Here is a 144,179-nt window from a genome sequence, read left to right as displayed (position 1 = left end):
AACCATAAAGATAGAACTTGGAAGTATTTTATTGTGACAAGTTTCAAGGAGCTAGCACAAACCGTGTTTGATTTAGAGTTCCAACTACAGGTATCCATATAGGAGAAAACAGAGTGAAACCTAAAAATTAAACTGTTACTTCCAACGAACGGTTTAACCTAGAAGAACAAAATTTGGTGAGAAAAGTGGGATTGGGGTACTGATCATTACCTGAAAGTGTCATCAAGATTGGGTGAAAAAATGTGTGCTCAGATTTCACGAAACTCGTAGTTTTTTGGAAGCTTGGCAACCCCTTTCCATGAAAGTGATTTGCGCCACTCTCTGCTTAGGGCTACATCAATAGGAAACAAACCATAGAGATGGAACTTGGAACAACTTGACTGTGTCAAGTATCAAAGAGCTAGCTCAAACCGTGTTTGATTTAGAGTTCCAACTACATGTATCCATATAGGAGAAAACAGAGTGAAACCTAAAAATTTAAACTGTTACTGCCAACGATCGGTTTAACATAGAAGAACAAAATTTGGTGAGCCAAGTGGGATTGGGGTACTGATCATTACCTGAAAGTGTCAGCAAGATTGGGTGAAAAAATGTGTGCTGAGATATCAGGAAACTCGTAGTTTTTTCGAAGCTTGGCAACCCCTTTCCATGAAAGTGATTTGCGCCAGTCTCTGCTTAGGGCTACATCAATAGGAAACAAACCATAGAGATAGAACTTGGAACTATTTTATTGTGTCAAGTTTCAAAGAGCTAGCACAATCCGTGTTTGATTTAGAGTTCCAACTACATGTATCCATATAGGAGAAAACAGAGTGAAACCTAAAAATTAAAACTGTTACTGCCAACGAACGGTTTAACCTAGAAGAACGAAATTTGGTGAGCCAAGTGGGATTGGGGAACTGATCATTACCTGAAAGTGTCATCAAGATTGGGTGAAATAATGTGTGCTGAGATTTCAGGAAACTCGTAGTTTTTTGGAAGCTTGGCAACCCCTTTCCATGAAAGTGATTTGCGCCAGTCTCTGCTTAGGGCTACATCAATAGGAAACAAACCATAGAGACAGAACTTGGAACTACTTGACTGTGTCAAGTTTCAAAGAGCTAGCACAAACCGTGTTTGATTTAGAGTTCCAACTACATGAATCCATAAAGGAGAAAACAGAGTGAAACCTAAAAATTAAAACTGTTACTGCCAATGAACGGTTTAACATAGAAGAATGAAATTTGGTGAGCCAAGTTGGATTGGGGTACTGATCATTACCTGAAAGTGTCATCAAGATTGGGTGAAAAAATGTGTGCTGAGATTTCACGAAACTCGTAGTTTTTTGGAAGCTTGGCAACCCCTTTCCATGAAAGTGATTTGCGACAGTCTCTGCTTAGGGATACATCAATAGGAAACAAACCATAAAGATAGAACTTGGAACTAATTTATTGTGACAAGTTTCAAGGAGCTTGCACAAACCGTGTTTGATTTAGAGTTCCAACTACATGTATCCATATAGGAAAAAACAGAGTGAAACCTAAAAATTAAAACTGTTACTTCCAACGAACGGTTTAACCTAGAAGAACGAAATTTGGTGAGAAAAGTGGGATTGGGGTACTGATCATTACCTGAAAGTGTCATCAAGATTGGGTGAAAAAATGTGTGCTCAGATTTCATGAAACTCGTAGTTTTTTGGAAGCTTGGCAACCACTTTCCATGAATGTGATTTGCGCCAGTCTCTGCTTAGGGCTACATCAATAGGAAAGAAACCATAGAGAAAGAACTTCGAACTACTTGACTGTGTCAAGTTTCAAAGAGCTAGCACAAACCGTGTTTGATTTAGAGTTCCAAATACATGCATCCATAAAGGAGAAAACAGAGTGAAACCTAAAAATTTAAACTGTTACTGCCAACGATCGGTTTAAGCTAGAAGAACGAAATTTGGTGAGCTAAGTGGGATTGGTGTACCGATCATTACCTGAAAGTGTCATCAAGATTGGGTGAAAAAATGTGTGCTGAGATTTCACGAAACTCGTAGTTTTTTTGGAAGCTTGGCAACCCCTTTCCATGAAAGTGATTTGAGCCAGTCTCTGCTTAGGGCTACATCAATAGGAAACAAACAATAGAAATAGAACTTGGAACTACTTTATTGTGTCAAGTTTCAAAGAGCTAGCACAATCCGTGTTTGATTTAGAGTTCCAAATACATGTATCCATATAGGAGAAAACAGACTGAAACCTAAAAATTAAAACTGTTACTGCCAAAGATCAGTTTAACCTAGAAGAACAAAATTTGGAGAGAAAAGTTGGATTGGTGTACTGATCATTACCTGAAAGTGTCATCAAGATTGGGTGAAAAAATGTGTGCTGAGATTTCACGAAACTCGTAGTTTTTTGGAAGCTTGGCAACCCCTTTCCAAGAAAGTGATTTGAGCCAGTCTCTGCTTAGGGCTACATCAATAGGAAACAAAGAATACAGATAGAACTTGGAACTACTTTATTGTGTCAAGTTTCAAAGTGCTAGCACAATCCGTGTTTGATTTAGAGTTCCAACTACATGTATCCATATAGGAGAAAACAGAGTGAAACCTAAAAATTAAAACTGTTACTGCCAAAGATCAGTTTAACCTAGAAAAACAAAATTTGGAGAGAAAAGTTGGATTGGGGTACTAATCATTACCTGAAAGTGTCATCAAAATTGGGTGAAAAAATGTGTGCTGAGATTTCAGAAAACTCGTAGTTTTTTGGAAGCTTGCAACCCCTTTCCATGAAAGTGATTTGCGCCAGTCTCTGCTTAGGGCTACATCAATAGGAAACAAACCATTGAGATAGAACTTGGAACTACTTGATTGTGTAAAGTTTCATAGTGCTAGCACAAACCGTTTTTGATTTAGAGTTCCAACTACATGTATCCATATAGGAGAAAACAGAGTGAAACCTAAAAATTTAAACTGTTACTGCCAACGATTGGTTTAACCTAGAAGAACGAAATTTGGTGAGCCAAGTGAAATTCGGGTACTGATCATTACCTGAAAGTGTCATCAAGATTGGGTGAAAAAATGTGTGCTGAGATTTCAGGAAACTCGTAGTTTTTTGGAAGCTTGGAAACCCCTTTCCATGAAAGTGATTTGCGCCAGTCTCTGCTTAGGGCTACATCAATAGGAAACAAAACATAGAGACAGAACTTGGAACTACTTGACTGTGTGAAGTTTCAAAGAGCTAGCACAAACCGTGTTTGATTTAGAGTTCCAACTACATGAATCCATAAAGGAGAAAACAGAGTGAAACCTAAAAATTTAAACTGCTACTGCCAACGATCGGTTTAACCTAGAAGAACGAAATTTGGTGAGCCAAGTGGGATTGGGGTACTGATCATTACCTGAAAGTGTCATCAAGATTGGGTGAAAAAATATGTGCTGAGATTTCACGAAACTCGTAGTTTTTTGGAAGCTTGGCAACCCCTTTACATGAAAGTGATTTGTGCCAGTCTCTGCTTAGGGCTACATATAGGAAACAAAGAATACAGATAGAACCTGGAACTACATTATTGTGTCAAGTTTCAAAGTGCTAGCACAATCCGTGTTTGATTTAGAGTTCCAACTACATGTATCCATATAGGAGAAAACAGAGTGAAACCTAAAAATTAAAACTGTTACTGCCAACGATCGGTTTAATCTAGAAGAACAAAATTTGGTGAGCCAAGTGGGATTGGGGTACTGATCATTACCTGAAAGTGTCATCAAGATTGGGTGAAAAAAATGTGTACTGATAATTCAGGAAACTCGTAGTTTTTTGGAAGCTTGGCAACCCCTTTCCATGAAAGTGATTTGCGCCAGTCTCTGCTTAGGGCTACGTCAATAGGAAACAAACCATAGAGATAGAACTTGGAACTACTTGATTGTGTCAAGTTTCAAAGAGCTAGCACAAACCGTGTTTGATTTAGAGTTCCAAATACATGTAACCATACAGGAGAAAACAGAGTGAAACCTAAAAATTAAAACTGTTACTGCCAAAATCGCTTTAAACTAGAAGAACGAAATTTGGTGTGATAAGTTGGATTGGGGTACTGATCATTACCTGAAAGTGTCATCAAGATTGGGTGAAAAAATGTGTGCTGAGATTTCAGGAAACTCGTAGTTTTTTGGAAGGTTGGCAACCCCTTTCCATGAAAGTGATTTGCGCCAGTCTCTGCTTAGGGCTACATCAATAGGAAACAAACCATAGAGATAGAACTTCGAACTACATTATTGTGTCAAGTTTCAAAGAGCTAGCACAATCCGTGTTTGATTTAGAGTTCCAACTACATGTATCCATATAGGACAAAACAGAGTGAAACCTAAAAATTAAAACTGTTACTGCCAATGAACGGTTTAACATAGAAGAATGAAATTTGGTGAGCCAAGTGGGATTGGGGTACTGATCATTACCTGAAAGTGTCATCAAGATTGGGTGAAAAAATGTGTGCTGAGATTTCACGAATCTCGTAGTTTTTTGGAAGCTTGGCAACCCCTTTCCATGAAAGTGATTTGCGACAGTCTCTGCTTAGGGATACATCAATAGGAAACAAACCATAAAGATAGAACTTGGAACTACTTTATTGTGACAAGTTTCAAGGAGCTAGCACAAACCGTGTTTGATTTAGAGTTCCAACTACATGTATCCATATAGGAAAAAACAGAGTGAAACCTAAAAATTAAAACTGTTACTTCCAACGAACGGTTTAACCTAGAAGAACGAAATTTGGTGAGAAAAGTGGGATTGGGGTACTGATCATTACCTGAAAGTGTCATCAAGATTGGGTGAAAAAATGTGTGCTGAGATTTCACGAATCTCGTAGTTTTTTGGAAGCTTGGCAACCCCTTTCCATGAAAGTGATTTGCGACAGTCTCTGCTTAGGGATACATCAATAGGAAACAAACCATAAAGATAGAACTTGGAACTACTTTATTGTGACAAGTTTCAAGGAGCTAGCACAAACCGTGTTTGATTTAGAGTTCCAACTACATGTATCCATATAGGAAAAAACAGAGTGAAACCTAAAAATTAAAACTGTTACTTCCAACGAACGGTTTAACCTAGAAGAACGAAATTTGGTGAGAAAAGTGGGATTGGGGTACTGATCATTACCTGAAAGTGTCATCAAGATTGGGTGAAAAAATGTGTGCTCAGATTTCACGAAACTCGTAGTTTTTTGGAAGCTTGGCAACCACTTTCCATGAAAGTGATTTTCGCCAGTCTCTGCTTAGGGCTACATCAATAGAAAACAAACCATAGAGAAAGAACTTCGAACTACTTGACTGTGTCAAGTTTCAAAGAGCTAGCACAAACCGTGTTTGATTTAGAGTTCCAAATACATGCATCCATAAAGGAGAAAACAGAGTGAAACCTAAAAATTTAAACTGTTACTGCCAACGATCGGTTTAAGCTAGAAGAACGAAATTTGGTGAGCTAAGTGGGATTGGTGTACCGATCATTACCTGAAAGTGTCATCAAGATTGGGTGAAAAAATGTGTGCTGAGATTTCACGAAACTCGTAGTTTTTTGGAAGCTTGGCAAACCCTTTCCATGAAAGTGATTTGCGCCAGTCTCTGCTTAGGACTACATCAATAAGAAACAAACCATAAAGATAGAACTTGGATGTATTTTATTGTGACAAGTTTCAAGGAGCTAGCACAAACCGTGTTTTATTTAGAGTTCCAACTACAGGTATCCATATAGGAGAAAACAGAGTGAAACCTAAAAATTAAACTGTTACTTCCAACGAACGGTTTAACCTAGAAGAACGAAATTTGGTGAGAAAAGTGAGATCGGGGTACTGATCATTACCTGAAAGTGTCATCAATATTGGGTGAAAAAATGTGTGCTCAGATTTCACGAAACTCATAGTTTTTTGGAAGATTGGCAACCCCTTTTCATGAAAGTGATTTGCGCCCGTCTCTGCTTAGGGCTACATCAATAGGAAACAAACCATAGAGATGGAACTTGGAACAACTTGACTGTGTCAAGTTTCAAAGAGCTAGCACAAACCGTGTTTGATTTAGAGTTCCAACTACATGAATCCATAAAGGAGAAAACAGAGTGAAACCTAAAAATTTAAACTGTTACTACCAAAGATCGGTTTCACCTAAAAGAACGAAATATGGTGAGCCAAGTGGGATTGGGGTACTGATCATTACCTGAAAGTGTCATCAAGATTGGGTGAAAAAATATGTGCTGAGATTTCACGAAACTCGTAGTTTTTTGGAAGGTTGGCAACCCCTTTCCATGAAAGTGATTTGCGCCAGTCTCTGCTTAGGGCTACATCAATAGGAAACAAACGATAGAGATAGAACTTGGAACTACTTTATTGTGTCAAGTTTCAAAGAGCTAGCACAATCCGTGTTTGATTTAGAGTTCCAACTATATGTATCCATATAGGAGAAAACAGAGTGAAACCTAAAAATTAAAACTGTTACTGCCAAAATCGGTTTAACCTAGAAGAACAAAATTAGGTGAAAAAAGTGGGATTGGTGTACTGATCATTACCTGAAAGTGTCATCAAGATTGGGTGAAAAAATGTGTGCTGAGATATCAGGAAACTCGTAGTTTTTTGGAAGCTTGGCAACCCCTTCCATGTAAGTGATTTGCGCCAGTCTCTGCTTAGGGCTACATCAATAGGAAACAAACCATAGAGATAGAACTTGGAACTACTTGATTGTGTCAAGTTTCAAAGAGCTAGCACAAACCGTGTTTGATTTAGAGTTCCAACTACATGTATCCATATAGGAGACAACAGAGTGAAATCTAAAAATTAAAACTGTTACTGCCAACGAACGGTTTAACCTAGAAGAACGAAATTTGGTGAGCCAAGTGAGATTAGGGTACTGATCATTACCTGAAAGTGTCATGAAGCTAGGTGAAAAAATGTGTGATGAGATTCAGGAAACTCGTAGTTTTTGGAAGCTTGGCAACCCCTTTCCATGAAAGTGATTTGCGCCAGTCTCTGCTTAGGGCTACATCAATAGAAAACAAACCATTGAGATAGAACTTGGAACTACTTGATTGTGTCAAGTTTCATAGTGCTAGCACAAACCGTGTTTGATTTAGAATTCCAACTACATGTATCCATATAGGAGAAAACAGAGTGAAACCTAAAAATTTAAACTGTTACTGCCAACGATCGGTTTAACCTAGAAGAACGAAATTTGGTGAGCCAAGTGGGATTGGGGTACTGATCATTACCTGAAAGTGTCAGCAAGATTGGGTGAAATAATGTGTGCTGAGATATCAGGAAACTCGTATTTTTTTCGAAGCTTGGCAACCCCTTTCCATGAAAATGATTTGCGCCAGTCTCTGCTTAGGGCTACATCAATAGGAAACAAATCATAGAGATAGAACTTGGAACTACTTTATTGTGTCAAGTTTCAAAGAGCTAGCACAAACCGTGTTTGATTTAGAGTTCCAACTACATGTATCCATATAGGAGAAAACAGAGTGAAACCTAAAAATTAAAACTGTTACTGCCAACGAACGGTTTAACCTAGAAGAACGAAATTTGGTGAGCCAAGTTGTATTGGGGTACTGATCATTACCTGAAAGTGTCATCAAGATTGGGTGAAAAAATGTGTGCTGAGATTTCAGGAAACTCGTAGTTTTTTGGAAGCTTGGCAACCCCTTTCCATGAAAGTGATTTGCGCCAGTCTCTGCTTAGGGCTACATCAATACGAAACAAAACATAGAGACAGAACTTGGAACTACTTGACTGTGTCAAGTTTCAAAGAGCTAGCACAAACCGTGTTTGATTTAGAGTTCCAACTACATGAATCCATAAAGGAGAAAACAGAGTGAAACCTAAAAATTTAAACTGCTACTGCCAACGATCGGTTTAACCTAGAAGAACGAAATTTGGTGAGCCAAGTGGGATTGGGGTACTGATCATTACCTGAAAGTGTCATCAAGATTGGGTGAAAAAATATGTGCTGAGATTTCACGAAACTCGTAGTTTTTTGGAAGCTTGGCAACCCCTTTACATGAAAGTGATTTGCGCCAGTCTCTGCTTAGGACTACATATAGGAAACAAAGAATATAGATAGAACTTGGAAGTACTTTATTGTGTCAAGTTTCAAAGTGCTAGCTCAATCCGTGTTTGATTTAGAGTTCCAACTACATGTATCCATATAGGAGAAAACAGAGTGAATCCTAAAAATTAAAACTGTTACTGCCAAAGATCAGTTTAACCTAGAAGAACGAAATTTGGTGAGAAAAGTTGGATTGGGGTACTGATCATTACCTGAAAGTGTCATCAATATTGGGTGAAAAAATGTGTGCTGAGATTTCAGGAAACTCGTAGTTTTTTGGAAGGTTGGCAAACCCTTTCCATGAAAGTGATTTGTGCCAGTCTCTGCTTAGGGCTACATCAATAGGAAACAAACCATAGAGATAGAACTTGGAACTACTTGACTGTGTCAAGTTTCAAAGAGCTAGCACAAACCGTGTTTGATTTAGAGTTCCAACCACATGAATCCATAAAGGAGAAAACAGAGTGAAACCTAAAAATTTAAACTGTTACTACCAACGATCGGTTTAACCTAGAAGAACGAAATTTGGTGAGCCAAGTGGGATTAGGGTACTGATCATTACCTGAAAGTGTCATGAAGCTGGGTGAAAAAATATGTGATGAGATTTCAGGAAACTCGTAGTTTTTGGAAGCTTAGCAACCCCTTTCCATGAAAGTGATTTGCGCCAGTCTCTCCTTAGGGCTACATCAATAGGATACAAACCATAGAGATAGAACTTGGAACTACTTGACTGTGTCAAGTTTCAAAGAGCTAGCACAAACCGTGTTTGATTTAGAGTTCCAACTACATGTATCCATAAAGGAGAAAACAGAGTGAAACCTAAAAATTTAAACTGTTACTGCCAACGATCGGTTTAGCTAGAAGAATGAAATTTGGTGAGCTAAGTGGGATTGGTGTACCGATCATTACCTGAAAGTGTCATCAATATTGGGTGAAAAAATGTGTGCTGAGATTTCAGGAAACTCATAGTTTTTTGGAAGGTTGGCAAACCCTTTCCATGAAAGTGATTTGCGCCAGTCTCTGCTTAGGGCTACATCAATAGGAAACAAACCATAGAGATAGAACTTGGAACTACTTGACTGTGTCAAGTTTCAAAGAGCTAGCACAAACCGTGTTTGATTTAGAGTTCCAACCACATGAATCCATAAAGGAGAAAACAGAGTGAAACCTAAAAATTTAAACTGTTACTACCAACGATCGGTTTAACCTAGAAGAACGAAATTTGGTGAGCCAAGTGGGATTGGGGTACTGATCATTACCTGAAAGTGTCATGAAGCTGGGTGAAAAAATATGTGATGAGATTTCAGGAAACTCGTAGTTTTTGGAAACTTAGCAACCCCTTTCCATGAAAGTGATTTGCGCCAGTCTCTCCTTAGGGCTACATCAATAGGATACAAACCATAGAGATAGAACTTGGAACTACTTGACTGTGTCAAGTTTCAAAGAGCTAGCACAAACCGTGTGTGATTTAGAGTTCCAACTACATGAATCCATAAAGGAGAAAACAGAGTGAAACCTAAAAATTTAAACTGTTACTGCCAACGATCGGTTTAACCTAGAAGAACGAAATTTGGTGAGCCAAGTGGGATTGGGGTACTGATCATTACCTGAAAGTGTCATCAAGTTTGGGTGAAAAAATGTGTGCTCAGATTTCACGAAACTCGTAGTTTTTTGGAAGCTTGGCAACCCCTTTCCATGAAAGTGATTTGCGCCAGTCTCTGCTTAGTGCTACATCAATAGGAAACAAAAAATAGAGATAGAACTTGGAACTACTTTATTGTGCCAAGTTTCAAAGAGCTAGCAAAATCCGTTTTTGATTTAGAGTTCCAACTACATGTATCCATATAGGAGAAAACAGAGTGAAACCTAAAACTTAAACTGTTACTGCCAAAGATCAGTTTAACCTAGAAGAACGAAATTTGGTGAGAAAATTTGGATTGGCGTACTGATCATTATCTGAAAGTGTCATCAAGATTGGGTGAAAAAATGTGTGCTGAGATTTCAGGAAACTCGTAGTTTTTTGGAAGGTTGGCAACCCCTTTCCATGAAAGTGATTTGCGCCAGTCTCTGCTTAGGGCTACATCAATAGGAAACAAACCATAGAGATAGAACTTCGAACTACATTATTGTGTCAAGTTTCAAAGAGCTAGCACAATCTGTGTTTGATTTAGAGTTCCAACTACATGTATCCATATAGGAGAAAACAGAGTGAAACCTAAAAATTAAAACTGTTACTGCCAATGAACGGTTTAACATAGAAGAATGAAATTTGGTGAGCCAAGTGGGATTGGAGTACTGATCATTACCTGAAAGTTTCATGAAGATTGGGTGAAAAAATGTGTGCTGAGATTTCAGGAAACTCGTAGTTTTTTGGAAGCTTGGCAACCCCTTTCCTTGAAAGTGATTTGCGTGAGTCTCTGCATAGGGCTACATCAATAGGAAACAAACCATAGAGATAGAACTTAGAACTACATGACTGTGTCAAGTTTCAAAGAGCTAGCACATACCGTGTTTGATTTAGAGTTCCAACTACATGTATCCATATAGGAAAAAACAGAGTGAAACCTAAAAATTAAAACTGTTACTTCCAACGAACGGTTTAACCTAGAAGAACGAAATTTGGTGAGAAAAGTGGGATTGGGGTACTGATCATTACCTGAAAGTGTCATCAAGATTGGGTGAAAAAATGTGTACTCAGATTTCACGAAACTCGTAGTTTTTTGGAAGCTTGGCAACCCCTTTCCATGAACGTGATTTGCGCCAGTCTCTGCTTAGGGCTACATCAATAGGAAACAAACCATAGAGATGGAACTTGGAACAACTTGACTGTGTCAAGTTTCAAAGAGCTAGCACAAACCGTGTTTGATTTAGAGTTCCAACTACATGTATCCATATAGGAGAAAACAGAGTGAAACCTAAAAATTAAAACTGTTACTGCCAACGAACGGTTTAACCTAGAAGAACGAAATTTGGTGAGCCAAGTGGGATTTGAGAACTGATCATTACCTGAAAGTGTCATCAAGATTGGGTGAAAAAATGTGTGCTGAGATTTCAGGAAACTCATAGTTTTTTGGAAGCTTGGCAACCCCTTTCCATGAAAGTGATTTGCGCCAGTCTCTGCTTAGGGCTACATCAATAGGAAACAAACCATAGAGATAGATCTTGGAACTACTTTATTGTGTCAAGTTACAAAGAGCTAGCACAAACCGTGTTTGATTTAGAGTTCCAACTACATATATCCATATAGGAGAAAACAGAGTGAAACCTAAAAATTTAAACTGTTATTGCCAACGATCGGTTTAACCTAGAAGAACGAAATTTGGTGAGCCAAGTGGGATTGGGGTACTGATCATTACCTGAAAGTGTCATCAGGATTCGGTGAAAAAATGTGTGCTGAGATTTCAGGAAACTCATAGTTTTTTGGAAGCTTGGCAACCCCTTTCCATGAAAGTGATTTGCGCCAGTCTCTGCTTAGGGCTACATCAATAGGAAACAAACCATAGAGATAGAACTTGGAACTACTTTATTGTGTCAAGTTTCAAAGAGCTAGCACAAACCGTGTTTGATTTAGAGTTCCAACTACATGTATCCATATAGGAGAAAACAGAGTGAAACCTAAAAATTAAAACTGTTACTGCCAAAGAACGGTTTAACATAGAAGAATGAAATTTGGTGAGCCAAGTGGGATTGGAGTACTGATCATTACCTGAAAGTTTCATGAAGATTGGGTGAAAAAATGTGTGCTGAGATTTCAGGAAACTCGTAGTTTTTTGGAAGCTTGGCAACCCCTTTCCTTGAAAGTGATTTGCGTGAGTCTCTGCATAGGGCTACATCAATAGGAAACAAACCATAGAGATAGAACTTAGAACTACATGACTGTGTCAAGTTTCAAAGAGCTAGCACGTACCGTGTTTGATTTAGAGTTCCAACTACATGTATCCATATAGGAAAAAACAGAGTGAAACCTAAAAATTAAAACTGTTACTTCCTACGAACGGTTTAAACTAGAAGAACGAAATTTGGTGAGAAAAGTGGGATTGGGGTACTGATCATTACCTGAAAGTGTCATCAAGATTGGGTGAAAAAATGTGTACTCAGATTTCACGAAACTCGTAGTTTTTTGGAAGCTTGGCAACCCCTTTCCATGAACGTGATTTGCGCCAGTCTCTGCTTAGGGCTACATCAATAGGAAACAAACCATAGAGATGGAACTTGGAACAACTTGACTGTGTCAAGTTTCAAAGAGCTAGCACAAACCGTGTTTGATTTAGAGTTCCAACTACATGTATCCATATAGGAGAAAACAGAGTGAAACCTAAAAATTAAAACTGTTACTGCCAACGAACGGTTTAACCTAGAAGAACGAAATTTGGTGAGCCAAGTGGGATTTGAGAACTGATCATTACCTGAAAGTGTCATCAAGATTGGGTGAAAAAATGTGTGCTGAGATTTCAGGAAACTCATAGTTTTTTGGAAGCTTGGCAACCCCTTTCCATGAAAGTGATTTGCGCCAGTCTCTGCTTAGGGCTACATCAATAGGAAACAAACCATAGAGATAGATCTTGGAACTACTTTATTGTGTCAATTTACAAAGAGCTAGCACAAACCGTGTTTGATTTAGAGTTCCAACTACATATATCCATATAGGAGAAAACAGAGTGAAACCTAAAAATTTAAACTGTTACTGCCAACGATCGGTTTAACCTAGAAGAACGAAATTTGGTGAGCCAAGTGGGATTGGGGTACTGATCATTACCTGAAAGTGTCATCAGGATTCGGTGAAAAAATGTGTGCTGAGATTTCAGGAAACTCATAGTTTTTTGGAAGCTTGGCAACCCCTTTCCATGAAAGTGATTTGCGCCAGTCTCTGCTTAGGGCTACATCAATAGGAAACAAACCATAGAGATAGAACTTGGAACTACTTTATTGTGTCAAGTTTCAAAGAGCTAGCACAAACCGTGTTTGATTTAGAGTTCCAACTACATATATCCATATAGGAGAAAACAGAATGAAACCTAAAAATTGAAACTGTTACTGCCAACGATCGGTTTAACCTAGAAGAACGAAATTTGGTGAGCCAAGTGGGATTGGGGTACTGATCATTACCTGAAAGTGTCATCAAGATTGGGTGAAAAAATGTGTGCTCAGATTTCACGAAACTCGTAGTTTTTTGGAAGCTTGGCAAACCCTTTCCATGAAAGTGATTTGCGCCAGTCTCTGCTTAGTGCTACATCAATAGGAAACAAAAAATAGAGATAGAACTTGGAACTACTTTATTGTGCCAAGTTTCAAAGAGCTAGCAAAATCCGTGTTTGATTTAGAGTTCCAACTACATGTATCCATATAGGAGAAAACAGAGTGAAACCTAAAAATTAAAACTGTTACTTCGAAAGATCACTTTAACCTAGAAGAAAAAAATTTTGATGAGAAAATTTGGATTGGGGTACTGATCATTACCTGAAAGTGTCATCAAGGTTGGGTGAAAATATATTTGCTGAGATTTCAGGAAACTCGTAGTTTTTTGGAAGCTTGGCAACCCCTTTCCATGAAAGTGATTTGCACCAGTCTCTGCTTAGGGCTACATCAATAGGAAACAAACCATAGAGATAGAACTTAGAACTACATGAATGTGTCAGGTTTCAAAGAGCTAGCACATACCGTGTTTGATTTAGAGTTCCAACTACATGTATCCATATAGGAAAAAAACAGAGTGAAACCTAAAAATTAAAACTGCTACTTCCAACGAACGGTTTAACCTAGAAGAACGAAATTTGGTGAGAAAAGTGGGATTGGGGTACTGATCATTACCTGAAAGTGTCATCAAGATTGGGTGAGAAAATGTGTGCTGAGATTTCAGGAAACTCGTAGTTTTTTGGAAGCTTGGCAACCCGTTTCCATGAACGTGATTTGCGCCAGTCTCTGCTTAGGGCTACATCAATAGGACACAAACCATAGAGATGGAACTTGGAACAACTTGACTGTGTCAAGTTTCAAAGAGCTAGCACAAATCGTGTTTGATTTAGAGTTCCAACTACATGTATCCATATAGGAGAAAACAGAGTGAAACCTAAAAATTAAAACTGTTACTGCCAACGAACAGTTTAATCTATAAGAACGAAATTTGGTGAGCCAAGTGGGATTAGGGTACTGATCATTACCAGAAAGTGTCATCAAGATTCGGTGAAAAAATGTGTGCTGAGATTTCAGGAAACTCATAGTTTTTTGGAAGCTTGGCAACCCCTTTCCATGAAAGTGATTTGCGCCAGTCTCTGCTTAGGGCTACATCAATAGGAAACAAACCATAGAGATAGAACTTGGAATTACTTTATTGTGTCAAGTTTCAAAGAGCTAGCACAAACCGTGTTTGATTTAGAGTTCCAACTACATATATCCATATAGGAGAAAATAGAGTGAAACCTAAAAATTGAAACTGTTACTGCCAACGATCGGTTTAACGTAGAAGAACAAAATTTGGTGAGCCAAGTGGGATTGGGGTACTGATCATTACCTGAAAGTGTCATCAAGATTGGGTGAAAAAATGTGTGCTGAGATTTCACGAAACTCTTAGTTTTTTGGAAGCTTGGCAACCCCTTTCCATGAAAGTGCTTTGCGCCAGTCTCTGCTTAGTGCTACATCAATAGGAAACAAAAAATAGAGATAGAACTTGGAACTACTTTATTGTGTCAAGTTTCAAAGAGCTAGCAAAATCCGTGTTTGATTTAGAGTTCCAACTACATGTATCCATATAGGAGAAAACAGAGTGAAACCTAAAAATTAAAACTGTTACTGCCAAAGATCACTTTAACCTAGAAGAAAAAAATTTTGATGAGAAAATTTGGATTGGGGTGCTGATCATTACCTGAAAGTGTCATCAAGATTGGGTGAAAAAATGTTTGCTGAGATTTCAGAAAACTCGTAGTTTTTTGGAAGCTTGGCAACCCCTTTCCATGAAAGGGATTTGCGCCTGTCTCTGCTTCGGGCTACATCAATAGGAAACAAACCATAGACATAGAACTTGGAACTACTTTATTGTGTCAAGTTCCAAAGAGCTAGCACAAACCATGTTTGATTTAGAGTTCCAACTACATGTATCCATATAGGAGAAAACAGAGTGAAACCTAAAAATTAAAACTGTTACTGCCAACGAACGGTTTAATCTAGAAGAACGAAATTTGGTGAGCCAAGTGGGATTGGGGTACTGATCATTACCTGAAAGTGTCATCAAGATTGGGTGAAGAAATGTGTGCTGAGATTTCAGGAAACTCGTAGTTTTTTGGAAGCATGGCAACCCCTTTCCATGAAAGTGATTTGCGCCAATCTCTGCTTAGGGCTACATCAATAGGAAACAAACCATAGAGATAGAACTTGGAACTACTTCGTTGTGTCATGTTTCAAAGACCTAGCACAAACCGTGTTTCATTTAGAGTTCCAACTGCATGTATCCATATAGGAGAAAACAGAGTGAAACCTAAAAATTAAAACTGTTACTGCCAACGAATGGTTTAATCTAGAAGAACGAAATTTGGTGAGCCAAGTGGGATTGGTTTACTGATCATTACCTGAAAGTGTCATCAAGATTGGTTGAAAAAATGTGTGCTGAGATTTCAGGAAACTCGTAGTTTTTTGGAAGCTTGGCAACCCCTTTCCTTGAAAGTGATTTGCGTGAGTCTCTGCATAGGGCTACATCAATAGGAAACAAACCATAGAGATAGAACTTAGAACTACATGACTGTGTCAAGTTTCAAAGAGCTAGCACATACCGTGTTTGATTTAGAGTTCCAACTACATGTATCCATATAGGAAAAAACAGAGTGAAACCTAAAAATTAAAACTGTTACTTCCAACGAACGGTTTAAACTAGAAGAACAAAATTTGGTGAGAAAAGTGGGATTGGGGTACTGATCATTACCTGAAAGTGTCATCAAGATTGGGTGAAAAAATGTGTGCTCAGATTTCACGAAACTCGTAGTTTTTTGGAAGCTTGGCAACCCCTTTCCATGAACGTGATTTGCGCCAGTCTCTGCTTAGGGCTACATCAATAGGAAACAAACCATAGAGATGGAACTTGGAACAACTTGACTGTGTCAAGTTTCAAAGAGCTAGCACAAACCGTGTTTGATTTAGAGTTCCAACTACATGTATCCATATAGGAGAAAACAGAGTGAAACCTAAAAATTAAAACTGTTACTGCCAACGAACGGTTTAACCTAGAAGAACGAAATTTGGTGAGCCAAATTATATTGGGGTACTGATCATTACCTGAAAGTGTCATCAAGATTGGGTGAAAAAATGTGTGCTGAGATTTCAGGAAACTCGTAGTTTTTTGGAAGCTTGGCAAACCCTTTCCATGAAAGTGATTTGCGCCAGTCTCTGCTTAGGGCTACATCAATAGGAAACAAAACATAGAGATAGAACTTGTAACTACTTGATTGTGTCAAGTTTCAAAGAGCTAGCACAAACTGTGTTTGATTAAGAGTTCCAACTACATGTATCCATATTAGAGAAAACAGAGTGAAACCTAAAAATTAAAACTGTTACTTCCAACGAACGGTTTAACCTAGAAGAACGAAATTTGGTGAGCCAAGTGGATTTGGGGTACTTATCATTACCTGAAAGTTTCATCAAGATTGGGTGAAAAAATGTGTGCTGAGATTTCAGGAAACTCGTAGTTTTTTGGAAGCTTGGCAACCCCTTTCCATGAAAGGGATTTGCGCCACTCTCTGCTTAGGGCTACATCAATAGGAAACAAACCATAGAGATAGAACTTGGAACTACTTGATTGTGTCAAGTTTCAAAGAGCTAGCACAAACCGTGTTTGATTTAGAGTTCCAACTACATGTATCCATATAGGAGAAAACAGAGTGAACCCTCAAAATTAAAACTGTTACTTCCAACGAACGGTTTAACCTAGAAGAACGAAATTTGGTGAGCCACGTGGGACTGGGGTACTGTTCATTACCTGAAAGTGTCATCAAGATTGGGTGAAAAAATGTGTGCTGAGATGTCAGGAAACTCGTAGTTTTTTGGAAGCTTTCAAACCCTTTCCATGAAAGTGATTTGCGCCAGTCTCTGCTTAGGGCTACATCAATAGGAAACAAGCCATAGAGATAGAACTTGGAACTACTTGATTGTGTCAAGTTTCAAAGAGCTAGCACAAACCGTGTTTGATTTAGAATTCCAACTACATGTATCAATATGGGAGAAAATAGAGTGAAACCTAAAAATTGAAACTGTTACTGCCAACGAACGGTTTAACCTAGAAGAATGAAATTTGGTGAGCCAAGTGGGATTGGGGTACTGATCATGACCTGATAGTGTCATCAAGATTGGGTGAAAAAATGTGTGCTGAGATTTCAGGAAACTCGTAGTTTTTTGGAAGCTTGGCAACCCCTTTCAATGAAAGTGATTTGCGCCAGTCTCTGCTTAGGGCTACATCAATAGGAAAAAAACCATAGAGATAGAACTTGGAACTACTTTATTGTGTCATGTTACAAAGAGCTAGCACAAACCGTGTTTGATTTAGAGTTCCAAATACATGTATCAATATAGGAGAAAACAGAGTGAAACCTAAAAATTAAAACTGTTACTGCCAACGAACTGTTTAACCTAGAAGAACGAAATTTGGTGAGCCAAGTTGTATTGGGGTACTGATCATTACCTGAAAGTGTCATCAAATTAGGTGAAAAAATGTGTGCTGAGATTTCAGGAAACTCGTAGTTTTTTGGAAGCTTGGCAAACCCTTTCCATGAAAGTTTTTTGCCCCAGTCTCTGCTTAGGGCTACATCAATAGGAAACAAACCATAGAGATAGAACTTGGAACTACTTGATTGTGTCAAGTTTCAAAGAGCTAAAACAAACCGTGTTTGATTTAGAGTTCCAACTACATGTATCCATATAGGAGAAAACAGAGTGAAACCTCAAAATTAAAACTGTTACTTCCAACGAACTGTTTAACCTAGAAGAACGAAATTTTGTGAGCCACGTGGGACTGGGGTACTGTTCATTACCTGAAAGTGTCATCAAATTGGGTGAAAAAATGTGTGCTGAGATTTCAGGAAACTCGTAGTTTTTTGGAAGCTTGGCAAACCCTTTCCATGAAAGTTTTTTGCCCCAGTCTCTGCTTAGGGCTACATCAATAGGAAACAAACCATAGAGATAGAACTTGGAACTACTTTATTGTGTCAAGATTCAAAGAGCTAGCACAAACCGTGTTTGATTTAGAGTTCCAACTACATGTATCCATATAGGAGAAAACAGAGTGAAACCTCAAAATTAAAACTGTTACTGCCAACGAACGGTTTAATCTAGAAGAACGAAATTTGGTGAGCCAAGTGGGATTGGGGTACTGATCATTACCTGAAAGTGTCATCAAGATTGGGTGAAGAAATGTGTGCTGAGATTTCAGGAAACTCGTAGTTTTTTGGAAGCATGGCAACCCCTTTCCATGAAAGTGATTTGCGCCAATCTCTGCTTAGGGCTACATCAATAGGAAACAAACCATAGAGATAGAACTTGGAACTACTTCGTTGTGTCATGTTTCAAAGACCTAGCACAAACCGTGTTTCATTTAGAGTTCCAACTGCATGTATCCATATAGGAGAAAACAGAGTGAAACCTAAAAATTAAAACTGTTACTGCCAACGAATGGTTTAATCTAGAAGAACGAAATTTGGTGAGCCAAGTGGGATTGGTTTACTGATCATTACCTGAAAGTGTCATCAAGATTGGTTGAAAAAATGTGTGCTGAGATTTCAGGAAACTCGTAGTTTTTTGGAAGCTTGGCAACCCCTTTCCTTGAAAGTGATTTGCGTGAGTCTCTGCATAGGGCTACATCAATAGGAAACAAACCATAGAGATAGAACTTAGAACTACATGACTGTGTCAAGTTTCAAAGAGCTAGCACATACCGTGTTTGATTTAGAGTTCCAACTACATGTATCCATATAGGAAAAAACAGAGTGAAACCTAAAAATTAAAACTGTTACTTCCAACGAACGGTTTAAACTAGAAGAACAAAATTTGGTGAGAAAAGTGGGATTGGGGTACTGATCATTACCTGAAAGTGTCATCAAGATTGGGTGAAAAAATGTGTGCTGAGATTTCAGGAAACTCGTAGTTTTTTGGAAGCTTGGCAAACCCTTTCCATGAAAGTGATTTGCGCCAGTCTCTGCTTAGGGCTACATCAATAGGAAACAAAACATAGAGATAGAACTTGTAACTACTTGATTGTGTCAAGTTTCAAAGAGCTAGCACAAACTGTGTTTGATTAAGAGTTCCAACTACATGTATCCATATTAGAGAAAACAGAGTGAAACCTAAAAATTAAAACTGTTACTTCCAACGAACGGTTTAACCTAGAAGAACGAAATTTGGTGAGCCAAGTGGATTTGGGGTACTTATCATTACCTGAAAGTTTCATCAAGATTGGGTGAAAAAATGTGTGCTGAGATTTCAGGAAACTCGTAGTTTTTTGGAAGCTTGGCAACCCCTTTCCATGAAAGGGATTTGCGCCACTCTCTGCTTAGGGCTACATCAATAGGAAACAAACCATAGAGATAGAACTTGGAACTACTTGATTGTGTCAAGTTTCAAAGAGCTAGCACAAACCGTGTTTGATTTAGAGTTCCAACTACATGTATCCATATAGGAGAAAACAGAGTGAAACCTCAAAATTAAAACTGTTACTTCCAACGAACGGTTTAACCTAGAAGAACGAAATTTGGTGAGCCACGTGGGACTGGGGTACTGTTCATTACCTGAAAGTGTCATCAAGATTGGGTGAAAAAATGTGTGCTGAGATGTCAGGAAACTCGTAGTTTTTTGGAAGCTTTCAAACCCTTTCCATGAAAGTGATTTGCGCCAGTCTCTGCTTAGGGCTACATCAATAGGAAACAAGCCATAGAGATAGAACTTGGAACTACTTGATTGTGTCAAGTTTCAAAGAGCTAGCACAAACCGTGTTTGATTTAGAATTCCAACTACATGTATCAATATGGGAGAAAATAGAGTGAAACCTAAAAATTGAAACTGTTACTGCCAACGAACGGTTTAACCTAGAAGAATGAAATTTGGTGAGCCAAGTGGGATTGGGGTACTGATCATGACCTGATAGTGTCATCAAGATTGGGTGAAAAAATGTGTGCTGAGATTTCAGGAAACTCGTAGTTTTTTGGAAGCTTGGCAACCCCTTTCAATGAAAGTGATTTGCGCCAGTCTCTGCTTAGGGCTACATCAATAGGAAAAAAACCATAGAGATAGAACTTGGAACTACTTTATTGTGTCATGTTACAAAGAGCTAGCACAAACCGTGTTTGATTTAGAGTTCCAAATACATGTATCAATATAGGAGAAAACAGAGTGAAACCTAAAAATTAAAACTGTTACTGCCAACGAACTGTTTAACCTAGAAGAACGAAATTTGGTGAGCCAAGTTGTATTGGGGTACTGATCATTACCTGAAAGTGTCATCAAATTAGGTGAAAAAATGTGTGCTGAGATTTCAGGAAACTCGTAGTTTTTTGGAAGCTTGGCAAACCCTTTCCATGAAAGTTTTTTGCCCCAGTCTCTGCTTAGGGCTACATCAATAGGAAACAAACCATAGAGATAGAACTTGGAACTACTTGATTGTGTCAAGTTTCAAAGAGCTAAAACAAACCGTGTTTGATTTAGAGTTCCAACTACATGTATCCATATAGGAGAAAACAGAGTGAAACCTCAAAATTAAAACTGTTACTTCCAACGAACTGTTTAACCTAGAAGAACGAAATTTTGTGAGCCACGTGGGACTGGGGTACTGTTCATTACCTGAAAGTGTCATCAAATTGGGTGAAAAAATGTGTGCTGAGATTTCAGGAAACTCGTAGTTTTTTGGAAGCTTGGCAAACCCTTTCCATGAAAGTTTTTTGCCCCAGTCTCTGCTTAGGGCTACATCAATAGGAAACAAACCATAGAGATAGAACTTGGAACTACTTTATTGTGTCAAGATTCAAAGAGCTAGCACAAACCGTGTTTGATTTAGAGTTCCAACTACATGTATCCATATAGGAGAAAACAGAGTGAAACCTCAAAATTAAAAGTGTTACTTCCAACGAACTGTTTAACCTAGAAGAACGAAATTTGGTGAGTCACGTGGGACTGGGGTACTGTTCATTACCTGAAAATATCATCAAGATTGGGTGAAAAAATGTGTGCTGAGATGTCAGGAAACACGTAGTTTTTTGGAAGCTTGGCAAACCCTTTCCATGAAAGTGATTTGCGCCAGTCTCTGCTTAGGGCTACATCAATAGGAAACAAGCCATAGAGATAGAACTTGGAACTACTAGATTGTGTCAAGTTTCAAAGAGCTAGCACAAACCGTGTTCGATTTAGAGTTCCAACTACATGTATCAATATATAGAAAATAGAGTGAAACCTAAAAATTGAAACTGTTACTGCCAACGAACGGTTTAACCTAGAAGAACGAAATTTGGTGAGCCAAGTGGGATTGGGGTACTGATCATGACCTGAAAGTGTCATCAAGATTGGGTGAAAAAATGTGTGCTGAGATTTCAGGAAACTCATCGTTTTTTGGAAGGTTGGCAACCCCTATCCATGAAAGTGATTTGCGCCAGTCTCTGCTTAGGGCTACATCAATAGGAATCAAACCATAGAGATAGAACTTGGATCTACTTTATTGTGTCATGTTACAAAGAGCTAGCACAAACCGTGTTTGATTTAGAGTTCCAAATACATGTATCAATATAGGAGAAAACAGAGTGAAACCTAAAAATTAAAACTGTTACTGCCAACGAACGGTTTAACCTAGAAGAACGAAATTTGGTGAGCCAAGTTGTATTGGGGTACTGATCATTACCTGAAAGTGTCATCAAGATTGGGTGAAAAAATGTGTGCTGAGATTTCAGGAAACTCATAGTTTTTTGGAAGCTTGTCAACCCCTTTTCATAAAAGTGATTTGCGCCAGTCTCTGCTTAGGGCTACATCAATAGGAAACAAACCATAGAGATAGAAATTTGAACTACTTGGCTGTGTCCAATTTCAAAGAGCTAGCACAAAATGTGCTTGATCTAAAGTTCCAACTACATGTATCCATATAGGAGAAAACAGAGTGAAAATTAAAAATTAAAACTGTTACTAACAACGAACGGTTTAACCTAGAAGAACGAAATTTGGTTAGCCAAGTTGTATTGGGGTACTGATCATGACGTGAAAGTGTCATCAAGAGTGGGTGAAAAAATGTGTGCTGAGATTTCAGGAAACTCGTAGTTTTTTGGAAGCTTGGCAAGCCATTTCCATGAAAGTTATTTGCGCCAGTCTCTGCTTAGGGCTACATCAATAGGAAACAAACCATAGAGATAGAACTTGGAACTACTTGGTTGTGTCAAGTTTCTAAGACTAGCACAAACCGTGTTTGATTTAGAGTTTTAACTACATGTATCCATAAAGGAGAAAACAGAGTGAAACCTAAAAATTAAAACTGTTACTGTCAACGAACGGTTTAACCTAGAAGAACGAAATTTGGTGAGCCAAATTATATTGGGGTACTGATCATTACCTGAAAGTGTCATCAAGATTGGGTGAAAAAATGTGTGCTGAGATTTCAGGAAACTCGTAGTTTTTTGGAAGCTTGGCAAACCCTTTCCATGAAAGTGATTTGCGCCAGTCTCTGCTTAGGGCTACATCAATAGGAAACAAAACATAGAGATAGAACTTGTAACTACTTGATTGTGTCAAGTTTCAAAGAGCTAGCACAAACTGTGTTTGATTAAGAGTTCCAACTACATGTATCCATATTAGAGAAAACAGAGTGAAACCTAAAAATTAAAACTGTTACTTCCAACGAACGGTTTAACCTAGAAGAACGAAATTTGTTGAACCAAGTGGATTTGGGGTACTTATCATTACCTGAAAGTTTCATCAAGATTGGGTGAAAAAATGTGTGCTGAGATTTCAGGAAACTCGTAGTTTTTTGGAAGCTTGGCAACCCCTTTCCATGAAAGGGATTTGCGCCACTCTCTGCTTAGGGCTACATCAATAGGAAACAAACCATAGAGATAGAACTTGGAACTACTTGATTGTGTCAAGTTTCAAAGAGCTAGCACAAACCGTGTTTGATTTAGAGTTCCAACTACATGTATCCTTATAGGAGAAAACAGAGTGAAACCTCAAAATTAAAACTGTTACTTCCAACGAACGGTTTAACCTAGAAGAACGAAATTTGGTGAGCCACGTGGGACTGGGGTACTGTTCATTACCTGAAAGTGTCATCAAGATTGGGTGAAAAAATGTGTGCTGAGATGTCAGGAAACTCGTAGTTTTTTGGAAGCTTTCAAACCCTTTCCATGAAAGTGATTTGCGCCAGTCTCTGCTTAGGGCTACATCAATAGGAAACAAGCCATAGAGATAGAACTTGGAACTACTTGATTGTGTCAAGTTTCAAAGAGCTAGCACAAACCGTGTTTGATTTAGAATTCCAACTACATGTATCAATATAGGAGAAAATAGAGTGAAACCTAAAAATTGAAACTGTTACTGCCAACGAACGGTTTAACCTAGAAGAACGAAATTTGGTGAGCCAAGTGGGATTGGGGTACTGATCATGACCTGAAAGATTCATCAAGATTGGGTGAAAAAATGTGTGCTGACATTTCAGAAACTCATAGTTTTTTGGAAGCTGGGCAAACCCTTTCCAAGAAAGTGATTTGCGCCAGTCTCTGATTAGGGCTACATCAATAGGAAACAAACCATAGAGATAGAACTTGGAACTACTTGGTTGTGTCAAGTTTCAAAGACTAGAACAAACCGTGTTTGATTTAGAGTTACAACTACATGTATCCATATAGGAGAAAACAGAGTGAAACCTAAAAATTTAAACTGTTACTGTCAACGAACGGTTTAACCTAGAAGAACAAAATTTGGTGAGCCAAGTGGGATTGGGGTACTGATCATGACCTGAAAGTGTCATCGTGATTGCGTGAAAAAATGTGTGCTGAGATTTCAGGAAACTCATAGTTTTTTGGAAGCTTGGCAACCCCTTTCCATGAAAGTGATTTGCGCCAGTCTCTGCTTAGGGCTACATCAATAGAAAACAAACCATAGAGATAGAACTTGGAACTACTTTATTGTGTCATGTTACAAAGAGCTAGCACAAACCGTGTTTGATTTAGAGTTCCAAATACATGTATCAATATAGGAGAAAACAGAGTGAAACCTAAAAATTAAAACTGTTACTGCCAACGAACGGTTTAACCTAGAAGAACAAAATTTGGTGAAACAAGTTGTATTGGGGTACTGATCATTACCTGAAAGTGTCATCAAATTTGGTGAAAAAATATGTGCTGAGATTTCAGGAAACTCGTAGTTTTTTGGAAGCTTGGCAAACATTTTCCATGAAAGTTTTTTGCCCCAGTCTCTGCTTACGGCTACATCAATAGGAAACAAACCATAGAGATAGAACTTGGAACTACTTGATTGTGTCAAGTTTCAAAGAGCTAGCACAAACCGTGTTTGATTTAGAGTTCCAACTACATGTATCCCTATAGGAGAAAACAGAGTGAAACCTCAAAATTAAAACTGTTACTTCCAACGAACGGTTTAACCTAGAAGAACGAAATTTGGTGAGGCACGTGGGACTGGGGTACTGTTCATTACCTGAAAGTGTCATCAAGATTGGGTGAAAAAATGTGTGCTGAGATTTCAGGAAACTCATAGTTTTTTGGAAGCTTGGCAACCCCTTTCCATGAAAGTGATTTGCGCCAGTCTCTGCTTAGGGCTACATCAATAGGAAACAAACCATAGAGATAGACCTTGGAACTACTTTATTGTGTCATGTTACAAAGAGCTAGCACAAACCGTGTTTGATTTAGAGTTCCAAATACATGTATCAATATAGGAGAAAACAGAGTGAAACCTAAAAATTAAAACTGTTACTGCCAACGAACGGTTTAACGTAGAAGAACGAAATTTGGTGAGCCAAGTTGTATTGGGGTACTGATCATGACGTGAAAGTGTCATCAAGAGTGGGTGAAAAAATGTGTGCTGAGATTTCAGGAAACTCGTAGTTTTTTGGAAGCTTGGCAAGCCATTTTTATGAAAGTGATTTGCGCCAGTCTCTGCTTAGGGCTACATCAATAGGAAACAAAACATAGAGATAGAACTTGTAACTACTTGATTATGTCAAGTTTCAAAGAGCTAGCACAAACCGTGTTTGATTTAGAGTTCCAACTACATGTATCCATATTAGAGAAAACAGAGTGAAACCTAAAAATTAAAACTGTTACTTCCAACGAACGGTTTAACCTAGAAGAACGAAATTTGTTGAACCAAGTGGATTTGGGGTACTTATCATTACCTGAAAGTGTCATCAAGATTGGGTGAAAAAATGTGTGCTGAGATTTCAGGAAACTCGTAGTTTTTTGGAAGCTTGGCAACCCCTTTCCATGAAAGGGATTTGCGCCACTCTCTGCTTAGGGCTACATCAATAGGAAACAAACCATAGAGATAGAACTTGTAACTACTTGATTGTGTCAAGTTTCAAAGAGCTAGCATAAACCGTCTTTGATTTAGAGTTCCAACTACATGTATCCATATAGGAGAATCAGAGTGAAAACTAAAAATTAAAACTGTTACTGCCAACGAACGTTTTAACCTAGAAGAACGATTTCGTGAGCCAAGTTGTATTGGGGTACTGATCATTACCTGAAAGTGTCATCAAGATTGGGTGAAAAAATGTGTGCTGAAATGTTAGGAAACTCGTAGTTTTTTGGAGCTTGGCAAACCGTTTCCATGAAAGTGATTTGCGCCAGTCTCTGCTTAGGGCTACATCAATAGGAAACAAACCATAGAGATAGAACTTGGAACTACTTTATTGTGTCAAGTTTCAAAGAGCTAGCAAAAACCGTGTTTGATTTAGAGTTTGAAATACATGTATCCATATAGGAGAAAAGAGAGAAAACCTAAAAATTAAAACTGTTACTTTCAACGAACGGTATAACCTAGAAGAACAAAATTTGGTGAGCCACGTGGGATTCGGGTACTGTTCATTACCTGAAAGTGTCATCATGATTGGGTGAAATATATGTGCTGAGATTTCACGATACTCGTAGTTTTTTGGAAGCTTGGCAACCCCTTTCCTTGAAAGTGATTTGTGCCAGTCTCTGCTTAGGGCTACATCAATATGAAACAAACCATAGAGATAGAACTTGGAACTACTTGGTTGTGTCAAGTTTCTAAGACTAGCACACACCGTGTTTGATTTAGAGTTCCAACTACATGTATCCATAAAGGAGAAAACAGAGGGAAACCTAAAAATTAAAACTGTTACTGTCAACGAACGGTTTAACTTAGAAGAACGAAATTTGGTGAGCCAAATTGTATTGGGGTACTGATCATTACCTGAAAGTGTAATCAAGATTGGGTGAAAAAATGTGTGCTGAGATTTCAGGAAACTCGTAGTTTTTTGGAAGCTTGGCAACCCCTTTCATTGAAAGTGATTTGCGCCACTCTCTGCTTAGGGCTACATCAATAGGAAACAATCCATAGTGATAGAACTTGGAACTACTTGGTTCAGGAAACTCGTAGTATTTTGGAAGCTGGGCAACCCCTCTCCATGAAAGTGATTTGCGCCAGTCTCTGCTTAGGGCTACATCAATAGGAAACAATCCATAGAGATAGAACTTGGAACTACTTTATATTGTCAAGTTTCAAAGAGCTAGCACAAACCGTGTTTGATTTACAGTTCCAACTACATGTATCCATATAGGAGAAAACAGATTGAAACGTAAAAATTAAAACTGTTACTTCCAACGAACGGTTTAACCTAGAAGAACGAAATTTGGTGAGCCAAGTGGGATTGCGGTACTGATCATTACCTGAAAGTGTCATCAAGATTGGGTGAAAAAATGTGTGCTGAGATTTCAGGAAAATGGTAGTTTTTTGGAAGCTGGGCAACCCCTTCCATGAAAGTGATTTTCGCCAGTCTCTGCTTAGGGCTACATCAATAGGAAACAATCCATAGAGATAGAACTTGGAACTACTTGGTTGTGTCAAGATTCAAAGACTAGCACAAACCGTGTTTGATTTAGAGTTCCAACTGCATGTATCCATATAGGGGAAAACAAAGTGAAATCTAAAAATTAAAACTGTTACTGTCAACGAACGGTTTAACCTAGAAGAACGAAATTTGGTGAGCCAATTGTATTGGGGTACTGATCATTACCTATAAGTCTCATCAAGATTAGGTGAAAAAATTGTGCTGAGATTTCACGAAACTCATAGTTTTATGGAAGCTTGGCAACCCCTTTCCATGAAAGTGATTTTCGCCAGTCTCTGCTTAGTGCTACATCAATAGGAAACAAACCATAGAGATAGAACTTGGAACTACTTGATAGTGTCAAGTTTCAAAGACTTAGCACAAACCGTGTTTGATTTAGAGTTCCAACTACATGTATCCATATAAGAAAACAGAGTGAAACCTAAAAATTAAAACTGTTACTGCCAACAAACGGTTTAACCTAGAAGAACGAAATTTGGTGAGCCAAGTGGGATTGGGGTACTGATCATTACCTGAAAGTGTCATCAAGATTGGGTGAAAAAATGAGTGCTGAGATTTCAGGAATCTCGTAGTTTTTTTTAAGCTTGTAAACCCCTTTCCATGAAAGTGATTTGCGCCAGTCTCTGCTTAGGGCTACATCAATAGGAAACAAACCATAGAGATAGAACTTGGAACTACTTGATTGTGTCAAGTTTCAAAGACTTAGCACAAACCGTGTTTGATTTAGAGTTCCAACTACATGTATCCATATAAGAAAACAGAGTGAAACCTAAAAATTTAAACTGTTACTGTCAACGAACGGTTTAACCTAGAAGAACGAATTTTGGTGAGCCAAGTGGGATTGGGGTAATGATCATGACATGAAAGTGTCATCAAGATTGGGTGAAAAAATGTGTGCTGAGATTTCAGGAAACTCATAGTTTTTTGGAAGCTTGGCAACCCCTTTCCATGAAAGGGATTTGCGCCAGTCTCTGCTTAGGGCTACATCAATAGGAAACAAACCATAGATAGAACTTGGAACTACTTGGTTGTGTCAAGTTTCAAAGAATAGCACAAACCGTGTTTGATTTAGAGTTCCAACTACATGTATCCATATAGGAGAAAACAGAGTGAAACCTAAAAATTAAAACTGTTACTGTCAACGAACACTTTAACCTAAAAGAACGAAATTTGGTGAGCCAAGTTGTATTGGGGTACTGATCATTACCTGAAAGTGTCATCAAGATTGGGTGAAAAAATGTGTGCTGAGATTTCATGAAACTTGTAGTTTTTTGGAAGCTTTGCAAACCTTTCCATGAAAGTGATTTGCGCCAGTCTCTGCTTAGGGCTACATCAATAGGAAACAAACCATAGAGATAGAAATTGGAACTACTTGATTGTGTCAAGTTTCAAAGAGCTAGCACAAACCGAGTTTGATTTAGAGTTCCAACTACATGTATCCATATAGGAGAAAACAGAGTGAAACCTCAAAATTAAAACTGTTACTTCCAACGAACGGTTTAACCTAGAAGAATGAAATTTGGTGAGCCACGTGGGACTGGGGTACTGTTCATTACCTGAAAGTGTCATCAAATTGGGTGAAAAAATGTGTGCTGAGATTTCAGGAATCTCGTAGTTTTTTGGAAGCTTGGCAAACCCTTTCCATGAAAGTTTTCTGCCCCAGTCTCTGCTTAGGGCTACATCAATAGGAAACAAACCATAGAGATAGAACTTGGAACTACTTGATTGTGTCAAGATTCAAAGACTAGCACAAACCGTGTTTGATTTAGAGTTCCAACTACATGTATCCATATAGGAGAAAACAGAGTGAAACCTCAAAATTAAAACTGTTACTTCCAACGAACGGTTTAACCTAGAAAAACGAAATTTGGTGAGCCACGTGGGAATGGGGTACTGTTCATTACCTGAAAGTGTCATCAAGATTGGGTGAAAAAATGTGTGCTGAGATGTCAGGAAACTCGTAGTTTTTTGGAAGATTGGCAAACCCTTTCCATGAAAGTGATTTGCGCCAGTCTCTGCTTAGGGCTACATCAATAGGAAACAAGCCATAGAGATAGAACTTGGAACTAATTGATTGTGTCAAGTTTCAAAGAGCTAGCACAAACCGTGTTTGATTTAGAGTTCCAACTACATGTATCAATATAGGAGAAAATAGAGTGAAACCTAAAAATTGAAACTGTTACTGCCAACGAACGGTTTAACCTAGAAGAACGAAATTTGGTGAGCCAATTGGGATTGGGGTACTGATCATGACCTGAAAGTGTCATCAAATTCGGTGAGAAAATGTGTGCTGAGATTTCAGGAAACTCGTAGTTTTTTGGAAGCTTGGCAAACATTTTCCATGAAAGTTTTTTTGCCCCAGTCTCTGCTTAGAGCTGCATCAATAGGAAACAAACCATAGAGATAGAACTTGGAACTACTGGATTGTGTCAAGTTTCAAAAAGCTAGCACAAACCGTGTTTGATTTAGAGTTCCAACTACAGGTATCCATATAGGAGAAAAGAGAGTGAAACCTCAAAATTAAAACTGTTACTTCCAACGAACGGTTTAACCTAGAAGAACGAAATTTGGTGAGCCACGTGGGACTGGGGTACTGTTCATTACCTGAAAGTGTCATCAAGATTGGGTGAAAAAATGTGTGCTGAGATGTCAGGAAACTCGTAGTTTTTTGGAAGATTGGCAAACCCTTTCCATGAAAGTGATTTGCGCCAGTCTCTCCTTAGGGCTACATCAATAGGAAACAAGCCATAGAGATAGAACTTGGAACTACTTGATTGTGTCAAGTTTCAAAGAGCTAGCACAAACCGTGTTTGATTTAGAGTTCCAACTACATGTATCAATATAGGAGAAAATAGAGTGAAACCTAAAAATTGAAACTGTTACTGCCAACGAACGGTTTAACCTAGAAGAACAAAATTTGGTGAGCCAAGTTGTATTGGGGTACTGATCATGACCTGAATGTGTCATCAAATTCGGTGAAAAAATGTGTGCTGAGATTTCAGGAAACTCGTAGTTTTTTGGAAGCTTGGCAAACATTTTCCATGAAAGTTTTTTGCCCCAGTCTCTGCTTAGGGCTACATCAATAGGAAACAAACCATAGAGATACAACTTGGAACTACTTTATTGTGTCATGTTACAAAGAGCTAGCACAAACCGTGTTTGATTTAGAGTTCCAAATACATGTATCAATATAGGAGAAAACAGAGTGAAACCTAAAAATTAAAACTGTTACTGCCAATGAACGGTTTAACCTAGAAGAACGAAATTTGGTGAGCCAAGTTGTATTGGGGTACTGATCATTACCTGCAAGTGTCATCAAGATTGGGTGAAAAAATGTGTGCTGAGATTTCAGGAAACTCATAGTTTTTTGGAAGCTTGTCAACCCCTTTTCATAAAAGTGATTTGTGCCAGTCTCTGCTTAGGGCTACATCAATAGGAAACAAACCATAGAGATAGAAATTTGAACTACTTGGCTGTGTCAAGTTTCAAAGAGCTAGCACAAACCGTGCTTGATCTAAAGTTCCAACTACATGTATCCATATAGGAGAAAACAGAGTGAAAAGTAAAAATTAAAACTGTTACTGACAACGAACGGTTTAACCTAGAAGAACGAATTTTGGTGAGCCAAGTGGGATTGGGGTAATGATCATGACATGAAAGTGTCATCAAGATTGGGTGAAAAAATGTGTGCTGAGATTTCAGGAAACTCATAGTTTTTTGGAAGCTTGTCAACCCCTTGCCATGAAAGTGATTTGCGCCAGTCTCTGCTTAGGGCTACATCAATAGGAAACAAACCATAGAGATAGAACCTGGAACTACTTGATTGTGTCAAGTTTCAAAGACTTAGCACAAACCGTGTTTGATTTAGAGTTCCAACTACATGTATCCATATAAGAAAACAGAGTGAAACCTAAAAATTTAAACTGTTACTGTCAACGAACGGTTTAACCTAGAAGAACGAAATTTGGTGAGCCAAATTGTATTGGGGTACTGATCATTACCTGAAAGTGTCATCAAGATTGGGTGCAAAAATGTGTGCTGAGATTTCAGGAAACTCGTAGTTTTTTGGAAGCTTGGCAAACCCTTTCCATGAAAGAGATTTGCGCCAGTCTCTGCTTAGGGCTACATCAATAGGAAACAAAACATAGAGATAGAACTTGTAACTACTTGATTGTGTCAAGTTTCAAAGAGCTAGCACAAACTGTGTTTGATTTAGAGTTCCAACTACATGTATCCATATTAGAGAAAACAGAGTGAAACCAAAAAATTAAAACTGTTACTTCCAACGAACGGTTTAACCTAGAAGAACGAAATTTGTTGAACCAAGTGGATTTGGGGTACTTATCATTACCTGAAAGTTTCATCAAGATTGGGTGAAAAAATGTGTGCTGAGATTTCAGGAAACTCGTAGTTTTTTGGAAGCTTGGCAACCCCTTTCCATGAAAGGGATTTGCACCACTCTCTGCTTAGGGCTACATCAATAGGAAACAAACCATAGAGATAGAACTTGGAACTACTTGATTGTGTCAAGTTTCAAAGAGCTAGCACAAACCGTGTTTGACTTAGAGTTCCAACTACATGTATCCATATAGGAGAAAACAGAGTGAAACCTCAAAATTAAAACTGTTACTTCCAACGAACGGTTTAACCTAGAAGAACGAAATTTGGTGAGCCACGTGGGACTGGGGTACTGTTCATTACCTGAAAGTGTCATCAAGATTGGGTGAAAAAATATGTGCTGAGATGTCAGGAAACTCGTAATTTTTTGGAAGCTTTCAAACCCTTTCCATGAAAGTGATTTCCGCCAGTCTCTGCTTAGGGCTACATCAATAGGAAACAAGCCATAGAGATAGAACTTGGAACTACTTGATTGTGTCAAGTTTCAAAGAGCTAGCACAAACCGTGTTTGATTTAGAGTTCCAACTACATGTATCAATATAGGAGAAAATAGAGTGAAACCTAAAAATTTAAACTGTTACTGCCAACGAACGGTTTAACCTAGAAGAACGAAATTTGGTGAGCCAAGTTGTATTGGGGTACTGATCATTACCTGAAAGTTTCATCAAGATTGGGTGAAAAAATGTGTGCTGAGATTTCAGGAAACTCGTAGTTTTTTGGAAGCTGGGCAAACCCTTTCCATGAAAGTGATTTGCGCCAGTCTCTGCTTAGGGCTACATCAATAGGAAACAAACCATAGAGATAGAACTTGGAACTACTTGGTTGTGTCAAGTTTCAAAGACTAGCACAAACCGTGTTTGATTTAGAGTTCCAACCGCATGTATCCATATAGGAGAAAACAGAGTGAAACCTAAAAATTTAAACTTTTACTGTCAACGAACGGTTTAACCTAGAAGAACGAAATTTGGTGAGCCAAGTGGGATTGGGGTACTGATCATGACCTGAAAGTGTCATCAAGATTGGGTGAAAAAGTGTGTGCTGAGATTTCAGGAAACTCATAGTTTTTTGGAAGCTTGGCAACCCCTTTCCATGAAAGTAATTTGCGCCAGTCTCTGCTTAGGGCTACATCAATAAGAAACAAACCATAGAGATACAACTTGGAACTACTTTATTGTGTCATGTTACAAAGAGCTAGCACAAACCGTGTTTGATTTAGAGTTCCAAATACATGTATCAATATAGGAGAAAACAGAGTGAAACCTAAAAATTAAAACTGTTACTGCCAACGAACGGTTTAACCTAGAAGAACGAAATTTGGTGAGCCAAGTTGTATTGGGGTACTGATCATTACCTGAAAGTGTCATCAAATTGGGTGAAAAAATGTGTGCTGAGATTTCAGGAAACTCGTAGTTTTTTGGAAGCTTGGCAAACATTTTCCATGAAAGTTTTTTGCCCCAGTCTCTGCTTAGGGCTACATCAATAGGAAACAAACCATAGAGAGAGAACTTGGAACTAATTGATTGTGTCAAGTTTCAAAGAGCTAGCACAAACCGTGTTTGATTTAGAGTTCCAACTACATGTATCCATATAGGAGAAAACAGAGTGAAACCTCAAAATTAAAACTGTTACTTCCAACGAAAGGTTTAACCTAGAAGAACGAAATTTGGTAAGCCACGTGGGACTGGGGTACTGTTCATTACCTGAGAGTGTCATCAAGATTGGGTGAAAAAATGTATTCTGAGATGTCAGGAAACTCGTAGTTTTTTGGAAGCTTGGCAAACCCTTTCCATGAAAGTGATTTGCGCCAGTCTCTGCTTAGGGCTACATCAATAGGAAACAAACCATAGAGATAGAACTTGGAACTTCTTTATTGTGTCATGTTACAAAGAGCTAGCACAAACCGTGTTTGATTTAGAGTTCCAAATACATGTATCAATATAGGAGAAAACAGAGTGAAACCTAAAAATTAAAACTGTTACTGCCAACGAACGGTTTAACCTAGAACGAAATTTGGTGAGCCAAGTTGTATTGGGGTACTGATCATTACCTGAAAGTGTCATCAAGATTGGGTGAAAATATGTGTGCTGAGATTTCAGGAAACTCATAGTTTTTTGGAAGCTTGTAAACCCCTTTTCATAAAAGTGATTTGCGCCAGTCTCTGCTTAGGGCTACATCAATAGGAAACAAACCATAGAGATAGAAATTTGAACTACTTGGCTGTGTCAAGTTTCAAAGAGCTAGCACAAACCGTGCTTGATCTAAAGTTCCAACTACATGTATCCATATAGGAGAAAACAGAGTGAAAAGTAAAAATTAAAACTGTTACTGACAACGAACGGTTTAACCTAGAAGAACGAAATTTGGTTAGCCAAGTTGTATTGGGGTACTGATCATGACGTGAAAGTGTCATCAAGAGTGGGTGAAAAAATGTGTGCTGAGATTTCAGGAAACTCGTAGTTTTTTGGAAGCTTGGCAAGCCATTTTTATGAAAGTTATTTGCGCCAGTCTCTGCTTAGGGCTACATCAATAGGAAAGAAACCATAGAGATAGAACTTGGATCTACTTGGTTGTGTCAAGTTTCTAAGACTAGCACAAACCGTGTTTGATTTAGAGTTCCAACTACATGTATCCATATAGGAGAAAACAGAGTGAAACCAAAAAATTAAAACTGTTACTGTCAACGAACGGTTTATCCTAGAAGAACAAAATTTGGTGAGCCAAATTGTTTTGGGGTACTGATCATTACCTGAAAGTGTCATCAAGATTGGGTGAAAAAATGTGTGCTGAGATTTCAGGAAACTCGTAGTTTTTTGGAAGCTTGGCAAACCCTTTCCATGAAAGTGATTTGCGCCAGTCTCTGCTTAGGGCTACATCAATAGGAAACAAAACATAGAGATAGAACTTGTAACTACTTGATTGTGTCAAGTTGAAAAGAGCTAGCACAAACTGTGTTTGATTTAGAGTTCCAACTATATGTATCCATATTAGAGAAAACAGAGTGAAACCTAAAAATTAAAACTGTTACTTCCAACGAACGGTTTAAACTAGAAGAACGAAATTTGTTGAACCAAGTGGATTTGGGGTACTTATCATTACCTGAAAGTGTCATCAAGATTGGGTGAAAAAATGTGTGCTGAGATTTCAGGAAACTCGTAGTTTTTTGGAAGCTTGGCAACCCCTTTCCATGAAAGGGATTTGTGCCACTCTCTGCTTAGGGCTACATCAATAGGAAACAAACCATAGAGATAGAACTTGGAACTACTTGATTGTGTCAAGTTTCAAAGAGCTAGCACAAACCGTCTTTGATTTAGAGTTCCAACTACATGTATCCATATAGGAGAATCAGAGTGAAAACTAAAAATTAAAACTGTTACTGCCAACGAACGTTTTAACCTAGAAGAACGATTTCGTGAGCCAAGCTGTATTGGGGTACTGATCATTACCTGAAAGTGTCATCAAGATTGGGTGAAAAATATGTGCTGAAATGTTAGGAAACTCATAGTTTTTTGGAGCTTGGCAAACCCTTTCCATGAAAGTGATTTGCGCCAGTCTCTGCTTAGGGCTACATCAATAGGAAACAAACCATAGAGATAGAACTTGGAACTACTTTATTGTGTCAAGTTTCAAAGAGCTAGCAAAAACCGTGTTTGATTTAGAGTTTGAAATACATGTATCCATATAGGAGAAAAGAGAGAAAACCTAAAAATTAAAACTCTAACTTTCAACGAACGGTTTAACCTAGAAGAACGAAATTTGGTGAGCCACGTGGGATTTTGGTACTGTTCATTACCTGAAAGTGTCATCAAGATTGGGTGAAAAAATATGTGCTGAGATTTCACGATACTCGTAGTTTATTGGAAGCTTGGCAACCCCTTTCCTTGAAAGTGATTTGCGCCAGTCTCTGCGTAGGGCTACATCAATATGAAACAAACCATAGAGATAGAACTTGGAACTACTTTATTGTGTCAAGTTACAAAGAGCTAGCACAGTCTTTGATTTAGAGTTCCAACTACATGTATCCATATAGGAGAAAACAGAGTGAAACCTAAAAATTAAAAGTGTTACTGCCAACGAACGGTTTAACCTAGAAAAATGAAATTTGGTGAGCCAAGTTGTATTTTGGTACTGATCATTACCTGAAAGTGTCATCAAATTGGGTGAAAAAATGTGTGCTGAGATTTCAGGAAACTCGTAGTTTTTTGGAAACTTGGCAAACCATTTCCATGAAAGTGATTTGCGCCAGTCTCTGCTTAGGGCTACATCAATAGGAAACAAACCATAGAGATAGAACTTGGAACTACTTGGTTGTCTCAAGTTTCTAAGACTAGCACAAACCGTGTTTGATTTAGAGTTCCAACTACATGTATCCATAAAGGAGAAAACAGAGTGAAACCTAAAAATTAAAACTGTTACTGTCAACGAACGGTTTAACCTAGAAGAACGAAATTTGGTGAGCCAAATTGTATTGGGGTACTGATCATTACCTGAAAGTGTAATCAAGATTGGGTGAAAAAATGTGTGCTGAGATTTCAGGAATTCGTAGTTTTTTGGAAGCTTGGCAACCCCTTTCCTTGAAAGTGATTTGCGCCAGTCTCTGCTTAGGGCTACATCAATAGGAAACAATCCATAGTGATAGAACTTGGAACTACTTGGTTCAGGAAACTCGTAGTTTATTGGAAGCTGGGCAACCCCTTTCCATGAAAGTGATTTGCGCCAGTCTCTGCTTAGGGCTACATCAATAGGAAACAATCCATAGAGATAGAACTTGGAACTACTTGGTTGTTTCAAGTTTCAAAGAGCTAGCACAAACCGTGTTTGATTTAGAGTTCCAACTACATGTATCCATATAGGAGAAAACAGAGTGAAACCTAAAAATTAAAACTGTTACTGTCAACGAACGGTTTAACCTAGAAGAACGAAATTTGGTGAGCCAAATTGTATTGGGGTACTGATCATTACCTGAAAGTCTCATCAAGATTAGGTGAAAAAATTGTGCTGAGATTTCACAAAACTCGTAGTTTTATGGAAGATTGGCAACCCCTTTCCATGAAAGTGATTTGTGCCAGTCTCTGCTTAGGGCTACATCAATAGGAAACAAACCATAGAGATAGAACTTGGAACTACTTTATATTGTCAAGTTTCAAAGAGCTAGCACAAACCGTGTTTGATTTACAGTTCCAACTACATGTATCCATATAGGAGAAAACAGAGTGAAACGTAAAAATTAAAACTGTTACTTCCAACGAACGGTTTAACCTAGAAGAATGAAATTTGGTGAGCCAAGTGGGATTGCGGTACTGATCATTACCTGAAAGTGTCATCAAGATTGGGTGAAAAAATGTGTGCTGAGATTTCAGGAAACTCGTAGTTTTTTGGAAGCTGGGCAACCCCTTCGATGAAAGTGATTTGCGCCAGTCTCTGCTTAGGGCTACATCAATAGGAAACAATCCATAGAGATAGAACTTGGAACTACTTGGTTGTGTCAAGATTCAAAGACTAGCACAAACCGTGTTTGATTTAGAGTTCCAACTACATGTATCCATATAGGGGAAAACAGAGAGAAACCTAAAAATTAAAACTGTTACTGTCATCGAACGGTTTAACCTAGAAGAACGAACTTTGGTGAGCCAAGTTGTATTGGGGTACTGATCATTACCTGAAAGTCTCATCAAGATTAGGTGAAAAAATTGTGCTGAGATTTCACGAAACTCGTAGTTTTATGGAAGCTTGGCAACCCCTTTCCATGAAAGTGATTTTCGCCAGTCTCTGCTTAGGGCTACATCAATAGGAAACAAACCATAGAGATAGAACTTGGAACTACTTGATTGTGTCAAGTTTCAAAGAGCTAGCACAAACCTTGTTTGATTTAGAGTTCCAACTACATGTATCCATATAGGAGAAAACAGAGTGAAACCTAAAAATTAAAACTGTTACTGTCAACGAACGGATTAACCTAGAAGAACTGAATTTGGTCAACCAAGTGGGATTGGGGTACTGATCATTACCTGAAAGTGTGATCAAGATTGGGTTAAAAAATGTGTGCTGAGATTTCAGGAAACTCGTAGTTTTTTGGATGCTTGGCAACCCCTTTCCATGAAAGTGATTTGCGCCAGTCTCTGCTTAGGGCTACATCAATAGAAAACAAAACATAGAGATAGAACTGGAACTACTTGCTTGTGTCTAGTTTGAAAGAGCTAGCACAAACCGTCTTTGATTTAGAGTTCCAACTACATGTATCCATATAGGAGAAAACAGACTGAAAACTAAAAATTAAAACTGTTACTGCCAATGAACGGTTTAACCTAGAAGAACGAAATTTGTTGAGCCAAGTTGTATTGGGGTACTGATCATTACCTGAAAGTGTCATCATGATTGGGTGAAAAAATGTGTGCTGAGATTTCAGGAAACTCGTAGTTTTTTGGAAGCTTGGCAACCCCTTTCCATGAAAGTGATTTGCGCCAGTCTCTACTTAGGGCTACATCAACAGGAAACAAGCCATAGAGATAGAACTTGGAACTACTTGATTGTGTCAAGTTTCAAAGACTTAGCACAAACCGTGTTTGATTTAGAGTTCCAACTACATGTATCAATATAGGAGAAAATAGAGTGAAACCTAAAAATTGAAACTGTTACTGCCAACGAATGGTTTAACCTAGAAGAACGAAATTTGGTGAGCCAAGTGGGATCGGGGTACTGATCATTACCTGAAAGTGTCATCAAGATTGGGTGAAAAAATGTGTGCTGAGATTTCACGAAACTCGTAGTTTTTTGGAAGCTTGGCAAACCCTTTCCATGAAAGTGATTTTCGCCAGTCTCTGCTTAGGGCTACATCAATAGGAAACAAACCATAGAGATAGAACTTGGTACTATTTGATTGTGTCAAGTTTCAAAGAGCTAGCACAAACCGTCTTTGATTTAGAGTTCCAACTACATGTATCCATATAGGAGAAAACAGAGTGAAACCTAAAAATTAAAACTGTTACTGCCAACGAACGGTTTAAACTAGAAAAACGAAATTTGGTGAGCCAAGTGGGATTGGGGTACTGATCATGACCTGAAAGTGTCATCAAGATTGGGTGAAAAAATGTGGGCTGAGATTTCAGGAAACTCGTAGTTTTTTGGAAGCTTGGTAAACCCTTTCCATGAAAGTGATTTGCGCCAGTCTCTGCTTAGGGCTACATCAATAGGAAACAAACCATAGAGATAGAACTTGGAACTGCTTGATTGTTTCAAGTTTCAAAGAGCTAGCAAAAACCGTGTTTGATTTAGAGTTCCAACTACATGTATCCATATAGAAGAAAACAGAGTGAAACCTAAAAATTTAAACTGTTACTGTCAACGAACGGTTTAACCTAGAAGAAAGAAATTTGGTGAGCCAAGTGGGATTGGGGTACTGATCATGACCTGAAAGTGTCATCAAGATTGGGTGAAAAAATGTGTGCTGAGATTTCAGGAAACTCATAGTTTTTTGGAAGCTTGGCAACCCCTTTCCATGAAAGTGATTTGCGCCAGGCTCTGCTTAGGGCTACATCAATAGGAAACAAACCATAGAAATAGAACTTGGAACTACTTGATTGTGTCAAGTTTCAAAGAGCTCGCATAAACCGTCTTTGATTTAGAGTTCCAACAACATGTATCCATATAGGAGAAAACAGAGTGAAACCTAAAAATTTAAACTGTTACTGCCAACGAACGGTTTAACCTAGAAGAACGAAATTTGTTGAGCCAAGTGGGATTGGGGGACTGATCATGACCTGAAAGTGTCATCAAGATTGGCTGATAAAACGTGTGGTGAGATTTCAGGAAACTCGAAGTTTTTTATAAGCTTTGCAAACCCTTTCCATGAAAGTGATTTGTGCCAGTCTCTGCTTAGGGCTACATCAATAGGAAACAAACCATAGAGATAGAACTTGGAACTACTTGATTGTTTCAAGTTTCAATGAGCTAGCACAAACCGTGTTTGATTTAGGGTTCCAACTACATGTATCCATATAGGAAAAACAGAGTGAAAACTAAAAATTAAGACTGTTACTGCCAACGAACGGTTTAACCTAGAAGAACGAAATTTGGTGAGCCAAGTGGGATTGGGGTACTGATCATTACCTGAAAGTGTCATCAAGATTGGGTGAAAAAATGTGTGCTGAGATTTCAGGAAACTCGTAGTTTTTTGTAAGCTGGCAACCCCTTTCCATAAAAGTGATTTGCGCCAGTCTCTGCTTAGGGCTACATGAATAGGAAACAAACCATAGAGATAGAACTTGGAACTACTTGGTTGTGTTAAGTTTCAAAGACTAGCACAAACCGTGTTTGATTTAGAGTTCCAACTACATGTATCCATATAGGAGAAAACAGAGTGAAACCTAAAAATTAATTCTGTTACTGCCAACGAACGGTTTAACCTAGAAGAATGAAATTTGGTTAGCCAAGTTGTATTGGGGTACTGATCATGACGTGAAAGTGTCATCAAGAGTGGGTGAAAAAATGTGTGCTGAGATTTCAGGAAACTCGTAGTTTTTTGGAAGCCTGGCAACCCATTTCCATGAAAGTGATTTGCGCCAGTCTCTGCTTAGGGCTACATCAATAGGAAACAAACCATAGAGAGAGAACTTGGAACTACTTGATTGTTTCAAGTTTCAAAGAGGTAGCACAAACCGTGTTTGATTTAGGGTTCCAATTACATGTATCCATATAGGAGAAACAGAGTGAAAACTAAAAATTAAGACTGTTACTGCCAACGAACGGTTTAACCTAGAAGAACGAAATTTGGTGAGCCAAGTGGGATTGGGGTACTGATCATGACCTGAAAGTGTCATCAAGATTGGGTGAAAAAATGTTTGCTGATATTTCAGGAAACTCGTAGTTTTTTGGAAGCTGGGCAACCCCTTTCCATGAAAGTGATTTGCGCCAGTCTCTGCTTAGGGCTATATCAATAGGAAACAAACCATAGAGATATTACTTGGAACTACTTTATTGTGTCAAGTTTCAAAGAGCTAGCACAAACCCTGTTTGATTTAGAGTTCCAACTACATGTATCCATATAGGAGAAAACGAAGTCAAACCTAAAAATTAAAACTATTACTTCCATCGAACGGTTTAACCTAGAAGAACGAAATTTGGTGAGCCACGTGGGATTGGGGTACTGTTCATTACCTGAAAGTGTCATCAAGATTGGGTGAAAAAATGTGTGCTGTGATTCCAGGAAACTCGTAGTTTTTTGGAAGCTTGGCAACCCCTTTCCATGAAAGGGATTTGAGCCAGTCTCTGCTTAGGGCTACATCAATAGGAAAAAAACCATAGAGATAGAACTTGTCACTACTTCATTGTGTCAAGTTTCAAAGAGCTTGCACAAACCGTGTTTGACTTAGAGTTCCAACTACATGTATCCATATAGGAGAAAACATAGTGAAACCTAAAAATTAAAACTGTTACTGCCAACAAACGGTTTAACCAAGAAGAAAGAAATTTGGTGAGCCAAGTGGGGTTGGGGTACTGATCATGACCTGAAAGTGTCATCAAGATTGGGTGAAAAAATGTGTGCTGAGATTTCAGGAAACTCGTAGTTTTATGGAAGATTGTCAACCCCTTTCCATGAAAGTGATTTGCGCCAGTCTCTGCTTAGGGCTACATCAATATGAAACAAACCATAGAGATAGAACTTGGAACTACTTTATTGTGTCAAGTTACATACGGCTAGCACAAACCGTGTTTGATTTAGAGTTCCAACTACATGTATCCATATAGGAGAAAACAGAGTGAAACCTAAAAATTACAACTGTTAATGCCAACGAACGGTTTAACCTAGAAGAATGAAATTTGGTGAGCCAAGTTGTATTGGGTTCCTGATCAGTACCTGAAAGTGTCATCAAGATTGGGTGAAAAAATGTGTGCTGAGATTTCAGGAAACACGTAGTTTTTTGGAAGCTGGGCAACCCCTTTCCATGAAAGTGATTTGCGCCAGTCTCTGCTTAGGGCTACATCAATAGGAAACAAACCACAGAGAGAGAACTTGGAACTACTTGATTGTCTCAAGTTTCAAAGAGCTAGCACAAACCGTGTTTGATTTAGAGTTCGAAATACATGTATCCATATAGGAGAAAACAGAGTGAAACCTAAAATTTAAAACTGTTACTTCCAACAAACGGTTTAACCCAGAAGAACGAAATTGGTGAGCCACGTGGGATTTGGGTACTGTTCATTACCTGAAAGTGTCATCAAGATTGGGTGAAAAAATGTGTGCTGAGATATCAGGAAACTCGTAGTTTTTTGGAAGCTTGGCAACCCCTTTCCATGAAAGTGATTTGCGCCAGTCTCTGCTTAGGGCTACATCAATAGGAAACAAACCATAGAGATAGAACTTGGAACTACTTGATTGTGTCAAGTTTCAAAGAGCTAGCACAAACCGTGTTTGATTTACAGTTCCAACTACCTGTATCCGTATAGGAGAAAACAGAGTGAAACCTAAAAATTAAAACTGTTACTGTCAACGAACGGTTTAACCTAGAAGAACGAAATTTGGTGAGCAAAGTGGGATTGGCGTACTGATCATTACCTGAAAGTGTCATCAAGATTGGGTGAAAAAATGTGGGCTGAGATTTCAGGAAACTCGTAGTTTTTTGGAAGCTTGGCAAACCCTTTCCATGAAAGTGATTTGCGCCAGTCTCTGCTTAGGGCTACATCAATAGGAAAGAAACCATAGAGATAGAACTTGGAACTACTTGATTGTTTCAAGTTTCAAAGAGCTAGCACAAACCGTGTTTGATTTAGAGTTCCAACTACATGTATCCATATAGGAGAAAACAGAATGAAACCTAAAAATTTAAACTGTTACTGTCAACGAACGGTTTAAGATAGAATAACGAAATTTGGTGAGCCAAGTGGGATTGGGGTACTGATCATTACCTGAAAGTGTCATCAAGACTGGGTGAAAAAATGTGTGCTGAGATTTCAGGAAACTCGTAGTTTTTTGGAAGCTTGGCAACCCCTTTCCATGAAAGTGATTTGCGCCAGTCTCTGCTTAGGTCTACATCAATAGGAAACAAACCATAGAGATAGAACTTGGAACTACTTTATTGTTTCAAGTTTCAAAGAGCTAGCACAAACCGTGTTTGATTTAGAGTTCCAACTACATGTATCCATATAGGAGAAAACAGAGTGAAACCTAAAAAATTAAACTGTTACTTCCAACGAAAGTTTTAACCTAGAAGAACGAAATTTGGTGAGCCACGTGGGATTGGGGTACTGTTCAACCTGAAAGGCTCATCAAGATTGGGTGAAAAAATGTGTGCTGAGATTTCAGGAAACTCGTAGTTTTTTGGAAGCTTGGCAACCCCTTTCCATGATAGTGATTTGTGCCAGTCTCTGCTTAGAGCTACATCAATAGGAAACAAACCATAGAGATAGAACTTGGAACTACTTGATTGTGTCAAGCTTCAAAGAGCTAGCACAAACCGTGTTTGACTTACAGTTCCAACTACATGTATCCATATAGGAGAAAACAGAGTGAAACCTAAAAATTAAAACTGTTACTGCCAACGAACGGTTTAACCTAGAAGAACGAAATTTGGTGAGCCAAGTTGTATTGGGGTACTGATCATTACCTGAAAGTGTCATCAAATTGGGAGAAAAAATGTGTGCTGAGATTTCAGGAAACTCGTAGTTTTTTGGAAGCTTGGCAACCCCTTTCCATGAAAGTGATTTGCGCCAGTCTCTGCTTAGGGCTACATCAATAGGAAACAAACCATAGAGATAGAACTTGGAACTACTTGATTGTGTCAAGTTTCAAAGAGCTAGCACAAACCATGTTTGATTTACAGTTCCAACTACATGTATTCATATAGGAGAAAACAGAGTGAAACCTAAAAATTAAAACTGTTACTGCCAACGAACGGTTTAACCTAGAAAATGAAATTTGGTGAGCCACGTGGGATTGGGGTACTGTTCATTACCTGAAAGTGTCATCAAGATTGTGTGAAAAAACGTGTGCTGAGATTTCAGGAAACTCGTAGTTTTTTGGAAGCTTGGCAACCCCTTTCCATGAAAGTGATTTGCGCCAGTCTTTGCTTAGGGCTACATCTATAGGAAACAAACCATAGAGATAGAACTTGGAACTACTTTATTGTGTCAAGTTACAAAGAGCTACCACAAACCGTGTTTGATTTAGAGTTCCAACTACATGTATCCATATAGGAGAAAACAGAGTGAAACCTAAAAATTAAAACTGTTACTGCCAACGAACGGTTTAACATAGAAGAACGAAATTTGGTGAGCCAAGTTGTATTGGGGTACTGATCAGTACCTGAAAGTGTCATCAAGATTGGGTGAAAAAATGTGTGCTGAGATTTCAGGAAACTCGTAGTTTTTTGGAAGCTTGGCAACCCCTTTCCATGAAAGTGATTTGCGCCAGTCTCTGCTTAGGGCTACATCAATAGGAAACAAACCATAGAGACAGAACTTGGAACTACTTGATTGTGTCAAGTTTCAAAGAGCTAGCACAAACCGTGTTTGATTTAGAGTTCGAAATACATGTATCCATATAGGAGAAAACAGAGTGAAACCTAAAATTTAAAACTGTTACTGTCAACGAACGGTTTAACCTAGAAGAACGAAATTTGGTGAGCCAAGTGGGATTGGGGTACTGATCATTACCTGAAAGTGTCATCAAGATTGGGTGAAAAAATGTGTGCTGAGATTTCAGGAAACTCATAGTTTTTTGGAAGCTTGTGAACCGCTTTCCATGAAAGTGATTTGCGCCAGTCTCTGCTTAGGGCTACATCAATAGGAAACAAACCATAGAGATAGAACTTGGAACTACTTGATTGTGTCAAGTTTCAAAGAGCTAGCACAAACAGTGTTTGATTTAGAGTTACACATACATGTATCCATATAGGAGAAACAGAGTGAAACCAAAAAATTAAAAATGTTACTGCCAACCTACGGTTTAACCTAGAACAACGAAATTTGGTGAGCCAAGTGGGATTGGCTTAGTGATCATTACCTGAAAGTGTCATCAAGATTGGGTGAAAAAATGTGTGCTGAGATTTCAGGAAACTCGTAGTTTTTTGGAAGCTTGGCAACCGCTTTCCATGAAAGTGATTTGAGCCAGTCTCTTCTTAGGGCTACATCAATAGGAAACAAACCATAGAGATAGAACTTAGAACTACTTGATTGTGTCAAGTTTCAAAGAGCTACCACAAACCGTGTTTGATTTAGAGTTGCAAATACATGTATCCATATAGGAGAAACAGAGTGAAATCTAAAAATTAAAACTGTTACTGCCAACCTATGGTTTAACCTAGAACAAAGAAATTTGGTGAGCCAAGTGGGATTGGGGTACTGATCATTACCTGAAAGTGTCATCAATATTGGGTGAAAAAATGTGTACTGAGATTTCAGGAAACTCGTAGATTTTTGGAACCTTGGCAAACCCTTTGCATGAAAGTGATTTGCGCCAGTCACTGCTTAGGGCTACATCAATAGGAAACAAACCATAGAGATAGAATTTGGAACTACTTTATTGTGTCAAGTTTCAAAGAGCTAGCACAAACCGTGATTGATTTAGAGTTCCAAATACATGTATCCATATAGGAGAAATCAGATTGAAACCTAAAAATTAAAACTTTTACTGCCAATGAACGGTTTAACCTAGAAGAACAACATTTGGTGAGCCAAGTGGGATTGGGGTACTGATCATTACCTGAAAGTGTCATCAAGATTGGGTGAAAAAATGTGTGCTGAGATTTCAGGAAACTCGTAGTTTTTTGGAATTTTGGCAACCCCTTTCCATGACAGTGATTTGCGCCAGTCTCTGCTTAGGGCTACATCAATAGGAAACAAACCATAGAGATAGAACTTGGAACTACTTTATTGTGTCAAGTTTAAAAGAGCTAGCACAAACCGTGTTTGATTTAGAGTTCCAACTACATGTATCCATATAGGAGAAAACAGAGTGAAACCTAAAAATTAAAACTGTTACTGCCAACGAACGGTTTAACTTAGAAGAACGAAATTTGGTGAGCCAAGTGAAATTGGGGTACTGATCATTACCTGAAAGTGTCATCAAGATTGGGTGAAAAAATGTGTGCTGAGATTTCAGGAAACTCGTAGTTTTTTGTAAGCTGGCAACCCCTTTCCATATAAGTGATTTGCGCCAGTCTCTGCTTAGGGCTACATCAATAGGAAACAAACCATAGAGATAGAACTTGGAACTACTTGGTTGTGTTAAGTTTCAAAGACTAGCACAAACCGTGTTTGATTTAGAGTTCCAACTACATGTATCCATATAGGAGAAAACAGAGTGAAACCTAAAAATTAATTCTGTTACTGCCAACGAACGGTTTAACCTAGAAGAATGAAATTTGGTTAGCCAAGTTGTATTGGGGTACTGATCATGACGTGAAAGTGTCATCAAGATTGGGTGAAAAAATGTGTGCTGAGATTTCAGGAAACTCGTAGTTTTTTGGAAGCCTGGCAACCCATTTCCATGAAAGTGATTTGCGCCAGTCTCTGCTTAGGGCTACATCAATAGGAAACAAACCATAGAGAGAGAACTTGGAACTACTTGATTGTTTCAAGTTTCAAAGAGGTAGCACAAACCGTGTTTGATTTAGGGTTCCAACTACATGTATCCATATAGGAGAAACAGAGTGAAAACTAAAAATTAAGACTGTTACTGCCAACGAACGGTTTAACCTAGAAGAACGAAATTTGGTGAGCCAAGTGGGATTGGGGTACTGATCATGACCTGAAAGTGTCATCAAGATTGGGTGAAAAAATGTTTGCTGATATTTCAGGAAACTTGTAGTTTTTTGGAAGCTGAGCAACCCCTTTCCATGAAAGTGATTTGCGCCAGTCTCTGCTTAGGGCTACATCAATAGGAAACAAACCATAGAGATATTACTTGGAACTACTTTATTGTGTCAAGTTTCAAAGAGCTAGCACAAACCCTGTTTGATTTAGAGTTCCAACTACATGTATCCATATAGGAGAAAACAGAGTCAAACCTAAAAATTAAAACTATTACTTCCATCGAACGGTTTAACCTAGAAGAATGAAATTTGGTGAGCCACATGGGATTGGGGTACTGTTCATTACCTGAAAGTGTCATCAAGATTGGGTGAAAAAATATGTGCTGAGATTTCAGGAAACTCGTAGTTTTTTGGAAGCTTGGCAAACCCTTTCCATGAAAGTTTTTTGCCCCAGTCTCTGCTTAGGGCTACATCAATAGGAAACAAACCATAGAGATAGAACTTGGAACTACTTTATTGTGTCAAGATTCAAAGAGCTAGCACAAACCGTGTTTGATTTAGAGTTCCAACTACATGTATCCATATAGGAGAAAACAGAGTGAAACCTCAAAATTAAAACTGTTACTTCCAACGAACGGTTTAACCTAGAAGAACGAAATTTGGTGAGCCACGTGGGACTGGGGTACTGTTCATTACCTGAAAATGTCATCAAGATTGGCTGAAAAAATGTGTGCTGAGATGTCAGGAAACACGTAGTTTTTTGGAAGCTTGGCAAACCCTTTCCATGAAAGTGATTTGCGCCAGTCTCTGCTTAGGGCTACATCAATAGGAAACAAGCCATAGAGATAGAACTTGGAACTACTAGATTGTGTCAAGTTTCAAAGAGCTAGCACAAACCGTGTTCGATTTAGAGTTCCAACTACATGTATCAATATATAGAAAATAGAGTGAAACCTAAAAATTGAAACTGTTACTGCCAACGAACGGTTTAACCTAGAAGAACGAAATTTGGTGAGCCAAGTGGGATTGGGGTACTGATCATGACCTGAAAGTGTCATCAAGATTGGGTGAAAAAATGTGTGCTGAGATTTCAGGAAACTCATCGTTTTTTGGAAGCTGGGCAAACCCTTTCCAAGAAAGTGATTTGCGCCAGTCTCTGATTAGGGCTACATCAATAGGAAACAAACCATAGAGATAGAACTTGGAACTACTTGGTTGTGTCAAGTTTCAAAGACTAGAACAAACCGTGTTTGATTTAGAGTTCCAAATACATGTATCAATATAGGAGAAAACAGAGTGAAACCTAAAAATTAAAACTGTTACTGCCAACGAACGGTTTAACCTAGAAGAACAAAATTTGGTGAAACAAGTTGTATTGGGGTACTGATCATTACCTGAAAGTGTCATCAAATTCGGTGAAAAAATATGTGCTGAGATTTCAGGAAACTCGTAGTTTTTTGGAAGCTTGGCAAACATTTTCCATGAAAGTTTTTTGCCCCAGTCTCTGCTTACGGCTACATCAATAGGAAACAAACCATAGAGATAGAACTTGGAACTACTTGATTGTGTCAAGTTTCAAAGAGCTAGCACAAACCGTGTTTGATTTAGAGTTCCAACTACATGTATCCCTATAGGAGAAAACAGAGTGAAACCTCAAAATTAAAACTGTTACTTCCAACGAACGGTTTAACCTAGAAGAACGAAATTTGGTGAGGCACGTGGGACTGGGGTACTGTTCATTACCTGAAAGTGTCATCAAGATTGGGTGAAAAAATGTGTGCTGAGATGTCAGGAAACTCATAGTTTTTTGGAAGCTTGGCAACCCCTTTCCATGAAAGTGATTTGCGCCAGTCTCTGCTTAGGGCTACATCAATAGGAAACAAACCATAGAGATAGACCTTGGAACTACTTTATTGTGTCATGTTACAAAGAGCTAGCACAAACCGTGTTTGATTTAGAGTTCCAAATACATGTATCAATATAGGAGAAAACAGAGTGAAACCTAAAAATTAAAACTGTTACTGCCAACGAACGGTTTAACCTAGAAGAACGAAATTTGGTGAGCCAAGTTGTATTGGGGTACTGATCATGACGTGAAAGTGTCATCAAGAGTGGGTGAAAAAATGTGTGCTGAGATTTCAGGAAACTCGTAGTTTTTTGGAAGCTTGGCAAGCCATTTTTATGAAAGTGATTTGCGCCAGTCTCTGCTTAGGGCTACATCAATAGGAAACAAAACATAGAGATAGAACTTGTAACTACTTGATTATGTCAAGTTTCAAAGAGCTAGCACAAACCGTGTTTGATTTAGAGTTCCAACTACATGTATCCATATTAGAGAAAACAGAGTGAAACCTAAAAATTAAAACTGTTACTTCCAACGAACGGTTTAACCTAGAAGAACGAAATTTGTTGAACCAAGTGGATTTGGGGTACTTATCATTACCTGAAAGTGTCATCAAGATTGGGTGAAAAAATGTGTGCTGAGATTTCAGGAAACTCGTAGTTTTTTGGAAGCTTGGCAACCCCTTTCCATGAAAGGGATTTGCGCCACTCTCTGCTTAGGGCTACATCAATAGGAAACAAACCATAGAGATAGAACTTGTAACTACTTGATTGTGTCAAGTTTCAAAGAGCTAGCACAAACCGTCTTTGATTTAGAGTTCCAACTACATGTATCCATATAGGAGAATCAGAGTGAAAACTAAAAATTAAAACTGTTACTGCCAACGAACGTTTTAACCTAGAAGAACGATTTCGAGAGCCAAGTTGTATTGGGGTACTGATCATTACCTGAAAGTGTCATCAAGATTGGGTGAAAAAATGTGTGCTGAAATGTTAGGAAACTCGTAGTTTTTTGGAGCTTGGCAAACCCTTTCCATGAAAGTGATTTGCGCCAGTCTCTGCTTAGGGCTACATCAATAGGAAACAAACCATTGAGATAGAACTTGGAACTACTTTATTGTGTCAAGTTTCAAAGAGCTAGCAAAAACCGTGTTTGATTTAGAGTTTGAAATACATGTATCCATATAGGAGAAAAGAGAGAAAACCTAAAAATTAAAACTGTTACTTTCAACGAACGGTATAACCTAGAAGAACAAAATTTGGTGAGCCACGTGGGATTCGGGTACTGTTCATTACCTGAAAGTGTCATCAAGATTGGGTGAAATATATGTGCTGAGATTTCACGATACTCGTAGTTTTTTGGAAGCTTGGCAACCCCTTTCCTTGAAAGTGATTTGTGCCAGTCTCTGCTTAGGGCTACATCAATATGAAACAAACCATAGAGATAGAACTTGGAACTACTTGGTTGTGTCAAGTTTCTAAGACTAGCACACACCGTGTTTGATTTAGAGTTCCAACTACATGTATCCATAAAGGAGAAAACAGAGGGAAACCTAAAAATTAAAACTGTTACTGTCAACGAACGGTTTAACTTAGAAGAACGAAATTTGGTGAGCCAAATTGTATTGGGGTACTGATCATTACCTGAAAGTGTAATCAAGATTGGGTGAAAAAATGTGTGCTGAGATTTCAGGAAACTCGTAGTTTTTTGGAAGCTTGGCAACCCCTTTCCTTGAAAGTGATTTGCGCCACTCTCTGCTTAGGGCTACATCAATAGGAAACAATCCATACTGATAGAACTTGGAACTACTTGGTTCAGGAAACTCGTAGTATTTTGGAAGCTGGGCAACCCCTCTCCATGAAAGTGATTTGCGCCAGTCTCTGCTTAGGGCTACATCAATAGGAAACAATCCATAGAGATAGAACTTGAAACTACTTGGTTGTGTCAAGATTCAAAGACTAGCACAAACCGTGTTTGATTTAGAGTTCCAACTACATGTATCCATATAGGGGAAAACAGAGTGATACCTAAAAATTAAAACTGTTACTGCCAACGAACGGTTTAACCTAGAAGAACGAAATTTGGTGAGCCAAGTTGTATTGGGGTACTGATCATTACCTGAAAGTCTCATCAAGATTAGGTGAAAAAATTGTGCTGAGATTTCACGAAACTCGTAGTTTTATGGAAGATTGGCAACCCCTTTCCATGAAAGTGATTTGTGCCAGTCTCTGCTTAGGGCTACATCAATAGGAAACAAACCATAGAGATAGAACTTGGAACTACTTGGTTCAGGAAACTCGTAGTATTTTGGAAGCTGGGCAACCCCTCTCCATGAAAGTGATTTGCGCCAGTCTCTGCTTAGGGCTACATCAATAGGAAACAATCCATAGAGATAGAACTTGGAACTACTTTATATTGTCAAGTTTCAAAGAGCTAGCACAAACCGTGTTTGATTTACAGTTCCAACTACATGTATCCATATAGGAGAAAACAGATTGAAACGTAAAAATTAAAACTGTTACTTCCAACGAACGGTTTAACCTAGAAGAACGAAATTTGGTGAGCCAAGTGGGATTGCGGTACTGATCATTACCTGAAAGTGTCATCAAGATTGGGTGAAAAAATGTGTGCTGAGATTTCAGGAAAATGGTAGTTTTTTGGAAGCTGGGCAACCCCTTCCATGAAAGTGATTTTCGCCAGTCTCTGCTTAGGGCTACATCAATAGGAAACAATCCATAGAGATAGAACTTGGAACTACTTGGTTGTGTCAAGATTCAAAGACTAGCACAAACCGTGTTTGATTTAGAGTTCCAACTGCATGTATCCATATAGGGGAAAACAAAGTGAAATCTAAAAATTAAAACTGTTACTGTCAACGAACGGTTTAACCTAGAAGAACGAAATTTGGTGAGCCAATTGTATTGGGGTACTGATCATTACCTATAAGTCTCATCAAGATTAGGTGAAAAAATTGTGCTGAGATTTCACGAAACTCATAGTTTTATGGAAGCTTGGCAACCCCTTTCCATGAAAGTGATTTTCGCCAGTCTCTGCTTAGTGCTACATCAATAGGAAACAAACCATAGAGATAGAACTTGGAACTACTTGATAGTGTCAAGTTTCAAAGACTTAGCACAAACCGTGTTTGATTTAGAGTTCCAACTACATGTATCCATATAAGAAAACAGAGTGAAACCTAAAAATTAAAACTGTTACTGCCAACAAACGGTTTAACCTAGAAGAACGAAATTTGGTGAGCCAAGTGGGATTGGGGTACTGATCATTACCTGAAAGTGTCATCAAGATTGGGTGAAAAAATGAGTGCTGAGATTTCAGGAATCTCGTAGTTTTTTTTAAGCTTGTAAACCCCTTTCCATGAAAGTGATTTGCGCCAGTCTCTGCTTAGGGCTACATCAATAGGAAACAAACCATAGAGATAGAACTTGGAACTACTTGATTGTGTCAAGTTTCAAAGACTTAGCACAAACCGTGTTTGATTTAGAGTTCCAACTACATGTATCCATATAAGAAAACAGAGTGAAACCTAAAAATTTAAACTGTTACTGTCAACGAACGGTTTAACCTAGAAGAACGAATTTTGGTGAGCCACGTGGGATTCGGGTACTGTTCATTACCTGAAAGTGTCATCAAGATTGGGTGAAATATATGTGCTGAGATTTCACGATACTCGTAGTTTTTTGGAAGCTTGGCAACCCCTTTCCTTGAAAGTGATTTGTGCCAGTCTCTGCTTAGGGCTACATCAATATGAAACAAACCATAGAGATAGAACTTGGAACTACTTGGTTGTGTCAAGTTTCTAAGACTAGCACACACCGTGTTTGATTTAGAGTTCCAACTACATGTATCCATAAAGGAGAAAACAGAGGGAAACCTAAAAATTAAAACTGTTACTGTCAACGAACGGTTTAACTTAGAAGAACGAAATTTGGTGAGCCAAATTGTATTGGGGTACTGATCATTACCTGAAAGTGTAATCAAGATTGGGTGAAAAAATGTGTGCTGAGATTTCAGGAAACTCGTAGTTTTTTGGAAGCTTGGCAACCCCTTTCCTTGAAAGTGATTTGCGCCACTCTCTGCTTAGGGCTACATCAATAGGAAACAATCCATACTGATAGAACTTGGAACTACTTGGTTCAGGAAACTCGTAGTATTTTGGAAGCTGGGCAACCCCTCTCCATGAAAGTGATTTGCGCCAGTCTCTGCTTAGGGCTACATCAATAGGAAACAATCCATAGAGATAGAACTTGAAACTACTTGGTTGTGTCAAGATTCAAAGACTAGCACAAACCGTGTTTGATTTAGAGTTCCAACTACATGTATCCATATAGGGGAAAACAGAGTGATACCTAAAAATTAAAACTGTTACTGCCAACGAACGGTTTAACCTAGAAGAACGAAATTTGGTGAGCCAAGTTGTATTGGGGTACTGATCATTACCTGAAAGTCTCATCAAGATTAGGTGAAAAAATTGTGCTGAGATTTCACGAAACTCGTAGTTTTATGGAAGATTGGCAACCCCTTTCCATGAAAGTGATTTGTGCCAGTCTCTGCTTAGGGCTACATCAATAGGAAACAAACCATAGAGATAGAACTTGGAACTACTTGGTTCAGGAAACTCGTAGTATTTTGGAAGCTGGGCAACCCCTCTCCATGAAAGTGATTTGCGCCAGTCTCTGCTTAGGGCTACATCAATAGGAAACAATCCATAGAGATAGAACTTGGAACTACTTTATATTGTCAAGTTTCAAAGAGCTAGCACAAACCGTGTTTGATTTACAGTTCCAACTACATGTATCCATATAGGAGAAAACAGATTGAAACGTAAAAATTAAAACTGTTACTTCCAACGAACGGTTTAACCTAGAAGAACGAAATTTGGTGAGCCAAGTGGGATTGCGGTACTGATCATTACCTGAAAGTGTCATCAAGATTGGGTGAAAAAATGTGTGCTGAGATTTCAGGAAAATGGTAGTTTTTTGGAAGCTGGGCAACCCCTTCCATGAAAGTGATTTTCGCCAGTCTCTGCTTAGGGCTACATCAATAGGAAACAATCCATAGAGATAGAACTTGGAACTACTTGGTTGTGTCAAGATTCAAAGACTAGCACAAACCGTGTTTGATTTAGAGTTCCAACTGCATGTATCCATATAGGGGAAAACAAAGTGAAATCTAAAAATTAAAACTGTTACTGTCAACGAACGGTTTAACCTAGAAGAACGAAATTTGGTGAGCCAATTGTATTGGGGTACTGATCATTACCTATAAGTCTCATCAAGATTAGGTGAAAAAATTGTGCTGAGATTTCACGAAACTCATAGTTTTATGGAAGCTTGGCAACCCCTTTCCATGAAAGTGATTTTCGCCAGTCTCTGCTTAGTGCTACATCAATAGGAAACAAACCATAGAGATAGAACTTGGAACTACTTGATAGTGTCAAGTTTCAAAGACTTAGCACAAACCGTGTTTGATTTAGAGTTCCAACTACATGTATCCATATAAGAAAACAGAGTGAAACCTAAAAATTAAAACTGTTACTGCCAACAAACGGTTTAACCTAGAAGAACGAAATTTGGTGAGCCAAGTGGGATTGGGGTACTGATCATTACCTGAAAGTGTCATCAAGATTGGGTGAAAAAATGAGTGCTGAGATTTCAGGAATCTCGTAGTTTTTTTTAAGCTTGTAAACCCCTTTCCATGAAAGTGATTTGCGCCAGTCTCTGCTTAGGGCTACATCAATAGGAAACAAACCATAGAGATAGAACTTGGAACTACTTGATTGTGTCAAGTTTCAAAGACTTAGCACAAACCGTGTTTGATTTAGAGTTCCAACTACATGTATCCATATAAGAAAACAGAGTGAAACCTAAAAATTTAAACTGTTACTGTCAACGAACGGTTTAACCTAGAAGAACGAATTTTGGTGAGCCAAGTGGGATTGGGGTAATGATCATGACATGAAAGTGTCATCAAGATTGGGTGAAAAAATGTGTGCTGAGATTTCAGGAAACTCATAGTTTTTTGGAAGCTTGGCAACCCCTTTCCATGAAAGGGATTTGCGCCAGTCTCTGCTTAGGGCTACATCAATAGGAAACAAACCATAGATAGAACTTGGAACTACTTGGTTGTGTCAAGTTTCAAAGAATAGCACAAACCGTGTTTGATTTAGAGTTCCAACTACATGTATCCATATAGGAGAAAACAGAGTGAAACCTAAAAATTAAAACTGTTACTGTCAACGAACACTTTAACCTAAAAGAACGAAATTTGGTGAGCCAAGTTGTATTGGGGTACTGATCATTACCTGAAAGTGTCATCAAGATTGGGTGAAAAAATGTGTGCTGAGATTTCATGAAACTCGTAGTTTTTTGGAAGCTTTGCAAACCTTTCCATGAAAGTGATTTGCGCCAGTCTCTGCTTAGGGCTACATCAATAGGAAACAAACCATAGAGATAGAAATTGGAACTACTTGATTGTGTCAAGTTTCAAAGAGCTAGCACAAACCGAGTTTGATTTAGAGTTCCAACTACATGTATCCATATAGGAGAAAACAGAGTGAAACCTCAAAATTAAAACTGTTACTTCCAACGAACGGTTTAACCTAGAAGAATGAAATTTGGTGAGCCACGTGGGACTGGGGTACTGTTCATTACCTGAAAGTGTCATCAAATTGGGTGAAAAAATGTGTGCTGAGATTTCAGGAATCTCGTAGTTTTTTGGAAGCTTGGCAAACCCTTTCCATGAAAGTTTTCTGCCCCAGTCTCTGCTTAGGGCTACATCAATAGGAAACAAACCATAGAGATAGAACTTGGAACTACTTGATTGTGTCAAGATTCAAAGACTAGCACAAACCGTGTTTGATTTAGAGTTCCAACTACATGTATCCATATAGGAGAAAACAGAGTGAAACCTCAAAATTAAAACTGTTACTTCCAACGAACGGTTTAACCTAGAAAAACGAAATTTGGTGAGCCACGTGGGACTGGGGTACTGTTCATTACCTGAAAGTGTCATCAAGATTGGGTGAAAAAATGTGTGCTGAGATGTCAGGAAACTCGTAGTTTTTTGGAAGATTGGCAAACCCTTTCCATGAAAGTGATTTGCGCCAGTCTCTGCTTAGGGCTACATCAATAGGAAACAAGCCATAGAGATAGAACTTGGAACTAATTGATTGTGTCAAGTTTCAAAGAGCTAGCACAAACCGTGTTTGATTTAGAGTTCCAACTACATGTATCAATATAGGAGAAAATAGAGTGAAACCTAAAAATTGAAACTGTTACTGCCAACGAACGGTTTAACCTAGAAGAACGAAATTTGGTGAGCCAATTGGGATTGGGGTACTGATCATGACCTGAAAGTGTCATCAAATTCGGTGAGAAAATGTGTGCTGAGATTTCAGGAAACTCGTAGTTTTTTGGAAGCTTGGCAAACATTTTCCATGAAAGTTTTTTTGCCCCAGTCTCTGCTTAGAGCTGCATCAATAGGAAACAAACCATAGAGATAGAACTTGGAACTACTGGATTGTGTCAAGTTTCAAAAAGCTAGCACAAACCGTGTTTGATTTAGAGTTCCAACTACAGGTATCCATATAGGAGAAAAGAGAGTGAAACCTCAAAATTAAAACTGTTACTTCCAACGAACGGTTTAACCTAGAAGAACGAAATTTGGTGAGCCACGTGGGACTGGGGTACTGTTCATTACCTGAAAGTGTCATCAAGATTGGGTGAAAAAATGTGTGCTGAGATGTCAGGAAACTCGTAGTTTTTTGGAAGATTGGCAAACCCTTTCCATGAAAGTGATTTGCGCCAGTCTCTCCTTAGGGCTACATCAATAGGAAACAAGCCATAGAGATAGAACTTGGAACTACTTGATTGTGTCAAGTTTCAAAGAGCTAGCACAAACCGTGTTTGATTTAGAGTTCCAACTACATGTATCAATATAGGAGAAAATAGAGTGAAACCTAAAAATTGAAACTGTTACTGCCAACGAACGGTTTAACCTAGAAGAACAAAATTTGGTGAGCCAAGTTGTATTGGGGTACTGATCATGACCTGAATGTGTCATCAAATTCGGTGAAAAAATGTGTGCTGAGATTTCAGGAAACTCGTAGTTTTTTGGAAGCTTGGCAAACATTTTCCATGAAAGTTTTTTGCCCCAGTCTCTGCTTAGGGCTACATCAATAGGAAACAAACCATAGAGATACAACTTGGAACTACTTTATTGTGTCATGTTACAAAGAGCTAGCACAAACCGTGTTTGATTTAGAGTTCCAAATACATGTATCAATATAGGAGAAAACAGAGTGAAACCTAAAAATTAAAACTGTTACTGCCAATGAACGGTTTAACCTAGAAGAACGAAATTTGGTGAGCCAAGTTGTATTGGGGTACTGATCATTACCTGCAAGTGTCATCAAGATTGGGTGAAAAAATGTGTGCTGAGATTTCAGGAAACTCATAGTTTTTTGGAAGCTTGTCAACCCCTTTTCATAAAAGTGATTTGTGCCAGTCTCTGCTTAGGGCTACATCAATAGGAAACAAACCATAGAGATAGAAATTTGAACTACTTGGCTGTGTCAAGTTTCAAAGAGCTAGCACAAACCGTGCTTGATCTAAAGTTCCAACTACATGTATCCATATAGGAGAAAACAGAGTGAAAAGTAAAAATTAAAACTGTTACTGACAACGAACGGTTTAACCTAGAAGAACGAATTTTGGTGAGCCAAGTGGGATTGGGGTAATGATCATGACATGAAAGTGTCATCAAGATTGGGTGAAAAAATGTGTGCTGAGATTTCAGGAAACTCATAGTTTTTTGGAAGCTTGTCAACCCCTTGCCATGAAAGTGATTTGCGCCAGTCTCTGCTTAGGGCTACATCAATAGGAAACAAACCATAGAGATAGAACCTGGAACTACTTGATTGTGTCAAGTTTCAAAGACTTAGCACAAACCGTGTTTGATTTAGAGTTCCAACTACATGTATCCATATAAGAAAACAGAGTGAAACCTAAAAATTTAAACTGTTACTGTCAACGAACGGTTTAACCTAGAAGAACGAAATTTGGTGAGCCAAATTGTATTGGGGTACTGATCATTACCTGAAAGTGTCATCAAGATTGGGTGCAAAAATGTGTGCTGAGATTTCAGGAAACTCGTAGTTTTTTGGAAGCTTGGCAAACCCTTTCCATGAAAGAGATTTGCGCCAGTCTCTGCTTAGGGCTACATCAATAGGAAACAAAACATAGAGATAGAACTTGTAACTACTTGATTGTGTCAAGTTTCAAAGAGCTAGCACAAACTGTGTTTGATTTAGAGTTCCAACTACATGTATCCATATTAGAGAAAACAGAGTGAAACCAAAAAATTAAAACTGTTACTTCCAACGAACGGTTTAACCTAGAAGAACGAAATTTGTTGAACCAAGTGGATTTGGGGTACTTATCATTACCTGAAAGTTTCATCAAGATTGGGTGAAAAAATGTGTGCTGAGATTTCAGGAAACTCGTAGTTTTTTGGAAGCTTGGCAACCCCTTTCCATGAAAGGGATTTGCACCACTCTCTGCTTAGGGCTACATCAATAGGAAACAAACCATAGAGATAGAACTTGGAACTACTTGATTGTGTCAAGTTTCAAAGAGCTAGCACAAACCGTGTTTGACTTAGAGTTCCAACTACATGTATCCATATAGGAGAAAACAGAGTGAAACCTCAAAATTAAAACTGTTACTTCCAACGAACGGTTTAACCTAGAAGAACGAAATTTGGTGAGCCACGTGGGACTGGGGTACTGTTCATTACCTGAAAGTGTCATCAAGATTGGGTGAAAAAATATGTGCTGAGATGTCAGGAAACTCGTAATTTTTTGGAAGCTTTCAAACCCTTTCCATGAAAGTGATTTCCGCCAGTCTCTGCTTAGGGCTACATCAATAGGAAACAAGCCATAGAGATAGAACTTGGAACTACTTGATTGTGTCAAGTTTCAAAGAGCTAGCACAAACCGTGTTTGATTTAGAGTTCCAACTACATGTATCAATATAGGAGAAAATAGAGTGAAACCTAAAAATTTAAACTGTTACTGCCAACGAACGGTTTAACCTAGAAGAACGAAATTTGGTGAGCCAAGTTGTATTGGGGTACTGATCATTACCTGAAAGTTTCATCAAGATTGGGTGAAAAAATGTGTGCTGAGATTTCAGGAAACTCGTAGTTTTTTGGAAGCTGGGCAAACCCTTTCCATGAAAGTGATTTGCGCCAGTCTCTGCTTAGGGCTACATCAATAGGAAACAAACCATAGAGATAGAACTTGGAACTACTTGGTTGTGTCAAGTTTCAAAGACTAGCACAAACCGTGTTTGATTTAGAGTTCCAACCGCATGTATCCATATAGGAGAAAACAGAGTGAAACCTAAAAATTTAAACTTTTACTGTCAACGAACGGTTTAACCTAGAAGAACGAAATTTGGTGAGCCAAGTGGGATTGGGGTACTGATCATGACCTGAAAGTGTCATCAAGATTGGGTGAAAAAGTGTGTGCTGAGATTTCAGGAAACTCATAGTTTTTTGGAAGCTTGGCAACCCCTTTCCATGAAAGTAATTTGCGCCAGTCTCTGCTTAGGGCTACATCAATAGGAAACAAACCATAGAGATAGAACTTGGAACTACTTTATTGTGTCATGTTACAAAGAGCTAGCACAAACCGTGTTTGATTTAGAGTTCCAAATACATGTATCAATATAGGAGAAAACAGAGTGAAACCTAAAAATTAAAACTGTTACTGCCAACGAACGGTTTAACCTAGAAGAACGAAATTTGGTGAGCCAAGTTGTATTGGGGTACTGATCATTACCTGAAAGTGTCATCAAATTGGGTGAAAAAATGTGTGCTGAGATTTCAGGAAACTCGTAGTTTTTTGGAAGCTTGGCAAACATTTTCCATGAAAGTTTTTTGCCCCAGTCTCTGCTTAGGGCTACATCAATAGGAAACAAACCATAGAGAGAGAACTTGGAACTAATTGATTGTGTCAAGTTTCAAAGAGCTAGCACAAACCGTGTTTGATTTAGAGTTCCAACTACATGTATCCATATAGGAGAAAACAGAGTGAAACCTCAAAATTAAAACTGTAACTTCCAACGAAAGGTTTAACCTAGAAGAACGAAATTTGGTAAGCCACGTGGGACTGGGGTACTGTTCATTACCTGAGAGTGTCATCAAGATTGGGTGAAAAAATGTATTCTGAGATGTCAGGAAACTCGTAGTTTTTTGGAAGCTTGGCAAACCCTTTCCATGAAAGTGATTTGCGCCAGTCTCTGCTTAGGGCTACATCAATAGGAAACAAACCATAGAGATAGAACTTGGAACTTCTTTATTGTGTCATGTTACAAAGAGCTAGCACAAACCGTGTTTGATTTAGAGTTCCAAATACATGTATCAATATAGGAGAAAACAGAGTGAAACCTAAAAATTAAAACTGTTACTGCCAACGAACGGTTTAACCTAGAACGAAATTTGGTGAGCCAAGTTGTATTGGGGTACTGATCATTACCTGAAAGTGTCATCAAGATTGGGTGAAAATATGTGTGCTGAGATTTCAGGAAACTCATAGTTTTTTGGAAGCTTGTAAACCCCTTTTCATAAAAGTGATTTGCGCCAGTCTCTGCTTAGGGCTACATCAATAGGAAACAAACCATAGAGATAGAAATTTGAACTACTTGGCTGTGTCAAGTTTCAAAGAGCTAGCACAAACCGTGCTTGATCTAAAGTTCCAACTACATGTATCCATATAGGAGAAAACAGAGTGAAAAGTAAAAATTAAAACTGTTACTGACAACGAACGGTTTAACCTAGAAGAACGAAATTTGGTTAGCCAAGTTGTATTGGGGTACTGATCATGACGTGAAAGTGTCATCAAGAGTGGGTGAAAAAATGTGTGCTGAGATTTCAGGAAACTCGTAGTTTTTTGGAAGCTTGGCAAGCCATTTTTATGAAAGTTATTTGCGCCAGTCTCTGCTTAGGGCTACATCAATAGGAAACAAAACATAGAGATAGAACTTGTAACTACTTGATTGTGTCAAGTTGAAAAGAGCTAGCACAAACTGTGTTTGATTTAGAGTTCCAACTATATGTATCCATATTAGAGAAAACAGAGTGAAACCTAAAAATTAAAACTGTTACTTCCAACGAACGGTTTAAACTAGAAGAACGAAATTTGTTGAACCAAGTGGATTTGGGGTACTTATCATTACCTGAAAGTGTCATCAAGATTGGGTGAAAAAATGTGTGCTGAGATTTCAGGAAACTCGTAGTTTTTTGGAAGCTTGGCAACCCCTTTCCATGAAAGGGATTTGTGCCACTCTCTGCTTAGGGCTACATCAATAGGAAACAAACCATAGAGATAGAACTTGGAACTACTTGATTGTGTCAAGTTTCAAAGAGCTAGCACAAACCGTCTTTGATTTAGAGTTCCAACTACATGTATCCATATAGGAGAATCAGAGTGAAAACTAAAAATTAAAACTGTTACTGCCAACGAACGTTTTAACCTAGAAGAACGATTTCGTGAGCCAAGCTGTATTGGGGTACTGATCATTACCTGAAAGTGTCATCAAGATTGGGTGAAAAATATGTGCTGAAATGTTAGGAAACTCATAGTTTTTTGGAGCTTGGCAAACCCTTTCCATGAAAGTGATTTGCGCCAGTCTCTGCTTAGGGCTACATCAATAGGAAACAAACCATAGAGATAGAACTTGGAACTACTTTATTGTGTCAAGTTTCAAAGAGCTAGCAAAAACCGTGTTTGATTTAGAGTTTGAAATACATGTATCCATATAGGAGAAAAGAGAGAAAACCTAAAAATTAAAACTCTAACTTTCAACGAACGGTTTAACCTAGAAGAACGAAATTTGGTGAGCCACGTGGGATTTTGGTACTGTTCATTACCTGAAAGTGTCATCAAGATTGGGTGAAAAAATATGTGCTGAGATTTCACGATACTCGTAGTTTATTGGAAGCTTGGCAACCCCTTTCCTTGAAAGTGATTTGCGCCAGTCTCTGCGTAGGGCTACATCAATATGAAACAAACCATAGAGATAGAACTTGGAACTACTTTATTGTGTCAAGTTACAAAGAGCTAGCACAGTCTTTGATTTAGAGTTCCAACTACATGTATCCATATAGGAGAAAACAGAGTGAAACCTAAAAATTAAAAGTGTTACTGCCAACGAACGGTTTAACCTAGAAAAATGAAATTTGGTGAGCCAAGTTGTATTTTGGTACTGATCATTACCTGAAAGTGTCATCAAATTGGGTGAAAAAATGTGTGCTGAGATTTCAGGAAACTCGTAGTTTTTTGGAAACTTGGCAAACCATTTCCATGAAAGTGATTTGCGCCAGTCTCTGCTTAGGGCTACATCAATAGGAAACAAACCATAGAGATAGAACTTGGAACTACTTGGTTGTCTCAAGTTTCTAAGACTAGCACAAACCGTGTTTGATTTAGAGTTCCAACTACATGTATCCATAAAGGAGAAAACAGAGTGAAACCTAAAAATTAAAACTGTTACTGTCAACGAACGGTTTAACCTAGAAGAACGAAATTTGGTGAGCCAAATTGTATTGGGGTACTGATCATTACCTGAAAGTGTAATCAAGATTGGGTGAAAAAATGTGTGCTGAGATTTCAGGAATTCGTAGTTTTTTGGAAGCTTGGCAACCCCTTTCCTTGAAAGTGATTTGCGCCAGTCTCTGCTTAGGGCTACATCAATAGGAAACAATCCATAGTGATAGAACTTGGAACTACTTGGTTCAGGAAACTCGTAGTTTATTGGAAGCTGGGCAACCCCTTTCCATGAAAGTGATTTGCGCCAGTCTCTGCTTAGGGCTACATCAATAGGAAACAATCCATAGAGATAGAACTTGGAACTACTTGGTTGTTTCAAGTTTCAAAGAGCTAGCACAAACCGTGTTTGATTTAGAGTTCCAACTACATGTATCCATATAGGAGAAAACAGAGTGAAACCTAAAAATTAAAACTGTTACTGTCAACGAACGGTTTAACCTAGAAGAACGAAATTTGGTGAGCCAAATTGTATTGGGGTACTGATCATTACCTGAAAGTCTCATCAAGATTAGGTGAAAAAATTGTGCTGAGATTTCACAAAACTCGTAGTTTTATGGAAGATTGGCAACCCCTTTCCATGAAAGTGATTTGTGCCAGTCTCTGCTTAGGGCTACATCAATAGGAAACAAACCATAGAGATAGAACTTGGAACTACTTTATATTGTCAAGTTTCAAAGAGCTAGCACAAACCGTGTTTGATTTACAGTTCCAACTACATGTATCCATATAGGAGAAAACAGAGTGAAACGTAAAAATTAAAACTGTTACTTCCAACGAACGGTTTAACCTAGAAGAATGAAATTTGGTGAGCCAAGTGGGATTGCGGTACTGATCATTACCTGAAAGTGTCATCAAGATTGGGTGAAAAAATGTGTGCTGAGATTTCAGGAAACTCGTAGTTTTTTGGAAGCTGGGCAACCCCTTCGATGAAAGTGATTTGCGCCAGTCTCTGCTTAGGGCTACATCAATAGGAAACAATCCATAGAGATAGAACTTGGAACTACTTGGTTGTGTCAAGATTCAAAGACTAGCACAAACCGTGTTTGATTTAGAGTTCCAACTACATGTATCCATATAGGAGAAAACAGAGAGAAACCTAAAAATTAAAACTGTTACTGTCATCGAACGGTTTAACCTAGAAGAACGAACTTTGGTGAGCCAAGTTGTATTGGGGTACTGATCATTACCTGAAAGTCTCATCAAGATTAGGTGAAAAAATTGTGCTGAGATTTCACGAAACTCGTAGTTTTATGGAAGCTTGGCAACCCCTTTCCATGAAAGTGATTTTCGCCAGTCTCTGCTTAGGGCTACATCAATAGGAAACAAACCATAGAGATAGAACTTGGAACTACTTGATTGTGTCAAGTTTCAAAGAGCTAGCACAAACCTTGTTTGATTTAGAGTTCCAACTACATGTATCCATATAGGAGAAAACAGAGTGAAACCTAAAAATTAAAACTGTTACTGTCAACGAACGGATTAACCTAGAAGAACTGAATTTGGTCAACCAAGTGGGATTGGGGTACTGATCATTACCTGAAAGTGTGATCAAGATTGGGTTAAAAAATGTGTGCTGAGATTTCAGGAAACTCGTAGTTTTTTGGATGCTTGGCAACCCCTTTCCATGAAAGTGATTTGCGCCAGTCTCTGCTTAGGGCTACATCAATAGAAAACAAAACATAGAGATAGAACTGGAACTACTTGCTTGTGTCTAGTTTGAAAGAGCTAGCACAAACCGTCTTTGATTTAGAGTTCCAACTACATGTATCCATATAGGAGAAAACAGACTGAAAACTAAAAATTAAAACTGTTACTGCCAATGAACGGTTTAACCTAGAAGAACGAAATTTGTTGAGCCAAGTTGTATTGGGGTACTGATCATTACCTGAAAGTGTCATCATGATTGGGTGAAAAAATGTGTGCTGAGATTTCAGGAAACTCGTAGTTTTTTGGAAGCTTGGCAACCCCTTTCCATGAAAGTGATTTGCGCCAGTCTCTACTTAGGGCTACATCAACAGGAAACAAGCCATAGAGATAGAACTTGGAACTACTTGATTGTGTCAAGTTTCAAAGACTTAGCACAAACCGTGTTTGATTTAGAGTTCCAACTACATGTATCAATATAGGAGAAAATAGAGTGAAACCTAAAAATTGAAACTGTTACTGCCAACGAATGGTTTAACCTAGAAGAACGAAATTTGGTGAGCCAAGTGGGATCGGGGTACTGATCATTACCTGAAAGTGTCATCAAGATTGGGTGAAAAAATGTGTGCTGAGATTTCACGAAACTCGTAGTTTTTTGGAAGCTTGGCAAACCCTTTCCATGAAAGTGATTTTCGCCAGTCTCTGCTTAGGGCTACATCAATAGGAAACAAACCATAGAGATAGAACTTGGTACTATTTGATTGTGTCAAGTTTCAAAGAGCTAGCACAAACCGTCTTTGATTTAGAGTTCCAACTACATGTATCCATATAGGAGAAAACAGAGTGAAACCTAAAAATTAAAACTGTTACTGCCAACGAACGGTTTAAACTAGAAAAACGAAATTTGGTGAGCCAAGTGGGATTGGGGTACTGATCATGACCTGAAAGTGTCATCAAGATTGGGTGAAAAAATGTGGGCTGAGATTTCAGGAAACTCGTAGTTTTTTGGAAGCTTGGTAAACCCTTTCCATGAAAGTGATTTGCGCCAGTCTCTGCTTAGGGCTACATCAATAGGAAACAAACCATAGAGATAGAACTTGGAACTGCTTGATTGTTTCAAGTTTCAAAGAGCTAGCAAAAACCGTGTTTGATTTAGAGTTCCAACTACATGTATCCATATAGAAGAAAACAGAGTGAAACCTAAAAATTTAAACTGTTACTGTCAACGAACGGTTTAACCTAGAAGAAAGAAATTTGGTGAGCCAAGTGGGATTGGGGTACTGATCATGACCTGAAAGTGTCATCAAGATTGGGTGAAAAAATGTGTGCTGAGATTTCAGGAAACTCATAGTTTTTTGGAAGCTTGGCAACCCCTTTCCATGAAAGTGATTTGCGCCAGGCTCTGCTTAGGGCTACATCAATAGGAAACAAACCATAGAAATAGAACTTGGAACTCCTTGATTGTGTCAAGTTTCAAAGAGCTCGCATAAACCGTCTTTGATTTAGAGTTCCAACAACATGTATCCATATAGGAGAAAACAGAGTGAAACCTAAAAATTTAAACTGTTACTGCCAACGAACGGTTTAACCTAGAAGAACGAAATTTGTTGAGCCAAGTGGGATTGGGGGACTGATCATGACCTGAAAGTGTCATCAAGATTGGCTGATAAAACGTGTGGTGAGATTTCAGGAAACTCGAAGTTTTTTATAAGCTTTGCAAACCCTTTCCATGAAAGTGATTTGTGCCAGTCTCTGCTTAGGGCTACATCAATAGGAAACAAACCATAGAGATAGAACTTGGAACTACTTGATTGTTTCAAGTTTCAATGAGCTAGCACAAACCGTGTTTGATTTAGGGTTCCAACTACATGTATCCATATAGGAAAAACAGAGTGAAAACTAAAAATTAAGACTGTTACTGCCAACGAACGGTTTAACCTAGAAGAACGAAATTTGGTGAGCCAAGTGGGATTGGGGTACTGATCATTACCTGAAAGTGTCATCAAGATTGGGTGAAAAAATGTGTGCTGAGATTTCAGGAAACTCGTAGTTTTTTGTAAGCTGGCAACCCCTTTCCATAAAAGTGATTTGCGCCAGTCTCTGCTTAGGGCTACATGAATAGGAAACAAACCATAGAGATAGAACTTGGAACTACTTGGTTGTGTTAAGTTTCAAAGACTAGCACAAACCGTGTTTGATTTAGAGTTCCAACTACATGTATCCATATAGGAGAAAACAGAGTGAAACCTAAAAATTAATTCTGTTACTGCCAACGAACGGTTTAACCTAGAAGAATGAAATTTGGTTAGCCAAGTTGTATTGGGGTACTGATCATGACGTGAAAGTGTCATCAAGAGTGGGTGAAAAAATGTGTGCTGAGATTTCAGGAAACTCGTAGTTTTTTGGAAGCCTGGCAACCCATTTCCATGAAAGTGATTTGCGCCAGTCTCTGCTTAGGGCTACATCAATAGGAAACAAACCATAGAGAGAGAACTTGGAACTACTTGATTGTTTCAAGTTTCAAAGAGGTAGCACAAACCGTGTTTGATTTAGGGTTCCAATTACATGTATCCATATAGGAGAAACAGAGTGAAAACTAAAAATTAAGACTGTTACTGCCAACGAACGGTTTAACCTAGAAGAACGAAATTTGGTGAGCCAAGTGGGATTGGGGTACTGATCATGACCTGAAAGTGTCATCAAGATTGGGTGAAAAAATGTTTGCTGATATTTCAGGAAACTCGTAGTTTTTTGGAAGCTGGGCAACCCCTTTCCATGAAAGTGATTTGCGCCAGTCTCTGCTTAGGGCTATATCAATAGGAAACAAACCATAGAGATATTACTTGGAACTACTTTATTGTGTCAAGTTTCAAAGAGCTAGCACAAACCCTGTTTGATTTAGAGTTCCAACTACATGTATCCATATAGGAGAAAACGAAGTCAAACCTAAAAATTAAAACTATTACTTCCATCGAACGGTTTAACCTAGAAGAACGAAATTTGGTGAGCCACGTGGGATTGGGGTACTGTTCATTACCTGAAAGTGTCATCAAGATTGGGTGAAAAAATGTGTGCTGTGATTCCAGGAAACTCGTAGTTTTTTGGAAGCTTGGCAACCCCTTTCCATGAAAGGGATTTGAGCCAGTCTCTGCTTAGGGCTACATCAATAGGAAAAAAACCATAGAGATAGAACTTGTCACTACTTCATTGTGTCAAGTTTCAAAGAGCTTGCACAAACCGTGTTTGACTTAGAGTTCCAACTACATGTATCCATATAAGAGAAAACATAGTGAAACCTAAAAATTAAAACTGTTACTGCCAACAAACGGTTTAACCAAGAAGAAAGAAATTTGGTGAGCCAAGTGGGGTTGGGGTACTGATCATGACCTGAAAGTGTCATCAAGATTGGGTGAAAAAATGTGTGCTGAGATTTCAGGAAACTCGTAGTTTTATGGAAGATTGTCAACCCCTTTCCATGAAAGTGATTTGCGCCAGTCTCTGCTTAGGGCTACATCAATATGAAACAAACCATAGAGATAGAACTTGGAACTACTTTATTGTGTCAAGTTACATACGGCTAGCACAAACCGTGTTTGATTTAGAGTTCCAACTACATGTATCCATATAGGAGAAAACAGAGTGAAACCTAAAAATTACAACTGTTAATGCCAACGAACGGTTTAACCTAGAAGAATGAAATTTGGTGAGCCAAGTTGTATTGGGTTCCTGATCAGTACCTGAAAGTGTCATCAAGATTGGGTGAAAAAATGTGTGCTGAGATTTCAGGAAACACGTAGTTTTTTGGAAGCTGGGCAACCCCTTTCCATGAAAGTGATTTGCGCCAGTCTCTGCTTAGGGCTACATCAATAGGAAACAAACCACAGAGAGAGAACTTGGAACTACTTGATTGTCTCAAGTTTCAAAGAGCTAGCACAAACCGTGTTTGATTTAGAGTTCGAAATACATGTATCCATATAGGAGAAAACAGAGTGAAACCTAAAATTTAAAACTGTTACTTCCAACAAACGGTTTAACCCAGAAGAACGAAATTGGTGAGCCACGTGGGATTTGGGTACTGTTCATTACCTGAAAGTGTCATCAAGATTGGGTGAAAAAATGTGTGCTGAGATATCAGGAAACTCGTAGTTTTTTGGAAGCTTGGCAACCCCTTTCCATGAAAGTGATTTGCGCCAGTCTCTGCTTAGGGCTACATCAATAGGAAACAAACCATAGAGATAGAACTTGGAACTACTTGATTGTGTCAAGTTTCAAAGAGCTAGCACAAACCGTGTTTGATTTACAGTTCCAACTACCTGTATCCGTATAGGAGAAAACAGAGTGAAACCTAAAAATTAAAACTGTTACTGTCAACGAACGGTTTAACCTAGAAGAACGAAATTTGGTGAGCAAAGTGGGATTGGCGTACTGATCATTACCTGAAAGTGTCATCAAGATTGGGTGAAAAAATGTGGGCTGAGATTTCAGGAAACTCGTAGTTTTTTGGAAGCTTGGCAAACCCTTTCCATGAAAGTGATTTGCGCCAGTCTCTGCTTAGGGCTACATCAATAGGAAAGAAACCATAGAGATAGAACTTGGAACTACTTGATTGTTTCAAGTTTCAAAGAGCTAGCACAAACCGTGTTTGATTTAGAGTTCCAACTACATGTATCCATATAGGAGAAAACAGAATGAAACCTAAAAATTTAAACTGTTACTGTCAACGAACGGTTTAAGATAGAATAACGAAATTTGGTGAGCCAAGTGGGATTGGGGTACTGATCATTACCTGAAAGTGTCATCAAGACTGGGTGAAAAAATGTGTGCTGAGATTTCAGGAAACTCGTAGTTTTTTGGAAGCTTGGCAACCCCTTTCCATGAAAGTGATTTGCGCCAGTCTCTGCTTAGGTCTACATCAATAGGAAACAAACCATAGAGATAGAACTTGGAACTACTTTATTGTTTCAAGTTTCAAAGAGCTAGCACAAACCGTGTTTGATTTAGAGTTCCAACTACATGTATCCATATAGGAGAAAACAGAGTGAAACCTAAAAAATTAAACTGTTACTTCCAACGAAAGTTTTAACCTAGAAGAACGAAATTTGGTGAGCCACGTGGGATTGGGGTACTGTTCAACCTGAAAGGCTCATCAAGATTGGGTGAAAAAATGTGTGCTGAGATTTCAGGAAACTCGTAGTTTTTTGGAAGCTTGGCAACCCCTTTCCATGATAGTGATTTGTGCCAGTCTCTGCTTAGAGCTACATCAATAGGAAACAAACCATAGAGATAGAACTTGGAACTACTTGATTGTGTCAAGCTTCAAAGAGCTAGCACAAACCGTGTTTGACTTACAGTTCCAACTACATGTATCCATATAGGAGAAAACAGAGTGAAACCTAAAAATTAAAACTGTTACTGCCAACGAACGGTTTAACCTAGAAGAACGAAATTTGGTGAGCCAAGTTGTATTGGGGTACTGATCATTACCTGAAAGTGTCATCAAATTGGGAGAAAAAATGTGTGCTGAGATTTCAGGAAACTCGTAGTTTTTTGGAAGCTTGGCAACCCCTTTCCATGAAAGTGATTTGCGCCAGTCTCTGCTTAGGGCTACATCAATAGGAAACAAACCATAGAGATAGAACTTGGAACTACTTGATTGTGTCAAGTTTCAAAGAGCTAGCACAAACCATGTTTGATTTACAGTTCCAACTACATGTATTCATATAGGAGAAAACAGAGTGAAACCTAAAAATTAAAACTGTTACTGCCAACGAACGGTTTAACCTAGAAAATGAAATTTGGTGAGCCACGTGGGATTGGGGTACTGTTCATTACCTGAAAGTGTCATCAAGATTGTGTGAAAAAACGTGTGCTGAGATTTCAGGAAACTCGTAGTTTTTTGGAAGCTTGGCAACCCCTTTCCATGAAAGTGATTTGCGCCAGTCTTTGCTTAGGGCTACATCTATAGGAAACAAACCATAGAGATAGAACTTGGAACTACTTTATTGTGTCAAGTTACAAAGAGCTACCACAAACCGTGTTTGATTTAGAGTTCCAACTACATGTATCCATATAGGAGAAAACAGAGTGAAACCTAAAAATTAAAACTGTTACTGCCAACGAACGGTTTAACCTAGAAGAACGAAATTTGGTGAGCCAAGTTGTATTGGGGTACTGATCAGTACCTGAAAGTGTCATCAAGATTGGGTGAAAAAATGTGTGCTGAGATTTCAGGAAACTCGTAGTTTTTTGGAAGCTTGGCAACCCCTTTCCATGAAAGTGATTTGCGCCAGTCTCTGCTTAGGGCTACATCAATAGGAAACAAACCATAGAGACAGAACTTGGAACTACTTGATTGTGTCAAGTTTCAAAGAGCTAGCACAAACCGTGTTTGATTTAGAGTTCGAAATACATGTATCCATATAGGAGAAAATAGAGTGAAACCTAAAATTTAAAACTGTTACTGTCAATGAACGGTTTAACCTAGAAGAACGAAATTTGGTGAGCCAAGTGGGATTGGGGTACTGATCATTACCTGAAAGTGTCATCAAGATTGGGTGAAAAAATGTGTGCTGAGATTTCAGGAAACTCATAGTTTTTTGGAAGCTTGTGAACCGCTTTCCATGAAAGTGATTTGCGCCAGTCTCTGCTTAGGGCTACATCAATAGGAAACAAACCATAGAGATAGAACTTGGAACTACTTGATTGTGTCAAGTTTCAAAGAGCTAGCACAAACAGTGTTTGATTTAGAGTTACACATACATGTATCCATATAGGAGAAACAGAGTGAAACCAAAAAATTAAAAATGTTACTGCCAACCTACGGTTTAACCTAGAACAACGAAATTTGGTGAGCCAAGTGGGATTGGCTTAGTGATCATTACCTGAAAGTGTCATCAAGATTGGGTGAAAAAATGTGTGCTGAGATTTCAGGAAACTCGTAGTTTTTTGGAAGCTTGGCAACCCCTTTCCATGAAAGTGATTTGAGCCAGTCTCTTCTTAGGGCTACATCAATAGGAAACAAACCATAGAGATAGAACTTAGAACTACTTGATTGTGTCAAGTTTCAAAGAGCTACCACAAACCGTGTTTGATTTAGAGTTGCAAATACATGTATCCATATAGGAGAAACAGAGTGAAATCTAAAAATTAAAACTGTTACTGCCAACCTATGGTTTAACCTAGAACAAAGAAATTTGGTGAGCCAAGTGGGATTGGGGTACTGATCATTACCTGAAAGTGTCATCAATATTGGGTGAAAAAATGTGTACTGAGATTTCAGGAAACTCGTAGATTTTTGGAACCTTGGCAAACCCTTTGCATGAAAGTGATTTGCGCCAGTCACTGCTTAGGGCTACATCAATAGGAAACAAACCATAGAGATAGAATTTGGAACTACTTTATTGTGTCAAGTTTCAAAGAGCTAGCACAAACCGTGATTGATTTAGAGTTCCAAATACATGTATCCATATAGGAGAAATCAGATTGAAACCTAAAAATTAAAACTTTTACTGCCAATGAACGGTTTAACCTAGAAGAACAACATTTGGTGAGCCAAGTGGGATTGGGGTACTGATCATTACCTGAAAGTGTCATCAAGATTGGGTGAAAAAATGTGTGCTGAGATTTCAGGAAACTCGTAGTTTTTTGGAATTTTGGCAACCCCTTTCCATGACAGTGATTTGCGCCAGTCTCTGCTTAGGGCTACATCAATAGGAAACAAACCATAGAGATAGAACTTGGAACTACTTTATTGTGTCAAGTTTAAAAGAGCTAGCACAAACCGTGTTTGATTTAGAGTTCCAACTACATGTATCCATATAGGAGAAAACAGAGTGAAACCTAAAAATTAAAACTGTTACTGCCAACGAACGGTTTAACTTAGAAGAACGAAATTTGGTGAGCCAAGTGAAATTGGGGTACTGATCATTACCTGAAAGTGTCATCAAGATTGGGTGAAAAAATGTGTGCTGAGATTTCAGGAAACTCGTAGTTTTTTGTAAGCTGGCAACCCCTTTCCATATAAGTGATTTGCGCCAGTCTCTGCTTAGGGCTACATCAATAGGAAACAAACCATAGAGATAGAACTTGGAACTACTTGGTTGTGTTAAGTTTCAAAGACTAGCACAAACCGTGTTTGATTTAGAGTTCCAACTACATGTATCCATATAGGAGAAAACAGAGTGAAACCTAAAAATTAATTCTGTTACTGCCAACGAACGGTTTAACCTAGAAGAATGAAATTTGGTTAGCCAAGTTGTATTGGGGTACTGATCATGACGTGAAAGTGTCATCAAGATTGGGTGAAAAAATGTGTGCTGAGATTTCAGGAAACTCGTAGTTTTTTGGAAGCCTGGCAACCCATTTCCATGAAAGTGATTTGCGCCAGTCTCTGCTTAGGGCTACATCAATAGGAAACAAACCATAGAGAGAGAACTTGGAACTACTTGATTGTTTCAAGTTTCAAAGAGGTAGCACAAACCGTGTTTGATTTAGGGTTCCAACTACATGTATCCATATAGGAGAAACAGAGTGAAAACTAAAAATTAAGACTGTTACTGCCAACGAACGGTTTAACCTAGAAGAACGAAATTTGGTGAGCCAAGTGGGATTGGGGTACTGATCATGACCTGAAAGTGTCATCAAGATTGGGTGAAAAAATGTTTGCTGATATTTCAGGAAACTTGTAGTTTTTTGGAAGCTGAGCAACCCCTTTCCATGAAAGTGATTTGCGCCAGTCTCTGCTTAGGGCTACATCAATAGGAAACAAACCATAGAGATATTACTTGGAACTACTTTATTGTGTCAAGTTTCAAAGAGCTAGCACAAACCCTGTTTGATTTAGAGTTCCAACTACATGTATCCATATAGGAGAAAACAGAGTCAAACCTAAAAATTAAAACTATTACTTCCATCGAACGGTTTAACCTAGAAGAACGAAATTTGGTGAGCCACATGGGATTGGGGTACTGTTCATTACCTGAAAGTGTCATCAAGATTGGGTGAAAAAATATGTGCTGAGATTTCAGGAAACTCGTAGTTTTTTGGAAGCTTGGCAAACCCTTTCCATGAAAGTTTTTTGCCCCAGTCTCTGCTTAGGGCTACATCAATAGGAAACAAACCATAGAGATAGAACTTGGAACTACTTTATTGTGTCAAGATTCAAAGAGCTAGCACAAACCGTGTTTGATTTAGAGTTCCAACTACATGTATCCATATAGGAGAAAACAGAGTGAAACCTCAAAATTAAAACTGTTACTTCCAACGAACGGTTTAACCTAGAAGAACGAAATTTGGTGAGCCACGTGGGACTGGGGTACTGTTCATTACCTGAAAATGTCATCAAGATTGGCTGAAAAAATGTGTGCTGAGATGTCAGGAAACACGTAGTTTTTTGGAAGCTTGGCAAACCCTTTCCATGAAAGTGATTTGCGCCAGTCTCTGCTTAGGGCTACATCAATAGGAAACAAGCCATAGAGATAGAACTTGGAACTACTAGATTGTGTCAAGTTTCAAAGAGCTAGCACAAACCGTGTTCGATTTAGAGTTCCAACTACATGTATCAATATATAGAAAATAGAGTGAAACCTAAAAATTGAAACTGTTACTGCCAACGAACGGTTTAACCTAGAAGAACGAAATTTGGTGAGCCAAGTGGGATTGGGGTACTGATCATGACCTGAAAGTGTCATCAAGATTGGGTGAAAAAATGTGTGCTGAGATTTCAGGAAACTCATCGTTTTTTGGAAGCTGGGCAAACCCTTTCCAAGAAAGTGATTTGCGCCAGTCTCTGATTAGGGCTACATCAATAGGAAACAAACCATAGAGATAGAACTTGGAACTACTTGGTTGTGTCAAGTTTCAAAGACTAGAACAAACCGTGTTTGATTTAGAGTTCCAAATACATGTATCAATATAGGAGAAAACAGAGTGAAACCTAAAAATTAAAACTGTTACTGCCAACGAACGGTTTAACCTAGAAGAACAAAATTTGGTGAAACAAGTTGTATTGGGGTACTGATCATTACCTGAAAGTGTCATCAAATTCGGTGAAAAAATATGTGCTGAGATTTCAGGAAACTCGTAGTTTTTTGGAAGCTTGGCAAACATTTTCCATGAAAGTTTTTTGCCCCAGTCTCTGCTTACGGCTACATCAATAGGAAACAAACCATAGAGATAGAACTTGGAACTACTTGATTGTGTCAAGTTTCAAAGAGCTAGCACAAACCGTGTTTGATTTAGAGTTCCAACTACATGTATCCCTATAGGAGAAAACAGAGTGAAACCTCAAAATTAAAACTGTTACTTCCAACGAACGGTTTAACCTAGAAGAACGAAATTTGGTGAGGCACGTGGGACTGGGGTACTGTTCATTACCTGAAAGTGTCATCAAGATTGGGTGAAAAAATGTGTGCTGAGATGTCAGGAAACTCATAGTTTTTTGGAAGCTTGGCAACCCCTTTCCATGAAAGTGATTTGCGCCAGTCTCTGCTTAGGGCTACATCAATAGGAAACAAACCATAGAGATAGACCTTGGAACTACTTTATTGTGTCATGTTACAAAGAGCTAGCACAAACCGTGTTTGATTTAGAGTTCCAAATACATGTATCAATATAGGAGAAAACAGAGTGAAACCTAAAAATTAAAACTGTTACTGCCAACGAACGGTTTAACCTAGAAGAACGAAATTTGGTGAGCCAAGTTGTATTGGGGTACTGATCATGACGTGAAAGTGTCATCAAGAGTGGGTGAAAAAATGTGTGCTGAGATTTCAGGAAACTCGTAGTTTTTTGGAAGCTTGGCAAGCCATTTTTATGAAAGTGATTTGCGCCAGTCTCTGCTTAGGGCTACATCAATAGGAAACAAAACATAGAGATAGAACTTGTAACTACTTGATTATGTCAAGTTTCAAAGAGCTAGCACAAACCGTGTTTGATTTAGAGTTCCAACTACATGTATCCATATTAGAGAAAACAGAGTGAAACCTAAAAATTAAAACTGTTACTTCCAACGAACGGTTTAACCTAGAAGAACGAAATTTGTTGAACCAAGTGGATTTGGGGTACTTATCATTACCTGAAAGTGTCATCAAGATTGGGTGAAAAAATGTGTGCTGAGATTTCAGGAAACTCGTAGTTTTTTGGAAGCTTGGCAACCCCTTTCCATGAAAGGGATTTGCGCCACTCTCTGCTTAGGGCTACATCAATAGGAAACAAACCATAGAGATAGAACTTGTAACTACTTGATTGTGTCAAGTTTCAAAGAGCTAGCACAAACCGTCTTTGATTTAGAGTTCCAACTACATGTATCCATATAGGAGAATCAGAGTGAAAACTAAAAATTAAAACTGTTACTGCCAACGAACGTTTTAACCTAGAAGAACGATTTCGAGAGCCAAGTTGTATTGGGGTACTGATCATTACCTGAAAGTGTCATCAAGATTGGGTGAAAAAATGTGTGCTGAAATGTTAGGAAACTCGTAGTTTTTTGGAGCTTGGCAAACCCTTTCCATGAAAGTGATTTGCGCCAGTCTCTGCTTAGGGCTACATCAATAGGAAACAAACCATTGAGATAGAACTTGGAACTACTTTATTGTGTCAAGTTTCAAAGAGCTAGCAAAAACCGTGTTTGATTTAGAGTTTGAAATACATGTATCCATATAGGAGAAAAGAGAGAAAACCTAAAAATTAAAACTGTTACTTTCAACGAACGGTATAACCTAGAAGAACAAAATTTGGTGAGCCACGTGGGATTCGGGTACTGTTCATTACCTGAAAGTGTCATCAAGATTGGGTGAAATATATGTGCTGAGATTTCACGATACTCGTAGTTTTTTGGAAGCTTGGCAACCCCTTTCCTTGAAAGTGATTTGTGCCAGTCTCTGCTTAGGGCTACATCAATATGAAACAAACCATAGAGATAGAACTTGGAACTACTTGGTTGTGTCAAGTTTCTAAGACTAGCACACACCGTGTTTGATTTAGAGTTCCAACTACATGTATCCATAAAGGAGAAAACAGAGGGAAACCTAAAAATTAAAACTGTTACTGTCAACGAACGGTTTAACTTAGAAGAACGAAATTTGGTGAGCCAAATTGTATTGGGGTACTGATCATTACCTGAAAGTGTAATCAAGATTGGGTGAAAAAATGTGTGCTGAGATTTCAGGAAACTCGTAGTTTTTTGGAAGCTTGGCAACCCCTTTCCTTGAAAGTGATTTGCGCCACTCTCTGCTTAGGGCTACATCAATAGGAAACAATCCATACTGATAGAACTTGGAACTACTTGGTTCAGGAAACTCGTAGTATTTTGGAAGCTGGGCAACCCCTCTCCATGAAAGTGATTTGCGCCAGTCTCTGCTTAGGGCTACATCAATAGGAAACAATCCATAGAGATAGAACTTGGAACTACTTTATATTGTCAAGTTTCAAAGAGCTAGCACAAACCGTGTTTGATTTACAGTTCCAACTACATGTATCCATATAGGAGAAAACAGATTGAAACGTAAAAATTAAAACTGTTACTTCCAACGAACGGTTTAACCTAGAAGAACGAAATTTGGTGAGCCAAGTGGGATTGCGGTACTGATCATTACCTGAAAGTGTCATCAAGATTGGGTGAAAAAATGTGTGCTGAGATTTCAGGAAACTCGTAGTTTTTTGGAAGCTGGGCAACCCCTTCCATGAAAGTGATTTTCGCCAGTCTCTGCTTAGGGCTACATCAATAGGAAACAATCCATAGAGATAGAACTTGGAACTACTTGGTTGTGTCAAGATTCAAAGACTAGTACAAACCGTGTTTGATTTAGAATTCCAACTGCATGTATCCATATAGGGGAAAACAAAGTGAAATCTAAAAATTAAAACTGTTACTGTCAACGAACGGTTTAACCTAGAAGAACGAAATTTAGTGAGCCAATTGTATTGGGGTACTGATCATTACCTATAAGTCTCATCAAGATTAGGTGAAAAAATTGTGCTGAGATTTCACGAAACTCATAGTTTTATGGAAGCTTGGCAACCCCTTTCCATGAAAGTGATTTTCGCCAGTCTCTGCTTAGTGCTACATCAATAGGAAACAAACCATAGAGATAGAACTTGGAACTACTTGATAGTGTCAAGTTTCAAAGACTTAGCACAAACCGTGTTTGATTTAGAGTTCCAACTACATGTATCCATATAAGAAAACAGAGTGAAACCTAAAAATTAAAACTGTTACTGCCAACAAACGGTTTAACCTAGAAGAACGAAATTTGGTGAGCCAAGTGGGATTGGGGTACTGATCATTACCTGAAAGTGTCATCAAGATTGGGTGAAAAAATGAGTGCTGAGATTTCAGGAATCTCGTAGTTTTTTGGAAGCTTGTAAACCCCTTTCCATGAAAGTGATTTGCGTCAGTCTCTGCCTAGGGCTACATCAATAGGAAACAAACCATAGAGATAGAACTTGGAACTACTTGATTGTGTCAAGTTTCAAAGACTTAGCACAAACCGTGTTTGATTTAGAGTTCCAACTACATGTATCCATATAAGAAAACAGAGTGAAACCTAAAAATTTAAACTGTTACTGTCAACGAACGGTTTAACCTAGAAGAACGAATTTTGGTGAGCCAAGTGGGATTGGGGTAATGATCATGACATGAAAGTGTCATCAAGATTGGGTGAAAAAATGTGTGCTGAGATTTCAGGAAACTCATAGTTTTTTGGAAGCTTGGCAACCCCTTTCCATGAAAGGGATTTGCGCCAGTCTCTGCTTAGGGCTACATCAATAGGAAACAAACCATAGATAGAACTTGGAACTACTTGGTTGTGTCAAGTTTCAAACAATAGCACAAACCGTGTTTGATTTAGAGTTCCAACTACATGTATCCATATAGGAGAAAACAGAGTGAAACCTAAAAATTAAAACTGTTACTGTCAACGAACACTTTAACCTAAAAGAACGAAATTTGGTGAGCCAAGTTGTATTGGGGTACTGATCATTACCTGAAAGTGTCATCAAGATTGGGTGAAAAAATGTGTGCTGAGATTTCATGAAACTCGTAGTTTTTTGGAAGCTTGGCAAACCCTTTCCATGAAAGTGATTTGCGCCAGTCTCTGCTTAGGGCTACATCAATAGGAAACAAACCATAGAGATAGAAATTGGAACTACTTGATTGTGTCAAGTTTCAAAGAGCTAGCACAAACCAAGTTTGATTTAGAGTTCCAACTACATGTATCCATATAGGAGAAAACAGAGTGAAACCTCAAAATTAAAACTGTTACTTCCAACGAACGGTTTAACCTAGAAGAATGAAATTTGGTGAGCCACGTGGGACTGGGGTACCGTTCATTACCTGAAAGTGTCATCAAATTGGGTGAAAAAATGTGTGCTGAGATTTCAGGAAACTCGTAGTTTTTTGGAAGCTTGGCAAACCCTTTCCATGAAAGTTTTCTGCCCCAGTCTCTGCTTAGGGCTACATCAATAGGAAACAAACCATAGAGATAGAACTTGGAACTACTTGATTGTGTCAAGATTCAAAGACTAGCACAAACCGTGTTTGATTTAGAGTTCCAACTACATGTATCCATATAGGAGAAAACAGAGTGAAACCTCAAAATTAAAACTGTTACTTCCAACGAACGGTTTAACCTAGAAAAACGAAATTTGGTGAGCCACGTGGGACTGGGGTACTGTTCATTACCTGAAAGTGTCATCAAGATTGGGTGAAAAAATGTGTGCTGAGATGTCAGGAAACTCGTAGTTTTTTGGAAGCTTGGCAAACCCTTTCCATGAAAGTGATTTGCGCCAGTCTCTGCTTAGGGCTACATCAATAGGAAACAAGCCATAGAGATAGAACTTGGAACTACTTGATTGTGTCAAGTTTCAAAGAGCTAGCACAAACCGTGTTTGATTTAGAGTTCCAACTACATGTATCAATATAGGAGAAAATAGAGTGAAACCTAAAAATTGAAACTGTTACTGCCAACGAACGGTTTAACCTAGAAGAACGAAATTTGGTGAGCCAATTGGGATTGGGGTACTGATCATGACCTGAAAGTGTCATCAAATTCGGTGAAAAAATGTGTGCTGAGATTTCAGGAAACTCGTAGTTTTTTGGAAGCTTGGCAAACATTTTCCATGAAAGTTTTTTGCCCCAGTCTCTGCTTAGAGCTACATCAATAGGAAACAAACCATAGAGATAGAACTTGGAACTACTGGATTGTGTCAAGTTTCAAAAAGCTAGCACAAACCGTGTTTGATTTAGAGTTCCAACTACATGTATCCAAATAGGAGAAAAGAGAGTGAAACCTCAAAATTAAAACTGTTACTTCCAACGAACGGTTTAACCTAGAAGAACGAAATTTGGTGAGCCACGTGGGACTGGGGTACTGTTCATTACCTGAAAGTGTCATCAAGATTGGGTGAAAAAATGTGTGCTGAGATGTCAGGAAACTCGTAGTTTTTTGGAAGCTTGGCAACCCCTTTCCATGAAAGGGATTTGCGCCACTCTCTGCTTAGGGCTACATCAATAGGAAACAAACCATAGAGATAGAACTTGGAACTACTTGATTGTGTCAAGTTTCAAAGAGCTAGCACAAACCGTGTTTGATTTAGAGTTCCAACTACATGTATCCATATAGGAGAATCAGAGTGAAAACTAAAAATTAAAACTGTTACTGCCAACGAACGTTTTAACCTAGAAGAACGATTTCGTGAGCCAAGCTGTATTGGGGTACTGATCATTACCTGAAAGTGTCATCAAGATTGGGTGAAAAATATGTGCTGAAATGTTAGGAAACTCGTAGTTTTTTGGAGCTTGTCAAACCCTTTCCATGAAAGTGATTTGCGCCAGTCTCTGCTTAGGGCTACATCAATAGGAAACAAACCATAGAGATAGAACTTGGAACTACTTTATTGTGTCAAGTTTCAAAGAGCTAGCAAAAACCGTGTTTGATTTAGAGTTTGAAATACATGTATCCATATAGGAGAAAAGAGAGAAAACCTAAAAATTAAAACTCTAACTTTCAACGAACGGTTTAACCTAGAAGAACGAAATTTGGTGACCCACGTGGGATTGGGGTACTGTTCATTACCTGAAAGTGTCATCAAGATTGGGTGAAAAAATATGTGCTGAGATTTCACGATACTCGTAGTTTATTGGAAGCTTGGCAACCCCTTTCCTTGAAAGTGATTTGCGCCAGTCTCTGCTTAGGGCTACATCAATATGAAACAAACCATAGAGATAGAACTTGGAACTACTTTATTGTGTCAAGTTACAAAGAGCTAGCACAGTCTTTGATTTAGAGTTCCAACTACATGTATCCATATAGGAGAAAACAGAGTGAAACCTAAAAATTAAAATTGTTACTGCCAACGAACGGTTTAACCTAGAAAAATGAAATTTGGTGAGCCAAGTTGTATTTTGGTACTGATCATTACCTGAAAGTGTCATCAAATTGGGTGAAAAAATGTGTGCTGAGATTTCAGGAAACTCGTAGTTTTTTGGAAACTTGGCAAACCATTTCCATGAAAGTGATTTGCGCCAGTCTCTGCTTAGGGCTACATCAATAGGAAACAAACCATAGAGATAGAACTTGGAACTACTTGGTTGTCTCAAGTTTCTAAGACTAGCACAAACTGTTTTTGATTTAGAGTTCCAACTACATGTATCCATAAAGGAGAAAACAGAGTGAAACCTAAAAATTAAAACTGTTACTGTCAACGAACGGTTTAACCTAGAAGAACGAAATTTGGTGAGCCAAATTGTATTGGGGTACTGATCATTACCTGAAAGTGTAATCAAGATTGGGTGAAAAAATGTGTGCTGAGATTTCAGGAATTCGTAGTTTTTTGGAAGCTTGGCAACCCCTTTCCTTGAAAGTGATTTGCGCCAGTCTCTGCTTAGGGCTACATCAATAGGAAACAATCCATAGTGATAGAACTTGGAACTACTTGGTTCAGGAAACTCGTAGTTTTTTGGAAGCTGGGCAACCCCTTTCCATGAAAGTGATTTGCGCCAGTCTCTGCTTAGGGCTACATCAATAGGAAACAATCCATAGAGATAGAACTTGGAACAACTTGGTTGTTTCAAGTTTCAAAGAGCTAGCACAAACCGTGTTTGATTTAGAGTTCCAACTACATGTATCCATATAGGAGAAAACAGAGTGAAACCTAAAAATTAAAACTGTTACTGTCAACGAACGGTTTAACCTAGAAGAACGAAATTTGGTGAGCCAAATTGTATTGGGGTACTGATCATTACCTGAAAGTCTCATCAAGATTAGGTGAAAAAATTGTGCTGAGATTTCACAAAACTCGTAGTTTTATGGAAGATTGGCAACCCCTTTCCATGAAAGTGATTTGTGCCAGTCTCTGCTTAGGGCTACATCAATAGGAAACAAACCATAGAGATAGAACTTGGAACTACTTTATATTGTCAAGTTTCAAAGAGCTAGCACAAACCGTGTTTGATTTACAGTTCCAACTACATGTATCCATATAGGAGAAAACAGAGTGAAACGTAAAAATTAAAACTGTTACTTCCAACGAACGGTTTAACCTAGAAGAATGAAATTTGGTGAGCCAAGTGGGATTGCGGTACTGATCATTACCTGAAAGTGTCATCAAGATTGGGTGAAAAAATGTGTGCTGAGATTTCACGAAACTCGTAGTTTTTTGGATGCTTGGCAACCCCTTTCCATGAAAGTGATTTGCGCCAGTCTCTGCTTAGGGCTACATCAACAGAAAACAAAACATAGAGATAGAACTGGAACTACTTGGTTGTGTCTAGTTTGAAAGAGCTAGCACAAACCGTCTTTGATTTAGAGTTCCAACTACATGTATCCATATAGGAGAAAACAGACTGAAAACTAAAAATTAAAACTGTTACTGCCAATGAACGGTTTAACCTAGAAGAACGAAATTTGTTGAGCCAAGTTGTATTGGGGTACTGATCATTACCTGAAAGTGTCATCATGATTGGGTGAAAAAATGTGTGCTGAGATTTCAGGAAACTCGTAGTTTTTTGGAAGCTTGGCAACCCCTTTCCATGAAAGTGATTTGCGCCAGTCTCTACTTAGGGCTACATCAACAGGAAACAAGCCATAGAGATAGAACTTGGAACTACTTGATTGTGTCAAGTTTCAAAGACTTAGCACAAACCGTGTTTGATTTAGAGTTCCAAATACATGTATCAATATAGGAGAAAATAGAGTGAAACCTAAAAATTGAAACTGTTACTGCCAACGAATGGTTTAACCTAGAAGAACGAAATTTGGTGAGCCAAGTGGGATTGGGGTACTGATCATGACCTGAAAGTGTCATCAAGATTGGGTGAAAAAATGTGGGCTGAGATTTCAGGAAACTCGTAGTTTTTTGGAAGCTTGGTAAACCCTTTCCATGAAAGTGATTTGCGCCAGTCTCTGCTTAGGGCTACATCAATAGGAAACAAACCATAGAGATAGAACTTGGAACTGCTTGATTGTTTCAAGTTTCAAAGAGCTAGCAAAAACCGCGTTTGATTTAGAGTTCCAACTACATGTATCCATATAGAAGAAAACAGAGTGAAACCTAAAAATTTAAACTGTTACTGTCAACGAACGGTTTAACCTAGAAGAAAGAAATTTGGTGAGCCAAGTGGGATTGGGGTACTGATCATGACCTGAAAGTGTCATCAAGATTGGGTGAAAAAATGTGTGCTGAGATTTCAGGAAACTCATAGTTTTTTGGAAGCTTGGCAACCCCTTTCCATGAAAGTGATTTGCGCCAGGCTCTGCTTAGGGCTACATCAATAGGAAACAAACCATAGAAATAGAACTTGGAACTACTTGATTGTGTCAAGTTTCAAAGAGCTCGCATAAACCGTCTTTGATTTAGAGTTCCAACAACATGTATCCATATAGGAGAAAACAGAGTGAAACCTAAAAATTTAAACTGTTACTGCCAACGAACGGTTTAACCTAGAAGAACGAAATTTGTTGAGCCAAGTGGGATTGGGGGACTGATCATGACCTGAAAGTGTCATCAAGATTGGCTGATAAAACGTGTGGTGAGATTTCAGGAAACTCGAAGTTTTTTATAAGCTTTGCAAACCCTTTCCATGAAAGTGATTTGTGCCAGTCTCTGCTTAGGGCTACATCAATAGGAAACAAACCATAGAGATAGAACTTGGAACTACTTCATTGTTTCAAGTTTCAAAGAGCTACCACAAACCGTGTTTGATTTAGGGTTCCAACTACATGTATCCATATAGGAGAAACAGAGTGAAAACTAAAAATTAAGACTGTTACTGCCAACGAACGGTTTAACCTAGAAGAACGAAATTTGGTGAGCAAAGTGGGATTGGGGTACTGATCATTACCTGAAAGTGTCATCAAGATTGGGTGAAAAAATGTGTGCTGAGATTTCAGGAAACTCGTAGTTTTTTGTAAGCTGGCAACCCCTTTCCATAAAAGTGATTTGCGCCAGTCTCTGCTTAGGGCTACATCAATAGGAAACAAACCATAGAGATAGAACTTGGAACTACTTGGTTGTGTTAAGTTTCAAAGACTAGCACAAACCGTGTTTGATTTAGAGTTCCAACTACATGTATCCATATAGGAGAAAACAGAGTGAAACCTAAAAATTAATTCTGTTACTGCCAACGAACGGTTTAACCTAGAAGAATGAAATTTGGTTAGCCAAGTTGTATTGGGGTACTGATCATGACGTGAAAGTGTCATCAAGAGTGGGTGAAAAAATGTGTGCTGAGATTTCAGGAAACTCGTAGTTTTTTGGAAGCCTGGCAACCCATTTCCATGAAAGTGATTTGCGCCAGTCTCTGCTTAGGGCTACATCAATAGGAAACAAACCATAGAGAGAGAACTTGGAACTACTTGATTGTTTCAAGTTTCAAAGAGGTAGCACAAACCGTGTTTGATTTAGGGTTCCAACTACATGTATCCATATAGGAGAAACAGAGTGAAAACTAAAAATTAAGACTGTTACTGCCAATGAACCGTTTAACCTAGAAGAACGAAATTTGGTGAGCCAAGTGGGATTGGGGTACTGATCATGACCTGAAAGTGTCATCAAGATTGGGTGAAAAAATGTTTGCTGATATTTCAGGAAACTCGTAGTTTTTTGGAAGCTGGGCAACCCCTTTCCATGAAAGTGATTTGCGCCAGTCTCTGCTTAGGGCTACATCAATAGGAAACAAACCATAGAGATATTACTTGGAACTACTTTATTGTGTCAAGTTTCAAAGAGCTAGCACAAACCCTGTTTGATTTAGAGTTCCAACTACATGTATCCATATAGGAGAAAACGAAGTCAAACCTAAAAATTAAAACTATTACTTCCATCGAACGGTTTAACCTAGAAGAACGAAATTTGGTGAGCCACGTGGGATTGGGGTACTGTTCATTACCTGAAAGTGTCATCAAGATTGGGTGAAAAAATGTGTGCTGTGATTCCAGGAAACTCGTAGTTTTTTGGAAGCTTGGCAACCCCTTTCCATGAAAGGGATTTGAGCCAGTCTCTGCTTAGGGCTACATCAATAGGAAAAAAACCATAGAGATAGAACTTGGAACTACTTCATTGTGTCAAGTTTCAAAGAGCTTGCACAAACCGTGTTTGACTTAGAGTTCCAACTACATGTATCCATATAGGAGAAAACAGAGTGAAACCTAAAAATTAAAACTGTTACTGCCAACAAACGGTTTAACCAAGAAGAAAGAAATTTGGTGAGCCAAGTGGGGTTGGGGTACTGATCATGACCTGAAAGTGTCATCAAGATTGGGTGAAAAAATGTGTGCTGAGATTTCAGGAAACTCGTAGTTTTATGGAAGAATGTCAACCCCTTTCCATGAAAGTGACTTGCGCCAGTCTCTGCTTAGGGCTACATCAATATGAAACAAACCATAGAGATAGAACTTGGAACTACTTTATTGTGTCAAGTTACATACGGCTAGCACAAACCGTGTTTGATTTAGAGTTCCAACTACATGTATCCATATAGGAGAAAACAGAGTGAAACCTAAAAATTACAACTGTTAATGCCAACGAACGGTTTAACCTAGAAGAATGAAATTTGGTGAGCCAAGTTGTATTGGGTTCCTGATCAGTACCTGAAAGTGTCATCAAGATTGGGTGAAAAAATGTGTGCTGAGATTTCAGGAAACACGTAGTTTTTTGGAAGCTGGGCAACCCCTTTCCATGAAAGTGATTTGCGCCAGTCTCTGCTTAGGGCTACATCAATAGGAAACAAACCACAGAGACAGAACTTGGAACTACTTGATTGTGTCAAGTTTCAAAGAGCTAGCACAAACCGTGTTTGATTTAGAGTTCGAAATACATGTATCCATATAGGAGAAAACAGAGTGAAACCTAAAATTTAAAACTGTTACTTCCAACAAACGGTTTAACCCAGAAGAACGAAATTGGTGAGCCACGTGGGATTTGGGTACTGTTCATTACCTGAAAGTGTCATCAAGATTGGCTGAAAAAATGTGTGCTGAGATTTCAGGAAACTCGTAGTTTTTTGGAAGCTTGGCAACCCCTTTCCATGAAAGTGATTTGCGCCAGTCTCTGCTTAGGGCTACATCAATAGGAAAAAAACCATAGAGATAGAACTTGGAACTACTTGATTGTGTCAAGTTTCAAAGAGCTAGCACAAACCGTGTTTGATTTACAATTCCAACTACATGTATCCGTATAGGAGAAAACAGAGTGAAACCTAAAAATTAAAACTGTTACTGTCAACGAACGGTTTAACCTAGAAGAACGAAATTTGGTGAGCCACGTGGGATTGGGGTACTGTTCAACCTGAAAGTCTCATCAAGATTGGGTGAAAAAATGTGTGCTGAGATTTCAGGAAACTCGTAGTTTTTTGGAAGCTTGGCAACCCCTTTCCATGAAAGGGATTTGCGCCACTCTCTGCTTAGGGCTACATCAATAGGAAACAAACCATAGAGATAGAACTTGGAACTACTTGATTGTGTCAAGTTTCAAAGAGCTAGCACAAACCGTCTTTGATTTAGAGTTCCAACTACATGTATCCATATAGGAGAATCAGAGTGAAAACTAAAAATTAAAACTGTTACTGCCAACGAACGTTTTAACCTAGAAGAACGATTTCGTGAGCCAAGCTGTATTGGGGTACTGATCATTACCTGAAAGTGTCATCAAGATTGGGTGAAAAATATGTGCTGAAATGTTAGGAAACTCGTAGTTTTTTGGAGCTTGTCAAACCCTTTCCATGAAAGTGATTTGCGCCAGTCTCTGCTTAGGGCTACATCAATAGGAAACAAACCATAGAGATAGAACTTGGAACTACTTTATTGTGTCAAGTTTCAAAGAGCTAGCAAAAACCGTGTTTGATTTAGAGTTTGAAATACATGTATCCATATAGGAGAAAAGAGAGAAAACCTAAAAATTAAAACTCTAACTTTCAACGAACGGTTTAACCTAGAAGAACGAAATTTGGTGACCCACGTGGGATTGGGGTACTGTTCATTACCTGAAAGTGTCATCAAGATTGGGTGAAAAAATATGTGCTGAGATTTCACGATACTCGTAGTTTATTGGAAGCTTGGCAACCCCTTTCCTTGAAAGTGATTTGCGCCAGTCTCTGCTTAGGGCTACATCAATATGAAACAAACCATAGAGATAGAACTTGGAACTACTTTATTGTGTCAAGTTACAAAGAGCTAGCACAGTCTTTGATTTAGAGTTCCAACTACATGTATCCATATAGGAGAAAACAGAGTGAAACCTAAAAATTAAAATTGTTACTGCCAACGAACGGTTTAACCTAGAAAAATGAAATTTGGTGAGCCAAGTTGTATTTTGGTACTGATCATTACCTGAAAGTGTCATCAAATTGGGTGAAAAAATGTGTGCTGAGATTTCAGGAAACTCGTAGTTTTTTGGAAACTTGGCAAACCATTTCCATGAAAGTGATTTGCGCCAGTCTCTGCTTAGGGCTACATCAATAGGAAACAAACCATAGAGATAGAACTTGGAACTACTTGGTTGTCTCAAGTTTCTAAGACTAGCACAAACTGTTTTTGATTTAGAGTTCCAACTACATGTATCCATAAAGGAGAAAACAGAGTGAAACCTAAAAATTAAAACTGTTACTGTCAACGAACGGTTTAACCTAGAAGAACGAAATTTGGTGAGCCAAATTGTATTGGGGTACTGATCATTACCTGAAAGTGTAATCAAGATTGGGTGAAAAAATGTGTGCTGAGATTTCAGGAATTCGTAGTTTTTTGGAAGCTTGGCAACCCCTTTCCTTGAAAGTGATTTGCGCCAGTCTCTGCTTAGGGCTACATCAATAGGAAACAATCCATAGTGATAGAACTTGGAACTACTTGGTTCAGGAAACTCGTAGTTTTTTGGAAGCTGGGCAACCCCTTTCCATGAAAGTGATTTGCGCCAGTCTCTGCTTAGGGCTACATCAATAGGAAACAATCCATAGAGATAGAACTTGGAACAACTTGGTTGTTTCAAGTTTCAAAGAGCTAGCACAAACCGTGTTTGATTTAGAGTTCCAACTACATGTATCCATATAGGAGAAAACAGAGTGAAACCTAAAAATTAAAACTGTTACTGTCAACGAACGGTTTAACCTAGAAGAACGAAATTTGGTGAGCCAAATTGTATTGGGGTACTGATCATTACCTGAAAGTCTCATCAAGATTAGGTGAAAAAATTGTGCTGAGATTTCACAAAACTCGTAGTTTTATGGAAGATTGGCAACCCCTTTCCATGAAAGTGATTTGTGCCAGTCTCTGCTTAGGGCTACATCAATAGGAAACAAACCATAGAGATAGAACTTGGAACTACTTTATATTGTCAAGTTTCAAAGAGCTAGCACAAACCGTGTTTGATTTACAGTTCCAACTACATGTATCCATATAGGAGAAAACAGAGTGAAACGTAAAAATTAAAACTGTTACTTCCAACGAACGGTTTAACCTAGAAGAATGAAATTTGGTGAGCCAAGTGGGATTGCGGTACTGATCATTACCTGAAAGTGTCATCAAGATTGGGTGAAAAAATGTGTGCTGAGATTTCACGAAACTCGTAGTTTTTTGGATGCTTGGCAACCCCTTTCCATGAAAGTGATTTGCGCCAGTCTCTGCTTAGGGCTACATCAACAGAAAACAAAACATAGAGATAGAACTGGAACTACTTGGTTGTGTCTAGTTTGAAAGAGCTAGCACAAACCGTCTTTGATTTAGAGTTCCAACTACATGTATCCATATAGGAGAAAACAGACTGAAAACTAAAAATTAAAACTGTTACTGCCAATGAACGGTTTAACCTAGAAGAACGAAATTTGTTGAGCCAAGTTGTATTGGGGTACTGATCATTACCTGAAAGTGTCATCATGATTGGGTGAAAAAATGTGTGCTGAGATTTCAGGAAACTCGTAGTTTTTTGGAAGCTTGGCAACCCCTTTCCATGAAAGTGATTTGCGCCAGTCTCTACTTAGGGCTACATCAACAGGAAACAAGCCATAGAGATAGAACTTGGAACTACTTGATTGTGTCAAGTTTCAAAGACTTAGCACAAACCGTGTTTGATTTAGAGTTCCAAATACATGTATCAATATAGGAGAAAATAGAGTGAAACCTAAAAATTGAAACTGTTACTGCCAACGAATGGTTTAACCTAGAAGAACGAAATTTGGTGAGCCAAGTGGGATTGGGGTACTGATCATGACCTGAAAGTGTCATCAAGATTGGGTGAAAAAATGTGGGCTGAGATTTCAGGAAACTCGTAGTTTTTTGGAAGCTTGGTAAACCCTTTCCATGAAAGTGATTTGCGCCAGTCTCTGCTTAGGGCTACATCAATAGGAAACAAACCATAGAGATAGAACTTGGAACTACTTCATTGTTTCAAGTTTCAAAGAGCTACCACAAACCGTGTTTGATTTAGGGTTCCAACTACATGTATCCATATAGGAGAAACAGAGTGAAAACTAAAAATTAAGACTGTTACTGCCAACGAACGGTTTAACCTAGAAGAACGAAATTTGGTGAGCAAAGTGGGATTGGGGTACTGATCATTACCTGAAAGTGTCATCAAGATTGGGTGAAAAAATGTTTGCTGATATTTCAGGAAACTCGTAGTTTTTTGGAAGCTGGGCAACCCCTTTCCATGAAAGTGATTTGCGCCAGTCTCTGCTTAGGGCTACATCAATAGGAAACAAACCATAGAGATATTACTTGGAACTACATTATTGTGTCAAGTTTCAAAGAGCTAGCACAAACCCTGTTTGATTTAGAGTTCCAACTACATGTATCCATATAGGAGAAAACGAAGTCAAACCTAAAAATTAAAACTATTACTTCCATCGAACGGTTTAACCTAGAAGAACGAAATTTGGTGAGCCACGTGGGATTGGGGTACTGTTCATTACCTGAAAGTGTCATCAAGATTGGGTGAAAAAATGTGTGCTGTGATTCCAGGAAACTCGTAGTTTTTTGGAAGCTTGGCAACCCCTTTCCATGAAAGGGATTTGAGCCAGTCTCTGCTTAGGGCTACATCAATAGGAAAAAAACCATAGAGATAGAACTTGGAACTACTTCATTGTGTCAAGTTTCAAAGAGCTTGCACAAACCGTGTTTGACTTAGAGTTCCAACTACATGTATCCATATAGGAGAAAACAGAGTGAAACCTAAAAATTAAAACTGTTACTGCCAACAAACGGTTTAACCAAGAAGAAAGAAATTTGGTGAGCCAAGTGGGGTTGGGGTACTGATCATGACCTGAAAGTGTCATCAAGATTGGGTGAAAAAATGTGTGCTGAGATTTCAGGAAACTCGTAGTTTTATGGAAGAATGTCAACCCCTTTCCATGAAAGTGACTTGCGCCAGTCTCTGCTTAGGGCTACATCAATATGAAACAAACCATAGAGATAGAACTTGGAACTACTTTATTGTGTCAAGTTACATACGGCTAGCACAAACCGTGTTTGATTTAGAGTTCCAACTACATGTATCCATATAGGAGAAAACAGAGTGAAACCTAAAAATTACAACTGTTAATGCCAACGAACGGTTTAACCTAGAAGAATGAAATTTGGTGAGCCAAGTTGTATTGGGTTCCTGATCAGTACCTGAAAGTGTCATCAAGATTGGGTGAAAAAATGTGTGCTGAGATTTCAGGAAACACGTAGTTTTTTGGAAGCTGGGCAACCCCTTTCCATGAAAGTGATTTGCGCCAGTCTCTGCTTAGGGCTACATCAATAGGAAACAAACCACAGAGACAGAACTTGGAACTACTTGATTGTGTCAAGTTTCAAAGAGCTAGCACAAACCGTGTTTGATTTAGAGTTCGAAATACATGTATCCATATAGGAGAAAACAGAGTGAAACCTAAAATTTAAAACTGTTACTTCCAACAAACGGTTTAACCCAGAAGAACGAAATTGGTGAGCCACGTGGGATTTGGGTACTGTTCATTACCTGAAAGTGTCATCAAGATTGGCTGAAAAAATGTGTGCTGAGATTTCAGGAAACTCGTAGTTTTTTGGAAGCTTGGCAACCCCTTTCCATGAAAGTGATTTGCGCCAGTCTCTGCTTAGGGCTACATCAATAGGAAAAAAACCATAGAGATAGAACTTGGAACTACTTGATTGTGTCAAGTTTCAAAGAGCTAGCACAAACCGTGTTTGATTTACAATTCCAACTACATGTATCCGTATAGGAGAAAACAGAGTGAAACCTAAAAATTAAAACTGTTACTGTCAACGAACGGTTTAACCTAGAAGAACGAAATTTGGTGAGCCACGTGGGATTGGGGTACTGTTCAACCTGAAAGTCTCATCAAGATTGGGTGAAAAAATGTGTGCTGAGATTTCAGGAAACTCGTAGTTTTTTGGAAGCTTGGCAACCCCTTTCCATGATAGTGATTTGTGCCAGTCTCTGCTTAGAGCTACATCAATAGGAAACAAACCATAGAGATAGAACTTGGAACTACTTGATTGTGTCAAGCTTCAAAGAGCTAGCACAAACCGTGTTTGACTTACAGTTCCAACTACATGTATCCATATAGGAGAAAACAGAGTGAAACCTAAAAATTAAAACTGTTACTGCCAACGAACGGTTTAACCTAGAAGAACGAAATTTGGTGAGCCAAGTTGTATTGGGGTACTGATCATTACCTGAAAGTGTCATCAAATTGGGAGAAAAAATGTGTGCTGAGATTTCAGGAAACTCGTAGTTTTTTGGAAGCTTGGCAACCCCTTTCCATGAAAGTGATTTGCGCCAGTCTTTGCTTAGGGCTACATCTATAGGAAACAAACCATAGAGATAGAACTTGGAACTACTTTATTGTGTCAAGTTACAAAGAGCTACCACAAACCGTGTTTGATTTAGAGTTCCAACTACATGTATCCATATAGGAGAAAACAGAGTGAAACCTAAAAATTAAAACTGTTACTGCCAACGAACGGTTTAACCTAGAAGAACGAAATTTGGTGAGCCAAGTTGTATTGGGGTACTGATCAGTACCTGAAAGTGTCATCAAGATTGGGTGAAAAAATGTGTGCTGAGATTTCAGGAAACTCGTAGTTTTTTGGAAGCTTGGCAACCCCTTTCCATGAAAGTGATTTGCGCCAGTCTCTGCTTAGGGCTACATCAATAGGAAACAAACCATAGAGACAGAACATGGAACTACTTGATTGTGTCAAGTTTCAAAGAGCTAGCACAAACCGTGTTTGATTTAGAGTTCGAAATACATGTATCCATATAGGAGAAAACAGAGTGAAACCTAAAATTTAAAACTGTTACTGTCAACGAACGGTTTAACCTAGAAGAACGAAATTTGGTGAGCCAAGTGGGATTGGGGTACTGATCATTACCTGAAAGTGTCATCAAGATTGGGTGAAAAAATGTGTGCTGAGATTTCAGGAAACTCATAGTTTTTTGGAAGCTTGTGAACCGCTTTCCATGAAAGTGATTTGCGCCAGTCTCTGCTTAGGGCTACATCAATAGGAAACAAACCATAGAGATAGAACTTGGAACTACTTGATTGTGTCAAGTTTCAAAGAGCTAGCACAAACAGTGTTTGATTTAGAGTTACACATACATGTATCCATATAGGAGAAACAGAGTGAAACCAAAAAATTAAAAATGTTACTGCCAACCTACGGTTTAACCTAGAACAACGAAATTTGGTGAGCCAAGTGGGATTGGCTTAGTGATCATTACCTGAAAGTGTCATCAAGATTGGGTGAAAAAATGTGTGCTGAGATTTCAGGAAACTCGTAGTTTTTTGGAAGCTTGGCAACCCCTTTCCATGAAAGTGATTTGAGCCAGTCTCTTCTTAGGGCTACATCAATAGGAAACAAACCATAGAGATAGAACTTAGAACTACTTGATTGTGTCAAGTTTCAAAGAGCTACCACAAACCGTGTTTGATTTAGAGTTGCAAATACATGTATCCATATAGGAGAAACAGAGTGAAATCTAAAAATTAAAACTGTTACTGCCAACCTATGGTTTAACCTAGAACAAAGAAATTTGGTGAGCCAAGTGGGATTGGGGTACTGATCATTACCTGAAAGTGTCATCAATATTGGGTGAAAAAATGTGTACTGAGATTTCAGGAAACTCGTAGATTTTTGGAACCTTGGCAAACCCTTTGCATGAAAGTGATTTGCGCCAGTCACTGCTTAGGGCTACATCAATAGGAAACAAACCATAGAGATAGAATTTGGAACTACTTTATTGTGTCAAGTTTCAAAGAGCTAGCACAAACCGTGATTGATTTAGAGTTCCAAATACATGTATCCATATAGGAGAAATCAGATTGAAACCTAAAAATTAAAACTGTTACTGCCAATGAACGGTTTAACCTAGAAGAACAACATTTGGTGAGCCAAGTGGGATTGGGGTACTGATCATTACCTGAAAGTGTCATCAAGATTGGGTGAAAAAATGTGTGCTGAGATTTCAGGAAACTCGTAGTTTTTTGGAATTTTGGCAACCCCTTTCCATGACAGTGATTTGCGCCAGTCTCTGCTTAGGGCTACATCAATAGGAAACAAACCATAGAGATAGAACTTGGAACTACTTTATTGTGTCAAGTTTAAAAGAGCTAGCACAAACCGTGTTTGATTTAGAGTTCCAACTACATGTATCCATATAGGAGAAAACAGAGTGAAACCTAAAAATTAAAACTGTTACTGCCAACGAACGGTTTAACTTAGAAGAACGAAATTTGGTGAGCCAAGTGAAATTGAGGTACTGATCATTACCTGAAAGTGTCATCAAGATTGGGTGAAAAAATGTGTGCTGAGATTTCAGGAAACTCGTAGTTTTTTGTAAGCTGGCAACCCCTTTCCATAAAAGTGATTTGCGCCAGTCTCTGCTTAGGGCTACATCAATAGGAAACAAACCATAGAGATAGAACTTGGAACTACTTGGTTGTGTTAAGTTTCAAAGACTAGCACAAACCGTGTTTGATTTAGAGTTCCAACTACATGTATCCATATAGGAGAAAACAGAGTGAAACCTAAAAATTAATTCTGTTACTGCCAACGAACGGTTTAACCTAGAAGAATGAAATTTGGTTAGCCAAGTTGTATTGGGGTACTGATCATGACGTGAAAGTGTCATCAAGAGTGGGTGAAAAAATGTGTGCTGAGATTTCAGGAAACTCGTAGTTTTTTGGAAGCCTGGCAACCCATTTCCATGAAAGTGATTTGCGCCAGTCTCTGCTTAGGGCTACATCAATAGGAAACAAACCATAGAGAGAGAACTTGGAACTACTTGATTGTTTCAAGTTTCAAAGAGGTAGCACAAACCGTGTTTGATTTAGGGTTCCAACTACATGTATCCATATAGGAGAAACAGAGTGAAAACTAAAAATTAAGACTGTTACTGCCAACGAACGGTTTAACCTAGAAGAACGAAATTTGGTGAGCCAAGTGGGATTGGGGTACTGATCATGACCTGAAAGTGTCATCAAGATTGGGTAAAAAAATGTTTGCTGATATTTCAGGAAACTTGTAGTTTTTTGGAAGCTGGGCAACCCCTTTCCATGAAAGTGATTTGCGCCAGTCTCTGCTTAGGGCTACATCAATAGGAAACAAACCATAGAGATATTACTTGGAACTACTTTATTGTGTCAAGTTTCAAAGAGCTAGCACAAACCCTGTTTGATTTAGAGTTCCAACTACATGTATCCATATAGGAGAAAACAGAGTCAAACCTAAAAATTAAAACTATTACTTCCATCGAACGGTTTAACCTAGAAGAACGAAATTTGGTGAGCCACGTGGGATTGGGGTACTGTTCATTACCTGAAAGTGTCATCAAGATTGGGTGAAAAAATGTGTGCTGTGATTCCAGGAAACTCGTAGTTTTTTGGAAGCTTGGCAACCCCTTTCCATGAAAGGGATTTGAGCCAGTCTCTGCTTAGGGCTACATCAATAGGAAACAAACCATAGAGATAGAACTTGGAACTACTTCATTGTGTCAAGTTTCAAAGAGCTTGCACAAACCGTGTTTGACTTAGAGTTCCAACTACATGTATCCATATAGGAGAAAACAGAGTGAAACCTAAAAATTAAAACTGTTACTGCCAACAAACGGTTTAACCAAGAAGAAAGAAATTTGGTGAGGGAAGTGGGGTTGGGGTACTGATCATGACCTGAAAGTGTCATCAAGATTGGGTGAAAAAATGTGTGCTGAGATTTCAGGAAACTCGTAGTTTTATGGAAGATCGTCAACCCCTTTCCATGAAAGTGATTTGCGCCAGTCTCTGCTTAGGGCTACATCAATATGAAACAAACCATAGAGATAGAACTTGGAACTACTTTATTGTGTCAAGTTACATACGGCTAGCACAAACCGTGTTTGATTTAGAGTTCCAACTACATGTATCCATATAGGAGAAAACAGAGTGAAACCTAAAAATTACAACTGTTAATGCCAACGAACGGTTTAACCTAGAAGAACGAAATTTGGTGAGCCAAGTTGTATTGGGTTCCTGATCAGTACCTGAAAGTGTCATCAAGATTGGTTGAAAAAATGTGTGCTGAGATTTCAGGAAACACGTAGTTTTTTGGAAGCTGGGCAACCCCTTTCCATGAAAGTGATTTGCGCCAGTCTCTGCTTAGGGCTACATCAATAGGAAACAAACCACAGAGACAGAACTTGGAACTACTTGATTGTGTCAAGTTTCAAAGAGCTAGCACAAACCGTGTTTGATTTAGAGTTCGAAATACATGTATCCATATAGGAGAAAACAGAGTGAAACCTAAAATTTAAAACTGTTACTTCCAACGAACGGTTTAACCTAGAAGAACGAAATTGGTGAGCCACGTGGGATTGGGGTACTGTTCATTACCTGAAAGTGTCATCAAGATTGGGTGAAAAAATGTGTGCTGAGATATAAGGAAACTCGTAGTTTTTTGGAAGCTTGGCAACCCCTTTCCATGAAAGTGATTTGCGCCAGTCTCTGCTTAGGGCTACATCAATAGGAAACAAACCATAGAGATAGAACTTGGAACTACTTTATTGTGCCAAGTTTCAAAGAGCTAGCACAAACCGTGTTTGATTTAGAGTTCCAACTACATGTATCCATATAGGAGAAAACAGAGTGAAACCTAAAAATTTAAACTGTTACTTCCAACGAAAGTTTTAACCTAGAAGAACGAAATTTGGTGAGCCACGTGGGATTGGGGTACTGTTCAACCTGAAAGTCTCATCAAGATTGGGTGAAAAAATGTGTGCTGAGATTTCAGGAAACTCGTAGTTTTTTGGAAGCTTGGCAAACCCTTTCCATGATAGTGATTTGTGCCAGTCTCTGCTTAGAGCTACATCAATAGGAAACAAACCATAGAGATAGAACTTGGAACTACTTGATTGTGTCAAGCTTCAAAGAGCTAGCACAAACCGTGTTTGACTTACAGTTCCAACTACATGTATCCATATAGGAGAAAACAGAGTGAAACCTAAAAATTAAAACTGTTACTGCCAACGAACGGTTTAACCTAGAAGAACGAAATTTGGTGAGCCAAGTTGTATTGGGGTACTGATCATTACCTGAAAGTGTCATCAAATTGGGAGAAAAAATGTGTGCTGAGATTTCAGGAAACTTGTAGTTTTTTGGAAGCTTGGCAACCCCTTACCATGAAAGTGATTTGCGCCAGTCTCTGCTTAGGGCTACATCAATAGGAAACAAACCATAGAGATAGAACTTGGAACTACTTGATTGTGTCAAGTTTCAAAGAGCTAGCACAAACCGTGTTTGATTTACAGTTCCAACTACATGTATCCATATAGGAGAAAACAGAGTGAAACCTAAAAATTAAAACTGTTACTGCCAACGAACGGTTTAACCTAGAAAATGAAATTTGGTGAGCCACGTGGGATTGGGGTACTGTTCATTACCTGAAAGTGTCATCAAGATTGTGTGAAAAAATGTGTGCTGAGATTTCAGGAAACTCGTAGTTTTTTGGAAGCTTGGCAACCCCTTTCCATGAAAGTGATTTGCGCCAGTCTTTGCTTAGGGCTACATCTATAGGAAACAAACCATAGAGATAGAACTTGGAACTACTTTATTGTGTCAAGTTACAAAGAGCTACCACAAACCGTGTTTGATTTAGAGTTCCAACTACATGTATCCATATAGGAGAAAACAGAGTGAAACCTAAAAATTAAAACTGTTACTGCCAACGAACTGTTTAACCTAGAAGAACGAAATTTGGTGAGCCAAGTTGTATTGGGGTACTGATCAGTACCTGAAAGTGTCATCAAGATTGGGTGAAAAAATGTGTGCTGAGATTTCAGGAAACTCGTAGTTTTTTGGAAGCTTGGCAAACCCTTTCCATGAAAGTGATTTGCGCCAGTCTCTGCTTAGGGCTACATCAATAGGAAACAAACCATAGAGACAGAACTTGGAACTACTTGATTGTGTCAAGTTTCAAAGAGCTAGCACAAACCGTGTTTGATTTAGAGTTCGAAATACATGTATCCATATAGGAGAAAACAGAGTGAAACCTAAAATTTAAAACTGTTACTGTCAACGAACGGTTTAACCTAGAAGAACGAAATTTGGTGAGCCAAGTGGGATTGGGGTACTGATCATTACCTGAAAGTGTCATCAAGATTGGGTGAAAAAATGTGTGCTGAGATTTCAGGAAACTCATAGTTTTTTGGAAGCTTGTGAACCGCTTTCCATGAAAGTGATTTGCGCCAGTCTCTGCTTAGGGCTACATCAATAGGAAACAATCCATAGAGATAGAACTTGGAACTACTTGATTGTGTCAAGTTTCAAAGAGCTAGCACAAACAGTGTTTGATTTAGAGTTACACATACATGTATCCATATAGGAGAAACAGAGTGAAACCAAAAAATTAAAAATGTTACTGCCAACCTACGGTTTAATCTAGAACAACGAAATTTGGTGAGCCAAGTGGGATTGGCTTACTGATCATTACCTGAAAGTGTCATCAAGATTGGGTGAAAAAATGTGTGCTGAGATTTCAGGAAACTCGTAGTTTTTTGGAAGCTTGGCAACCCCTTTCCATGAAAGGGATTTGAGCCAGTCTCTGCTTAGGGCTACATCAATAGGAAACAAACCATAGAGATAGAACTTAGAACTACTTGATTGTGTCAAGTTTCAAAGAGCTACCACAAACCGTGTTTGATTTAGAGTTGCAAATACATGTATCCATATAGGAGAAACAGAGTGAAACCTAAAAATTAAAACTGTTACTGCCAACCTATGGTTTAACCTAGAACAAAGAAATTTGGTGAGCCAAGTGGAATTGGGGTACTGATCATTACCTGAAAGTGTCATCAATATTGGGTGAAAAAATGTGTACTGAGATTTCAGGAAACTCGTAGATTTTTGGAACCTTGGCAAACCCTTTGCATGAAAGTGATTTGCGCCAGTCACTGCTTAGGGCTACATCAATAGGAAACAAACCATAGAGATAGAATTTGGAACTACTTTATTGTGTCAAGTTTCAAAGAGCTAGCACAAACCGTGATTGATTTAGAGTTCCAAATACATGTATCCATATAGGAGAAATCAGATTGAAACCTAAAAATTAAAACTGTTACTGCCAACGAACGGTTTAACCTAGAAGAACAACATTTGGTGAGCCAAGTGGGATTGGGGTACTGATCATTACCTGAAAGTGTCATGAAGATTGGGTGAAAAAATGTGTGCTGAGATTTCAGGAAACTCGTAGTTTTTTTGGAATTTTGGCAACCCCTTTCCATGACAGTGATTTGCGCCAGTCTCTGCTTAGGGCTACATCAATAGGAAACAAACCATAGAGATAGAACTTGGAACTACTTTATTGTGTCAAGTTTAAAAGAGCTAGCACAAACCGTGTTTGATTTAGAGTTCCAACTACATTTATCCATATAGGAGAAAACAGAGTGAAACCTAAAAATTAAAACTGTTACTGCCAACGAACGGTTTAACTTAGAAGAACGAAATTTGGTGAGCCAAGTGAAATTGGGTACTGATCATTACCTGAAAGTGTCATCAAGATTGGGTGAAAAAATGTGTGCTGAGATTTCAGGAAACTCGTAGTATTTTGGAAGCTTGGCAACCCCTTTCCATGAAAGTGATTTGCGCCAGTCTCTGCTTAGGGCTACATCAATAGGAGACAAACCATAGAGATAGAACTTGGAACTACTTGATTGTGTCAAATTTCAAAGAGCTAGCACAAACCGTCTTTTTTTAGATTTCCAACTACATGTATTCCTATAGGAGAAAAAAGAGTGAAACCTAAAAATTAAAACTGTTACTGCCAACGAACGGTTTAACCTAGAAGAACGAAATTTGGTGAGCCAAGTGGGATTGGTGTACTGATCATTACCTGCAAGTGTCATCAAGATTGGGTGAAAAAATGTGTGCTGAGATTTCAGGAAACTCATAGTTTTTTGGAAGCTTGTCAACCCCTTTTCATAAAAGTGATTTGTGCCAGTCTCTGCTTAGGGCTACATCAATAGGAAACAAACCATAGAGATAGAACTTGGAACTACTTTATTGTGCCAAGTTTCAAAGAGCTAGCACAAACCGTGTTTGATTTAGAGTTCCAACTACATGTATCCATATAGGAGAAAACAGAGTGAAACCTAAAAATTTAAACTGTTACTTCCAACGAAAGTTTTAACCTAGAAGAACGAAATTTGGTGAGCCACGTGGGATTGGGGTACTGTTCAACCTGAAAGTCTCATCAAGATTGGGTGAAAAAATGTGTGCTGAGATTTCAGGAAACTCGTAGTTTTTTGGAAGCTTGGCAAACCCTTTCCATGATAGTGATTTGTGCCAGTCTCTGCTTAGAGCTACATCAATAGGAAACAAACCATAGAGATAGAACTTGGAACTACTTGATTGTGTCAAGCTTCAAAGAGCTAGCACAAACCGTGTTTGACTTACAGTTCCAACTACATGTATCCATATAGGAGAAAACAGAGTGAAACCTAAAAATTAAAACTGTTACTGCCAACGAACGGTTTAACCTAGAAGAACGAAATTTGGTGAGCCAAGTTGTATTGGGGTACTGATCATTACCTGAAAGTGTCATCAAATTGGGAGAAAAAATGTGTGCTGAGATTTCAGGAAACTCGTAGTTTTTTGGAAGCTTGGCAACCCCTTTCCATGAAAGTGATTTGCGCCAGTCTCTGCTTAGGGCTACATCAATAGGAAACAAACCATAGAGATAGAACTTGGAACTACTTGATTGTGTCAAGTTTCAAAGAGCTAGCACAAACCGTGTTTGATTTAGAGTTCCAACTACATGTATCCATATAGGAGAAAACAGAGTGAAACCTCAAAATTAAAACTGTTACTTCCAACGAACGGTTTAACCTAGAAGAACGAAATTTGGTGAGCCACGTGGGACTGGGGTACTGTTCATTACCTGAAAGTGTCATCAAGATTGGGTGAAAAAATGTGTGCTGAGATGTCAGGAAACTCGTAGTTTTTTGGAAGCTTTCAAACCCTTTCCATGAAAGTGATTTGCGCCAGTCTCTGCTTAGGGCTACATCAATAGGAAACAAGCCATAGAGATAGAACTTGGAACTACTTGATTGTGTCAAGTTTCAAAGAGCTAGCACAAACCGTGTTTGATTTAGAATTCCAACTACATGTATCAATATGGGAGAAAATAGAGTGAAACCTAAAAATTGAAACTGTTACTGCCAACGAACGGTTTAACCTAGAAGAATGAAATTTGGTGAGCCAAGTGGGATCGGGGTACTGATCATGACCTGATAGTGTCATCAAGATTGGGTGAAAAAATGTGTGCTGAGATTTCAGGAAACTCGTAGTTTTTTGGAAGCTTGGCAACCCCTTTCAATGAAAGTGATTTGCGCCAGTCTCTGCTTAGGGCTACATCAATAGGAAACAAACCATAGAGATAGAACTTGGAACTACTTTATTGTGTCATGTTACAAAGAGCTAGCACAAACCGTGTTTGATTTAGAGTTCCAAATACATGTATCAATATAGGAGAAAAGAGAGTGAAACCTAAAAATTAAAACTGTTACTGCCAACGAACTGTTTAACCTAGAAGAACGAAATTTGGTGAGCCAAGTTGTATTGGGGTACTGATCATTACCTGAAAGTGTCATCAAATTAGGTGAAAAAATGTGTGCTGAGATTTCAGGAAACTCGTAGTTTTTTGGAAGCTTGGCAAACCCTTTCCATGAAAGTTTTTTGCCCCAGTCTCTGCTTAGGGCTACATCAATAGGAAACAAACCATAGAGATAGAACTTGGAACTACTTGATTGTGTCAAGTTTCAAAGAGCTAAAACAAACCGTGTTTGATTTAGAGTTCCAACTACATGTATCCATATAGGAGAAAACAGAGTGAAACCTCAAAATTAAAACTGTTACTTCCAACGAACGGTTTAACCTAGAAGAACGAAATTTTGTGAGCCACGTGGGACTGGGGTACTGTTCATTACCTGAAAGTGTCATCAAATTGGGTGAAAAAATGTGTGCTGAGATTTCAGGAAACTCGTAGTTTTTTGGAAGCTTGGCAAACCCTTTCCATGAAAGTTTTTTGCCCCAGTCTCTGCTTAGGGCTACATCAATAGGAAACAAACCATAGAGATAGAACTTGGAACTACTTTATTGTGTCAAGATTCAAAGAGCTAGCACAAACCGTGTTTGATTTAGAGTTCCAACTACATGTATCCATATAGGAGAAAACAGAGTGAAACCTCAAAATTAAAACTGTTACTTCCAACGAACGGTTTAACCTAGAAGAACGAAATTTGGTGAGCCACGTGGGACTGGGGTACTGTTCATTACCTGAAAATGTCATCAAGATTGGGTGAAAAAATGTGTGCTGAGATGTCAGGAAACACGTAGTTTTTTGGAAGCTTGGCAAACCCTTTCCATGAAAGTGATTTGCGCCAGTCTCTGCTTAGGGCTACATCAATAGGAAACAAGCCATAGAGATAGAACTTGGAACTACTAGATTGTGTCAAGTTTCAAAGAGCTAGCACAAACCGTGTTCGATTTAGAGTTCCAACTACATGTATCAATATATAGAAAATAGAGTGAAACCTAAAAATTGAAACTGTTACTGCCAACGAACGGTTTAACCTAGAAGAACGAAATTTGGTGAGCCAAGTGGGATTGGGGTACTGATCATGACCTGAAAGTGTCATCAAGATTGGGTGAAAAAATGTGTGCTGAGATTTCAGGAAACTCATCGTTTTTTGGAAGCTTGGCAACCCCTATCCATGAAAGTGATTTGCGCCAGTCTCTGCTTAGGGCTACATCAATAGGAATCAAACCATAGAGATAGAACTTGGAACTACTTTATTGTGTCATGTTACAAAGAGCTAGCACAAACCGTGTTTGTTTTAGAGTTTTAACTACATGTATCCATAAAGGAGAAAACAGAGTGAAACCTAAAAATTAAAACTGTTACTGCCAACGAACGGTTTAACCTAGAAAATGAAATTTGGTGAGCCACGTGGGATTGGGGTACTGTTCATTACCTGAAAGTGTCATCAAGATTGTGTGAAAAAATGTGTGCTGAGATTTCAGGAAACTCGTAGTTTTTTGGAAGCTTGGCAACCCCTTTCCATGAAAGTGATTTGCGCCAGTCTTTGCTTAGGGCTACATCTATAGGAAACAAACCATAGAGATAGAACTTGGAACTACTTTATTGTGTCAAGTTACAAAGAGCTACCACAAACCGTGTTTGATTTAGAGTTCCAACTACATGTATCCATATAGGAGAAAACAGAGTGAAACCTAAAAATTAAAACTGTTACTGCCAACGAACGGTTTAAACTAGAAGAACGAAATTTGGTGAGCCAAGTTGTATTGGGGTACTGATCAGTACCTGAAAGTGTCATCAAGATTGGGTGAAAAAATGTGTGCTGAGATTTCAGGAAACTCGTAGTTTTTTGGAAGCTTGGCAAACCCTTTCCATGAAAGTGATTTGCGCCAGTCTCTGCTTAGGGCTACATCAATAGGAAACAAACCATAGAGACAGAACTTGGAACTACTTGATTGTGTCAAGTTTCAAAGAGCTAGCACAAACCGTGTTTGATTTAGAGTTCGAAATACATGTATCCATATAGGAGAAAACAGAGTGAAACCTAAAATTTAAAACTGTTACTGTCAACGAACGGTTTAACCTAGAAGAACGAAATTTGGTGAGCCAAGTGGGATTGGGGTACTGATCATTACCTGAAAGTGTCATCAAGATTGGGTGAAAAAATGTGTGCTGAGATTTCAGGAAACTCATAGTTTTTTGGAAGCTTGTGAACCGCTTTCCATGAAAGTGATTTGCGCCAGTCTCTGCTTAGGGCTACATCAATAGGAAACAAACCATAGAGATAGAACTTGGAACTACTTGATTGTGTCAAGTTTCAAAGAGCTAGCACAAACAGTGTTTGATTTAGAGTTACACATACATGTATCCATATAGGAGAAACAGAGTGAAACCAAAAAATTAAAAATGTTACTGCCAACCTACGGTTTAACCTAGAACAACGAAATTTGGTGAGCCAAGTGGGATTGGCTTAGTGATCATTACCTGAAAGTGTCATCAAGATTGGGTGAAAAAATGTGTGCTGAGATTTCAGGAAACTCGTAGTTTTTTGGAAGCTTGGCAACCGCTTTCCATGAAAGTGATTTGAGCCAGTCTCTTCTTAGGGCTACATCAATAGGAAACAAACCATAGAGATAGAACTTAGAACTACTTGATTGTGTCAAGTTTCAAAGAGCTACCACAAACCGTGTTTGATTTAGAGTTGCAAATACATGTATCCATATAGGAGAAACAGAGTGAAATCTAAAAATTAAAACTGTTACTGCCAACCTATGGTTTAACCTAGAACAAAGAAATTTGGTGAGCCAAGTGGGATTGGGGTACTGATCATTACCTGAAATTGTCATCAATATTGGGTGAAAAAATGTGTACTGAGATTTCAGGAAACTCGTAGATTTTTGGAACCTTGGCAAACCCTTTGCATGAAAGTGATTTGCACCAGTCACTGCTTAGGGCTACATCAATAGGAAACAAACCATAGAGATAGAATTTGGAACTACTTTATTGTGTCAAGTTTCAAAGAGCTAGCACAAACCGTGATTGATTTAGAGTTCCAAATACATGTATCCATATAGGAGAAATCAGATTGAAACCTAAAAATTAAAACTGTTACTGCCAATGAACGGTTTAACCTAGAAGAACAACATTTGGTGAGCCAAGTGGGATTGGGGTACTGATCATTACCTGAAAGTGTCATGAAGATTGGGTGAAAAAATGTGTGCTGAGATTTCAGGAAACTCGTAGTTTTTTTGGAATTTTGGCAACCCCTTTCCATGACAGTGATTTGCGCCAGTCTCTGCTTAGGGCTACATCAATAGGAAACAAACCATAGAGATAGAACTTGGAACTACTTTATTGTGTCAAGTTTAAAAGAGCTAGCACAAACCGTGTTTGATTTAGAGTTCCAACTACATTTATCCATATAGGAGAAAACAGAGTGAAACCTAAAAATTAAAACTGTTACTGCCAACGAACGGTTTAACTTAGAAGAACGAAATTTGGTGAGCCAAGTGAAATTGGGTACTGATCATTACCTGAAAGTGTCATCAAGATTGGGTGAAAAAATGTGTGCTGAGATTTCAGGAAACTCGTAGTATTTTGGAAGCTTGGCAACCCCTTTCCATGAAAGTGATTTGCGCCAGTCTCTGCTTAGGGCTACATCAATAGGAGACAAACCATAGAGATAGAACTTGGAACTACTTGATTGTGTCAAATTTCAAAGAGCTAGCACAAACCGTCTTTTTTTAGATTTCCAACTACATGTATTCCTATAGGAGAAAAAAGAGTGAAACCTAAAAATTAAAACTGTTACTGCCAACGAACGGTTTAACCTAGAAGAACGAAATTTGGTGAGCCAAGTGGGATTGGTGTACTGATCATTACCTGCAAGTGTCATCAAGATTGGGTGAAAAAATGTGTCCTGAGATTTCAGGAAACTCATAGTTTTTTGGAAGCCTGTCAACCCCTTTTCATAAAAGTGATTTGTGCCAGTCTCTGCTTAGGGCTACATCAATAGGAAACAAACCATAGAGATAGAACTTGGAACTACTTTATTGTGCCAAGTTTCAAAGAGCTAGCACAAACCGTGTTTGATTTAGAGTTCCAACTACATGTATCCATATAGGAGAAAACAGAGTGAAACCTAAAAATTTAAACTGTTACTTCCAACGAAAGTTTTAACCTAGAAGAACGAAATTTGGTGAGCCACGTGGGATTGGGGTACTGTTCAACCTGAAAGTCTCATCAAGATTGGGTGAAAAAATGTGTGCTGAGATTTCAGGAAACTCGTAGTTTTTTGGAAGCTTGGCAAACCCTTTCCATGATAGTGATTTGTGCCAGTCTCTGCTTAGAGCTACATCAATAGGAAACAAACCATAGAGATAGAACTTGGAACTACTTGATTGTGTCAAGCTTCAAAGAGCTAGCACAAACCGTGTTTGACTTACAGTTCCAACTACATGTATCCATATAGGAGAAAACAGAGTGAAACCTAAAAATTAAAACTGTTACTGCCAACGAACGGTTTAACCTAGAAGAACGAAATTTGGTGAGCCAAGTTGTATTGGGGTACTGATCATTACCTGAAAGTGTCATCAAATTGGGAGAAAAAATGTGTGCTGAGATTTCAGGAAACTCGTAGTTTTTTGGAAGCCTGGCAACCCATTTCCATGAAAGTGATTTGCGCCAGTCTCTGCTTAGGGCTACATCAATAGGAAACAAACCATAGAGAGAGAACTTGGAACTACTTGATTGTTTCAAGTTTCAAAGAGGTAGCACAAACCGTGTTTGATTTAGGGTTCCAACTACATGTATCCATATAGGAGAAACAGAGTGAAAACTAAAAATTAAGACTGTTACTGCCAACGAACGGTTTAACCTAGAAGAACGAAATTTGGTGAGCCAAGTGGGATTGGGGTACTGATCATGACCTGAAAGTGTCATCAAGATTGGGTGAAAAAATGTTTGCTGATATTTCAGGAAACTTGTAGTTTTTTGGAAGCTGGGCAACCCCTTTCCATGAAAGTGATTTGCGCCAGTCTCTGCTTAGGGCTACATCAATAGGAAACAAACCATAGAGATAGAACTTGGAACTACTTGATTGTGTCAAGTTTCAAAGAGCTAGCACAAACCCTGTTTGATTTAGAGTTCCAACTACATGTATCCATATAGGAGAAAACAGAGTCAAACCTAAAAATTAAAACTATTACTTCCATCGAACGGTTTAACCTAGAAGAACGAAATTTGGTGAGCCACGTGGGATTGGGGTACTGTTCATTACCTGAAAGTGTCATCAAGATTGGGTGAAAAAATGTGTGCTGTGATTCCAGGAAACTCGTAGTTTTTTGGAAGCTTGGCAACCCCTTTCCATGAAAGGGATTTGAGCCAGTCTCTGCTTAGGGCTACATCAATAGGAAACAAACCATAGAGATAGAACTTGGAACTACTTCATTGTGTCAAGTTTCAAAGAGCTTGCACAAACCGTGTTTGACTTAGAGTTCCAACTACATGTATCCATATAGGAGAAAACAGAGTGAAACCTAAAAATTAAAACTGTTACTGCCAACAAACGGTTTAACCAAGAAGAAAGAAATTTGGTGAGGGAAGTGGGGTTGGGGTACTGATCATGACCTGAAAGTGTCATCAAGATTGGGTGAAAAAATGTGTGCTGAGATTTCAGGAAACTCGTAGTTTTATGGAAGATCGTCAACCCCTTTCCATGAAAGTGATTTGCGCCAGTCTCTGCTTAGGGCTACATCAATATGAAACAAACCATAGAGATAGAACTTGGAACTACTTTATTGTGTCAAGTTACATACGGCTAGCACAAACCGTGTTTGATTTAGAGTTCCAACTACATGTATCCATATAGGAGAAAACAGAGTGAAACCTAAAAATTACAACTGTTAATGCCAACGAACGGTTTAACCTAGAAGAACGAAATTTGGTGAGCCAAGTTGTATTGGGTTCCTGATCAGTACCTGAAAGTGTCATCAAGATTGGTTGAAAAAATGTGTGCTGAGATTTCAGGAAACACGTAGTTTTTTGGAAGCTGGGCAACCCCTTTCCATGAAAGAGATTTGCGCCAGTCTCTGCTTAGGGCTACATCAATAGGAAACAAACCACAGAGACAGAACTTGGAACTACTTGATTGTGTCAAGTTTCAAAGAGCTAGCACAAACCGTGTTTGATTTAGAGTTCGAAATACATGTATCCATATAGGAGAAAACAGAGTGAAACCTAAAATTTAAAACTGTTACTTCCAACGAACGGTTTAACCTAGAAGAACGAAATTGGTGAGCCACGTGGGATTGGGGTACTGTTCATTACCTGAAAGTGTCATCAAGATTGGGTGAAAAAATGTGTGCTGAGATATAAGGAAACTCGTAGTTTTTTGGAAGCTTGGCAACCCCTTTCCATGAAAGTGATTTGCGCCAGTCTCTGCTTAGGGCTACATCAATAGGAAAAAAACCATAGAGATAGAACTTGGAACTACTTGATTGTGTCAAGTTTCAAAGAGCTAGCACAAACCGTGTTTGATTTACAGTTCCAACTACATGTATCCGTATAGGAGAAAACAGAGTGAAACCTAAAAATTAAAACTGTTACTGTCAACGAACGGTTTAACCTAGAAGAACGAAATTTGGTGAGCAAAGTGGGATTGGCGTACTGATCATTACCTGAAAGTGTCATCAAGATTGGGTGAAAAAATGTGGGCTGAGATTTCAGGAAACTCGTAGTTTTTTGGAAGCTTGGCAAACCCTTTCCATGAAAGTGATTTGCGCCAGTCTCTGCTTAGGGCTACATCAATAGGAAACAAACCATAGAGATAGAACTTGGAACTACTTGATTGTTTCAAGTTTCAAAGAGCTAGCACAAACCGTGTTTGATTTAGAGTTCCAACTACATGTATCCATATAGGAGAAAACAGAGTGAAACCTAAAAATTTAAACTGTTACTGTCAACGAACGGTTTAAGATAGAATAACGAAATTTGGTGAGCCAAGTGGGATTGGGGTACTGATCATTACCTGAAAGTGTCATCAAGACTGGGTGAAAAAATGTGTGCTGAGATTTCAGGAAACTCGTAGTTTTTTGGAAGCTTGGCAACCCCTTTTCATGAAAGTGATTTGCGCCAGTCTCTGCTTAGGTCTACATCAATAGGAAACAAACCATAGAGATAGAACTTGGAACTACTTTATTGTTTCAAGTTTTAAAGAGCTAGCACAAACCGTGTTTGATTTAGAGTTCCAACTACATGTATCCATATAGGAGAAAACAGAGTGAAACCTAAAAATTTAAACTGTTACTTCCAACGAAAGTTTTAACCTAGAAGAACGAAATTTGGTGAGCCACGTGGGATTGGGGTACTGTTCAACCTGAAAGTCTCATCAAGATTGGGTGAAAAAATGTGTGGTGAGATTTCAGGAAACTCGTAGTTTTTTGGAAGCTTTGCAAAACCTTTCCATGACAGTGATTTGTGCCAGTCTCTGCTTAGAGCTACATCAATAGGAAACAAACCATAGAGATAGAACTTGGAACTACTTGATTGTGTCAAGCTTCAAAGAGCTAGCACAAACCGTGTTTGACTTACAGTTCCAACTACATGTATCCATATAGGAGAAAACAGAGTGAAACCTAAAAATTAAAACTGTTACTGCCAATGAACGGTTTAACCTAGAAGAACGAAATTTGGTGAGCCAAGTTGTATTGGGGTTCTGATCATTACCTGAAAGTGTCATCAAATTGGGAGAAAAAATGTGTGCTGAGATTTCAGGAAACTCGTAGTTTTTTGGAAGCTTGGCAACCCCTTTCCATGAAAGTGATTTGCGCCAGTCTCTGCTTAGGGCTACATCAATAGGAAACAAACCGTAGAGATAGAACTTGGAACTACTTGATTGTGTCAAGTTTCAAAGAGCTAGCACAAACCGTGTTTGATTTACAGTTCCAACTACATGTATCCATATAAGAGAAAACAGAGTGAAACCTAAAAATTAAAACTGTTACTGCCAACGAACGGTTTAAACTAGAAAATGAAATTTGGTGAGCCACGTGGGATTGGGGTACTGTTCATTACCTGAAAGTGTCATCAGGATTGTGTGAAAAAATGTGTGCTGAGATTTCAGGAAACTCGTAGTTTTTTGGAAGCTTGGCAACCCCTTTCCATGAAAGTGATTTGCGCCAGTCTTTGCTTAGGGCTACATCTATAGGAAACAAACCATAGAGATAGAACTTGGAACTACTTTATTGTGTCAAGTTACAAAGAGCTACCACAAACCGTGTTTGATTTAGAGTTCCAACTACATGTATCCATATAGGAGAAAACAGAGTGAAACATAAAAATTAAAACTGTTACTGCCAACGAACTGTTTAACCTAGAAGAACGAAATTTGGTGAGCCAAGTTGTATTGGGGTACTGATCAGTACCTGAAAGTGTCATCAAGATTGGGTGAAAAAATGTGTGCTGAGATTTCAGGAAACTCGTAGTTTTTTGGAAGCTTGGCAAACCCTTTCCATGAAAGTGATTTGCGCCACTCTCTGCTTAGGGCTGCATTAATAGGAAACAAACCATAGAGACAGAACTTGGAACTACTTGATTGTGTCAAGTTTCAAAGAGCTAGCACAAACCGTGTTTGATTTAGAGTTCGAAATACATGTATCCATATAGGAGAAAACAGAGTGAAACCTAAAATTTAAAACTGTTACTGTCAACGAACGGTTTAACCTAGAATAACGAAATTTGGTGAGCCAAGTTGTATTGGGGTACTGATCATTACCTGAAAGTGTCATCAAGATTGGGAGAAAAAATGTGTGCTGAGATTTCAGGAAACTCATAGTTTTTTGGAAGCTTGTGATCCGCTTTCCATGAAAGTGATTTGCGCCAGTCTCTGCTTAGGGCTACATCAATAGGAAACAAACCATAGAGATAGAACTTGGAACTACTTGATTGTGTCAAGTTTCAAAGAGCTAGCACAAACAGTGTTTGATTTAGAGTTACACATACATGTATCCATATAGGAGAAACAGAGTGAAACCAAAAAATTAAAAATGTTACTGCCAACCTACGGTTTAACCTAGAACAACGAAATTTGGTGAGCCAAGTGGGATTGGCTTAGTGATCATTACCTGAAAGTGTCATCAAGATTGGGTGAAAAAATGTGTGCTGAGATTTCAGGAAACTCGTAGTTTTTTGGAAGCTTGGCAACCCCTTTCCATGAAAGTGATTTGAGCCAGTCTCTGCTTAGGGCTACATCAATAGGAAACAAACCATAGAGATAGAACTTAGAACTACTTGATTGTGTCAAGTTTCAAAGAGCTACCACAAACCGTGTTTGATTTAGAGTTGCAAATACATGTATCCATACAGGAGAAACAGAGTGAAACCTAAAAATTAAAACTGCTACTGCCAACCTATGGTTTAACCTAGAACAAAGAAATTTGGTGAGCCAAGTGGGATTGGGGTACTGATCATTACCTGAAAGTGTCATCAATATTGGGTGAAAAAATGTGTACTGAGATTTCAGGAAACTCGTAGATTTTTGGAACCTTGGCAAACCCTTTGCATGAAAGTGATTTGAGCCAGTCACTGCTTAGGGCTACATCAATAGGAAACAAACCATAGAGATAGAATTTGGAACTACTTTATTGTGTCAAGTTTCAAAGAGCTAGCACAAACCGTGATTGATTTAGAGTTCCAAATACATGTATCCATATAGGAGAAATCAGATTGAAACCTAAAAATTAAAACTGTTACTGCCAACGAACGGTTTAACCTAGAAGAACAACATTTGGTGAGCCAAGTGGGATTGGGGTACTGATCATTACCTGAAAGTGTCATCAAGATTGGGTGAAAAAATGTGTGCTGAGATTTCAGGAAACTCGTAGTTTTTTGGAATTTTGGCAACCCCTTTCCATGACAGTGATTTGCGCCAGTCTCTGCTTAGGGCTACATCAATAGGAAACAAACCATAGAGATAGAACTTGGAACTACTTGACTGTGTCAAGTGTCAAAGAGCTAGCACAAACCGTGTTTGATTTAGAGTTCAAACTACATGTATCCATATAGGAGAAAACAGAGTGAAACCTAAAAATTAAAACTGTTACTGCCAACGAACGGTTTAACTTAGAAGAACGAAATTTGGTGAGCCAAGTGGGATTGGGGTACTGATCATTACCTGAAAGTGTCATCAAGACTGGGTGAAAAAATGTGTGCTGAGATTTCAGGAAACTCGTAGTTTTTTGGAAGCTTGGCAACCCCTTTCCATGAAAGTGATTTGCGCCAGTCTCTGCTTAGGTCTAAATCAATAGGAAACAAACCATAGAGATAGAACTTGGAACTACTTTATTGTGCCAAGTTTCAAAGAGCTAGCACAAACCGTGTTTGATTTAGAGTTCCAACTACATGTATCCATATAGGAGAAAACAGAGTGAAACCTAAAAATTTAAACTGTTACTTCCAACGAAAGTTTTAACCTAGAATAACGAAATTTGGTGAGCCACGTGGGATTGGGATACTGTTCAACCTGAAAGTCTCATCAAGATTGGGTGAAAAAATGTGTGCTGAGATTTCAGGAAACTCGTAGTTTTTTGGAAGCTTGGCAAACCCTTTCCATGATAGTGATTTGTGCCAGTCTCTGCTTAGAGCTACATCAATAGGAAACAAACCATAGAGATAGAACTTGGAACTACTTGATTGTGTCAAGCTTCAAAGAGCTAGCACAAACCGTGTTTGACTTACAGTTCCAACTACATGTATCCATATAGGAGAAAACAGAGTGAATCCTAAAAATTAAAACTGTTACTGCCAACGAACGGTTTAACCTAGAAGAACGAAATTTGGTGAGCCAAGTTGTATTGGGGTACTGATCATTACCTGAAAGTGTCATCAAATTGGGAGAAAAAATGTGTGCTGAGATTTCAGGAAACTCGTAGTTTTTTGGAAGATTGGCAACCCCTTTCCATGAAAGTGATTTGCGCCAGTCTCTGCTTAGGGCTACATCAATAGGAAACAAACCATAGAGATAGAACTTGGAACTACTTGATTGTGTCAAGTTTCAAAGAGCTAGCACAAACCGTGTTTGATTTACAGTTCCAACTACATGTATCCATATAGGAGAAAACAGAGTGAAACCTAAAATTTAAAACTGTTACTGTCAACGAACGGTTTAAACTAGAAGAACGAAATTTGGTGAGCCAAGTGGGATTGGGGTACTGATCATTACCTGAAAGTGTCATCAAGATTGGGTGAAAAAATGTGTGCTGAGATTTCAGGAAACTCATAGTTTTTTGGAAGCTTGTGAACCGCTTTCCATGAAAGTGATTTGCGCCAGTCTCTGCTTAGGGCTACATCAATAGGAAACAATCCATAGAGATAGAACTTGGAACTACTTGATTGTGTCAAGTTTCAAAGAGCTAGCACAAACAGTGTTTGATTTAGAGTTACACATACATGTATCCATATAGGAGAAACAGAGTGAAACCAAAAAATTAAAAATGTTACTGCCAACCTACGGTTTAACCTAGAACAACGAAATTTGGTGAGCCAAGTGGGATTGGCTTACTGATCATTACCTGAAAGTGTCATCAAGATTGGGTGAAAAAATGTGTGCTGAGATTTCAGGAAACTCGTAGTTTTTTGGAAGCTTGGCAACCCCTTTCCCTGAAAGTGATTTGAGCCAGTCTCTGCTTAGGGCTACATCAATAGGAAACAAACCATAGAGATAGAACTTAGAACTACTTGATTGTGTCAAGTTTCAAAGAGCTACCACAAACCGTGTTTGATTTAGAGTTGCAAATACATGTATCCATGTAGGAGAAAGAGAGTGAAACCTAAAAATTAAAACTGTTACTGCCAACCTATGGTTTAACCTAGAACAAAGAAATTTGGTGAGCCAAGTGGGATTGGGGTACTGATCATTACCTGAAAGTGTCATCAATATTGGGTGAAAAAATGTGTACTGAGATTTCAGGAAACTCGTAGATTTTTGGAACCTTGGCAAACCCTTTGCATGAAAGTGATTTGCGCCAGTACTGCTTAGGGCTACATCAATAGGAAACAAACCATAGAGATAGAATTTGGAACTACTTTATAGTGTCAAGTTTCAAAGAGCTAGCACAAACCGTGATTGATTTAGAGTTCCAAATACATGTATCCATATAGGAGAAATCAGATTGAAACCTAAAAATTAAAACTGTTACTGCCAACGAACGGTTTAACCTAGAAGAACAACATTTGGTGAGCCAAGTGGGATTGGGGTACTGATCATTACCTGAAAGTGTCATCAAGATTGGGTGAAAAAATGTGTGCTGAGATTTCAGGAAACTCGTAGTTTCTTGGAATTTTGGCAACCCCTTTCCATGACAGTGATTTGCGCCAGTCTCTGCTTAGGGCTACATCAATAGGAAACAAACCATAGAGATAGAACTTGGAACTACTTTATTGTGTCAAGTTTAAAAGAGCTAGCACAAACCGTGTTTGATTTAGAGTTCCAACTACATGTATCCATATAGGAGAAAACAGAGTGAAACCTAAAAATTAAAACTGTTACTGCCAACGAACGGTTTAACTTAGAAGAACGAAATTTGGTGAGCCAAGTGAAATTGGGGTACTGATCATTACCTGAAAGTGTCATCAAGATTGGGTGAAAAAATGTGTGCTGAGATTTCAGGAAACTCGTAGTATTTTGGAAGCTTGGCAACCCCTTTCCATGAAAGTGATTTGCGCCAGTCTCTGCTTAGGGCTACATCAATAGGAAACAAACCATAGAGATAGAACTTGGAACTACTTGATTGTGTCAAATTTCAAAGAGCTAGCACAAACCGTCTTTTTTTAGATTTCCAACTACATGTATTCCTATAGGAGAAAAAAGAGTGAAACCTAAAAATTAAAACTGTTACTGCCAACGAACGGTTTAACCTAGAAGAACGAAATTTGGTGAGCCAAGTGGGATTGGTGTACTGATCATTACCTGAAAGTGTCATCAAGATTGGGTAAAAAAATGTGTGCTGAGATTTCAGAAAACTCGTAGTTTTTTAGAAGCTTGGCAACGGCTTTCCATGAAAGTGATTTGCGCCAGTCTCTGCTTAGGGCTTCATCAATAGGAAACAAACCATAGAGATTGTACTTGGATCTACTTTATTGTGTCAACTTTCATAGAGCTAGCACAAACCGTGTTTGATTTAGAGTTCCAAAATCATGTATCCATATAGGAGAAAACAGAGTGAAACCTAAAAATTAAAACTGTTACTGCCAACGAACGGTTTAACCTAGAAGAAATAATTTGGTGATACAAACGGATTGGGGTACTGATCATTACCTGAAAGTGTCATCAAGATTGGGTGAAAAAATGTGTGCTGAGATTTCACGAAACTCGTAGTTTTTTGGAAGCTTGGCAACCCCTTTCCATGAAAGTGATTTGCGCCAGTCTTTGCTTAGGGCTACATCAATAGGAAACAAACCATAGGGATAGAACTTGGAACTACTAGATTGTGTCAAGTTTAAAAGAGCTAGCACAAACCGTGTTTGACTTAGAGTTCCAACTACATCTATCCATATAGGAGACAACAGAGTGAAAACTAAAAATTAAAACTGTTACTGCCAACGAATGGTTTAACCTAGAAGAACGAAATTTGGTGAGCCAAGTGGGATTGGGGAACTGATCATTACCTGGAAGTGTCATCAAGATTGGGTGAATAAATGTGTGCTGAGATTTCAGGAAACTCGTAGTTTTTTGGAAGCTTTGCAACCCCTTTCGATGAAAGTGATTTGCGCCAGTCTCTGCTTAGGGCTACATCAATAGGAAACAAACCATAGAGATAGAACATGGAACTACTTGATTGTGTCAAGTTTCAAAGAGCTAGCACAAACCGTGTTTGATTTGGAGTTCCAACTCCATGTATCCATATAGGAGAAAACAGAGTGAAACCTAAAAATTAAAACTGTTACTGCCAACGAACGGTTTAACCTAGAAGAACGAAATTTGGTGAGCCAAGTGGGTTTGGAGTACTGATCATTACCTGAAAATGTCATCAAGATTGGGTGAAAAAATGTGTGCTGAGATGTCAGGAAACTCGTAGGTTTTTGGAAGCTTGGCAAACCCTTTCCATGAAAGTGATTTCCGCAAGTCTCTGCTTAGGGCTACATCAATAGGAAACAAACCATAGAGATAGAACTTGGAACTACTTTATTGTCTCAAGTTTCAAAGAGCTAGCACAAACTGTGTTTGATTTAGAGTTCTTAATACATGTATCCATATAGGAGAAAACAGAGTGAAACCTAAAATTTAAAACTGTTCCTGCCAACGAACGGTTTAACATACAACATCGAAATTTGGTGAGCAAAGTGGGATTGGCTTTCTGATCATTACCTGAATGTTCATCAAGATTGGGTGAAAAAATGTGTGCAGAGATTTCAAGAAACTCGTTGTTTTTTGGAAGCTTGGCAACCCCTTTCCATGAAAGTGATTTGCGCCAGTCTCTGCTTAGGGCTACATCAATAGAAAACAAACCATAGACATAGAACTTGGAACCACTTGATTGTCTCAAGTTTCAAAGAGCTACCACAAACCGTGTTTGATTTAGAATTCCAACTACAGGTATTCATATAGGAGAAAACAGAGTGAAACCTAAAAATTAAAACTATTACTGCCAACGATCGTTTGAATGTAGAAGAACGAAATTTGGTGAGCCAAGTGGGATTGGGGTACTGAAAATTACCTGAAAGTGTCATCAAGATTGGGAGAAAAAATGTGTGCTCAGATTTCAGGAAACTCGTAGTTTTTTGGAAGCTTGGCAACCCCTTTCCATGAAAGTGATTTGCGCCAGTCTCTGCTTAGGGCTACATCAATAGGAAACAAACCATAGGGATAGAACATGGAACCACTAGATTGTGTCAAGTTTAAAAGAGCTAGCACAAACCTTGTTTGACTTAGAGTTCCAACTACATCTATCCATATAGGAGACAACAGAGTGAAACCTAAAAATTAAAACTGTTACTGCCAACGAACGGTTTAACCTAGAAGAACAAAATTTGGTGAGCCAAGTGGGATTGGGGAACTGATCATTACCTGAAAGTGTCATCAAGATTGGGTGAAAAAATGTGTGCTGAGATTTCAGGAAACTCGTAGTTTTTTGGAAGCTTTGCAACCCCTTTCCATGAAAGTGATTTGCGCCAGTCTCTGCTTAGGGCTACATATAGGAAACAAACCATAGAGATAGAACTTGGAACTACTTGATTGTGTCAAGTTTCAAAGAAGTAGCACAAACCGTGTTTGATTTAGAGTTCCAACTCCATGTATCCATATAGGAGAAAACAGAGTGAAACCTAAAAATTAAACTGTTACTGCCAACGAACGGTTTAACCTAGAAGAACGAAATTTGGTGAGCCAAGTGGGATTGGGGTACTGATCATTACCTGAAAATCTCATCAAGATTGGGTGAAAAAATGTGTGCTGAGATGTCAGGAAACTCGTAGGTTTTTGGAAGCTTGGCAAACCCTTTCCATGAAAGTGATTTCCGCAAGTCTCTGCTTAGGGCTACATCAATAGGAAACAAACCATAGAGATAGAACTTGGAACTACTTTATTGTCTCAAGTTTCAAAGAGCTAGCACAAACTGTGTTTGATTTAGAGTTCCTAATACATGTATCCATATAGGAGAAAACAGAGTGAAACCTAAAATTTAAAACTGTTCCTGCCAACGAACGGTTTAACATAGAACAACGAAATTTGGTGAGCAAAGTTGGATTGGCTTACTGATCATTACCTGAATGTTCATCAAGATTGGGTGAAAAAATGTGTGCTGAGATTTCAAGAAACTCGTTGTTTTTTGGAAGCTTGGCAACCCCTTTCCATGAAAGTGATTTGCGCCAGTCTCTGCTTAGGGCTACATCAATAGAAAACAAACCATAGAGATAGAACTTGGAACCACTTGATTGTCTCAAGTTTCAAAGAGCTACCACAAACCATGTTTGATTTAGAATTCCAACTACAGGTATTCATATAGGAGAAAACAGAGTGATACCTAAAAATTTAAACTATTACTGCCAACGATCGTTTGAATGTAGAAGAACGAAATTTGGTGAGCCAAGTGGGATTGGGGAACTGATCATTACCTGAAAGAGTCATCAAGATTGGGTGAAAAAATGTGTGCTGAGATTTCAGGAAACTCGTAGATTTTGGAAGCTTGGCAACCCCTTTCCATGAAAGTGATTTGCGCCAGTCTCTGCTTAGGGCTACATCAATAGGAAACAAACCATAGAGATAGAACTTGGAACTACTTGATTGTGTCAAGTTTCAAAGAGCTAGCACAAACCGTGTTTGATTTAGAGTTCCAACTACAGGCATCCATATTGGAGAAACAGAGTGAAACCTAAAAATTAAAACTGTTACTGCCAACATATGGTTTAACCTAGAACAACGAAATTTGGTGAGCCAAGTGGGATTGGCTTACTGATCATTACCTGAAAGTGTCATCAAGATTGGGTGAAGGAATGTGTACTGAGATTTCAGGAAACTCGTAGATATTTGGAAGCTTGGCAAACCCTTTCCATGAAAGTGATTTGCGCCAGTCTCTGCTTAGGGCTACATCAATAGGAAACAAACCATAGAGATAGAATTTGGAACTACTTTATTGTGTCAAGTTTCAAAGAGCTAGCTCAAACCGTGTTTGATTTAGAGTTCCAAATACATGTATCCATATAGGAGAAAACAGAGTGAAACCTAAAAATTAAAACTGTTACTGCGAATGAACAGTTTAACCTAGAAGAACGAAATTTGGTGAGCCAAGTGGGATTTGGGTACTGATCATTACCTGAAAGTGTCATCAAGATTGGGTGAAAAAATGTGTGCTGAGATTTCAGGAAACTCATAGTTTTTTGGAAGCTTGGCAACCCCTTTCCATGAAAGTGATTTGCGCCAGTCTCTGCTTAGGGCTACATCAATAGGAAACAAACCATAGAGATAGAACGTGGAACTACTTGATTGTGTCAAGTTTCAAAGAGCTTGCACAAACCGTGTTTGATTTAGAGTTCCAAATACATGTATCCATATAGGAGAAACAGAGTAAAACCTAAAAATTAAAACTGTTACTGCCAACCTACGGTTTAACCTAGAACAATGAAATTTGGTGAGCCAAGTGGGATTATCTTACTCATCATTATCTGAAAGTGTCATCAAGATTGGGTGAAAAAATGTGTGCTGAGATTTCAGGAAACTCGTAGTTTTTTGGAAACTTGGCAACCCCTTTCCATGAAAGTGATTTGCGCCAGTCTCTGCTTAGGGCTACATCAATAGGAAACAAACCATAGGGATAGAACATGGAACTACTAGATTGTGTCAAGTTTAAAAGAGCTAGCACAAACCTTGTTTGACTTAGAGTTCCAACTACATCTATACATATAGGAGACAACAGAGTGAAACCTAAAAATTAAAACTGTTACTGCCAACGAACGGTTTAACCTAGAAGAACAAAATTTGGTGAGCCAAGTGGGATTGGGGAACTGATCATTACCTGAAAGTGTCATCAAGATTGGGTGAAAAAATGTGTGCTGAGATGTCAGGAAACTCGTAGGTTTTTGGAAGCTTGGCAAACCCTTTCCATGAAAGTGATTTCCGCAAGTCTCTGCTTAGGGCTACATCAATAGGAAACAAACCATAGAGATAGAACTTGGAACTACTTTATTGTCTCAAGTTTCAAAGAGCTAGCACAAACTGTGTTTGATTTAGAGTTCCTAATACATGTATCCATATAAGAGAAAACAGAGTGAAACCTAAAATTTAAAACTGTTCCTGCCAACGAACAGTTTAACGTAGAACAACGAAATTTGGTGAGCAAAGTGGGATTGGCTTACTGATCATTACCTGAATGTTCATCAAGATTGGGTGAAAAAATGTGTGCTGAGATTTCAAGAAACTCGTAGTTTTTTGGAAGCTTGGCAACCCCTTTCCATGAAAGTGATTTGCGCCAGTCTCTGCTTAGGGCTACATCAATAGAAAACAAACCATAGAGATAGAACTTGGAACCACTTGATTGTCTCAAGTTTCAAAGAGCTACCACAAACCATGTTTGATTTAGAATTCCAACTACAGGTATTCATATAGGAGAAAAGAGAGTGATACCTAAAAATTTAAACTATTACTGCCAACGATCGTTTGAATGTAGAAGAACGAAATGTGGTGAGCCAAGTGGGATTGGGGAACTGATCATTACCTGAAAGAGTCATCAAGATTGGGTGAAAAAATGTGTGCTGAGATTTCAGGAAACTCGTAGTTTTTTGGAAGCTTTGCAACCCCTTTCCATGAAAGTGATTTGCGCCAGTCTCTGCTTAGGGCTACATATAGGAAACAAACCATAGAGATAGAACTTGGAACTACTTGATTGTGTCAAGTTTCAAAGAAGTAGCACAAACCGTGTTTGATTTAGAGTTCCAACTCCATGTATCCATATAGGAGAAAACAGAGTGAAACCTAAAAATTAAACTGTTACTGCCAACGAACGGTTTAACCTAGAAGAACGAAATTTGGTGAGCCAAGTGGGATTGGGGTACTGATCATTACCTGAAAATCTCATCAAGATTGGGTGAAAAAATGTGTGCTGAGATGTCAGGAAACTCGTAGGTTTTTGGAAGCTTGGCAAACCCTTTCCATGAAAGTGATTTCCGCAAGTCTCTGCTTAGGGCTACATCAATAGGAAACAAACCATAGAGATAGAACTTGGAACTACTTTATTGTCTCAAGTTTCAAAGAGCTAGCACAAACTGTGTTTGATTTAGAGTTCCTAATACATGTATCCATATAGGAGAAAACAGAGTGAAACCTAAAATTTAAAACTGTTCCTGCCAACGAACGGTTTAACATAGAACAACGAAATTTGGTGAGCAAAGTTGGATTGGCTTACTGATCATTACCTGAATGTTCATCAAGATTGGGTGAAAAAATGTGTGCTGAGATTTCAAGAAACTCGTTGTTTTTTGGAAGCTTGGCAACCCCTTTCCATGAAAGTGATTTGCGCCAGTCTCTGCTTAGGGCTACATCAATAGAAAACAAACCATAGAGATAGAACTTGGAACCACTTGATTGTCTCAAGTTTCAAAGAGCTACCACAAACCATGTTTGATTTAGAATTCCAACTACAGGTATTCATATAGGAGAAAACAGAGTGATACCTAAAAATTTAAACTATTACTGCCAACGATCGTTTGAATGTAGAAGAACGAAATTTGGTGAGCCAAGTGGGATTGGGGAACTGATCATTACCTGAAAGAGTCATCAAGATTGGGTGAAAAAATGTGTGCTGAGATTTCAGGAAACTCGTAGATTTTGGAAGCTTGGCAACCCCTTTCCATGAAAGTGATTTGCGCCAGTCTCTGCTTAGGGCTACATCAATAGGAAACAAACCATAGAGATAGAACTTGGAACTACTTGATTGTGTCAAGTTTCAAAGAGCTAGCACAAACCGTGTTTGATTTAGAGTTCCAACTACAGGCATCCATATTGGAGAAACAGAGTGAAACCTAAAAATTAAAACTGTTACTGCCAACATATGGTTTAACCTAGAACAACGAAATTTGGTGAGCCAAGTGGGATTGGCTTACTGATCATTACCTGAAAGTGTCATCAAGATTGGGTGAAGGAATGTGTACTGAGATTTCAGGAAACTCGTAGATATTTGGAAGCTTGGCAAACCCTTTCCATGAAAGTGATTTGCGCCAGTCTCTGCTTAGGGCTACATCAATAGGAAACAAACCATAGAGATAGAATTTGGAACTACTTTATTGTGTCAAGTTTCAAAGAGCTAGCTCAAACCGTGTTTGATTTAGAGTTCCAAATACATGTATCCATATAGGAGAAAACAGAGTGAAACCTAAAAATTAAAACTGTTACTGCGAATGAACGGTTTAACCTAGAAGAACGAAATTTGGTGAGCCAAGTGGGATTTGGGTACTGATCATTACCTGAAAGTGTCATCAAGATTGGGTGAAAAAATGTGTGCTGAGATTTCAGGAAACTCATAGTTTTTTGGAAGCTTGGCAACCCCTTTCCATGAAAGTTATTTGCGCCAGTCTCTGCTTAGGGCTACATCAATAGGAAACAAACCATAGAGATAGAACGTGGAACTACTTGATTGTGTCAAGTTTCAAAGAGCTAGCACAAACCGTGTTTGATTTAGAGTTCCAACTACACGTATCCATATAGGAGAAACAGAGTGAAACCTAAAAATTAAAACTGTTACTGCCAACCTACGGTTTAACCTAGAACAATGAAATTTGGTGAGCCAAGTGGGATTGGCTTACTCATCATTACCTGAAAGTGTCATCAAGATTGGGTGAAAAAATGTGTACTGAGATTTCAGTAAACTCGTAGTTTTTTGGAAGCTTGGCAACCCCTTTCTATGAAAGGGATTGGCGCCAGTCTCTGCTTAGGGCTACATCAATAGGAAACAAACCATAGAGATAGAACTTGGAACTACTTGATTGTGTCAAGTTTCAAAGACCTAGCAGAAACCGTGTTTGATTTAGAGTTCCAACTCCATGTATCCATATAGGAGAAAACAGAGTGAAACCTAAAAATTAAAACTGTTACTGCCAACGAACGGTTTAACCTAGAAGAACGAAATTTGGTGAGCCAAGTGGGATTGGGGTACTGATCAGTACCTGAAAATGTCATCAAGATTGGGTGAAAAAATGTGTGCTGAGATGTCAGGAAACTCGTAGGTTTTTGGAAGCTTGGCAAACCCTTTCCATGAAAGTGATTTCCGCAAGTCTCTGCTTAGGGCTACATCAATAGGAAACAAACCATAGAGATAGAACTTGGAACTACTTTATTGTCTCAAGTTTCAAAGAGCTAGCACAAACTGTGTTTGATTTAGAGTTCCTAATACATGTATCCATATAGGAGAAAACAGAGTGAAACCTAAAATTTAAAACTGTTCCTGCCAACGAACGGTTTAACGTAGAACAACGAAATTTGTTGAGCAAAGTGGGATTGGCTTACTGATCATTACCTGAATGTTCATCAAGATTGGGTGAAAAAATATGTGCTGAGATTTCAAGAAACTCGTTGTTTTTTGGAAGCTTGGCAACCCCTTCCAATGAAAGTGATTTGCGCCAGTCTCTGCTTAGGGCTACATCAATAGAAAAAAACCATAGAGATAGAACTTGGAACCACTTGATTGTCTCAAGTTTCAAAGACCTACCACAAACCGTGTTTGATTTAGAATTCCAATTACAGGTATTCATATAGGAGAAAACAGAGTGAAACCTAAAAATTTAAACTATTACTGCCAACGATCGTTTCAATGTAGAAGAACAAAATTTGGTGAGCCAAGTGAGATTGGGGTACTGATCATTACTTGAAAGTGTCATCAAGATTGGGTGAAAAAATGTGTGCTGAGATTTGAGGAAACTCGTAGTTTTTTGGAAGCTTGGCAACCCCTTTCCATGAAAGTTATTTGCACCAGTCTCTGCTTAGGGCTGCATCAATAGGAAACAAACCCTAGAGATCAAACTTGGAACTACTTTATTGTGTCAAGTTGCAAAGAGCTAGCACAATCCGTGTTTGATTTAGAGTTCCAACTACACGTATCCATATAGGAGAAACAGAGTGAAACCTAAAAATTAAAACTGTTACTGCCAACCTACGGTTTAACCTAGAACAATGAAATTTGGTGAGCCAAGTGGGATTGGCTTACTCATCATTACCTGAAAGTGTCATCAAGATTGGGTGAAAAAATGTGTACTGAGATTTCAGTAAACTCGTAGTTTTTTGGAAGCTTGGCAACCCCTTTCTATGAAAGGGATTGGCGCCAGTCTCTGCTTAGGGCTACATCAATAGGAAACAAACCATAGAGATAGAACTTGGAACTACTTGATTGTGTCAAGTTTCAAAGACCTAGCAGAAACCGTGTTTGATTTAGAGTTCCAACTCCATGTATCCATATAGGAGAAAACAGAGTGAAACCTAAAAATTAAAACTGTTACTGCCAACGAACGGTTTAACCTAGAAGAACGAAATTTGGTGAGCCAAGTGGGATTGGGGTACTGATCAGTACCTGAAAATGTCATCAAGATTGGGTGAAAAAATGTGTGCTGAGATGTCAGGAAACTCGTAGGTTTTTGGAAGCTTGGCAAACCCTTTCCATGAAAGTGATTTCCGCAAGTCTCTGCTTAGGGCTACATCAATAGGAAACAAACCATAGAGATAGAACTTGGAACTACTTTATTGTCTCAAGTTTCAAAGAGCTAGCACAAACTGTGTTTGATTTAGAGTTCCTAATACATGTATCCATATAGGAGAAAACAGAGTGAAACCTAAAATTTAAAACTGTTCCTGCCAACGAACGGTTTAACGTAGAACAACGAAATTTGTTGAGCAAAGTGGGATTGGCTTACTGATCATTACCTGAATGTTCATCAAGATTGGGTGAAAAAATATGTGCTGAGATTTCAAGAAACTCGTTGTTTTTTGGAAGCTTGGCAACCCCTTCCAATGAAAGTGATTTGCGCCAGTCTCTGCTTAGGGCTACATCAATAGAAAAAAACCATAGAGATAGAACTTGGAACCACTTGATTGTCTCAAGTTTCAAAGACCTACCACAAACCGTGTTTGATTTAGAATTCCAATTACAGGTATTCATATAGGAGAAAACAGAGTGAAACCTAAAAATTTAAACTATTACTGCCAACGATCGTTTCAATGTAGAAGAACAAAATTTGGTGAGCCAAGTGAGATTGGGGTACTGATCATTACTTGAAAGTGTCATCAAGATTGGGTGAAAAAATGTGTGCTGAGATTTGAGGAAACTCGTAGTTTTTTGGAAGCTTGGCAACCCCTTTCCATGAAAGTTATTTGCACCAGTCTCTGCTTAGGGCTGCATCAATAGGAAACAAACCCTAGAGATCAAACTTGGAACTACTTTATTGTGTCAAGTTGCAAAGAGCTAGCACAATCCGTGTTTGATTTAGAGTTCCAACTACACGTATCCATATAGGAGAAACAGAGTGATACCTAAAAATTAAAACTGTTACTGCCAACCTACGGTTTAACCTAGAACAATGAAATTTGGTGAGCCAAGTGGGATTGGCTTACTCATCATTACCTGAAAGTGTCATCAAGATTGGGTGAAAAAATGTGTACTGAGATTTCAGTAAACTCGTAGTTTTTTGGAAGCTTGGCAACCCCTTTCTATGAAAGGGATTGGCGCCAGTCTCTGATTAGGGCTACATCAATAGGAAAGAAACCATAGAGATAGAACTTGGAACTACTTTATTGTGTCAAGTTTCAAAGATCTAGCTCAAACCGTGTTTGATTTAGAGTTCCAAATACATGTATCCATATAGGAGAAAACAGAGTGAAACCTAAAAATTAAAAGTGTTACTGCCAACGAACGGTTTAACCTAGAAGAACGAAATTTGGTGAGCCAAGTGGGATTGGTGTACCGATCATTACCTGAAAGTGTCATCAAGATTGGGTGAAAAAATGTGTGCTGAGATTTCAGGAAACTCGTAGTTTTTTGGAAGCTTGGCAACCGCTTTCCATGAAAGTGATTTGCGCCAGTCTCTGCTTAGGGCTACATCAATAGGAAACAAACCATCGAGATAGTACTTGGATCTAATTTATTCTGTCAAGTTTCATAGAGCTAGCACAAACCGTGTTTGATTTAGAGTTCCAACATCATGTATCCATATAGGAGAAAACAGAGTGAAACTTAAAAATTAAAACTGTTACTGCCAATGAACGGTTTAACCTAGAAGAAATAATTTGGTGATCCAAAGGGATTGGGGTACTGATCATTACCTGAAAGTGTCATCAAGATTGGGTGAAAAAATGTGTGCTGAGATTTCAGGAAACTCGTAGTTTTTTGGAAGCCTGTCAACCCCTTTCCATGAAAGAGATTTGCACCAGTCTCTGCTTAGGGCTACATCAATAGGAAACAAACCATAAAGACAGAACGTGGAACTACTTGATTGTGTCAAGTTTCAAAGAGCTAACACAAACAGTGTTTGATTTAGAGTTGCAAATACATGTATCCATATAGGAGAAACAGAGTGAAACCTAAAAATTAAAACTGTTTTTGCCAACCTATGGTTTAACCTAGAACAACGAAATTTGGTGAGCCAAGTGGGATTGGCTTACTGATCATTACCTGAAAGTGTCATCAAGATTGGGTGAAAAAATGTGTACTGAGATTTCAGGAAACTCGTAGATTTTTGGAAGCTTGGCAAACCCTTTCCATGAAAGTGATTTGTTCCAGTCTCTGCTTAGGGCTACATCAATAGGAAACAAACCATAGATATAGAATTTGGAACTACATTATTGTGTCAAGTTTCAAAGAGCTAGCTCAAACCGTGTTTGATTTAGAGTTCCAAATACATGTATCCATATAGGAGTAATCAGATTGAAACCTAAAAATTAAAACTGTTACTGCCAACGAACGGTTTAACCTAGAAGAACGAAATTTGGTGAGCCAAGTGGGATTGGGGTACTGATCATTACCTGAAAGAGTCATCAAGATTGGGTGAAAAAATGTGTGCTGAGATTTCAGGAAACTCGTAGTTTTTTGGAAGCTTGGCAACCCCTTTCCATGAAAGTGATTTGCGCCAGTCTCTGCTTAGGGCTACATAAATAGGAAACAAACCATAGAGATAGAACGTGGAACTACTTGATTGTGTCAAGTTTCAAAGAGCTAGCACAAACCGTGTATGATTTAGAGTTCCAACTACATGTATCCATATAGGAGAAACAGAGTGAATCCTAAAAATTAAAACTGTTACTGCCAACCTACGGTTTAACCAAGAACAATGAAATTTGGTGAGCCAAGTGGGATTGGCTTACTCATCATTACCTGAAATTGTCATCAAGATTGGGTGAAAAAATGTGTACTGAGATTTCAGTAAACTCGTAGTTTTTTGGAAGCTTGGCAACCCCTTTCCATGAAAGGGATTGGCGCCAGTCTCTGCTTAGGGCTACATCAATAGGAAACAAACCATAGAGATAGAACTTGGAACTACTTTATTGTGTCAAGTTTCAAAGAGCTAGCTCAAACCGTGTTTGATTTAGAGTTCCAAATACATGTATCCATATAGGAGAAAACAGAGTGAAACCTAAAAATTAAAACTGTTACTGCCAACGAACGGTTTAACCTAGAAGAACGAAATTTGGTGAGCCAAGTGGGATTGGTGTACTGATCATTACCTGAAAGTGTCATCAATATTGGGTGAAAAAATGTGTGCTGAGATTTCAGGAAACTCGTAGTTTTTTGGAAGCTTGGCAACCCCTTTCCATGAAAGTGATTTGCGCCAGTCTCTGCTTAGGGCTACATCAATAGGAAACACACCATAGAGATAGAACTTGGAACTACTAGATTGTGTCAAGTTTCAAAGAGCTAGCACAAACCGTGTTTGACTTAGAGTTCCAACTACATCTATCCATATAGGAGACAAGAGTGAAAACTAAAAATTAAATCTGTTACTGCCAACGAACGGTTTAACCTAGAAGAACGAAATTCGGTGAGCCAATTGGGATTGGGGAACTGATCATTACCTAAAAGTGTCATCAAGATTGGGTGAAAAAATGTGTGCTGAGATTTCAGGAAACTCGTAGTTTTTTGGAAGCTTGGCAACCCCTTTCGATGAAAGTGATTTGCGCCAGTCTCTGCTTAGGGCTACAATATTAGGAAACAAACCATAGAGATAGAACTTGGAACTACTTGATTGTGTCAAGTTTCAAAGAGCTAGCACAAACCGTGTTTGATTTAGAGTTCCAACTACATGTATCCATATAGGAGAAAACAGAGTGAAACCTAAAAATTAAAACTGTTACTGCCAACGAACGGTTTAACCTAGAAGAACGAAATTTTGTGAGCCAAGTGGGATTGGATTACTGATCATTACCTGAAAATGTCATCAAGATTGGGTGAAAAAAAGTGGGCTGAGATGTCAGGAAACTCGTAGGTTTTTGGAAGCTTGGCAAACCCTTTCCATGAAAGTGATTTCCGCAAGTCTCTGCTTAGGGCTACATCAATAGGAAACAAACCATAGAGATAGAACATGGATCTACTTTATTGTCTCAAGTTTCAAAGAGCTAGCACAAACTGTGTTTGATTTAGAGTTCCTAATACATGTACCCATATAGGAGAAAACAGAGTGAAACCTAAAATTTAAAACTGTTCCTGCCAAGGATGGGTTTAACCTAGAAGAACGAAATTTGGTGAGCCACGTGTGACTGCGGTCCTGATCATTACCTGAAAGTGTCATCAAGATTGGGTGAAAAAACGTGTGCTGAAATTTCAGGAAATTCGTAGTTTTTTGGAAGCTTGGCAACCCCTTTCCATGAAAGTGATTTGCGCCAGTCTCCTCTTAGTGCTACATCAATAGGAAACAAACCATAGAGATAGAACTTGGAACTACTTTATTGTGTCAAGTTTCAAAGAGCTAGCACAAACTGTGTTTGATTTAGAGTTCCAACTACATGTATCCATATAGGAGAAAACAGAGTGAAACCTAAAAATTAAAACTGTTACTGCCAACGAACGGTTTAACCTAGAAGAAGAAAATTTGGTTAGCCAAGTTGGTTTGGGGTACTGATCATTACCTGAAAGTGTCATGAAGTTTGGGTGAAATAATGTGTTCTCAGATTTCACGAAACTCGTAGTTTTTTGGAAGCTTGGCAACCCCTTTCCATGAAAGTGATTTGTGCCAGTCTCTGCTTAGGGCTACATCAATAGGAAACAAACCATAAAGATAGAACTTGGAACTACTTTATTGTGCCAAGTTTCAAAGAGCTAGCACAAACCGTGTTTGATTTAGAGTTCCAACTCCATGTATCCATATAGGAGAAAACAGAGTGAAACCTAAAAATTAAAACTGTTACTGCCAACGAACGGTTTAACCTAGAAGAACGAAATTTGGTGAGCCAAGTGGGATTGGGGTACTGATCATTACCTGAAAGTGTCATCAAAATTGGGTGAAAAAATGTGTGCTGAAATTTCAGGAAACTAGTAGTTTTAGGAAGCTTGGCAACCCCTTTCCATGAAAGTGATTTGCCCCAGTCTCTGCTTAGGGCTACATCTATAGGAAACAAACCATAGAGATACAACTTGGAACTACTTGATTGTGTCAAGTTTCAAAGAGCAAGCACAAACCGTGATTGTTTTAGAGTTCCAACTACATGTATCCATATAGGAAAAAACAGAGTGAAACCTAAAAGTTAAAACTGTTACTGCCAACGAACGGTTTAACGTAGAAGAACGAAATATCGTTAGCCAAGTGGGTTTGGGGTACTGATCATTACCTGAAAGTGTCATGAAGATTGGGTGAAAAAATATGTGCTCAGATTTCACGAAATTCGTAGTTTTTTGGAAGCTTGGCAACCCCTTTTCATTGAAGTGATTTGCGCCAGTCTTTGCTTAGGGCTACATCAATAGGAAACAAACCATAGAGATATAACTAGGAACTACTTTATTGTGCCATGTTTCAAAGAGCTAGCACAAACCGTGTTTGATTTAGAGTTCCAACTCCATGTATCCTTATAGGAGAAAACAGAGTGAAACATAAAAATTAAAACTGTTACTGCCAACGAACGGTTTATCCTAGAAGAACGAAATTTGGTGAGCCAAGTGGGATTGGGGTACTGATTGTTACCTGAAAGTGTCATCAAGATTGGGTGAAAAAATGTGTGCTAAAATTTCAGGAAACTCGTAGTTTTTTGGAGGCTTGGCAACCTTTTTCCATGAAAGTGATTTGCGCCAGTCTCTGCTTAGAGCTACATCAATAGGAAACAAACCATAGAGATAGAACTTGGAACTGCTTTATTGTGCCAAGTTTTAAAGAGCTAGCACAAACCGTTTTTGATTTAGAGTTCCAAATCCATGTATCCATATAGGAGAAAACACAGTGAAACCTAAAAATTACAATTGTTACTGCCAACGAACGGTTTAACCTAGAAGAACGAAATTGGTGAGCCAAGTGGGATTGGGGTACTGATCATTACCTGAAAGTGTCATCAAGATTGGGTGAAAAAATGTGTGCTGAAATTTCAGGAAACTCGTAGTTTTTTGGAAGCTTGGCAACCCGTTTCCATGAAAGTGATTTGCACCAGTCTCTGCTTAGGGCTACATCAATAGGAAACAAACCGTATAGATAGAACTTGGAACTACTTTATTGTGCCAAGTTTTAAAGACCTAGCACAAACCGTGTTTAATTTAGAGTACCAACTCCATGTATCCATATATATGAAAACAGAGTGAAACCTAAAAATTACAACTGATACTGCCAACGAACGGTTTAACCCAGAAGAACGAAATTTGGTGAGCCAAGAAGGATTGGGGTACTGATCATTACCTGAAAGTGTCATGAAGTTTCGGTGAAAAAATGTGTGCTCAGATTTCACGAAACTCGTAGTTTTTTGGAAGTTTGGCAACCCCTTTCCATGAAAGTGATTTGCGCCAGTCTCTGCTTAGGGCTACATCAATAGGAAACAAACCATAGAGATAGAACTTGGAACTACTTTATTGTGCCAAGTTTCAAAGAGCTAGCACAAACAGTGTTTGATTTAGAGTTCCAAATACATGTATCCATATAGGAGAAAACAGAGTGAAACCTAAAAGTTAAAACTGTTACTGCCAACGAACGGTTTAACCTAGAAGAACGAAATTTGGTTAGCCAAGTGGGTTTTGGGTACTGATCATTACCTGAAATTGTCATGAAGATTGTGTGAAATAATGTGTTCTCAGATTTCAAGAAACTCGTAGTTTTTTGAAACTTGGCAACCCCTTTCCATGAAAGTGATTTGTGCCAGTCTCTGCTTAGGGCTACATCAATAGGAAACAAACCATAAAGATAGAACTTGGAACTACTTTATTGTGCCAAGTTTCAAAGAGCTAGCACAAACCGTGTTTGATTTAGAGTTCCAACTCCATGTATCCATATAGGAGAAAACAGAGTGAAACCTAAAAATTAAAACTGTTAATTCCAACGAACGGTTTACCTAGAAAAACGAAATTTGGTGAGCCAAGTGGGATTGGGGTACTGATCATTACCTGAATGTGTCATCAAGATTGGGTGAAAAAAATGTGTGCTGCAATTTCAGGAAACTCATAGTTTTTTGGAAGCTTGGCAACCCCTTTCCATGAAAGTGATTTGCGCCAGTCTCTGCTTAGGGCTACATCAATAGGAAACAAACCATATAGATAGAACATGGAACTACTTCATTGTGCCAAGTTTTAAAGAGCTAGCACAAACCGTGTTTGATTTAGAGTTCCAACTCCATGTATCCATATAGGAGAAAACAGAGTGAAACCTAAAAATTAAAACTGTTACTGCCAAAGAACGGTTTAACCAAGAAGAACGAAATTTGGTGAGCCAAGTGGGACTGGTGTACTGATCCTTACCTGAAAGTGTCATTAAGATTGGGTGAAAAAATGTGTGTTCAGATTTGACGAAACTCGTAGTTTTTTGGAAGCATGGCAACCCCTTTCCATGAAAGTGATTTGCGCCACTCTCTGCTTAGGGCTACATCAATAGGAAACAAACAATAGAGATAGAACTTGGAACTACTTGATTGTGTCAGTTTCAAAGAGCTAGCACAAACCGTGTTTGATTTAGAGTTCCAACTACATGTATCCATATAGGAGAAAACAGAGTGAAACCTAAAAATTACAACCGTTACTGCCAACGAACGGTTTAACCTAGAAGAACGAAATTTGGTGAGCCAAGTGGGATTGGGGTACTGATCATTACCTGAAAGTGTCATCAAGATTGGGTGAAAAAATGTGTGCTGAGATTTCAGGAAACTAGTAGTTTTAGGAAGCTTGGCAACCCCTTTCCATTTAAGTGATTTGCGCCAGTCTTTGCTTAGGGCTACATCAATAGGAAACAAACCATAGAGATATAACTAGGAACTACTTTATTGTGTCAAGTTTCAATGAGCTAGCAAAAACCGTGATTGATTTAGAGTTCCAACTACATGTATCCATATAGGAGAAAACAGAGTGAAACCTGAAAATTAAAACTGTTACTGCCAATGAACGGTTTAAACTAGAAGAACGAAATTGGTGAGCCAAGTGGGATTGGGGTACTGATCATTACCTGAAAGTGTCATCAAGATTGGGTGAAAAAATTTGTGCTGAAATTTCAGGAAACTCGTAGTTTTTTGGAAGCTTGGCAACCCCTTTCCATGAAAGTGATTTGCACCAGTCTCTGCTTAGGGCTACGTCAATAGGAAACAAACCGTATAGATAGAACTTGGAACTACTTTATTGTGCCAAGTTTTAAAGAGCTAGCACAAACCGTGTTTAATTTAGAGTACCAACTCCATGTATCCATATATATGAAAACAGAGTGAAACCTAAAAATTACAACTGATACTGCCAACGAACGGTTTAACCCAGAAGAAGGAAATTTGGTGAGACAAGAAGGATTGGGGTACTGATCATTACTTGAAATTGTCATCAAGTTTCGGTGAAAAAATGTGTGCTCAGATTTCACGAAACTCGTAGTTTTTTGGAATCTTGGCAACCCCTTTCCATGAAAGTGATTTGTGCCAGTCTCTCCTTAGGGCTACATCAATAGGAAACAAACCACAGAGGTAGAACTTGGAACTATTTTATTGTATCAAGTTTCCAAGAGCTAGCACAAACCTTGTTTGATGTAGAGTTCCAACTATATGTATCCATATAGGAGAAAACAGAGTGAAAACTAAAAATTAAAACTGTTACTGCCAACGAACGGTTTAACCTAGAAGAACGAAATTTGGTGAGCCAAGTGGGATTGGGGTACTGATCCTTCCCTGAAAGTGTCATCAAGTTTGGGTGAAAAAATGTGTGCTGAAATTTCAGGAAACTCGTAGTTTTTTGGAAGTTTGGCAACCCCTTTCCATGAAAGTGATTTGCGCCAGTCTCTGCTTAGGGCTACATCAATAGGAAACAAACCATAGAGATAGAACTTGGAACTACTTTATTGTGCCAAGTTTCAAAGAGCTAGCACAAACAGTGTTTGATTTACAGTTCCAAATACATGTATCCATATAGGAGAAAACAGAGTGAAACCTAAAAGTTAAAACTGTTACTGCCAACGAACGGTTTAACCTAGAAGAACGAAATTTGGTTAGCCAAGTGGGTTTTGGGTACTGATCATTACCTGAAATTGTCATGAAGATTGTGTGAAATAATGTGTTCTCAGATTTCACGAAACTCGTAGTTTTTTGAAGCTTGGCAACCCCTTTCCATGAAAGTGATTTGTGCCAGTCTCTGCTTAGGGCTACATCAATAGTAAACAAACCATAAAGATAGAACTTGGAACTACTTTATTGTGCCAAGTTTCAAAGAGCTAGCACAAACCGTGTTTGATTTAGAGTTCCAACTCCATGTATCCATATAGGAGAAAACAGAGTGAAACCTAAAAATTAAAACTGTTAATTCCAACGAACGGTTTACCTAGAAAAACGAAATTTGGTGAGCAAAGTGGGATTGGGGTACTGATCATTACCTGGAAGTGTCATCAAGATTGGGTGAAAAAATGTGTGCTGTTATTTCACGAAACTCATAGTTTTGTGGAATCTTGGCAACCCCTTTCCATGAAAGTGATTTGCGCCAGTCTCTGCTTAGGGCTACATCAATAGGAAACAAACCATAGAGATAGAACTTGGAACTACTTTATTGTGCCAAGTTTTAAAGAGCTAGCATAAACCGTGTTTCATTTAGAGTTCCAACTCCATGTATCCATATATGTGAAAACAGAGTGAAACCTAAAAATTACAACTGATACTGCCAACGAACAGTTTAACCTAGAAGAACGAAATTTGGTGAGCCAAGTGGGATTGGGGTACTGATCATTACCTGAATGTGTCATCAAGATTGGGTGAAAAAAATGTGTGCTGAAATTTCAGGAAACTCGTAGTTTTTTGGAAGCTTGGCAACCCCTTTCCATGAAAGTGATTTGCGCCAGTCTCTGCTTAGGGCTACATCAATAGGAAACAAACCATATAGATAGAACATGGAACTACTTTATTGTGCCAAGTTTTAAAGAGCTAGCACAAACCGTGTTTGATTTAGAGTTCCAAATCCATGTATCCATATAGGAGAAAACAGAGTGAAACCTAAAAATTAAAACTGTTACTGCCAACGAACGGTTTAACCTAGAAAATGAAATTTGGTGAGCCACGTGGGATTGGGGTACTGTTCATTACCTGAAAGTGTCATCAAGATTGTGTGAAAAAATTTGTGCTGAGATTTCAGGAAACTCGTAGTTTTTTGGAAGCCTGGCAACCCCTTTCCATGAAAGTGATTTGCGCCAATGTCTCCTTTGGGCTACATCAATAGGAAACAAACCATAGAGATAGAACTTGGAACTACTTTATTGTGTCAAGTTACAAAGAGCTACCACAAACCGTGTTTGATTTAGAGTTCCAACTACATGTATCCATATAGGAGAAAACAGTGAAACCTAAAAATTAAAACTGTTACTGCCAACGAACGGTTTAACCTAGAAGAACGAAATTTGGTGAGCCAAGTTGTATTGGGGTACTGATCAGTACCTGAAAGTGTCATCAAGATTGGGTGAAAAAATGTGTGCTGAGATTTCAGGAAACTCGTAGTTTTTTGGAAGCTTGGCAACCCCTTTCCATGAAAGTGATTTGCGCCAGTCTCTGCTTAGGGCTACATCAATAGGAAACAAACCATAGAGACAGAACTTGGAACTACTTGATTGTGTCAAGTTTCAAAGAGCTAGCACAAACCGTGTTTGATTTAGAGTTCGAAATATATGTATCCATATAGGAGAAAACAGAGTGAAACCTAAAATTTAAAACTGTTACTGTCAACGAACGGTTTAACCTAGAAGAACGAAATTTGGTGAGCCAAGTGGGATTGGGGTACTGATCATTACCTGAAAGTGTCATCAAGATTGGGTGAAAAAATGTGTGCTGAGATTTCAGGAAACTCATAGTTTTTTGGAAGCTTGTGAACCGCTTTCCATGAAAGTGATTTGCGTCAGTCTCTGCTTAGGGCTACATCAATAGGAAACAAACCATAGAGATAGAACTTGGAACTACTTGATTGTGTCAAGTTTCAAAGAGCTAGCACAAACAGTGTTTGATTTAGAGTTACACATACATGTATCCATATAGGAGAAACAGAGTGAAACCAAAAAATTAAAAATGTTACTGCCAACATACGGTTTAACCTAGAACAACGAAATTTGGTGAGCCAAGTGGGATTGGCTTAGTGATCATTACCTGAAAGTGTCATCAAGATTGGGTGAAAAAATGTGTGCTGAGATTTCAGGAAACTCGTAGTTTTTTGCAAGCTTGGCAACCCCTTTGCATGAAAGTGATTTGCGCCAGTCACTGCTTAGGGCTACATCAATAGGAAACAAACCATAGAGATAGAATTTGGAACTACTTTATATTGTCAAGTTTCAAAGAGCTAGCACAAACCGTGATTGATTTAGAGTTCCAAATACATGTATCCATATAGGAGAAATCAGATTGAAACCTAAAAATTAAAACTGTTACTGCCAATGAACGGTTTAACCTAGAAGAACAACATTTGGTGAGCCAAGTGGGATTGGGGTACTGATCATTACCTGAAAGTGTCATCAAGATTGGGTGAAAAAATGTGTGCTGAGATTTCAGGAAACTCGTAGTTTTTTGGAATTTTGGCAACCCCTTTCCATGACAGTGATTTGCGCCAGTCTCTGCTTAGGGCTACATCAATAGGAAACAAACCATAGAGATAGAACTTGGAACTACTTTATTGTGTCAAGTTTAAAAGAGCTACCACAAACCGTGTTTGATTTAGAGTTCCAACTACATGTATCCATATAGGAGAAAACAGAGTGAAACCTAAAAATTAAAACTGTTACTGCCAAAGAACGGTTTAACTTAGAAGAACGAAATTTGGTGAGCCAAGTGAAATTGGGGTACTGATCATTACCTGAAAGTGTCATCAAGATTGGGTGAAAAAATGTGTGCTGAGATTTCAGGAAACTCGTAGTTTTTTGTAAGCTGGCAACCCCTTTCCATAAAAGTGATTTGCGCCAGTCTCTGCTTAGGGCTACGTCAATAGGAAACAAACCATAGAGATAGAACTTGGAACTACTTGGTTGTGTTAAGTTTCAAAGACTAGCACAAACCGTGTTTGATTTAGAGTTCCAACTACATGTATCCATATAGGAGAAAACAGAGTGAAACCTAAAAATTAATTCTGTTACTGCCAACGAACGGTTTAACCTAGAAGAATGAAATTTGGTTAGCCAAGTTGTATTGGGGTACTGATCATGACGTGAAAGTGTCATCAAGAGTGGGTGAAAAAATGTGTGCTGAGATTTCAGGAAACTCGTAGTTTTTTGGAAGCCTGGCAACCCATTTCCATGAAAGTGATTTGCGCCAGTCTCTGCTTAGGGCTACATCAATAGGAAACAAACCATAGAGAGAGAACTTGGAACTACTTGATTGTTTCAAGTTTCAAAGAGGTAGCACAAACCGTGTTTGATTTAGGGTTCCAACTACATGTATCCATATAGGAGAAACAGAGTGAAAACTAAAAATTAAGACTGTTACTGCCAACGAACGGTTTAACCTAGAAGAACGAAATTTGGTGAGCCAAGTGGGATTGGGGTACTGATCATGACCTGAAAGTGTCATCAAGATTGGGTGAAAAAATGTTTGCTGATATTTCAGGAAACTTGTAGTTTTTTGGAAGCTGGGCAACCCCTTTCCATGAAAGTGATTTGCGCCAGTCTCTGCTTAGGGCTACATCAATAGGAAACAAACCATAGAGATATTACTTGGAACTACTTTATTGTGTCAAGTTTCAAAGAGCTAGCACAAACCCTGTTTGATTTAGAGTTCCAACTACATGTATCCATATAGGAGAAAACAGAGTCAAACCTAAAAATTAAAACTATTACTTCCATCGAACGGTTTAACCTAGAAGAACGAAATTTGGTGAGCCACGTGGGATTGGGGTACTGTTCATTACCTGAAAGTGTCATCAAGATTGGGTGAAAAAATGTGTGCTGTGATTCCAGGAAACTCGTAGTTTTTTGGAAGCTTGGCAACCCCTTTCCATGAAAGGGATTTGAGCCAGTCTCTGCTTAGGGCTACATCAATAGGAAACAAACCATAGAGATAGAACTTGGAACTACTTCATTGTGTCAAGTTTCAAAGAGCTTGCACAAACCGTGTTTGACTTAGAGTTCCAACTACATGTATCCATATAGGAGAAAACAGAGTGAAACCTAAAAATTAAAACTGTTACTGCCAACAAACGGTTTAACCAAGAAGAAAGAAATTTGGTGAGGGAAGTGGGGTTGGGGTACTGATCATGACCTGAAAGTGTCATCAAGATTGGGTGAAAAAATGTGTGCTGAGATTTCAGGAAACTCGTAGTTTTATGGAAGATCGTCAACCCCTTTCCATGAAAGTGATTTGCGCCAGTCTCTGCTTAGGGCTACATCAATATGAAACAAACCATAGAGATAGAACTTGGAACTACTTTATTGTGTCAAGTTACATACGGCTAGCACAAACCGTGTTTGATTTAGAGTTCCAACTACATGTATCCATATAGGAGAAAACAGAGTGAAACCTAAAAATTACAACTGTTAATGCCAACGAACGGTTTAACCTAGAAGAACGAAATTTGGTGAGCCAAGTTGTATTGGGTTCCTGATCAGTACCTGAAAGTGTCATCAAGATTGGTTGAAAAAATGTGTGCTGAGATTTCAGGAAACACGTAGTTTTTTGGAAGCTGGGCAACCCCTTTCCATGAAAGTGATTTGCGCCAGTCTCTGCTTAGGGCTACATCAATAGGAAACAAACCACAGAGACAGAACTTGGAACTACTTGATTGTGTCAAGTTTCAAAGAGCTAGCACAAACCGTGTTTGATTTAGAGTTCGAAATACATGTATCCATATAGGAGAAAACAGAGTGAAACCTAAAATTTAAAACTGTTACTTCCAACGAACGGTTTAACCTAGAAGAACGAAATTGGTGAGCCACGTGGGATTGGGGTACTGTTCATTACCTGAAAGTGTCATCAAGATTGGGTGAAAAAATGTGTGCTGAGATATAAGGAAACTCGTAGTTTTTTGGAAGCTTGGCAACCCCTTTCCATGAAAGTGATTTGCGCCAGTCTCTGCTTAGGGCTACATCAATAGGAAAAAAACCATAGAGATAGAACTTGGAACTACTTGATTGTGTCAAGTTTCAAAGAGCTAGCACAAACCGTGTTTGATTTACAGTTCCAACTACATGTATCCGTATAGGAGAAAACAGAGTGAAACCTAAAAATTAAAACTGTTACTGTCAACGAACGGTTTAACCTAGAAGAACGAAATTTGGTGAGCAAAGTGGGATTGGCGTACTGATCATTACCTGAAAGTGTCATCAAGATTGGGTGAAAAAATGTGGGCTGAGATTTCAGGAAACTCGTAGTTTTTTGGAAGCTTGGCAAACCCTTTCCATGAAAGTGATTTGCGCCAGTCTCTGCTTAGGGCTACATCAATAGGAAACAAACCATAGAGATAGAACTTGGAACTACTTGATTGTTTCAAGTTTCAAAGAGTTAGCACAAACCGTGTTTGATTTAGAGTTCCAACTACATGTATCCATATAGGAGAAAACAGAGTGAAACCTAAAAATTTAAACTGTTACTGTCAACGAACGGTTTAAGATAGAATAACGAAATTTGGTGAGCCAAGTGGGATTGGGGTACTGATCATTACCTGAAAGTGTCATCAAGACTGGGTGAAAAAATGTGTGCTGAGATTTCAGGAAACTCGTAGTTTTTTGGAAGCTTGGCAACCCCTTTCCATGAAAGTGATTTGCGCCAGTCTCTGCTTAGGTCTACATCAATAGGAAACAAACCATAGAGATAGAACTTGGAACTACTTTATTGTTTCAAGTTTTAAAGAGCTAGCACAAACCGTGTTTGATTTAGAGTTCCAACTACATGTATCCATATAGGAGAAAACAGAGTGAAACCTAAAAATTTAAACTGTTACTTCCAACGAAAGTTTTAACCTAAAAGAACGAAATTTGGTGAGCCACGTGGGATTGGGGTACTGTTCAACCTGAAAGTCTCATCAAGATTGGGTGAAAAAATGTGTGCTGAGATTTCAGGAAACTCGTAGTTTTTTGGAAGCTTGGCAAAACCTTTCCATGATAGTGATTTGTGCCAGTCTCTGCTTAGAGCTACATCAATAGGAAACAAACCATAGAGATAGAACTTGGAACTACTTGATTGTGTCAAGCTTCAAAGAGCTAGCACAAACCGTGTTTGACTTACAGTTCCAACTACATGTATCCATATAGGAGAAAACAGAGTGAAACCTAAAAATTAAAACTGTTACTGCCAACGAACGGTTTAACCTAGAAGAACGAAATTTGGTGAGCCAAGTTGTATTGGGGAACTGATCATTACCTGAAAGTGTCATCAAATTGGGAGAAAAAATGTGTGCTGAGATTTCAGGAAACTCGTAGTTTTTTGGAAGCTTGGCAACCCCTTTCCATGAAAGTGATTTGCGCCAGTCTCTGCTTAGGGCTACATCAATAGGAAACAAACCATAGAGATAGAACTTGGAACTACTTGATTGTGTCAAGTTTCAAAGAGCTAGCACAAACCGTGTTTGATTTACAGTTCCAACTACATGTATCCATATAGGAGAAAACAGAGTGAAACCTAAAAATTAAAACTGTTACTGCCAACGAACGGTTTAAACTAGAAAATGAAATTTGGTGAGCCACGTGGGATTGGGGTACTGTTCATTACCTGAAAGTGTCATCAAGATTGTGTGAAAAAATGTGTGCTGAGATTTCAGGAAACTCGTAGTTTTTTGGAAGCTTGGCAACCCCTTTCCATGAAAGTGATTTGCGCCAGTCTTTGCTTAGGGCTACATCTATAGGAAACAAACCATAGAGATAGAACTTGGAACTACTTTATTGTGTCAAGTTACAAAGAGCTACCACAAACCGTGTTTGATTTAGAGTTCCAACTACATGTATCCATATAGGAGAAAACAGAGTGAAACCTAAAAATTAAAACTGTTACTGCCAACGAACTGTTTAACCTAGAAGAACGAAATTTGGTGAGCCAAGTTGTATTGGGGTACTGATCAGTACCTGAAAGTGTCATCAAGATTGGGTGAAAAAATGTGTGCTGAGATTTCAGGAAACTCGTAGTTTTTTGGAAGCTGGGCAACCCCTTTCCATGAAAGTGATTTGCGCCAGTCTCTGCTTAGGGCTGCATCAATAGGAAACAAACCATAGAGACAGAACTTGGAACTACTTGATTGTGTCAAGTTTCAAAAAGCTAGCACAAACCGTGTTTGATTTAGAGTTCGAAATACATGTATCCATATAGGAGAAAACAGAGTGAAACCTAAAAATTAAAACTGTTACTGCCAACGAACGGTTTAAACTAGAAAATGAAATTTGGTGAGCCACGTGGGATTGGGGTACTGTTCATTACCTGAAAGTGTCATCAAGATTGTGTGAAAAAATATGTGCTGAGATTTCAGGAAACTCGTAGTTTTTTGGAAGCTTGGCAACCCCTTTCCATGAATGTGATTTGCGCCAGTCTTTGCTTAGGGCTACATCTATAGGAAACAAACCATAGAGATAGAACTTGGAACTACTTGATTGTGTCAAGTTACAAGAGCTACCACAAACCGTGTTTGATTTAGAGTTCCAACTACATGTATCCATATAGGAGAAAACAGAGTGAAACCTAAAATTTAAAACTGTTACTGTCAACGAACGGTTTAACCTAGAAGAACGAAATTTGGTGAGCCAAGTGGGATTGGGGTACTGATCATTACCTGAAAGTGTCATCAAGATTGGGTGAAAAAATGTGTGCTGAGATTTCAGGAAACTCATAGTTTTTTGGAAGCTTGTGATCCGCTTTCCATGAAAGTGATTTGCGCCAGTCTCTGCTTAGGGCTACATCAATAGGAAACAAACCATAGAGATAGAACTTGGAACTACTTGATTGTGGCAAGTTTCAAAGAGCTAGCACAAACAGTGTTTGATTTAGAGTTACACATACATGTATCCATATAGGAGAAACAGAGTGAAACCAAAAAATTAAAAATGTTACTGCCAACCTACGGTTTAACCTAGAACAATGAAATTTGGTGAGCCAAGTGGGATTGGCTTAGTGATCATTACCTGAAAGTGTCATCAAGATTGGGTGAAAAAATGTGTGCTGAGATTTCAGGAAACTCGTAGTTTTTTGGAAGCTTGGCAACCCCTTTCCATGAAAGTGATTTGAGCCAGTCTCTGCTTAGGGCTACATCAATAGGAAACAAACCATAGAGATAGAACTTAGAACTACTTGATTGTGTCAAGTTTCAAAGAGCTAGCACAAACCGTGTTTGATTTAGAGTTGCAAATACATGTATCCATACAGGAGAAACAGAGTGAAACCTAAAAATTTAAACTGTTACTGCCAACCTATGGTTTAACCTAGAACAAAGAAATTTGGTGAGCCAAGTGGGATTGGGGTACTGATCATTACCTGAAAGTGTCATCAATATTGGGTGAAAAAATGTGTACTGAGATTTCAGGAAACTCGTAGATTTTTGGAACCTTGGCAAACCCTTTGCATGAAAGTGATTTGCGCCAGTCACTGCTTAGGGCTACATCAATAGGAAACAAACCATAGAGATAGAATTTGGAACTACTTTATCGTGTCAAGTTTCAAAGAGCTAGCACAAACCGTGATTGATTTAGAGTTCCAAATACATGTATCCATATAGGAGAAATCAGATTGAAACCTAAAAATTAAAACTGTTACTGCCAACGAACGGTTTAACCTAGAAGAACAACATTTGGTGAGCCAAGTGGGATTGGGGTACTGATCATTACCTGAAAGTGTCATCAAGATTGGGTGAAAAAATGTGTGCTGAGATTTCAGGAAACTCGTAGTTTTTTGGAATTTTGGCAACCCCTTTCCATGACAGTGATTTGCGCCAGTCTCTGCTTAGGGCTACATCAATAGGAAACAAACCATAGAGATAGAACTTGGAACTACTTGACTGTGTCAAGTGTCAAAGAGCTAGCACAAACCGTGTTTGATTTAGAGTTCCAACTACATGTATCCATATAGGAGAAAACAGAGTGAAACCTAAAAATTTAAACTGTTACTGCCAACGAACGGTTTAACTTAGAAGAACGAAATTTGGTGAGCCAAGTGGGATTGGGGTACTGATCATTACCTGAAAGTGTCATCAAGACTGGGTGAAAAAATGTGTGCTGAGATTTCAGGAAACTCGTAGTTTTTTGGAAGCTTGGCAACCCCTTTCCATGAAAGTGATTTGCGCCAGTCTCTGCTTAGGTCTACATCAATAGGAAACAAACCATAGAGATAGAACTTGGAACTACTTTATTGTGCCAAGTTTCAAAGAGCTAGCACAAACCGTGTTTCATTTAGAGTTCCAACTACATGTATCCATATAGGAGAAAACAGAGTGAAACCTAAAAATTTAAACTGTTACTTCCAACGAAAGTTTTAACCTAGAAGAACGAAATTTGGTGAGCCACGTGGGATTGGGGTACTGTTCAACCTGAAAGTCTCATCAAGATTGGGTGAAAAAATGTGTGCTGAGATTTCAGGAAACTCGTAGTTTTTTGGAAGCTTGGCAAACCCTTTCCATGATAGTGATTTGTGCCAGTCTCTGCTTAGAGCTACATCAATAGGAAACAAACCATAGAGATAGAACTTGGAACTACTTGATTGTGTCAAGATTCAAAGAGCTAGCACAAACCGTGTTTGACTTACAGTTCCAACTACATGTATCCATATAGGAGAAAACAGAGTGAAACCTAAAAATTAAAACTGTTACTGCCAACGAACGGTTTAACCTAGAAGAACGAAATTTGGTGAGCCAAGTTGTATTGGGGTACTGATCATTACCTGAAAGTGTCATCAAATTGGGAGAAAAAATGTGTGCTGATATTTCAGGAAACTCGTAGTTTTTTGGAAGCTTGGCAACCCCTTTCCATGAAAGTGATTTGCGCCAGTCTCTGCTTAGGGCTACATCAATAGGAAACAAACCATAGAGATAGAACTTGGAACTACTTGATTGTGTCAAGTTTCAAAGAGCTAGCACAAACCGTGTTTGATTTACAGTTCCAACTACATGTATCCATATAGGAGAAAACAGAGTGAAACCTAAAAATTAAAACTGTTACTGCCAACGAACGGTTTAACCTAGAAAATGAAATTTGGTGAGCCACGTGGGATTGGGGTACTGTTCATTACCTGAAAGTGTCATCAAGATTGTGTGAAAAAATGTGTGCTGAGATTTCAGGAAACTCGTAGTTTTTTGGAAGCTTGGCAACCCCTTTCCATGAAAGTGATTTGCGCCAGTCTTTGCTTAGGGCTACATCTATAGGAAACAAACCATAGAGATAGAACTTGGAACTACTTTATTGTGTCAAGTTACAAAGAGCTACCACAAACCGTGTTTGATTTAGAGTTCCAACTACATGTATCCATATAGGAGAAAACAGAGTGAAACCTAAAAATTAAAACTGTTACTGCCAACGAACGGTTTAACCTAGAAGAACGAAATTTGGTGAGCCAAGTTGTATTGGGGTACTGATCAGTACCTGAAAGTGTCATCAAATTGGGAGAAAAAATGTGTGCTGAGATTTCAGGAAACTCGTAGTTTTTTGGAAGCTTGGCAACCCCTTTCCATGAAAGTGATTTGCGCCAGTCTCTGCTTAGGGCTACATCAATAGGAAACAAACCATAGAGATAGAACTTGGAACTACTTGATTGTGTCAAGTTTCAAAGAGCTAGCACAAACCGTGTTTGATTTACAGTTCCAACTACATGTATCCATATAGGAGAAAACAGAGTGAAACCTAAAAATTAAAACTGTTACTGCCAACGAACGGTTTAAACTAGAAAATGAAATTTGGTGAGCCACGTGGGATTGGGGTACTGTTCATTACCTGAAAGTGTCATCAAGATTGTGTGAAAAAATGTGTGCTGAGATTTCAGGAAACTCGTAGTTTTTTGGAAGCTTGGCAGCCCCTTTCCATGAAAGTGATTTGCGCCAGTCTTTGCTTAGGGCTACATCTATAGGAAACAAACCATAGAGATAGAACTTGGAACTACTTTATTGTGTCAAGTTACAAAGAGCTACCACAAACCGTGTTTGATTTAGAGTTCCAACTACATGTATCCATATAGGAGAAAACAGAGTGAAACCTAAAAATTAAAACTGTTACTGCCAACGAACTGTTTAACCTAGAAGAACGAAATTTGGTGAGCCAAGTTGTATTGGGGTACTGATCAGTACCTGAAAGTGTCATCAAGATTGGGTGAAAAAATGTGTGCTGAGATTTCAGGAAACTCGTAGTTTTTTGGAAGCTTGGCAAACCCTTTCCATGAAAGTGATTTGCGCCAGTCTCTGCTTAGGGCTGCATCAATAGGAAACAAACCATAGAGACAGAACTTGGAACTACTTGATTGTGTCAAGTTTCAAAGAGCTAGCACAAACCGTGTTTGATTTAGAGTTCGAAATACATGTATCCATATAGGAGAAAACAGAGTGAAACCTAAAAATTAAAACTGTTACTGCCAACGAACGGTTTAAACTAGAAAATGAAATTTGGTGAGCCACGTGGGATTGGGGTACTGTTCATTACCTGAAAGTGTCATCAAGATTGTGTGAAAAAATGTGTGCTGAGATTTCAGGAAACTCGTAGTTTTTTGGAAGCTTGGCAACCCCTTTCCATGAATGTGATTTGCGCCAGTCTTTGCTTAGGGCTACATCTATAGGAAACAAACCATAGAGATAGAACTTGGAACTACTTTATTGTGTCAAGTTACAAAGAGCTACCACAAACCGTGTTTGATTTAGAGTTCCAACTACATGTATCCATATAGGAGAAAACAGAGTGAAACCTAAAATTTAAAACTGTTACTGTCAACGAACGGTTTAACCTAGAAGAACGAAATTTGGTGAGCCAAGTGGGATTGGGGTACTGATCATTACCTGAAAGTGTCATCAAGATTGGGTGAAAAAATGTGTGCTGAGATTTCAGGAAACTCATAGTTTTTTGGAAGCTTGTGATCCGCTTTCCATGAAAGTGATTTGCGCCAGTCTCTGCTTAGGGCTACATCAATAGGAAACAAACCATAGAGATAGAACTTGGAACTACTTGATTGTGTCAAGTTTCAAAGAGCTAGCACAAACAGTGTTTGATTTAGAGTTACACATACATGTATCCATATAGGAGAAACAGAGTGAAACCAAAAAATTAAAAATGTTACTGCCAACCTACGGTTTAACCTAGAACAATGAAATTTGGTGAGCCAAGTGGGATTGGCTTAGTGATCATTACCTGAAAGTGTCATCAAGATTGGGTGAAAAAATGTGTGCTGAGATTTCAGGAAACTCGTAGTTTTTTGGAAGCTTGGCAACCCCTTTCCATGAAAGTGATTTGAGCCAGTCTCTGCTTAGGGCTACATCAATAGGAAACAAACCATAGAGATAGAACTTAGAACTACTTGATTGTGTCAAGTTTCAAAGAGCTAGCACAAACCGTGTTTGATTTAGAGTTGCAAATACATGTATCCATACAGGAGAAACAGAGTGAAACCTAAAAATTAAAACTGTTACTGCCAACCTATGGTTTAACCTAGAACAAAGAAATTTGGTGAGCCAAGTGGGATTGGGGTACTGATCATTACCTGAAAGTGTCATCAAGATTGGGTGAAAAAATGTGTGCTGAGATTTCAGGAAACTCGTAGTTTTTTGGAATTTTGGCAACCCCTTTCCATGACAGTGATTTGCGCCAGTCTCTGCTTAGGGCTACATCAATAGGAAACAAACCATAGAGATAGAACTTGGAACTACTTGACTGTGTCAAGTGTCAAAGAGCTAGCACAAACCGTGTTTGATTTAGAGTTCCAACTACATGTATCCATATAGGAGAAAACAGAGTGAAACCTAAAAATTAAAACTGTTACTGCCAACGAACGGTTTAACTTAGAAGAACGAAATTTGGTGAGCCAAGTGGGATTGGGGTACTGATCATTACCTGAAAGTGTCATCAAGACTGGGTGAAAAAATGTGTGCTGAGATTTCAGGAAACTCGTAGTTTTTTGGAAGCTTGGCAACCCCTTTCCATGAAAGTGATTTGTGCCAGTCTCTGCTTAGGTCTACATCAATAGGAAACAAACCATAGAGATAGAACTTGGAACTAATTTATTGTGCCAAGTTTCAAAGAGCTAGCACAAACCGTGTTTGATTTAGAGTTCCAACTACATGTATCCATATAGGAGAA

The sequence above is a fragment of the Spermophilus citellus genome (assembly GCF_964194105.1).
Source record: "Spermophilus citellus genome assembly, chromosome: 7".
Taxonomy (NCBI): Eukaryota; Metazoa; Chordata; class Mammalia; order Rodentia; family Sciuridae; genus Spermophilus; species Spermophilus citellus.
Note: the sequence above shows the minus strand (reverse complement) of the source record.